This window comes from Elgaria multicarinata, chromosome 1, assembly GCF_023053635.1.
Source record: "Elgaria multicarinata webbii isolate HBS135686 ecotype San Diego chromosome 1, rElgMul1.1.pri, whole genome shotgun sequence".
NCBI lineage: Eukaryota > Metazoa > Chordata > Lepidosauria > Squamata > Anguidae > Elgaria > Elgaria multicarinata.
In genome coordinates this window covers 151848052-151992230 of record NC_086171.1, presented here as the reverse complement: position 1 = coordinate 151992230, position 144179 = coordinate 151848052, and the positions used below count along the sequence as shown (strand labels likewise).

The window sequence follows — 144179 nt, the reverse complement described above, 5'->3', positions numbered from 1 at the left end:
CAATATAATTGCAAAAATGCAGTATTAACATGCAATAAATGAGTACACAAGATAAACACAGTGAACACACAAATATTCCAAAATACATGGAGTACATAACAAGATATATAACAATCTTTAATCTATATGAATATGAAGTTGCACAAAGTCTATTAATGCATGTATTTTTAATATTCTGAAATCTCTTTGTTGTGAGTCAATTCCAACACAAGATCAGTCTATTAATCTGATTTATTTATTTATTTATTTATTTATTACATTTTTATACCGCCCAATAGCCGAAGCTCTCTGGGCGGTTTTGTCAATGAACCTGATTCATGGGAATTATATCAGTGGAAAACAACATTCATTTGCTCTATTTAGATTTTAATGACAATGTTCTATGTGTACTGGACCTTGGTAATTTAGATTTACGGCAAAGCTGATATTCTGTTGGTAGCAGACCTGGGCCAGATCTACACCAAGCAGGATATGCCACTTTGAAAATGGTTTGAAATCTGTATGTGGAGTTTGTCCTGGTCCCCAACAGTTGTCACTACTGTTTTAAACCACTTTAAAAGCAGTAGTGTAGATCCTGTCCTGTACTGCAGTCGCTCAAAGATCACTGAGTCAAAATCAATGGGTTGCTTTCTTTACTAATAGAATTACACCAACTCAGAATCAAAACCTCAGCTAAAACTTTAACTTCAAACATTTGTATTTGCCAAACACCATATATAACATAAAGGGGGGGGGAAGAGGGGGAAGGGGAAGGGAAAAATTATCCTCATGAATACCTGTGAGATAGTAATAGATTTAAGGGAAATCAACTCTGCAAGTGCAAGCGGCATGACAAATGCCATGTCTCGCTTAGCTCCCAGATTCGAAGGCTGCAAGCAGGAACTCACTCTCTCTCTCTCTCTCTCTCTCTCTCTCTCTTTTTTTTTTTTTTTTTGCTGATTACATAACCTACTCTGGGAGCCCTTTCAACTGAAGAGCAGGGTAAATAACAAAGGCACCAACATAAATTTGATAGCAAGCTGAGTCTATTAAAAAAAGAAAGAAAAAGTCTTCACTGATGGAACCAGACTGCTATTGCTTAATATCAAAAAGATCACATAGCCGTTAAACTAAATTGGTGGGGGGTTGAGGAAAATCCAATACAGAATGACTCACCCTTAAGAAATGAGGGTGTAAATAGCCCTGTTCAGGCTGAACAGGGTAGGTAAATGCATGGGTAGGCGCTCGGCACTGTGCACATTGCCCCTGCCCCATATGGATCACCCACATGCTTGTTGATACTCCCCAAGATCCTAAGGGACATTCCTTAGACGTGATCTGGGTTCTAGTCAAGAGTTCCAGGTTCTAGTCCGCACTCGGCCATGGAAACCCACTGGGTGACTTTGGGCCAGTCATAGACCCTCAGCCCAACCTACCTCACAGGGTTGTTGTTGTGAGGATAACATGGAGAGGAGGAGGATTATGCACACTGCCTTGGGTTCCTTGGAGGAAAAAAGGGCAAAATATAAATGGAATAAATAAATACATAAATTTATCCTGAACCAGAAGCTCCCCCAACTCCTGTCAGCTTTTCCCCAGGAATCTGGTGCCTTGTGGATGTTATGAGCCAGCAGTCTGCTCCCATTCTGATTTAAGTGGAATCATCCATTTTGTACAGGTCTGGTTTATCCCAAAACATCTCCCAGTGCCTAACAACACCAGACCACTCCTCTTGGCACTACCAACCCATCCAGGCACTAAGACTTCTCAGCTCCAACTGTCTAGCTGGCCCTGAATGTGGAATTGGTAGCATTTCTGAGGTGGCTACCTTGGAGGTCCTGGGTTTCAACTTCCTACCTAGCGAGCTAAATTCTTCTTCCAAGCCCACACAGCTACATTTCCCCTTGTCATTAGTGCCACTGTGTACCACAATCACTAACACTTCCCTTGCACTATCTACCAGGCTTTGCATCAGGCAGGCAAGTCACCAGGCAGTCTACATACCTGTCACAAACCCATCTCCCTGTATTCCTAAAGATCAAATCACCCACTACTATGAGCCCCCAGAGGCATATCCCCAAAGGATATCATTCCACCACCACCACCCCAAGGCAATAGTCCTCAACCTGGAGCCTTCCAGATGTTTTAGATTTCAACTCCCATGAGTCCCAGCCAGCATGGGCAATGCTGGGTGTTGTAGTCCAGAAGATCAGGTCTGGGAAGGCTGCCTTAAGGAATGAGTTACTTTTAAGGGATCATTTCTGTATTTCTCAGAATGACACCCCACTTCTCCGAGACCCTCATTCTCGATGACAGCAGAGGACAAGTCACCCTGGGAGTGGGAAATTGCTATCATGTCCTCTGTACAGCACCATGTACATTGATGGTGCTATATAAATAAATAAATAAATAAATAAATAAATAAATAAATAAATAATAATAAAGTCTCTGCCACAAAGCTTTCTGCCACTCTGGGTTCATGAGAGAATAAAAATGAGAATCATGAGCTCATTACACTGAGGATATACCCACAACTTCTATCCAGCAGTTAGGAAGTCATACATGGGAGACGCTGCAGGATACTGGAGAGCCTCCAGTCCCTTTCTACTACATTTCGTGGTTTTTCTGTTTATTGAGCTTGTTCACTTGGGAAGTTGGGATTTGTAAGATCAAAAAGTGGGAGGTCACCTTGCCCTGTAGCTCAACTCACACAGTTGCTTAACTCACCAATCTATTTAACTGTTTTCTCACTGGAGTTGAGATGTCTCATCGGCTGGGGCTCTCCCTGTGCTCCCTAATTTTCTCTCTCTTTTTAAATCTTCAAGTAAGGATATGAGGCCCTGATCCAGATCAGGACCAACACTCACAGGTAGGGTAGCCTTAAAACAACCCATCCAGCTGCTTCCCTCTCCCCTAAATTCAACCCCCCTGCAAGGGGGCTAAAAGGAAAAAGGAAAAGGGGAAAAAAGAAAGACTCAATTGGCATGGAGTTTCACATTGAGATGGGGAAGCTGAAGTGCTTGTTACTAAAAAAGAGCATAGATATAGTGGATATATTAGAGCAACCTGTTTTCTTCCCTTCGTTTGTCCTGTGCAATGAAATATGTAGGCAGAATGAAAGTCAAGTGTAGATTGACTCCTTACTTTCCTCCAAGACATTTATGGGAAATGGACCCTCAAGGAAATGTGAATACTTTAGCAGCAGAATGCTATGCATGGTTATTTAAAGGCAGAAGGAAGTGCCACCGTGTTTAATGGGGCTTACGCCCTCATAAAGATATTCAGGACTGCAGCCTAAAGAGGAGTCAGAGCTGAGGAGGAAATAGGCTGCCATGTCATGGAAAAGGCAGGAAGGCTTATAAAACACACACAACAGGAATAAGAAATGTTGCTTTTTAATTTATAACAGTAGAATGCAGCTGGAGGATAAAAGCACATTACACTATGTTAGAACCAAAAGAAAAAAAGAAATATTATTTAATAGAAAAGGCAACTTTCAATGGAAAACTGTCAAATTGTAATGAACATGCTGTCCATTCCCACAGCAGGTGTCGGCTAATGCAATAAAATGGCAATCGGTGATAGATAAGGGCCAGTGCATTTCCTTTTTGTGCAAAGTCCCCACGATTTCCAGTCATCTATTTGTTTTCTATTGCAGCTAGAACTTGTTATTCATATTCTTAAAAGAAAATAAGACCAGATGCCTTTTTACCAGGTAGGAAAAAATGACACCTTCAATTCTCCTCACATTGAATGGGACACAAGAAGTGACATTTTCTAGAGCACATGGCTGTGAAGAAGCATTTATGCCAGTGAGCAAGTAGGCAGGGGCATCTACTGCTGCTCCTTCTCACTACTTCCACTGGCTGAGCCAGAGCAAAATGCAGGTGAACATTGCAGAGCGCAATGATGAAGAGGAGCAGGTTCAGGGGGCTCTTGTCAGTGGGCTCCTGCTGTGTGTGGCCCCTTGGCAGAGGCTCAACTATGTCTACCCTTCATATCGTCCCTCCTTGTCACCACTAAGAACAAAAGAAGAGCCATGCTGGATCAGATGAAGGGGCCATCTGGTCAAGCACTCTATTCACACTGTGGCCAACCAGCTGTCAACCATGGACTCACAAGCAAGACACAGTGCAACAGCACCCTCCCACCCATGTTCCCCAGCAACTAGTGTAGGCAGCCTTACTGTCTCTGAACCTGGAGGTTGCACTTAGCCATCAGGACTAGTAGCCACTGATAGCCTTCTCCTCCAGGAATTTATCCAACCCCCTTTTAAAGCCATCCAATTTGGTGGCCATCTCCACATCTTGTGGTGGTGAATTCCATAGTTTAACTATGTGCTTTGTGAAGAAGTACTCCCTTTCATCTGTCCTGAATCTCCCACCGATCAGCTTCATGTGATGACCCAAGGTTCTCATATTATGGGAGAGGGAGAAAGATGTCTCTCTATCCATATTCACCACACCATGCATACTTTTGTACACCTCTATTATGTCTCCTCTTAGCCTCCTTTCCCCCCCATGCTAAACAATCCCAGCTGTTGTAACCTTCCCTCATAGCCACTGGTCAGCTTCTGTACATGGACTTGGTGTGGGGGAGGAAGCACCATCTTGCCCTTTGCTTCAGGTAACAAAATGTCTTTGGCTGCCCCCCTCCCCTTCCTCCCTTCCAGAGTTGTTTATAACCTTTAAAACAGAGATGCTGTGAGATCTAGTCACCGATCTCCTATACAGTTTAGGTGTAAACTGCCTGCCCTCTTCTCCCAGGCATTTAATGGCATTTAGTAGCATATGATGGGCCAGTTATCTAAACAGGTCTAGTATTTTATTGAAACTGTTTTAGCTGTCAAACTTCTTTTAAATTTGGTAAATTTAATAATTTTTATGCTGTATTCTTATATTGTATTTTATTATTTTATGAATTGTTGTAAACCACCAGAGAGCTTCAGATAATGGGCAGTATAGAAATAAATAAATAAATAAATCTTTATTGATAGGGCTTTTTTATGCCACCCTTCATCATAAGATTCCAATGTAGTTTACAAGATTAAACTACAGGTGTGGAATGATCTCCCCGATGAGGCTCGCCTGGCGCCAACATTGTTATCTTTTCGGCGCCAGGTCAAGACTTTTCTCTTCTCCCAGGCATTTTTAACAGCATTTTAACAGCATTTAACAACGTTAAGTTTGTTTTTAATGGACCCCACAATTGTTGTTTTTAAATGGATACTGTTGTTTTTATACTGTTTTTATGTGTGTGTGTGTGTGTGTGTGTGTGTGTGTGTGTGTGTGTTTTTAAATTGTATACTTTTAATGTTTACTATTTTTAAATGTTGTAAACCGCCCAGAGAGCTTCGGCTGTGGGGCGGTATATAAATGTAATTAAATAAATAAATAAATAAATAAAGACAGCAAAGAAAACAACCAACAGTGAAGAGAAAAAGCAATTAAGGGAGCAATTAAAAGCAGAAGAAGAATCAAGCCATTTATAACATTTCTTTCAAAGCCTAGGAAAATAAAAAGAGAGTTGCCTGATGCCTTAAAGAAAGAAAGAAAGAAAGAAAAAGTTCCACAGACATCCTGCCACAATCAAAAACACCCCATTCTCCCGTTGCCATCCACCTCCTCAGCCCTTATGGGATGAGAGCATCAGCAGATGACCTCAGTACATGCACAGATCAACATGGGAACAGTATTCCCTCAGGTGTCATAAGAACATCCTAGATTAGACCAAGGGTCCATTTCGTGCAGCATTCTGTTCACAGAGTGGCTGACCAGCTGTTGACGAGAAACCCACAAGCGGGACATGACTGCAACAGCACCCTCTACCCATATTTCCCAGCTGCTGGTATACATAGGCCTGAACAAACTGAAGCTGAATCCAGACAAGACTGAGGTGCTTGCTGTCAAAGGTCATAACCTAGGTTTGGAGGTGTGTCAACCAGTTCTGGATGGGGTTACACTCCCTCTGAAAGACTGTGCTTGCAGCTTGGGGGTGCTTCTGGATCCATCGCTCCAAATGACAGCCCAGAGAGATGCGACGCCCAGGAGTGCCTATTATCAGCTTCGGCTGATACGCCAGCTGTGTCCCTTTCTAGAGTCGGAAGACCTAAAGATGGTTGTGCACGTGCTGGTAACTTCGAGGCTCAACTTCTGCAATGGGCTCTACACCTTTGTGCCTAGTCCGGAAACTTCAACTAATTCAAAATATGGCAGCCAGGTTGGTCACCGGTACACCTAGGGGTGACCACATTACACCAGTCTTAAAATCTCTTCACTGGCTGCCAAATAGTTTCCGGGCGAAGTATAAAGTGTTGGTTATCACCTTTAAAGCCCTACATGGTTTTGGTCCAGGCTACCTGCGGGATCGCCTTCTCCCATACAATCCGCCCAGCACACTCAGGTCCTCTGGGAAGAATTTACTCCAGCCAACAAAAACAAGGCTGACAACTATTACCCAGAGGACCTTTTCTTCTGCTGCTCCCAGTTTGTGGAATGGCTTGCCGGGAGAGATTCGTCAAATTAACAGTTTTCCAGAATTTAAGAAAGCCATAAAGACTGATCTCTTCCAGCAGGCCTACCCAGCTGAATTTTAAGATGCCTTTGTTAATGGTGTGCTACTTTTAATGATGCACTGGTTTTAAATGTTTGAATTAGTTTTATGTACTTTATGGTGTTTTTAATTGTGTTGTACCCCACCTTGTCCAGAGGGAGAGGCGGGTAACAAATAAATAAATAAATAAATTATTATTATTATTATTATTATTATTATTATTATTATTATTGCCTCTGTTACTAGAGGTAGCATTAGGACTAGTAGCCACTGATAGCCTTCTCCTCCAGGAATTTGTCTAACCCTTTTTTAAAGCCATCCAAATTGGTAGCCATCACTACATCATGTCCTATGAAGTAATAGAGTCTTAACCTGCCACCTGGATCCTAATAATGGGCCAGAAGTTCTCATGCCCTAGTTTGGATAAAATCAGCACCAGCTGTGTGTCTCTGGGAAGAGTATTCCAAAATTGGGATGCCACCACTGAAAAAAATCCTACATTTCAACTGCCAGGTGTCTTAACTCTGAAGTCAGCAGCAGCACCTTCCTGGGGGAAGAACCATACCTCAGTGGCAGTTCTTGCTCCACATGTGGAACACCCCAAGTTTGGTCCCTAGCATCTCCAGGTAGAGCTGGGAGACACCCATGTTTGAAACCCTGCAGAGCCACTGCCAGCCAATGTAGATGGTCCAGTGGTCTGACTCTCTGTAATGCAGCTTCCTATGTACCTTGAGGAGATCATATGAGAGATAATAGTCCTTCAGCCTTCCCCAGCCCAGGGCTCTCCAGATGTTTTGGACTTGCAAATAATTGTGGGGTAGGGGTCAAGATTTAAGCAAACAGCATATTGTTCCTGCCTAAAAGATGCTTAGCATTTCTGACGCAAACCTGGCAGTACAAAGAACGTAACAATATGTGTGTTTCTGATGTTCACATAATTATGCCTGATGTCCTCTTGCACACCTTTCTGCAAGACAGAACATTGACCAGATGTTTAAGAAATTGCAAAACAACCTTACTTAGAGGAAGGAGCAGCTGAGGAGCAAAAGGGTAAATGTGTTTGGCTTAACAGAGAGAGAAGATTTATCCCTGCCGATAACGGTTTTGGCAAGAGCAAATTAACCTAATAATGTCACAACTGTTTTGCAGCAATTTTCTGGGACCAGAGAGACAAAGTCCACCAAATACTCAGTCTATGGTTTGAATCAGGAAAGAGCTTGACAGCTGTTGTATGAAAACATTTTGCTGCTTCATTGTGGGCTAATTCACTCAAAGCAGAGAACCCTCACAGGTCTGCGGATAAAATATCTTGTGGGCGAGCAGGAGGGAGATGCAGTTAGTTACAACAATAATAAAAAGGCCCAGAATCTCAAGCACAGCTGTGATTTACTAGCACCTAGCAAATATATTGTACAAACACATTATTACTAGTCATACATCACCGAGTATGGAAGTTAGAGATCTCCAAGTTTTAATACCATCCAATTGTGATTCCCTTATTAAATTCAAAGGCATCATTAGCTGAAACATCCTACAGATCTGAAGGCAGAGCAAGAAGTAGCTGGCAATTACCCACCTTTACATATAAGCATTGCTGCTTGGAGAGGAAAATGGGACAGAGCTGAAATTATGCCATGAAATCAACTACTCCAAACGTTTTAAAACCTAATTGTGCACCAGCATCATGGAATGGAAAGACAGAAACCATCATGCTTAAATGGCTAAATTAGCAGTGGGTTAATTTGCCCACCAAGTCATGAATCCAACATTATTATAAACTCAGACAAATGTTCTCTCTCATAACAAGATTTTGATGCTGCTTTGCATTTTTGTGCCTGTGCCTGCCCAAATGCTAAACAAGGGCTAGATTCCTGCATTGAGCAGGGGGTTGGACTCGATGGCCTTTTAGGCCCCTTCCAACTCTACTATTCTATGATATAAATCAGCATGGCTGTTTCTTCACATGTGATTGGTTGTTGCATGGTTTCAGATCTGATTCATTTTAAACTGATTCATTCCTATGGCAAAGCGTAACTAAAGGGTTACAGTAAAATCTTTCCATAGGCTTGTCCCCTGAAAATGGCCTGTTTCCATTTCATTCTGAAATAAAGAGTTATAGTAACAACTGGGCATATGCAATTATGGTGGAGCTTGGCTTCTTAGTCATGCCAACTGTATAGACCATGCAGGTGCAGAAATTATATTTAAAAAAAATATATATTTTAAAACACAAAATAAACATCTTACAAAAAAGAAACAACAACACAACATACTACATACATTTTGAATAAATGTTGAATACATATATATGAGTAAATATTATCTATAACCTATCCTATCATACAATATAAGCATTCTTAACATATAAGTGCACCCCCCACCTCGGGATCTATTCCTGCTTCCAAAATCTCATGCTTTCTTCCGCTGGCGGTTTCCCACTTCCCTTAGAAAACACAAATATTAGGAACTGTTTCCAAATTCCTTCAAACTCATTTATTTTAGTTATACCTTTCCTCCACTTAATATTACAAGTCAATTTATCATTAATAGCTATATCCCAAACTTCTCTATACCATTCTTCAATAGAGTATTCCCCCTGAATCTTCCAGTTCTTAGCTACCATCAATCGTGCTGCAGTCAGCAAACTCGATATCAATTCTTTAATTTCTTTTCCACATTTTAAATCTTCAAATAGTGACAGTAATGCAATTTTTGGTGTTTGTTCTATTTTTATTCCCACTATTTCTTCAATTTCAAAAAACACCATCTTCCATAATCTTTGTACATATTTGCATTCCCACCACATATGTAAATACGTTCCTTTTTCCCCACAACCTCTCCAACAATTTGCTGAATGCTGATTATTAATCTTATTCAATCTAATCGGGGTTAGGTACCACCTCCACAAAATTTTAAAGTAATTCTCTTTTATTCTCACTGACATACTTCTCAACACTCTTTGTTTCCACAGTCCCTCCCAGCTCTGTCGCCCTATTTGTACCTTCAAATCTGTCTCCCATACCATTTTTCCTGAGCTATCCATTAGCCCTTTTTCTAACAATATTTTATATATTTCGCTCATTAACCCTTTTAAGACTATACTTCCTCCTTTACCTTTTTCCTTATTTACTATTAACTCCTCAAACTTCGTCATTTCTCTACAAACTCTATTTTCTTTAATCCACTTTTTATTCCACTGTTCTAATTGCCTATACTCTAACCAAGATAATTTTCTCTCCTTTAACAGCTCTTCCATATCTTCTCTTGTATTTATATCTCTTAACCAATCCTTTAATTTCAATTTGTTTTTCTCTTTTAATATTTTACTTAATCTACCCTTCAGTTCCTCTGGGAAATTCTTTAACATTATTACCGGTGACAAGGGAGAGTTGCTCGGAAGCAGCTTCCCTTTAAATTTACTCCAAATTATAATTATAAATGAACTCAGAATCAATCCCAGTTTGAATTAAAAACAACATTTGTTGGATCAAAGTCAGGGCTTGCTATACTTCCAAAAATTACAAACCTACTAGATTTGACTTACGAAGTGACATACTTTGCATTTTAGTAGCATCGCTAGATCAAACTGGTGTTTTCAAAACTGGAGTTGCTGGGTATATGCAGGCCTTGGCATAAGGGGGAAATGACGGTGTGATTGCTATTCCATACACTTAGCTGGCAGCTCAACCTGCAGTCGTTGCACCAACAGCATGAGAAGATCAGTACACACATTGAGATAAGCATGCAGCTGCAATTGCTTAGAAAGCTGGTGGCAGCAGCATCCTAAAATTAGCCAATGTGAGATAGTGGTTAGAGTGCTGGACTAAGACTGGGGAGATCAAGGTTCGAATTCTGATGCAGCTACAAAGCTCACTTGGGCTAGTCACAGTCTCTCAGCAGAACCAACCTCACAGTTTTGTTGAGAGGATAACATTGGTGGGGGAGAGAAGGACCAGGATACAAATGCTTTTTTAAAATACATTTTAGGTATCACCAAACTGCAGCATGCCTAAAAGAGGGTGACAAGGATGGTGCGAAATCTAGAAACTAAGGCCATGGCTAGACCAGGCCTATATCCCGGGATCGTCTCGGGATCATCCCTGTGCAATCAAATGACACACAGGGGATCCCGGGAGCAGGGAGGGACGACCCCTCCATTTGCCTAATCCTTAGGTCTAGCTAAGGCCTACGTCACATGTGGAATAGCTGAAAGAGCTAGAATATGTTTATCCTGGAAGAAGGTATTAAGAAGAGACATGGCAGTGCTCTCAAAATACCTGAAGGGCTTCGCACAGAATTTGGATCAGGCTTATTCTACAGGGCAGGACTACAAGGGAAGCCAATTTTGGTTAAACAGCAGGAGATGCTTCATAATGGCAGGAGCCACCCTGTATAGATCCTCCATTGAGCAGGGGCCTTAAATGGCCTCTAGGGTAGGGTCAAATGCAACTTGATGTGCACAGGGCACTGCACATTTTATTTATTTATTTATTTATTTATTTATTTATTACATTTTTATACCGCCCAATAGCCGAAGCTCTCTGGGCGGTTCACAAAAATTAAAACCACAGTAAAACACCCAACAGGTTAAAACACAATTACGAAATACAGTATAAAAAGCGCAACCAGGATAAAACCACACAGCAAAGTTGATATAGGATTAAAATACAGAGTTAAAACAGTAAAATTTAAATTTAAGTTAAAATTAAGTGTTAAAATACTGAGTGAATAAAAAGGTCTTCAGCTGGCGACGAAAGCAGTACAGTGTAGGCGCCAAGCAGACCTCTCTGGGGAGCTCGTTCCACAACCGGGGTGCCACAGCGGAGAAAGCCCTCCTCACATACTGTCAAGAAGCATAGAATTGACTCCGTGAGCGATGCCATAAGCTAAAGGTCAGCACAAACAGCGACTATGGATATAGAAGTGAAGTCTAGATGAGAATATCTACTGAATATTTCAGTCTGTAAGAATACTGGAGGATTATTGTTGCATACAGTGCAAAGAGCTAAGCTAGACAGCATTAACAATGCCCTCTCCATTTATGATGGGTCTGGGTCAATTTAAATTCTTCAGGGTCACCACCACCAATTAACCCTATATTGAGCTATCCAATTAGAGTGTGAAGGAGCTGGAAGGGTAATGAGGTGTGTGTGTGTGTGTGTGTGTGTGTGTGTGTAAATAATAATAATCTCTTCTCAGTGCTGCTTTATTTCCAGTCACATCACATAGCTATACTTTGTTTTTTAACCCCGCTATTTGCTAGATAGTGCTAATAAAGCCCACAATGCTCCCCAAGAGGACTCTCTGGTCCTGCTACGGAAGGATTTATGAATTCATTGCTGTTTTGTAACACTCACTTCTCAAACACAGATGAATATTTTATGCCCTGGGAGCTCCACACTCTGCATAATGTAGAGAGTGGTATAACCTGAAAGATTCACATAAAGCCCCCGTAGGGAACGGCAACTCAGCGGGGGCCTGAGCCTTCGCAAGATGTGTCAATGCTTCATTTAAGCTCCACCAGATGCATTAGCTGATTATAATGGCCAGTTGAAGTTGCCAATTAAGTTGCAGGAAACAAACACAGAATTAGGGTGAGTAATTGCCTTTTGCAGAGGAGGAAAATGTGTACCTCTAAGCTTGCGATGTGGTCACACAGAAGTGCAGAGAAAATGTGCTGGAATCAAAAGGCAAATGCTTGGATCAGACTTCCCCAACCTGGTGCCCTCCAAATGTTTTGGCCTTCAACTTCCATGATTCCTCACCACCAGCTGTCCTGGCTAGAGCTTATAGGAATTGTAGGCTAAAATAAATGGAAGGGCAGAAACTGCTCATTCCTGCTCTAGATAAACTTAACAAGCCCTGCTCCATGTACACACACACACACACACACACACACACACACACAGAGTCTTAAATAAGTTTTTCATATTGTGACCTCCTGTTGAGAAACATGTTCTCCAGCTTATAAGTGGGAATGGGGCTACTTGGGGATCCCCCTGGATCATAAGGGTGGAATTTGTATGTCTGATTCATTCTTAGTTCTTTCTGAATAAGTTTTCTGTGGAGGCCAAACTAGACATGACATTAAATGCATCTTTCTATTTAATATGCAGTTTTTTTAAAAAAAAATGCAAAGAGTATCTGTGGGAAGCAGGAAAGAGCTAATAATTATTGGGATCATAGGAGGGGTAGAGACTAGAAATGTAAAATTTCTAGGAACATTGAAGCCATAGGGAGAATTTTTTTAAAAAAACTATCTCTGTAGGGTTCACAGCATAGTTATTTCTTCCATTCCTTATTAAAATTATTGATTTAATGTATGTTTTACTGGTAGATGTTAGGGGTGCTCCAAGTCATGCTCAGAGGGGCAATATTTTGGTCCTGAGCAAAATCCCCTTTTTCTAAATTTCCTATTTGTGTTGGGAGGAAATTTGGCATTCAAGGCTTCTTGAAATGTGCAACCGAACACAATATGTGCAACTCTAATAAATCATTTGTGCAGTTCAAAATTTCAATTCATGGGGGGAAAAAAACCACTGATGCTTTTCCACCACTTTCACCAGATGTGACAGAACAGCATATTGGTTATCCTACCTCTGTTTCTGTTCTTTTTAAAATTAACTTTGAAACTTGGGTATATGGAGTTCACTACCACAGTTTTTAATAAATAGGGCTGTGCACAGACCACCCAATTTGCTTCAGACCACTTTGGACCTGTTTTGATTCAATATGGATCCAAATCGGATTCGGATTTCCGAATCAAGATTCGGATTTCTCATTTTCCCATAGACTTACATTGGAAGTCTATACCTAGCACATTTTTCATGATACAAACAAGAAATTTGGAGACCTTATAGATGCTGTGGGAGTGCTCTGTCTGCCAAATTTCAGACAGATTGGTGCAGTGGTACTGAAGCAATTAACCGGCAAATTTTGCTTTTTTTAGGGAAACTGCTCAAAGCAAAGTGCTAAAACCTTTTCATTTATTAAGATACAAACATAAAATTTGGAAACCTCACAGATCCTGTGGAGGTCTTCATGTCCTCCAAATTTCAGACAAATTCATGCAATGGTCTTTGTGTAATCAACTAGTAAAATTTGCTTTTTTCAGGGAAAATGGAGGAAGGGGAAGGATTGGAACAAACACACTAAAGGCTAACAATTAGAAGATATATATAGTATTTTTTTTAAAAAAAGAAAAGACATGCAGAAAGAAATAGAGGCAAGGGATGACAGTGAGAGAAGGGGGAAGGCTCAAGAAAGATCCAAGTACCAACACCGAAAAACACATGAAACGAAACCTAAGCCACCCTACTCCTACCAAGTCCAGCCCAGAATGAACAAGGATGAAGGAAGCTCAATCTCCTGATTGTCCTTAAGCCCTCCTCCACCATTGTGATAGGAGGCTGCTGGAGAGAACTGGGAGACTTCAGGAAGATTGGGAGATGAAGCTGTCACTTAACAGCCCATTTCCCCCTCCAAACTCCTCCCCCTCCCTATTCTAACAAAAGAAACTTTGCAAGCACAAGCAGGCTGTCTGTGTTTTAAAAAATGTCTGAACCAATCCAATTCGATTAGGACCATGCCAATTCGTTTCAGACCAATTCAGATCTGTTTCAATTCACTTCAAATCTGTTTCAAAGCCCTCTGAATCATCCCAATTCACCTCAGTTTCAGGATTCAGATCCAAAGCAATGCAGAGCCCTTTTAATAAGGTTCTCAGACCTTACTACTAGGAAATGCTGCCTCAGCTATAAAAACCATTAACTGCTGATAGCAGGAACAGGATTGGGGTGTTTCCTAAACTTCCTCACAAACAGGAACAGAGCCTGTACATAAGTTCTTCTCTACCTCTATTTATTTTGGCTTCTAGGATGATTCAGATGTTTCAGGGATGACTTGCTGAAGTTTTCTCTAGTCAGACATGGAGCTCCATCAAACGAGCATTTTATTGCATGCTCATTACTGGGCAGTCATGAATTTTCACGGGTCCCTCTCACGATGTTATCTGCCTTCCGCACACCTCCCACCCCTTCTAGCCTTCTTCCGTTTCTCCTACCTTGATGAAGTGCCATTACACCCCTCAGGTTCTGATTATTGTGGTGGTAGTGCCTGATGATGCAACTAGCGCAGCTGTCCTGGAAGGCTTCCACCTCCCCTGTGATGACTGTAGAGGTTTAGCAGGCATGGTGATGCAGAAAGCAAAATGGGGTGGTGCATGCATGTAATTGCTGATTTCATTGGTGCCTGCTCTAAAATGACAGCCATAACAGCCAGGGCTGCTAGGATACAGGGTGGATCAGTTGGAGGAATCAGGTGCTCCACTAACCACTTTGTGGTTAGCATGTGGTTAAGGAAAACTTAACCACAAAAGGGTTTAAAGTGTTGTCTGCAAGCATTCTACATGTGGTTAGTGTTGACCACAGCTGAACATGGTTAAACTAACCACAAAGGCCACAGTGTCCTGTGAACCAGGCCATTGTGTTTTTCTAATGCTTATCCAACCCAAGAAGTACGGCCACATATTAATTACTAGTCTCCTACCTGACATAAAATGGCAGTGCTCAGTAATACTACATGAGAGCTTTTATGAGTTGGACATAAAGCTCTTGTTTAACTAAATACATTGCCACGGGGTTCCCCAGCGCTGCCTGCTCTTTTTAGAGGCAGAATGACAGAATGATACTGTCGCATTGCTGTAGTTTTTAAAAATGGAGACATCAGTTTGAATTTGCTGCTAATGGAACAACTTGAGACAGTTGGGCTTAATATGAAAGGTCTAGACAAACACAAGCAAAGATGGAGTGACTCAGCTACCATGGAAGGCTGGTTAAAAATAAAAAAAAGAATAAACTGTCAAGTTGTCAGCAGACGTCACAAAGTAAGAGCATAGGTTCCAGAAAACGTAATTCACAGTTGAGAAGTATATTGCATTAAAATGCCCAACGCTTTGTTTGCAATACCAAGAGACGTCTTTTCACCAATGCTGAGCGGTCATTCATGAAATGAGTCGTCAGAGAGTGCTCTCAACTTGGGTCTTGATATATTTTAACTTTTGTGAACCACCCAGAGAGCTTTGCCTATTGGGCGGTATAGAAATGTAATAAATAAATAAATAAAATATATTCCCCGTCATCTCTCTCTACGGAGCTACAGGGAAGTGAGCAGAGCTAGAATCGTTCTAACTATGCATATGGAGAGGGATTCGATCCATAGAACATGACTGATTGTGTACTAATCTATCTCAAAAAGAATGCTTATTTTTTATTTTATTTATTTAAAACATTTGTATCCCGCCCTATATCACTAGGATTTCAGGATGGTGTTGTTCACACTGCCCCTATAACTTTGGAACTAGCTAAATATACAAATGAAATTATCGCTATACTGATCCCTGGACTCTGAGGGCCTGGTCCAGCCAAAATTATGCATTTTAAATCCCATTGATATCCATGGGAGAGTTGTGCACATAGTGATGTGTCCCCCATTGTAATCAATGGGGCTTAAACTGATTGCGTTCTAAGAAGGGCTTCCTAGGAGCATCATCAGACAAGCCTTTTATCACATGCTCATTACTGCCCACTCATGTTTTTTTGTAGGTCTTTTTGACAACACCTCCCACCTCCCATGTGTCTTGTGCTCCTTCTGGCCTTCTTCCCATCACAAAATAAGACCCTGATAAATCCGACTTATTTTTTGAAAAAAAAATGCCATGATCATTCGCTGTGCGCAGGAAAAGTGACATGATAAAAAGGCCCACTGAATGGGCCATGTGGTCTTTGTTTACTTCCTTGTTCTTCTTCAAGATAAAGAGGAAGTATTGTGTGACAGAAGTGGGGGAGGGAGAAGCAATGGCAGTGAACTGTGATTTCCCCCATCTGATGAAGCCTGCTCTAAAAAAACAAAAACACTCACCGAAAGTTCAGGTTAGATACAGAATTGAAACTGGAGAGTCATGAACATCATCTAAAGAACTTGCAAGCACTTAATTAGCAATGACAAATAAGTAATCTCTTGCTGTTGCAATTACATCATATGCATCGGAGAAAGGAAACACATTCACAAATCTTTAGGTAAAAGCTGACCTCAATATTAAGCATTTGATTGCAGTAGGCCAACTCCAGAACTACGTAGCAGAGAGAATGGGCTGGATTGTAATTAAATTAGTCATGACTAACTTAAGTCCCATGAGACATACATTAATTTACTTGGGTTTACATTTGTTTTGCTTTGTTCTGTTAAGGCAGACCCAGTCTCAGAAGAAATAAATTACTAAAACGTTGTGCAAATTAGAGTCTTCATTGTCTTTATTAGGACAGGACATTCATTATGGAATCCAGTAGGGTTTTTTACTGCTGTTATTAGCACAGTGAGAAGCACAAGTGTAATTAACAGAATTAGCACTAGAATAAGATTCCCCACCCCTCCACTGCTGCAGCTGTAACAATCAAGTGGATAAGAACCGAAACGATGATTTTTTCATTGCCATTGCACATGCTGAGCTAAGCTTATCCATTTAGCTGAAGTGGGATAGTAATTTGCATTCAGATTCCCAAGCCTTAGGAAGTCATAAGCCACATGGTGGTAAGAGGGCCTGATATTCCAGATGAATGGAGTAATACTAACCTCACTTGGCATAAGTTCCAGGCACAGGTAGCTTCTTCTGCAGTGGGTGAGTGAGTGGGAGTAGAGCCAGACAAGAGAAGGAAGCTGGTGGCCATGAGGAAGTGGCCCTGCTTAGAAACTTCCCTTCATGCCCATGCATGTACCAATGCTTAGATACAGCTCTGTATGCATGCATATGCACATGTGTACTGCTGTGAGCAAAGATTTCTGGGTGGTCAGGCAGAGTAAATTTTGATGGGGGTCTGTGTGCCAAACTTTTGAGAAGTACTACTTTAACAGTGCTAGTTGAAACAGCCATTTTTAAAATTGGGATTCTAGTGCCTAAAAACTTTTTCATTATACTGTTTATTTAGTATTGCATTTATATCCCGCCTTTTTTCCTCCAAGGAACTCAAGGTGGCATACATAATCCTCCTCCTCTCCATTTTATCCTCATAACAACAACCCTGTGAGGTGGGTTGGGCTGAGAGTCTGTGACTGGCCCAAAGTCACCCAGTGGGTTTCCATGGCTGAGTGGGGACTAGAACCTGGATCTCCTGACTCCCAGTCCAACACTTCAGACACTACACCACACTGGCTCTACACACACATTGGCCAGTCGCAGCCTTCCCTGCTATGGCAGAATATATGCTTAAAAACTTTTTCGTTATACTGTTTAAGAAGATATGCATTTTCCTGTTCATGTGATTTGTTTGTTTGTTTAAAGAATGGATTAAAGCTGTTTTCTCCAACCTGATGCATTCCTGAAGTTTTGGACTACAATTCCCATGAGCCACAGCCACCATGGTCAGGGATTACAGGAGTTATAGCCTAAGACATCTGGAGGGCAGTAAGTTGAGGAAAGCTCGGTTGAAGTGACCCCTGAGAAACCAACCACAGCAGAGACCACTCACTAGCAAAAACTGATGAGCACAAAGCTTCCAATTCAGACACAAAACACTATTCATTATTGAGTCAATGAAACACCACAAAGAGATAAATCATATTCTTCTTTTGTGAATATAAATTCATTATTATGCATTACGGCAGCAAGCAGGGTAGGAGGAGCTGTTCGTTTATGGCTTCATTCCACTGATGCTGCCAGAAAGCCTGACACCATGTGGGAAAGAGGGTTGCTATGGGTAGTAATTGTGCAAACTCAAATAGTGCTAGTGGAACTCCATGGAATCTTTTCGTTGCACAACCAGTTGCCATGACGCTTGCGCAACTGGTTGTACAAACATTTGTGCAACTGGTTGCACAAGACATTGTACAATGGGTACAAGAAGTTGTGTAATAGGTTACACAAGTGGAATGTGCAACCAGCTGCACAATGGGAGCAAAGTGTGCAACCAGATATGTAACCTGTTGCACAACAGGAATGCACAATGGGTTTCACAACAGGAATGCACAACAGATTGTACAACACATTGTACAAGAGTCAAGCAAAACTAGTTGGATTCTTCTCTTGCACATAGTTGAGAGCCTAGTTTCCACTAGTGTACCATCATTTGCGCTAACAGAATGGCACAGTTGGATACCGCCCCATGTGTCGTATTCTACAAAGGACAGTCCTCTATGTGAAGGTCTCTGTTTGAAGGCCTGTCTGGTTTAAAGACAAAGAACCATAAGAAGTCAGAGCAGGGGCCCTGAAGGTACCCAGTAACACTTAGCACCTGGATAGCGACCGAGCAGGCACACACATTGGCCAGTCACAGCCTTGCCTGCTATGGCAGAATGTATGGTTAAATTTAAAAGAGAGCACATTATTTCTAAATTTATGTCTATGTCTATAAATCTGTACATTCAAATCATATGCAAATCTGTGTCCTCTTTTTTGGGTGGCCTGGTGGGAAGACCCATGAGCCTCATACCTGTAGAACTGGGCCTTCAAATGGCCAAGAGGTTGCCACAAAGCAGGGGCGCAGAATCCCTTTCAGCCTGAGGGCCATATTTCATTTTGGAGATGTTCTCTGGAACCGCATTCCAGTGGTGGGCAGGGCAAAAGCTCCCCATTGCCAGTAACTAAGCCTTAGAAGAGGCATTTCAACCTTTTAGAATGGGGGAAAACTGCATAAAGTCAGGAAATTCCCAAATGGTAGGGCGTCTGGGGAAAGAGGGTATGGCCAGGGAAGGAGGTGTGGCGTCCTGGAGAAGCCCAGAACACTGGATTGGGACCCACAGAGGGGCAGATATGGTCCCTGGGCTTGAAGCTCTGCCTACTTGCCATAAATGATCTTTTCCATTTGCTGAGATAAAGAGTGTTTTCAGATGGGGGGAAAAATCACATTTCTGCCCTACTGCCCCTTTGCCTCCTGCTTTTGTCCCACAATAGTGATGAGCAGCTTCCTCTTTCTGCACATGGAGAAGAAAGGAAGCAAGCAGCGGCCACGTGGCCCATTTTATAGCATAGTTTTTCCTGCACACACAGCGGGAAATGGCGCCAATTCTTGTCAGAGTCAAGAAGAAACAGATTTTCTGGGTCTTATTTTGTAGTGCAAAAACTACACAAGAAGTGGGAGGCAAGCAGGAGGATCGCTGCATCGTCAAAATGGCCCACGAAGATCTGTGAGTGGCCAGTCACGAGTGTGTGATAAAACACTCATCTAAACATGCTCACAATCACCAATATCACACTTATGAATGCTTCTGCGCAAAGTCCTCAAAACGTCTGCAGAACCATTCTAGATGCCAGATGGGGGACTGGTCAACAGTCCAGTTCCACATGTATGTATTCATGAATGCACAGGAAAAAGGCACAACAAACACACATCACTTTCATAAAATGGCATGGTCATTCCTACTCATTCACTTGCAACATCCCATCACCACACACAATGTGGGCTAGAATGACATCGGCATAGTTGGGTGAAATCCAAAAATCAATTTAAGTGTGCCTTGAAGAAAGCAACCTAATCTCCCATGGAAGAAGTGCAGCACTTGCAAGGCAGAAATTTGCCTTCTTCCTAGACAATATCAACAAGCAAGGACATTCACTATTGGAAATTAGCCAATAAAAATAAAAAAACCTTTGGGAAGCAAAGAGAGAAGGTAAGGAGCAGAAGAAAATAGAAGTCTAGCTGCTAACAATGGAATCTGTAAACTAGTTCCACAGAGGAGCTTCTGACAAAGAATCACACTCTGGGGGTAGCAGAGAAGACAGAAGAATAATTTAAATAGTAAGCCGCCCACAACCTGAAATCTGCTCAAGAGTGAATTAATCTTGCCCTCAACACTAGAGATGTCAAACTAAGCCAAGTCTTGGCAGTATTCAAAACAAAAAAAAGCAAACCAGCTGACTTTAGCTGCAGCAGATCTTAATGCAGTGTTTTGGTGTCTGTTTAGAAAACTCGCTAAGCCATGGTTAGGCCATTAACCCTTTTGCAGCAAATGGTTAGTGAGCACGTTTAAACCGTGGTTATGTAGGCACCATGTTTAGGAATGGTTCACATGACACGCTAAGTCATGGTTCACGTGACACGCTAAGCTATAATAGCTTAGCTGATCTCTTCTGGCAGGCTTATCCAGTAGAATTTTAGGATATTTTTAGTATGTTTTTAGGATGCTTTTAGGGTGTTTTTAAACAGTGTATGCCATGTTTTTAATCAGTATTTTATGCTTGTTGTTGTTCCCCGCCTCGATCCAGTCGGCGAGGCGGGTAAGAAATAAAATAATAATAATAATAATAATAATAATAATAATAATAATAATAATAATAATAATAATGCTTAAACACCGTGGCTTACCGTGGCTTCTGAACAGGGTCACTGTCAATTCAAGCACATTGAATCATAGAAGAGTAGAGTTGGAAGGGGCTTATAAGGCCATTGAATCCAACCCCTGCTCAATGGTTTACATAAGTCACACATCAAAGTTTACCACAACACAGGGTCAGTCCTACCATTAGGCAGAGTGAGGTGGCTGCCACAGGCAGCTGACTTTGGATGCCAGGAAAAGACAGTGAGTTGGTAGCTGGGTGCCAGGGAGAGGCACTTGTAGGAAGTTCTGCCTCAGGTACAAAAATAACTTGACCTGCCTTTTATACTATGTATCTTGACTTGGCTGCTCTGGCTGAAGTTTATTGTCTGTGTATGTGAGATAGTCATTTGTGGACCCCACCCCCCACAGGGCTAACTGACATCTTCACCCTGTGGGGAAGAAGATGCAAGGGAGACTGAAGCAGGCAGGGACCATCGGGGCCTGCTTCAGTTGGACCCCCCCCCCACAGGGATAACTGCCATCTTCACCCTGTGGGGAAGAAGATGCGAGGGAGACTGGAGCAGGCAGGCACCATCGGGGCCTGCTTCAATTGGACCCCCCCCCCACAGGGCTAACTGACATCTTCACCCTGTGGGGAAGAAGATGCGAGGGAGACTGGAGCAGGCAGGCTCCATCAGGGTCTGCTTCAGTTGGAACCTCCCCCCCCAGGGCTAACTGCCATCTTCACCCTGTGGGGAAGAAGATGCGAGGGAGACTGGAGCAGGCAGGGACCATCGGAGCCTGCTTCAGTTGGACCCCCCCCCACAGGGATAACTGCCATCTTCACCCTGTGGGGAAGAAGATGCAAGGGAGACTGGAGCAGGCAGGCACCATCAGAGCCTGCTTCAGTTTGAACCCCCCCCCCCCCCAGGGCTAACATCTTCACCTTGTGGGGAAGAAGGAGCTGTTGGTTTGCCCCTCCATTGGGAGATGAGAGGACGGAGCAGGGCCTTCCCACCAGCCTAAACAGTCTCCTTAATTTCTTTTTATTTTCTCCCTCTTCCCTCCCCATCCACTTTTCCTTGTGTGCCACGTCTTTTTTAGAATGTAAGCCTTTGGGTAGGGACTGTCTTCTTTATTGATACATTGTAAGCCGCTCCGAGAGCCTTTTGGCTGAGGTGCGGGATAAAAATACTCTAAATAAATAAATAAATAAATAAATTTCAGCATGGATTTACCGGATCAGACAAATTGATGTAGAGTAACTTTGAGCAGCTATTAGCTGTTATTAGAAGGCCAGAGTTAAAAGATAGCGTGTCCCCATGTGACACATGCTAGAGACAGACTGAGAAAGTAGTTTTCTTCCCTTTGTGCCCTGCTTGCAAGCATTGACAGGAACCTGGCAGATCTCTGGCCTGATCCAGCTTCCAGTTCTGTTCTTCTGTACTTCCACCCCACTGTTCCTTAAAATCAAATTGTAAGTAGTCTGGGTGAGACTTCTTAAGAGAAGTCTGTGCACCACACAATGTAGGGGTCAGTGTTGCTGTGGCAACAGATCTAACCTGATTTTAATTTAGCTTGTAGACTCAAATACTACAATAAATAAAAGAAATAGCTCTCTCATTAGAAACATATTTTCTGCCTCTCTTCCAGAAATCCATCTCCACTGATTAAAGATACATATGCCTCTTTTATAACATGGGGGATATGTGATTTCATCTCAGACTGGAAACACGAGGGAACAAAAGGCAAAGAGAAAAGCACATATTGACAATTATAATTCAGGGCATTGGGGTCATTATTTATAATTCAGGGCATTGGGGTCATTATTTCAACATTCCTATTCCTCAGACTCCTGACAGAGGATGGATGTGGGACTATGTTTGCAAGCATACTAGACCAGCGCTTCATAGTTTTGCATTGGTAGGTGGTTATCACCTAGGCACAATTCAAGTTTTTGGTCATCATCTGTAAATTATTGAGGTTTTTAAAATTATTATTTCAACCACCCCTTGTCATCATTATACAGACTAATTATACAAATAATTAAACAACTTAGGACATTAAACATATAACTTATCAAGACAAAATAAAATAAGTGTGTCAGACGTATATGCGCTACCCTGCCAACATTCAATGAAACGTTCTCATCCAATCAAAAATTCAGTTTCTCTTTATTTTCTTTCACTTAACCTCATGTTATTCGTCAATTTAAATGTGACTCACACAATTCATTCTCTTGTTCCTCAACGGTAGGAATTGTTGTCAGGCACAAGAATATGCTTTGTGGAGAATGACAACATATACATTCTACTCCTGCTCTTCTTGTCACTCGCCCAAACATTCCCTCCGTTCATTTTACAGGATAAAATGCCATTTCTATACCCAGTCTTGAAATGAAAATTGACAGTGTAACCCCTACACATGCCTGCTCAGAAAGAAGCCCCACTGAGTTAAGTGGGACTAATTTCCACCAGGGGCCCTTCCACACGTCGTCCCCAGAGCGCATCTATTCGACCCCAGTGCACTCTGAGGACGATCGTGAAACTTCCCTGTAAAAGAAACGACGAAAAGACGTCCTCCGCGCCAGCACCGCCACTACCCAGCTTCCTGCTTCCCGCCTGGGACGATAGCTCGGCGGAAAAAGGTGGAGGAGAGAGCGGAAGAAGCTCTCTCTCCCAACGTCTTCAAAAAAAGCTCTCCGAGCCGGCCGGGGAGCAGGAAGCTGGGAAAGACGTCCTCGGCGGCGCCGGCGCTACCCAGCTTCCTGCTCCCCGGCCGGCTCGGAGAGCTTTTTTTGAAGACATTGGGAGAGAGAGCTTCTTCAGCTCTCTCCTCCGCCTTCTTCCGCCGAGCTATGGTCCCGGGCGGGAAGCAGGAAGCTGGGTAGCGCCGGCGGCGGCGCCAGCGCGGAGGACGTCTTTTCGTCGTTTCTTTTACAGGGAAGTTTCACGATCGTCCTCAGAGTGCACTGGGGTCGAATAGATGCGCTCTGGGGATGACGTGTGGAAGGGCCCCAGGTGAGTGTATACAGCACTGCAGCCTGAAGTTCTCCTTCTACTCCTGTAGGTGGTTCCCTTCCCAGCAGCTGTATATATAATGGGGGCATAGTGAGAAGTGCCCCCCCCCGTGACTTGGTTGGTTCAATCACCACAACCCACGATAGCTTATTAGCCATGGTAGGTAATGGCCCCCACGGGCACCAGGCTGCTGAGTCAAACCCCTGCCATGGCTTCTTGTGTCATCCGAACCTGTTGGTGGCAGCTTGTTGGTGGCAGGTTAACAAACCACCCCACAACCCTACAACAGGCCAAGGCTTCTGGTAGTACATTAACCATCCCAACATGCCACCCTCGCCAAGTTTGGACCACACGAGAAACCACACCCGGTGAGGGTAATTATGCAAATCAGCTGGCATGCAACAGGCATGTGCAAGGTGATGAACAAGCCACTGTGACTTGTTAACCACCTGTGTTTGTGCGACCACTCCTAGAATACACAGTTATATGCAGGCAGTACAGCTACAGTGCAAGCACAGTTTTGTGTTTTTTTTAACGTCTTCAGGCAAGTCTTTTCCCAAAGCCCTGTTCCAAGACCACCACTTTGCAAGCTGTGATACTCTGCTTTTAAAAAAGTCAAACTGAAAAAATTAGGCTGAGGCACTTCAAAATATATATTTAGGCCCAAACGCTGCGTTATATCAAGCACATACTTTATTGGTGCATGCTCACCCCCCTTTCCCTTTAAATAGCAGTCGAAAGAGGCCCAATGAAGATCACAGCATGAGGAGGGGGCAGAGAAAGAGGAGTTTGGCTCTTTCCACCCAAGCCATGGTCCCAATGAAAATATCCCCATTCCAAAACTGCTATACGACACAGAAGGGGAGCTGCTATTGGTGCCAATTGCAGTTTCCCTCCGGTGTCAAATAGCAGCCTTTAAAAAGGATGTGTGTGGACTCCTGCATTGGCGAAAACAGTTTTCAAAAGCCTCTCATGCCTCATGGTCCCAATACTGATTTCCCCATCTGCAAAGATGCCATTTAAGGTAGGGGGAAGCTAACTCGGATCATCAAACTATTCATTTAACTTAACATGTAATTTGGCTGTTGGAAACCCCTTAAAGCAGCCTTCCCCAACCTGGTGCCCTCCAGATGTGTTGGATGACAACTCCCACCATTCCCAACTAGCAGGGCCAATGATGGGAATTACACTCCAACACATCTGGAAGGCACCAGCTTGGGGAAGGCTGCCTTAAAAGTGATCATTTAGATTGGGAAGATTATCTGATGAGGACCAAAAGGAGAATGACAGGTGCAGAATTGCCATTTAGTATGAGATTAACCCCAATCAAAGGCTGTAGCTCAGAAGAAATATGAAAGGAGTTGCTGCCATTGATCTTAAGCACTCACTGCCAGAGGTTGTCAAGTGCCATTTGCAATACTAGAATCTGCTCCCAGGAGAGGGCAGCAGAGAAATGCCTTCGCTCTCACAACCTCCCCCCAGGATAGCTCAGCAACACTGGGGCTGGGAGTGAAATACCTTCATTTCTGCTGACCCTCTTCTTCAGGCCTGCAAGCTACATGGGCCTGCATACCAGAGCATGCCAGGGGTCACCCATGTTGCTGTTCATTGGAGAACGAAATTCCCAGGGGTGCGGGGGAAGAACATATTTTAAGAAAAGGAGAGGTAATAGCCCCCTCAGGTATGATCATGGGAGTCATGGCACCCCACCAAGCAGGCAGGGAACATGTGTGAAGGTGGGCTATTAACACTTTTCCCACTCAGGAAGATGGAAGAAGTGTGAAGTTGTAAAGACTTCCCACGTCTTTCTGGTAGACAGAAATCATTAAAGGAAGCTTATATTCATGACAGAAGAATTGCTCTAAAATGGAGGTTAGGCTTATTAAGCTGGGTACAGTGGAATTCATAATAAGACAGACATTTTAAACTCAAGCCCTCTCCACAGCCAAATTGCAGCCAGCAATAGTATGAATAACCCCTAAAGAGTTGATCCCATACCGAAGATGTTTTTACCAACTATTCTCGAAAACATGAACATTAAGCAGTCTTCGCCTTCTACAGAAATCCTAGGATTTTGTGCCAAGCACCCAACTTCATTCCAAAGTGAGGTCTTAATGATGTTCATTTACATTCAAGTGTCTGCAGAGTTGGGAGCTGGCAAACAATTTCCCTCGTTAAGCCTGCTTGCTCATGAATGTCTTAATGATGCAGCTAACATGAGGCGAATTCATTGGCAGGGCTGAACACAAAAGTAGGAGCCATCAAAATGGATTGGGGAAGAGAATCACTCAATATTGAAACTACTTGAAAATACTTTGCCTTCACTCCAAGGGGCTGTTATTACATCCATTGGCTTTGAAACCAGAAGACCCTCAACAATTCACACAAGGTAAGAATTGTCAGAGCTTACAAATAACTACACAGATTTGTGTTTTCACTCATAGTAAAAGACTGAATATAAGAAAGTGATACAGAGGGGCAAACAATTAACGCTACAATAAAATTAAGAAAATCGTTTAGAAGGGGGGGAAATGTTAGCCATTTTAATTAAAGAAAATCTTGTCCACTTATCCACCAAAGTTTGAGCTAAGATCTAAACTTTCAAGGAACAGAGTATGCATTTACCACTTACATGAATCCTCATAAGTTGTAAATGATTTTTATAGTTATATTTGTTTTTAACCTGTTTTTAATCTGTTTTATTATCCTGAGAGCTTCTTGCTAGGGTGGCATAAACACCAAATCCATAAATAAATGTCTACTATCACATTTGGATCAACTACTGGGCAGTGTGGAAATGTAGTAAATAAGCACATAAGAAGAGCCATGCTGGATCAAACCAAGGGTCCATCTAGACAACCATTCCATTCACACAGCGGCCAACCAGCTGCTGACCAGGAACCCACAAAAATTAAATATCGTTCCATAGCCATTTGCTTGCCTCTAAAGCACAGCTCTTTTCTACATAGCATTTCTACAGTTGCCTGTTGCAAAATAATCCAGCAGTTGTAGACTCAAAAAGGAAAAGGAAAGAAAAAAATGAAGAAGGTAGATATCTTGATGGGTCCATTATATTCAGTTCATAGCACGCTCAAAGATGATGTTCCACTGACACCTGAACTATCCTTGGTGGGATTTTTCATGCATCAGAAATATATCTTTTTTCCCAACACCATGTCTACTCCAAGCTCCAAGTCTCGTTTTTGAGATGATTCAACATGTAGGGGATACCCTTTTCAAGCCAGTCTCAAAGCAAAACTAAGTATTTGTACACTATTCAGGACCACAAAATTAGCTGGACTTTCATTTGTCCATGTCATTAAGATTTTCTTAAAGCAACTTCCATTGCAATGACAACTCTCTAAAGAGTTTCTGAGCTCTTGGCTGCAAATAACTATCCCACAATGCTCCTCCTGCTCTGCTTTGGATGGCATCCTAAAAGTAGGGAGGGGCAAATCTGTCAATTTCAGTTTGTCTCCATTTCTCATTTTTCCAATTTTAAATATGGTTCATCTCCAACCAAATTTAAGATTGGAAAAAAAATCTTAAATCTTCTTTTAAGTTTGCATGAAAATTCATAAGCATTTTTGCACACATTTCTCCAAATGTATGTATTTTTCTAATGCAGACATTGTTTGTAAGCAGTTTTCTTAATATAAGGCATACTTTAATATTTTCTGTAATATGCAGATTTTTGTATGCATTTTTTTAAAAAATTAGAGAACTCCAAAGCAAAATTTGTAAGAGTGAGAATTTCAAAGGATAACTGAATTTCAGTTTGCATAGTGATTCAAAAGATTCAAGATTGGGTAAGCCTGCATTAAAATATGAACAGAATGGATTTCACTCTGATCCCTAGTTAAGGGTTAGATTGAGGTAGCATTCCAGGCAGATAGTCTTCAATCTTTGGGATCTGCTGAACAGAGAAATCAGTAAGAAATTATCTAGAACATGACCTAACTGTGGGGAAAGGGTACTGCTCCATTAGTTTTTGCCTCTGAACTAAGCGTAGCATTTAAAGCATTACCCTCTAGAAAATTCAGCTTCATTTCTACGCAGCTGAGATTGTAATATTATAATTGATCCAGGGAGTATTGTAAATAGCTAAAAGTCATCTTATTACATCAGCTGCCTTACCCATGAAACAAAACCAACACCAATCATTTGTTTAACAAATAAAATGTCCCCATTTTTCAAGGACCAGCATAAAAGAGTAGCTTCTCCTTTACAGAAAGATGGGATGTATAGTTAAACTTTAGAGTTTACAAAAATAAATAAATAAAGCAAGGCCAAACCTAACTAACAAAACCATGTCCAGTGGTCCTACTCCAAGTCCCCATGTGCTTACACAAAACTGTTGTTTTTTAAATGGATACTGTTGTTTTTATACTGTTGTTCTAATGTTTTTGATAGTTTTAAATTTGGTATACTTTTTAAAAATGTTTACTGTTTTTAACTTTTGTAGGCTGCTCAGAGGGTTTCGGCTATGGGGCGGTATATAAATGTAATAATAAAAATAAATAAATAAATTACAGGAGAGTAAAAAAGAAAAATGTTAGGATTGGCTAGATGCTATGTAGTTAACATTGCATAGTTTAGCCCTTAATTGTATTCCAGTAGCAGAAAGTTGGGATGTTTCAACCCTGGGGTTTTTTTTTCATGTAAATTAGTCATGCTTCCTTTCCTCACTTTTTATGGGGTTTCCACCATCCAGTCTTCATCAACCTACATTTTCTCTGTGGTTCTTCTGTCTTTTCTCAGACTTCAAAAACTCACCTTTAGAAACAGAAAAGGAACATAATCTCCACATGTATAGATGCCTTTAGGGCTACTCTACCATCTTTATTTTTAAAGGATGGTGTTTTGTCATGGACGGATGGTGATGTATTAGAAAACAAAGTATCACAACTTAGCACACACTCATTATAACTTTAGTGACGAATGCCATATTCTATGACCCTGCTTTTATTTAATAGATGCTTTAATGATTGCTGTAACATTTTCTGACTAGATTATTTTTCATAGTGAAAGATGTATAGCGCTATAAAACTAGAATGTTTTAATGTTAATTTATGTCTTATGGTGTTATAGTGCTATAACATAATAAAAAGCTTTCCACTCACCACCAGGCAGTGAACAGAAAGGGAGAGAGGGTAAAAAAATTGTTATAGCATTATGGTGTTATAGCACTGTAAATCTCTTTCACTTTAAAAAAAATAGCTCGAAGACATTTTAGCAACAACTAAAACATCAATTTTAAAATAAACTGGGTCATAAAATGGCATCCAGTACAACAGGAGTCTAGAAATGCAGACCCAGGAGGCAAATCCAGTCCTAAGAAGGCCGTTCCCATTCCATGCTCCTCCTTCCCCCCATCCCAACCACTGAATGTTTGGCGGTTTACTAGTTTTCATGCAGTTTTCCCCCATTTTAAAAGGTTAAAATGTTTCTCCTAAGGCTTAATCATTGGCAGAACGAGCTAAAGTTAAGTATGCTGATATTTTGGGTGTTTGATCCCTGCACCTTTTTCCTTCAGACCCGCTCAGTCCAGCAGGCAAAGGCCTAGAATAGACCCTTTCCCACTCTTATGCTGGTTTTCTATTTGCAGGAAGGGGTGGTTTTTTATTTATTTTCTAACGGGTGTGGGCATTCACAGGGGGTATCCCTCCCTGTAGTCCAAAGGGACTCATTTCTAGCACCTCGTTATGCTGCATGTGTAAATGCAGGCACAGCTCAGTGACACAAAATGATAGATGCATTTTGTGCAGCTTGACAAAGTGTGTTACAGGGTTAAGCTTTTCTTCTTTTGTTTCATTTATGCACACATGGCACTGTCTGGATCCTGCTTTCATACCCTTGTCCCTCTGTGGTTATTACTGGGATTTAACATTTAGCTTTACAGAAGAACATAAAAGCAACGAGGCTCCTCCGTGGAGAGATGGCAATTAATTTAGATGCCAGCAACATATTGGTGAGAGAGGAGGGAGGAAGTAAAGGGGACGCTAGAAAGGCAGGTGCATGTGAGGCTTAGGACCAAAGGCGATGTGAGTAGTTGCATTTGATATTCACCTGTCAGGATACTTCATCTATTATGAGAGAGAGAGATGGGAGCCTGAATTTTATGTCATAGTTGAGGGGAGCTAACCCTTCCCTGCAGTTTGTACTTCAATTCCCCCCATTTCCCGCCCCCAGCCTGGCTCTAGTACCAGAACCTAACCAGATCAGAACCCTATACTGACAAGTACCCCCTCCCCTCCCTTCCCTTCCCTTCCCTTCCCTTCCCACACACACACACACACACACACACACACACACACACACATTCCCCCATATCACAGAAACACACACACACATGAGGGGGGAAGTAGGATGATGATGATGATGATGATGATGATGATGATGATGATGATGATTTGTATACCACGCCAAAGCTGAAGCTCTCTGGGCGGTTTACATAAGATTAAGACACAAAAACAATATATAAAAATTTAAAACCGCAAAAGCATACAATATACACATACATTTAAAACCGCTATAACAACTTTAAAAAACTATGAGCCCCCCCCCCCCGGCCGCCAAATAAAACAGACCCAGGCTCATCACATATTGCTAAATACCTGGGAGAAAAGCCTTGACGTGGCGCCGAAAAGATAACAATGTTGGTGCCAGGCAGGCCCTGTCAGGAAGATCGTTCCACAGTTGGGGCGGGGGCACCACAGAGAAGGCCCTCTCTCTTTTTGCTGTCCTCCGAGCTTCCCTTGGAGTAGGCACCCGGAGGAGGATCTTAGATGTTGAACATAACGTTCGGGTAGGTTCATATCATGAAAGGCGTTCCGTCAGGTATTGTTTTCCCAAGTCGTGTAAGGGTTTATGATTTAAAACCAGCACCTTGAATCGGGCTCAGAAACATACAGGCAGCCAATGCAAGGATCATGCTTTCTAGTCATGCAGCCAATGTTGATATGCTCTCTGGCATGCCCTTGAGTGGATATATGTTTGGCAGTAGTGTGAAAAAGGTCTTATGCACATTGGGATCCTCCTTAGAAGCAGGAACCCCCTCCTAACGAAAAGGACACCGTTTCAAGCACAGGGGAAAGCATAGAGCAAGTGCAAGTTTTACCTCTTGAGTAAAGAGCAGCTTGATGACTCCCATTAATGAGTAGAGGTGCTGAGTAAAAATGTTTTTCATAGTACCAGAATACTAAACTCCTTCATCCAGTAATAAACTATGCTCCCCCAAACTAGACTGTTTCTTTAATCAAGGCTTTAATGAAGTCATACAACAACAAGTCTTCAGGCAACAGCTTCTAAAAATAGGTTGCCATGAGTTAGAACAGTGCTCCTGACAGTCTTATATGACATACAGTAAATCAGGCAAGATTACTTAGATCATTCCATCAGACTCTCTACATGGGTGTGTATTCTTGCTGTCTGGCACAGAGCATGTGGAATCAAAAGCATATTCCTAGATGATGGTGGTGGTGGATAGAAATTAGTTACACAGATAATTATTTTTAAGTTATTATTATTAATGTAACGTATATCTTGCCTTTCTGCCAAAAATGGAGCTCAAGGTGACTAACAATAATTATAAAATACAGCTTAAAAACACAAATCTTAATTAAAACATAACATAAACACAGAGCCATAAAAACACAATTTAAAACAGCAATAAAAGAAACACCCAACTCTCCCTTCAGCAACAGACCAGTTTACATACTGGTCATCGAGAACCTTTTTGGCTCAGGTGCGGGATAAAAAATATTCTAAATAATAAATAAATAAATAAACATACCAAATGCAGGCCTGAATAAAAACCTCTTTGCCCGTTGGCAGAAAGCCAACCAAAAGGAAGCCAAACCTAACCCTCTTGGCAAGGAGGTCCACTGAGAAGGCCCTTCCTCACGTCCCCACCAGACGTACCTCCAATGGCAGAAGTTCGAGAGAAGGACTTCCCCTAAGAGATCTTAAAACCCAGGCAGGCTCAACTGGGAAAAGGAGATCTTTCAGGTAGTCTGGTCCCAAGCTATTTAGGACTTCATAAACCCCAATCAGCACTTTGAATTCAGCCTGGAAACAGACTGGTAGCCAGTGAAGCTGTTGTAACAAGGGAGTCAAGTACTCCCTGAAACTGGCCATGGTCAATAGTCCGGTCATAGCATTCTGGACCAGCTGAAGTTTCTGAACAGTTTTCAAAGGCTCCCTGGCCTACAGTGCATTACAGGAGTCCGAACAGGTTGCAGCTAAGAAATGCGCGACCATGGTGGAAGACATAACAGATGCACAAAATGTATACGCTAGTGTGCATATAGCCGTAAAACCTCACCATCAACAATGCATGTATGACATTAGCTAGGGCATGGATTCATCCTTTCTTTCCCCCACCTCCAGTTTCCCCTTTACCCCTCAGGAACACCAACCCCTGCTTCTAGATCACTAAATCTCCATGCAAAACAAGTAGCATTGCTCTCCCTTGCCTGGCTTCTAGAGTTTTTTTGTCAGCTCTTCCTTTTTTGGAAGGCAGGGAGACATGTTCCTTGTCCCACTCATTTTTCTGGAGCTCTCTGGTGAGCTTGGCATTCTTTACTCTTGAGAAAATCAAGGATTGCCAAAGTCAGTGACTGCATAGCTGTGTCCATGTCAGGGGCCTGCTTTTAGGAGCCTCAGGCTGAACTAGAATGAGAACAAAGGAGTGTGTTCTCACTCTGGTCAGTCTGCCCCTGTGTCCTTACACCGCCACACCCATCAGTGTGCCAGTTGGCTCAGGAGGCCACTCCTTGGGAAGGTGCTGGCTGATCCTCACTAGCCTTTCCTCTCTTTGGTCCTCCTGTACAAATCATAGTTCCCTGGCAAGCAAGGAACTCCAAGCATGTCCAATTTTGCATTTTTAGATCAGTTAAATAACAGCACCATCACAACTACAGGAATAAAATGGAATTGCTTTGGGTACCCTGATGCCCGCATTACTTGCCATTCTGAGTGGTCATTTGGAGCCCACTGGGCTGTGGGGCCCCAACTTTGGCTCCAAGACCCTGCCCTAACTACACCACTGATTGTGCCAAGCAGTATATGAGAGAGAGAGAGAGAGAGAGCACAGTCACACAACAAAGAACCCAGGAAATTGACCACAAAAGTGGGGGAAAGAAGAAACCCTTTAAGAAGGCTCCAAACTTTCCTCTTCTCTTTCCATCTCAGCAAGTACCATATATAATTTTTCTTACATGTTCAACACAGATCCACCCAATCCAATCCTGCATGAATCAGACAATGCAGCTCTTGCGGACGATAACTTTCCCTGCCCACCCCTGCCCCCGCCCTAGACAAAAGCATTAAGAGTAGTGTGCTGTAAACACCAAATTCTTCCCATAGAATAAGCAGCAGCATTTTTCAGTTCATTCCATCAATTCTCATTCTCCCTTTAACAGAAGTTGGGTCAATAAACATTAGAAGACCCTACATGGTATTCTGGGATGAAAACAACAACAACAACAACAACTCCTTAGCAAACTTACAAGGAAGCTCATGCTTCCCATTTAGAGTCAAGCCCTCCCAGGCGACATCAATTAAGTTGTGCCATCTGCACTAGGCCATCTACTGCCACAGTGTCTCTTAACCAAGAACAATTTGTTATTGTATTGTATTCTTATTGGCAGAAGAGATATAGCCCTTCAAGTGCCTCTTCAGAGAAAAAGGCTGCAAGTGGGTTTTTTTTTTTTTAAGATTGAGCCTTCTCCTTAATCACGCAGCCACAAATTATTACAATGACTCCATTATTGTACAAATTGGTAGCAAACAGTCAGAAATAAATGACATCACACGGCATGAAATAGAAGCTTTGGGAGTGGGCACCAACATACGCTTCTTCAGAGTTGTCAAGCCTTCAGTTGCCATGGTAGCATGTTTCTAAAGAAACCAAATGAGAGGTTTGGGCTTTACCACTGGAATCGTCTAAAAGAAAAGCATTCGCCTTGAGAATTAAACAAGCAAAATCTCCCCTTCTTAATTTGCAAGGTAGACAATGCATAACATCAATATTAAAGAAGGTAAATCATGCCCACATGGGCATAAGAAACATAGATCCTTTTAATCCTAGTAACATGGGGACAACGAAGAGTTTTCTTAGAGCTTTGTTCCAAGGATGGGCAAGTTGTGGCCCTCCAGATGTTTTGGTCTACAACTCCCATGATCCCTCATCACTGGTTATGCTGGCTAGGGCTGATGGAAACTGTAGGCCAAAAAATCTGGAGGGACACAAGTTGCCCACCCAGGTCCAGAATGAATTATCCACTTTAAGGATTTGGATCATCATCATCATCACATGCAGGGATATACTACAAGAGTACAAGCTCCAGTATTATTTGCTGAATTATATGTGTGCTCTCACTCCATTTGACAAGAGAGAGAGACAGAGAGACACAGAGACAGAGACAGACAGAGAGAGCAAGCAAGCAAGCACAAACGTTTAGTAGGTGAGTTGAACCAGAAGAAAGCCAAAAAAAGAAAAGGAAAAAACAAAATCCAAACAGCATGGCTGAAATAGCGAAGACACAAGTGGGACCTGCAACCATGTTGTAATATATGCTTATATCGTAATAGGAGAACTGGCCAGTTCCAGCCAGCCAATCCATCCTCCAGGAACCTGTAGGATGTATGGAACTTCAGGCCAATTCATTCTCCCCACCTGAGTTTTCCATTCTTCTTTTCCAAATGGCATTAAACACCTGTGGTGTTTTGAGTGCCTTCTTTGACTGGCTTGCCAACTATGGCCTCACCTGGACAGGTATACCTTGGCCACAGTACTACAGGCATTAGAAACCTCAAGACTGGATTACTGCAATGTGCTAAGGTTACTCTGGAAGCTTGTACAGAATACAGCATCTCGGCTGTTGTTGGGAGCTGCCCCTCTTCAGCATGTGACTCCTTTGCTGCAGGAACTGCACTGGCTGCCTATTGACTACTAGGCCAGGTTTAAGGTTTTGGTACTAGTGTACAAAGCCCTAAACAACTTGGTACCAGGATTCCTGAGAGAGCACCTTCTCCCTTACCAACCTGCCAGGTCACTGAGGTCATTAGAGGGCATGCCCCTGGTGGTTCCACATGGACCTATGGGCCAATGGGACTACCAGAATAAGAGCCTTTAGTGTAGTGGCCCCTTCTCTTTGGAGCGCCCTGCTCCTGGAGGTCAGACAGGTGTCAACACTGTGCTGCTTCTGGCACCTCCACAAATCTTTTCCGGGAAACATTCCTTAACTGACCAGCCACCATTTTTATTGGTATTGTGTTTTAAATTGAACTATTTTGATTTACTGTTTTAATATTTTTTCTGTGTTTTTCTAAGTTCACCACTCCGGATATGGAGCGGTACAGAAGTATTGTAAATAAATAAAAGTCAACAACACATTAGAGGAAGGGTGCATAACCATTTCAAATATTATGAAACCCTAGGAGGTCTCTCATTCCCAATAGCTGCTATTTGTCACCAATGCTTGCTTTCAAAAGGAATCTTGCTGTGTTTGGGCATCTGCAAAAATTCAGTCCATGTGGGTTTAAAAAGATCAGTATTATAGACAGATTATGATGGGGTTTTAATCATCTTTGATATAAAAAATAGTTGCGGCAGCATTTGGATGTGCATATTGTTCATCTTCTCACTGTTCCCAATTAGACAGTTTTTATTTTTTCTTTATAGGGCTATTTGCTGCTGCTCCTTTTTAAAACATGATTCTACAATATACTCCAAGGCCCCATTCACACTTGTGGGTTATTCCTGTGTCTGAAGCATGACCACAACCATCTAGTTACTGAAGCCCTATTCCCTAGAGATTTCTACCTCATTAACAACAGCACAATACCACTATCTATTTTAATACCACTGAGATTTGGATTTCTACATTGTACTCTAGACTTGCAGTCACTGGAAGTGTAATAAGAAGTTTGATCATCTTGTGGTGCTTTGTTTATAAACCAGCATAATGCATCTGGAGACAGGTTGTTTTTGTTTTTATTCCAAGGGGGGATTTGTGTCAGAAGAAAAACATCATGCCCAACAACAAATAAGTGCAGAGGAGTGTGCCATGAAATTAACAAGCCGAAGAGAAAATAAGTATGTTAATAACCCTTTCATAATGGCCGGTAACCTTATATTTGTTATATGGAAATAAGATACAACTTGGAACAAAATATTTTCTTCCATTTGGTTTTGTATTGGAGCTATACATTGCATTTATCTAAGTGCCTGATGTGTTTGTATTTTATATTTTTTGCTTTTGTTAAATGATTTTTAGGTCACTTTAAATGTAGAGCCGTGTGTGTATGTGTGTGCGCATGTATACTTATAACTTGTTATAACTCTCCACTCAGATTATGTTTATGTATCTCACAGTGCAATCCTATACATATCTACTGAGAAGTAAGCCTCAATCTCAGCTAAGTGAGCATGACTGCAGCCTCAGTTTTTATATTTCTTGTTCAGAACGATGACTTTACTATAGGATTAGCACTGTCCAGTTTTATCATGACTGATTTTTAAAAAAAACAACCACAACCACTTCTGTTCCACTTCCAACCTTAATATTAAAACAGCTCTGTTATAAGATATCGGCAGGAGCTGCTGGAATATTTTTTCTATGACCAGTGTTATGCATGGTTAATTAAGGTCAGTGCTTCATTATGAATGCCAGCTTGAGAAAAGGGCATATCTGTGTTACTCAACAAATCAACAAGGAAACAAAAGCTTAGAAATGACGTAAGTTTAATTTTCAGTACACAATATTAGTAAATGCGTCACATAGATAGGGATGTTACTTCCTGAGCTTTAAAATGCATTTAAAAATGTTAACTAAGGAGTACAATATAAGTGTAGCCATTTAAACTACGCTAAAACAGAAATATAATAAATAACTTTCACCAATGGTACAATCTATAAAAGACTTAAGTATTGCAGTCATTCTTCATATTCATTACCTGTTTGAAGTATTCCACATTAATACTGCTCTTTAAAAATTACCAAATTTAAATACTCACCTTGATTAAAAAGGGATTTTTTAATCAAGATGAGTATTTCCCAAGGTGAACAGGTTTAGCACCTTTAATAAAGAAAAGCTTCCTAGGATGCTCAAGATAAACTCACTGATTTGGTTTTAAAATAACCATTGTACAACCATGAGTGATTCTCAATCCACCACACTTCAAGAGAAGTTACATACATGGTATGTCAAGAGTTAAAAAGCAGTCTGATGTTACTCTCATCACTTGTCTTGTCATAACCCACTCAAAAGCAGAGAAGGCTTGAGATATAAAACTACTCCAATCTCGTTCTACTGTGAATGGGAATATGGGGAGGGGTAGAGGAAACAGTAATAGCAGAGAAACAGTTGCAGCTGTGCATGAAAAAATGTGTTTACGTGAGGCTATAAAAATGTAATTCATTGATGCTGTGGTCTCCCTTTCTCCGCCTTCAACTTCACGTCTTTACATTAGGCGGACTATGGAATGTAGGTCTCAACTGCAAGAATAACTATTCCAAAGCAGATCCAAAGCAGTATAACTTTTTGTTCACTGGAATAGAGAAGTCTGGCCATGTCATATGTGTAGACATTTCACAGAAGAACTGCTATCAAAACTATTAAGTGCTCTTCAGATTATCAGAGAGATGGTACAGAAAATTCTGCAAATCCGCAAGGTGACTATGTTTAAACTTTTTGCGTGCTATGACATCCTTATTCAACACAAATTGTTACAGGGTTAGCATACCAAACCAGGGGAAAGCATTTAAGGAAAGACTACAGGAATACCTCATCACTTCCCAAGACAGGACTAATACAAATTACTGAATGCATGCACCATCAAGCCCTGTCCTCTGGTGGCACTCCAAATAAAAGCTTCAACAACACTGCTCCTTACTGCACACAGCTGTCTGAAAACATGCAGCATCCCATACCAGCACTGCATGTTCTGTGCTGTGTTCATTTGGGCTGATGCACACAATACAAAGCTTTCAGGCATTGCCAATTCTGTATATGCCACCACAGGGAAGAGCTTTCCAGTAGTGCTCTCATAGGGAAATTAATCTTTCGATCATCTCTCTGTAGGTCTTAGTGAGGTTCTCCCTTAGAGAAATGCCTTATATAAAATTGGACCAAACACTTTAAACAATTAAAAGCAGAATTCCCCAAGTAGATCACTTGGAAACTGCAGCAAAACCAGGGGACTTACTAAGGGTGGGAAGACTCTGCATGCTGAGGGCCGATTCCAAAATTACTTTTTGCCAACAAAATGTTTAGGATGTACTCTGAATCAGTGACAAAACATGACTTTTGGGTGGGGGTGAGAAATATGGGACACTTTAGATGCATGTTAGCATTGAAAGAGACATGCCTCTAGCATTCCAAAGTCACCTCCACAGACATCCAGGCAAGTTAAGGGTCTGAATCAGTAAAGGGAAATATAGGATATGACCCAAGATGAAGATGAAAGACTTTGATGTATTTTGCAGTGGACAAAGAAATAATTATTTACAAAAATGCAGGTGAGCAAAGCTTCTTGGAGGATGAACATCATAATTATTCTGTGGCTGCAGGAAGAGAGCTGGAGTTGTGTAAGCACTGCGAGCACCTTCAAGAGCCTGTGAACTCAGAGCCATATTTCTATTAGTCACAAGGCTAGTGGTGGAGGTTTATCCTCTGGTTAGAGAAGATTGGGTGCAAACCTAAGTGATTTGTGGTATCATTAACACAGCAGCAACATCACCTAAGAACTTCCTAGAATTCACCACATTTATCAACTTTCTAAGAAGGCATTTCCAAGGAAATTGTCCTTTAAATTACTTCATCACAAGCTTTGTTCTTTTAAAAAGTTAATATACCCATGAGTCCTTTAAAACAAGTATACAAAAGCTGACCCTAACAACTGGAAAACTTGCATCAAAGGGCTGCATGAGCAGCTGGTTGGAAGTCACTACTTTTTGTGGCCTGAGCCATAGCTCTGCGTTTGGCAAGGCGGGATTTGGAGGGGGGAGAAAGCTTCATGGAGCACATGGCCTGAGTGATAATCTCTTGCTCTTCATTGAGATGATTCTCATGCTGGGAGAGCTGGCGGTTCAGAGCAATAGCCTCAGCTGCAAAGAGAGTCAGCTCTTTCGTGCTGCTGTTCCTGTGGGGGGAAGGGAGGGGGGCAGAGGAGGAGGAGAGAAGATCAGTTTATACCAGTGAGAGTAAAATGCACAAGTTGCCTTTAATTTAAATTATGTGATTAATTCCGAAGTAAGAAATAATTGCAATAAACTATAGTCCTCCAAACGCTAGAAACCTCCAAACACTAGATGAATCTGAAGTATCCAGCAAAGGCAAGGGAGCCAACTGCTTACCCCCTGAACGCATCGGATTTGATTGTATCCACCCTCCAACTAACTCTTTCAAACTAGTTATAATAGATACTGAGAAATGGTTACCTTTGAAGAATCTGCGGTGTGGGCAGTCCTCTTTCAGAAGCATGCTGCACATGATGGAAACATTACAAGCTAAGTTGAGGATTCTTGGAGAAAAGCTTTACTTATCCTAAAGAGAAGTCCTTAAGTTTTAGAGATCACTATTTTGAACAGCCATTTATGAACAAGTTATATGTCAAGTGAATTAGATGGCCAGATACAGACGATTCTGATGTTTATATAAATGTGTATTAAACAAAAATATGCATTAACACTCTGCATACGAGCCATATCTACATAGGGAGAATTTTATTCTTCCCATATCGAACATTCACTAGAAATAGCCTCTTGCTGATGAATAGGAAAAGACTGTGGTTTAGGTACTGAGTATACAAAAATGCCTGTGGGCGGGGAAAGGAACTGGCTTCAGGTCCTTGTGCCACACCTAGTCAGAATAAAAATGGTTGGGCACCTCTGTATTAAGGTACAATTTAGGCCTTCAGTTAAGGCCTTCACAAGTAGCTACACTAATTAAAACGTTGAGTCACTATTCACATTTACAGCCTACGGTGTCCCAACGCCAGACAAATTGGTTTTCTCCATGACAAAGTTAACACATGTGGAGGGAGCAGTGTTTTCCATTTATGTTATTTTAGCAGATGCCATGCAAACAGATGGTGCTATATAAATAAATATAATAGCTTTGAAAGGAACTACTTACACCTTGTACCCATGAATGCTGTAGAACCTGAGCAGCATTAAGCCTCTTTTTGGCATCACGGACTAGCAACTTTGAGATGAGATCTTTCGCATCGCTGGAGATATGAGACCAGTCCTTATCAGGAAACTCATAATTGCCTTCCTGGATACTCTCAAAGAGCTTGTTCTAGCAACAATAAATATGCATTTGGTTGGTTTAGAGGTTAATAGCTCAGAGTTAAGGTTTTCACTTCTCACCTTTGGACAAAATGGCCCAAGTCATCTTAAAATCCCCACAGCCTTATCTCCCCACATTTTGCTCGGGGAATGTTTATAACATTGCCAACAGCTTTGGATGGAAATTCCTCGGGTCTTGTGGGTAGCAACATGCATCTTATCTCCAATCAAGCCATTTTTTAAGATGGACCATTGCCTAAAAATATCAAACCTTCAAAATCATTATGAGTTTGCACAATTCAAGTTTGAGTGCAACTGTGAAAATAATTCACTAGTTTGAAATACCCCCCTCCCTAACTAGTACGCATTACAAATCAGCATAAAATAGTGTAATAATACATGCTATGAATGGAATCTACCACATAAGCAGAAATGAGATGCTACATCAGAGTTCTAAGAAGAATGAAACAGGGATCTAGACCAGTACATGCATGTATGTAGTAGACCAGCCTTCCCCATCCTGGTGCCCTCCTTCAACTCTCATCAGCCCCAGTCCAGTCTGGTGATGGTTAGGAGTGCTGGGAGTCATAGTCCAAAGTAACTAGAAGGCACCAGGTTGGGGAAGGCTGCACCAAACCTTGCCCCTAACACACTCTTCACTCGGAGTCAGTAGCATGCCTCCAAGGAATAGATGGAACTCATGAAAACCTGCACTGTCAGCTCATGTACAGAACAGTAGTCCCATAATCTTCCTCAACACATGCTTAATGTGCCTATCTGGTTACCTGACAAATTTTGCAGATTTCTCCCCTGTCCCAGCCACAATCTGTGCCACAGTTCCCAACAAAAGGTGGGTAGCCACTTAACATGATGTACAAAATCACGCCCAAGCTCCACAGGTCACAGCGCTTGTCGTAGAATGTGGCTTCCTCTGTGAAGACTTCCACCACCTCAGGGGCCATGTACTCCGCAGAACCACACTAGTGAGATACAGAACTTGTATTAGAACGTTTTCAGAAAGGAAACACACACATTCAAGAGTGATTGAAAATGACAAGATCTTTGTTTTCATCTAAAACACAGCAAAAATGTGCACAAAGTACACATTTCCATGCTTGCTTTTGGAGACAAAGGCAGTTTAAGGCAATTTCAATGGAACTTTTCAACACTACCACTTCAAATTATCATTATACTGCCAACACCTCATGGCTCTATGGATACCTATCATTTCCACACAAACCTGGCATAACCCAACACATGGAATTTTCCTGCTAATACTTTTAAACATGAAATCGAAGGCAAGAGTGCAGCCAGGTAATGGCAGGTGCTGAGGTAGAGGCCAGGAAGGATCTTACTTATTCAAATCAGTTTGCTTATGGTGCGACCATCTAGTTTCTACCAGAAGCAAGGCAGTTAACACTCTGGAAATTCAACCTACAAAAAATCATTCACTCTAAGGCAGGCCGATAGAGATTCAAAAATACCATGAACTAAGAAAATTCTGTAGTGTACATCAATTCACATTCATAACGTAATACAATTTCAACACATTTAAAGACAAGCATTTTTACTCATGGCAAATTTCACTCCATGCAAATAAGCATGAGTTTGCCTCCCACAACTCTGGCAATAAACTACCATACAGTTGCTGGGCAACAGGAAGAATTATGTAGAAGCAAATGAAACCATCAAGAATTTCAGTTCTTAGGTCTTTTGATACACAGTATTTGAAAAGGCATATATTTGTAGACTATGCTGGTACCATCCAGTCTTAAAGTATGCAATTTAATGAACAGACAGCATTACTATTTCAAGTCTCCAAAAGGCAAACTCTAGAAGGCTGAGTTTGCTAGTACAAACTCCACACAAGGCTGGGGCAGACAATGGTCAGCGCTCTTTTAACAAATTGTTAAAACCCCTTCAAACTCTGTTTTCTGTTTGAAATGCCTCACCCTGATATAAAGTGATCCCTTGGGGTTGGCCCACTATCACCAAGGCTCCATCTTTCAGGCAGTGAGAATGCAACATCACAACATCATGACAGGTGCAAGGACTCCTTGAAAACAGGACTGCATTTTCCCAGGAGTCCTTGCACCTGCAGGACTGGTGTTGAAGCATTCTAGATATTAAAGAGAGGGAGGAGAGGATTATTATGTGCTATTATTGCCACTGCCAGGTACACTTGGGAGAAGGAAAAGACCAATGAGAAAGGAAGAGCAAGGGTTCAAAGCAAGATTAACCAGTCCACAAAGGCTTGAGGTACGTGTACTTTTTCTCCTGCAGCTCTACCACTTTCAACCACGGCCAGGTCTCCTGCTCATTTAAATGGCTCCCACCCATTTGTCTTTGCTGCCCCTTATTGCCTGGAAATGCCTCCCAGAGCAGCTTCGTGACACGTCTCTCTTCCATCGAATCTCTTTTTTTCTGTGAAGGCTTTAAAACAACCACTTGGGGCTCATCCTGCATGGACAATACTCTAAAGTATGTGTATCTGAATGCACATCCAGCACATAGCCTTGTCTCTACTGTCCTGCCTTCCCTCCATTGCCTAATGTATCAAATTTTGGATTGCACACTCCTTGGGGTCTATCTTCTTGTTGCTCTCAACTGCCCAGCACAACGATGGCTCTCTCTCTCTCCCTCTCTCTCTATATAAAACTAATTGAGTTAATGCCTTTCAGATCAAGCAAATTCAATTTATAGCCAGGTTTTTAAACACCTTAAAATCAATATTACCCTAAATGTATTTTGAAATTTTATCAGTTTTATTAATTATCGATTTTAACTTGCCTCTAGTAGAACAGTATCATGCTATAGCTCAAACTCCTCACATGCCTAAATCTATCCATTAAAGCAAGGGTGCAGAACCTCATTCAGCCCACAAGCCGAATTCCATTTTGGAAAAGCTCTCAGGGGCTGCATTCCAGTGGTGGGTGGGGCCAAAGGCAACACAGGTGTGACCAAAACACCAGCATATTTTAGTTTCAAGCTCTTACTGCCAGTAACTAAGCCTTAGGAGAGTCAGTTCAGCCTTTTAGAATGGGGGAAAAACAGCTCAAAAGCCAGGAAAACATCAAAAGGGAGTGGATGGAGTATTGGACTGGGAGCCGGGCGTTCCTTAATGAGGAAAAAAGGCAAGATATAAACATAATAAATGAATAAAATTTAAAAAAAGATGGGGGAAATGGTGTAGGGCCATTTAGGGCTCTTGCAAGGCCAGACTGGGACCGCTGGGCCTGAAGTTCTGCATCCTGCAATAAATAGAGGCCAAAGCCTTGACTTGGGGAAGGGCCATAGCTCAGTGTTCGAGCACATATTTTATATGCAAAGTCCCCCAGATTCAATCTCTTCATCTTCAGGTAGAGTTGAGAAAGACTGAACTAGATCAACCAAGGTCTGCCTTGGTAGAAGGCAGCATCTTATGTAGTGTTAAGTCCTTCTCTAGCATATGCCATTAGCACAATATCACATATTTTTGTCCTGGGACTAAGAAGCTCTCAAGCAAATGCTGGGCAGCACTCTGGTCCCATAAACCTGGAAACAGATCCCATGCATGAGATGCCATCCATTTTTTCAGGCAGAGAAAGAAAAAATGTGGGAGACAAACACATCTCTCAAACTACTCTTTTGAAGTCAGACTGTGTGCAATTTCATGCATGCTAGGACTAGGACCAGTGGCTCCATAGCTATGTAGGAAATTATATTTTCTTAGCTCCAAAACATGAAGACAGAGCTTTGAAACTAGATTATGAGATTTGCTAAATGGATGGGTTCCATGCAAAATATCAGATTACTCAAAGTAAACTAACAATTATAAGGCACAATCCATCCAAACTATGCAATAAATGGGTATAATCAACATGCTATTTATTTATTTATTTATTGCACTTATATACCGCTCCCATTGCCATGGCTCTCTGGGCAGTTTACAGAAATTCTAAAATTAAGATAAAAACGAGTATACAAAATTTAAAATTCTAAAACACAGAACGTACACACATAAAGCATTAAAAACCGTTAAAAAACTAAACATGTGGGTGATTAAGATGTGCCGCCATATGCCTAGGCAAAGAGGAAAGTTTTAACCGGGCGCCGGAAAGATAGCAGCATTGGCGCCAGGCGAGCCTCATCAGAGAGATCATTGCGTAGTCTGGGGGGCACCACTGAAAAGGCCCTTTCCCTCGTTGCCACACTCCAAGCCTCTCTCGGAGTAGGCACCCAGGGGAGGACCTTAGATGTTGAACGTAGTTACCGGGTATATTCACGTCGGGAGAGGTGTTACATCAGGTATTGTGGTCCCAAGCCATGTAAGGCTTTATAGGTCAAAACCAGCACCTTGAATTGGGCTCGGAAACATACAGGCAGCCAGTGCAAGCGGACCAGAGCAGGTGTTATATGGTCGAACCTTCTTGTTCCCGAAATCAATCTGGCCGCTGCATTTTGCACGAGCTGCAGCTTCCGAACTGTCTTCAAAGGCAGCCCTATGTAGAGTGCATTGCAGTAATCTAACTTGGAGGTTACCAGAGCATGGACAACCGAAGCCAGGTTATCCCTGTCTAGATAGGGGCGTAGCTGGGCCACCAACCGGAGTTTGTAGAAGGCACTCCGTGCCACTGAGGTCACCTGAGCCTCAAGTGACAATGATGAATCTAAAAGAACTCCCAAGCTATGAACCTGCTCCTTCAGGGTGAGTGCAATCCCATCCAGAACTGGTAGAACACACCCCATCCTGTCAGCGGAATCACCTACTAACAGCATCTCAGTCTTGTCTGGATTGAGTTTCAGTTTATTAGCCCTCATCCAGTCCATTGTCACAGCCAGGCACCAGTTCAACACATCCACAGCCTCTCCTGCTGAAGATGAAAAGGAGAAATAGAGCTGTGTGTCATCAGCGTACTGATGACAGCACACTCCAAAGCTTCAGATGACGGCACCCAGTGGCTTCATGTAAATGTTAAACAACATGGGGGACAAAACCGACCCCTGCAGGACCCCATACTTGAGAGTCCACGGGGCCGAGTAAAGTTCCCCAAGCACCATCTTCTGTATCCGACCCGCCAAATAAGAGCGGAACCACTGCAAAGCAGTACCTCCCACTCCCAGCTCAGCGAGTCGTCCCAGAAGGATACCGTGGTCAATGGTATCGAAAGCCGCTGAGAGGTCAAGGAGAATCAACAGAGTCACACTCCCTCTCCTTTCTTTCTCCCGACATAGGTCATCATACAGGGCGACCAAGGCTGTTTTTGTGCCAAAACCAGGCCTGAAGCCCGACTGAAATGGATCCAGATAATCAGTCTCATCCAAGAGTGTCTGGAGCTGGCCCGCAACCACCCGCTCAAGGACCTTGCCCAGGAATGGAACATTTGCTACCGGCCTGTAATTACTAAGATTTTCCGGGTCCAAGGAAGTTTTCTTCAGGAGTGGTCTCACTACCGCCTCTTTCAGACGGTCTGGGACCACTCCCTCTTGTAGAGAGGCATTAATCACTTCCTTGGCCCAGCCGGTTGTTCCATCCCTGCTAGCTTTTATTAGCCAAGACGGGCAAGGATCCAGTACAGAGGTGGTCGCGCGGACCTGTCCAAGCACCTTGTCCACGTCCTCGAGCTGTACCAACTGAAACTCATCCAAGAAAACAGGACTAGCCTGCGCTCTGGACACCTCACTAGATTCACCTGCTATAACACTGGAATTTAAGTCCTGACGGATGTCAAAGATTTTGTCCTGGAAGTGCCTGGCAAATTCATTATAGCGGTCCTCAGAGAAGTTTTATATGCTTGAAGTTTTATCTTTAGCAATGCTACTGAACTACACTTGACCATTATGCACAACTGCACAACTTTGATGTACAAAACATTACATTTTACTGACAAGGCACCGATCTTTCCCCCTGCATTCTGTATACAGCCAAGAGCAGAAGAACGTAATGGTCTACATACTGGAGTAGTCAACTCAGGCGTAGTGATCGGAGTACAAGCACTGTTGAGCTTTACCCCACTTCCAAGATCAAAGTCACAAATTCTCACTGGTGACACCTGAAATGGAGGATGGGGAAACAAAGTGAAAAAAACAACACATCTCACCAGGATGGATGGATTTAAATTAAGGCAATTTAAATCACAGAATTTTTAAAAAAGGTTGATTAAATCAAGTTTCCCATTGAAACTTTTTCATATATTTCCTGAACAATGGTGCAGGTCTGACCTCTAAGCCATGTTAATTTACAACTGTATAGAGTATTATTTACAATGTTTTATTCTTAAAGCAGACTTTGCATCTTTTTGTCTCACTGTAAATATTTTGCATGCTATCCTTTTTGTCTATAGAGGAAATGCCTTTATAATATTCCTATAACAGATTAAGGTTAACAGCACAGTTCTATACATGATAAATTCCCATGAATTCCTGATTAATGGGGCTTTTTGCCAGGTAAGTTGGCATATGAGTACACTGAAAAATTTTGTCTTCTTTTCCCCCCTTCTATTATTGCTCCACTCTGCTTCACTCTCTCTGGGCCCAACCTTGCCCTCACTAAAAGCAGCAAACAAAAATGAAATGCCCATGACTGGAGTCAAAGCAAGGTTTGATAGCTACTGGCCCTGAACCAAATATATCTAATTCTAGTTTTTTAAAATCCATTTTTAAAAATTATTTTAAGCATCAATTTTTATCCACCCTGTTATATTGTCTTTCTGTCTTAAAGAACTCCTTTGTCTTGTTTGGTCTAACACCACTATCACATAAGCATAAACCAACAATCGAATCTAGCCTGTGACTTTACAGATGTGACTTTACTCAGAAAAACTGAACACCCAAAACTTTCAAGAAGCAAGAACTGTTAGACTGTAAAAATGATTTACATGAGATGAAAAACCAAAATTAATGCCCATGTTTGATTGGTAAGTAACTCATTTTTATCAGTCTGTAAGTTATGGTCAGCATGTTTACAATATGATTTAATTATAACTATGTTATTTTTTTAAGCTAGAGAGAAATTTAGTATTTTATTTACAATATTTTTAATTGAATTAAATTTTGAAATCTGATTTACATTTTTAAAAATCCATTTTAAATATCAATTTTTATTCACTCTGCTCATCACTAAAATAATGAACTCAACCTTGAAGATCACTTCATGGGGTGGGGGTGGGGGGAGGATTACAAATATGAAGTTACCTTATTGGGAGATTCACACAAAATGTTTTCAGGTTTTAGGTCTCGATGTGCAATACCTAAGATAACACAAGGAGAAGAATGCATCAGGCCTAGTAAAAACATGCCAAACATCGATGAAAAACATGTAACAATATTTTATTTTTGTTGTTTACAGGCTGAAGTTTTAATCAAGCTGCTCACCAACCTCACTGTACACCACTGAGGTGTACAGTGCTGAGTACGCCCTAAAGTGCATACAAAACACGTTTAACAACAACGTTCGCAAGAGGACCACAATATATAACAATGTAGCATTTCCTATTTAGGGTGTGAATTCTCGCCTTCACCCGTGCCACCCACAGGTTATGTGACGAAACTATCCATGCCATTAGCACCCAGGACCTACTCAATCCCACCCACCCCCTGTGCTGATAACGTGTATGAGGGTTTAGGCCTACTGCTGCTGCTCCTATCTTGCCTTGATTCTTTAAGGCTTCACAGCCCAGCAACCTAGCCCTCAGTTCCCCATTCCACTGCCACCATTAACTGTTCTCTCCTCAGTCACTCCTCCACAGACCATACCAGTTGTTTGAAAGTAATTAGAATTTATTAACATAAGTGCATGTACATAAGCTTATTGGTTTCCTCAGTTGTAATGCGTGCGGTTACATGGCTTCTAAGCATATTGGTTTCTATCAGTTCTTTCCACTATATAATTCTACTATTATATTCTCCACACAATAACCCACACCAATTCTTCCTATCCAGTATCTGCCTCTCACTATCTTCACATAATCATCCACACACTACTGACATATATCTCTTTTCTCTTCACAAAATCATCCACTTTCCTCACAGAATCATGCATTTTAACGCTCTTATAATCATCCACTTCGCTCATAGATCATACACCTCATTGTCTTCCTGTCAGCTGACTATCTATGTAGAGAGCTCCATTTCTCCAGCTCCTCCCACTCTTACAGCTCCCAATCCAAGCACTCCCCCTCCACCATCCAATCAGCACTCAGGTATTTAACACCCCCCCTTCCTTACCCAACTGGTGAATACAAATTATAAGTACATTGAGGCCTACTTACGTCTTGGAACTTTATGCATAATATAAACAATAATCTTGCAAATATTTACATTTAAGGCATATAAGGTAGCTGAACATCACAGAGGGATTAAATTATATTCTTGCTATATCCCGTTAATGAGATATATAAAAAATAAAATTGTCTTTATACTCATGTTTAAATGCTACAGTCATTTGGATGAGCCAGTCATCAACCCCCTTCACACAGTAATGGCAGGCAGGGGCTCACATGATTAAAGGGGCAAGCGGGGCTATCTGAGGCCACATGGCTTTTTTGCCCTTCGCCATCCACATGTCCTTCTCAGGAACTGGAAACATGTATGATTAGGGTTCCAGTTCACATGGAAGCCTTTGTACAAAGGCTGCACTTAACTCCAAACAAATGGACAGAAGGCACATGATATTAAAACAGCAAACATCCAGTGCCCTTCTTAATTATGTGAGCCCTCTTCAACATGATTTAACCAATGAAGGAAGGTATCCTCTTGGCTCAATCCAAGTAAGAAAAGAGAGCCCTTAGATCTATCCTTCCCCATCACCTACACACAAACAACTTGATGGATTTCAGGAAAAACTTTCTTTTTATATGAATGTGTCATTTAAAACATAGCAGCTGAGCACCATGGTTACAGATAAGTGGCGTGTAAATAAAGCAAGTTTCAAATATTTGTGTAATGGCTTCTTAGAAACTGAAGAACATAACTGATTTCTTTCTGTGTGCTATGCATTATTAAGATATCTCCATCCGGTTGTTTCATGTTGCTTTTGTAACCACACACTAGTTGAAACAGTATCAGCAACTCTCTCACCCCTTCTGAGAAGTCTTAGCATTTTAAACAGCAAAATGCCTAAATGTCAAACAAAATAAATGCTTCAGCTTCCTGTTTAATATTGTGTGCATCATTGTTTAATGAGGAAGTTAATGCTACACAGTGGAACCACAAACTAAATGAGAAAGTCAGATATATTACAGAAGATATTCTAAAAGCATTTCTTCCTGCTGCGTAGCTTTATCCCCCAAACAAAATTTTAGCAGCTGCTTGCAATGTCTTTGGGGTATCGGTGTTTTGTCATTCCTTAGGCAGAATAGAGTGGGCTCCATGAACAGTTTAAGCATAAGCAAACCATAGAATTCCAAACCAACTTGTATTTACACTGTTTCTAGTTTACTATTTATTTGTTTACTAAATATGTATACTTCCTCATCTACTACTCAAATCACATCTTCAGAATGGCTGACAATCAATTTAAGAACATAATAAATCTATAAAAGCAATTAAGTTAAACATCACCACTGCAAAATATGCACATATGCCAGTGCAAAGAAACAGCAGGAAAACATAGCATCAAACAGTAACATAAAACATACATTCAAACATAACCTTTTTAACCCAACATCTGTACTTAAAGTGGCACAGAGCTGAACATCTTGGGGCTGTGAATTTCTTAAACAAATCACTGCTAATGAGAAGGCCCAATTGTGCATTCCCATTCCCTACACCTCACAGAAATAAATACTCCCATAGCCCTGCTACTCCTCAATAACCCAACATCACACATTCTTCAATGCACTTTAGATTTTATAGCATGGCCTGCTGTTTTCCCCTTTATTCTGCTCAGGTTGTTCTTCACTGTAACTTACAGTCCACACCAAACAAAGCTTCGCTGCTTCAGCATCTGTTTTCTAGACACTCTCCCCATTTATAAGCCAAGCTGTTCAGTTCTACAACAATATTTCCACAAATCAATTTCTCTAGCAGACTAGCCATCTGAGACCCTCCATATCTGTGCCCTCCAATGGAACAATATTGACTTTGCTGTACACTAGAGAGTTGTTGCTACAATTGTACCAGAGAATAACCAGACATAATGGAAACATGTCAGCATTTACAGTTTGGTTTTTTCCTCATTAAACACAACATATGATCTTCCCTCTAGCTTGCACTTACTTAAGTAGGTAAGCATCCAAAAAGAAGCTGCTGGAGTTGAAAGAGCAAGATACCCATGTCTGGCATAAATGCCTTATGGAAATGGTTTCTCAAGCAACTTTTCCACAGCCTAAGCTACTTATCTTGGAATTAGCTGATGATGATTTGTGAAATTATTTCGGTATCTTTTTTATAAAGAAAATGCATAAAGTATTGGCCAAATATAAGGTAAAATAGAATAAAATACCTACAGCAAAACAAAGAAGCCATTACCAACTAATATAATTCAACTTGTATCAACTTCTGCAGCACGGTTTTATCCAGGTTGTGCTTTTTATACTGTATTTTGTATTTGTGTTTTTAAATTGTTGGTTGTTTTATTATGTTCTTCACGGTTTAAATTTTTGTGAACCGCCCAGAGAGCTTCGGCTATTGGGCAGTATAAAACTGTAATAAATAAATAAAAACCTTGAAGCCATACCTAAAAATCTAGGAAAATATAACACTTGCTTTGTGATTCCAGCAGCAACATTATTGGCCCATATTTTGTACAGGTAAAAATGTTGCCACTCATCTTCTGATAGCGGGGTACTTACCAACTAAAATTTAAATTTTTAAGTATGAAATCAGTAGTATGAATACTATTCAATTTCTCCAAATATCATTAGGCTTACACTGAATCATCATGAGTGAGCCCAGTAACTCACGCAAGGACCACTCACGCATCTCTTTACCAACTGCAGCCACTGTAACACAAAGACAGCAACAGTAGCACCAAAGCCCCTGTACTAGTTTTTTTATATCTCCCATGGAATAATAATCTAAAGTGATTAAACACAGAAACACCCACGTTTCATGCTGATCTCTCATTTATACTAGCAGACTTTGTCTGGTCTGAAGACTGATGGCTAATGAGCTGGTAAAATGAAGGATGTATATTGTCACCTTTTGTGTGCAGGAAATCCAGAGCACAGGCAATGTCTCTCACCACCCTGCTGGCTTCTCTCTCATTAAAGTGCTTTTGCTTCTGTATGTGGGCCAGGATAGAGCCTGTGGATAAAAAGGGCAAGCAGTTGCTTTTTAAAAAGGCAGAGCTACTTGAAAGCAAACAATTCTAAACATCAAACCTCCAACAGAAACTGTAGCGTGAACAGATGTGTTAGATTCAAATTGAATAGCACAGCTCTTATCTCAACCTGAACAGGGCCAAAGGTAATTATTGTAGAGAAATTGTTGATAACAGCCAACAATTTCACAGCTCAATTATAGGTATGGGAATGTGTAGCCTGATCTATGCGTGTTTATTCAGAGACAAGTCATAGAAACATAGGAGTATACGAAGCAGACTTATACTGAGACAGTCCATTTGTCCACTTAGCCCAGGGTTATCAACACTGACTGGCACTCTCCAGGGTTTCACACAGGGTTTTTTCGAGCCCTACTTGGAAATGTCAGGTATTGAACCAGGGACATTCTGCATGCAACGCATATGCTCTACCATTGAGCCACATGTCCTAAATTCAACGGAGTTTAATCCAAGAGAGAGAGAGTGTGTATATACATATATATATATATATATATATATATATATATATATATATGAAGAAAAATCAAAAGTTGAATCAAGAGGATCTAAACCTTTTCAGAACTATTTCAGAAACTGATTCTGCAGCAGGGGCATACTCCAGATTAATTAGTGAGCAGTTGTTCATGATGCCTTGCCCGCAGTACAGGTGGCATGCAGCCTTTTTTTCCCTAACTTGCTGCCTACACATCTCTGTCAATCTTCGAAACCAAACACTTGTTCTGGTTGTCAGTACAGCTTACACCAGCCTGGTGCCCTTCAGATGTGTTGGACTACAACTCTCGTCATCCCCAACCAGCGTGGCCATGATGGAAGTTGTAGCCAAACACATCTGGAAGGCATCAGGTTGGCGAAAACTGCCTTAAACCCCTTTTTTTAAAAAATTAAAAAATATTTCTATATCACTTGTCATGTAAAGCATACCTAGGCAGAGCATAACATTCAATCAATCCTTTATTTACAGTCAATAGACCAGAAAAAGAAAGGTACAGGCATTCCAAGCAAAAGGTCAATAAGATAAACTAAGCACATAAAACATATCATTAATAATACATTTTAATACATAAAAATCAAGGGTAAAAGGGAGGTAAAATGTAACATTAAAACTGCAAGATAAAAACTATAAATATACAATGTAACTCAAATTTAATAAAGCTTAACCAGTGGCCACCAGAAAACTAGCAAAATAAACAAAATGACAGGCATTTTAACTGCTGAAAGATTCTATCATAGTCAGCAGTATATAAATGTTACAAATATAAAAATATATAAAATTACAAATAATCAGAAGTCAACGTGAATAAAAATCTCTTCATCTGAATTGCATCAAAGTTGCACATGTTTTATTTCTGGGGTGGGGCTATTCCAGAGATTTGGGGCGACCACCACAGAAAAAGGTGTTCTTCCTGGTTGCTGCCAGATGGACATCCGCAGGAAGTGTCATAACCGGGAGGTCAGGCAGGTTTATATAAAAGAAGGCATTCTCTCAGGTATACCAGTCCCAAGGTGCATAGGGCCTGATAAGTTAATACCCAAACTTTAAATTTAGCCTGGTAGTAAATTGACAGCCAGTAAATGGGCAATATTAACTGGGTATCGTACATGTGCACCACAACAGTCTTTAAAGTAGTGAATGACTAAAAAACCCAAGGTACAATAATGCAATTAAATGATAAAATTTCATTCCGAAGGAAATGAGACTTTACATGGCATTTACACACATGCAAAGGCAAACTTTATTAAATATGCATGCACATAAGGCATATTTGCCAAGGTTTTATTATCCAAATTTATTCCACTTGGTATAAAAGAACAGACAAAAGAGCTGAGTGGCCATACTGAAGCACAGGGCTGTATTATACACCACTTTTCTCCAACCTGGCTCCCTCCAGGTGTGTTGGGATACAACTCCCATCATCCATAGTTATCATGAGCATGGCCAATTGCCATTCTGGATGGGAATGACGGGACTTGTAGCCCAACACAATCAGAGAGAACCAGGTTAGGGAAGGGTAGTTGTTGACCCTACAACATATTCCTCTTGTGCTTTCTGAGCCTTTCGCACTCACCACACACACACACTTAAGCTTTTCTCAACAACTGTGATAGCTAAAAGATATTAATTCCAATGAATATCAAGATTTCTGTATGACATTAGATCATGATCTTAATGGCAAGATTCAGTGTTGCACACACTTGCAGTTATGCAAGTATATATAGGCATCTTTATCACATCTATATTGTCAATGTGATTTTATAGATAATTATGTCATGTTGTACACTGGTGGCTGAAGAAGGAAAAACATGGTACATATATTTTAAATAAATAAATTCTGCATTCTAAATTTGCTTTGTGAAATATTTAATACCTATTGTTGGATAGGATGGGAGAAATTAAGAGAACCTGAGTGACATTTAAAGTAGAGGCAGGCTGTGATCAAGAAAGCGGCATATCTACTGATAGTTATTAGCACTACTTAAGTAATATTATTTTTATAGCAATGCACAATGGACCAGTGGCTTTTTGGAGCACACTGACTTTGGAGAAGCCTGAGCCTAAGAGGTCATGTTTTGTTACTGTGATCCTGGAAGCTAGTCATTCAGTTCCTTTCCACCATCCCATTAAGCATACATATAATGAGAAAGTAATGTTAGTCAAGATTTCTGCTAGTCTCTCCATTAGGTCCACCCATGCCTGTGCACTTAACATCCCACCAGAATTAATAAAAGACTGGCAAAATGCCAACTGCTATTCATCCGCACAGCAAGCATGCTTCTAATACGATGTAGCAAATATTCTATGTGAAATCAACAGCTGGAGCCACCATCGAAAGATCTGAGAATTGATTGCCAGGCCAATGAGATTTTATGGACTTTATCCATTTGCAGGAGGACGCAATGGGTCATTACTTTGTCTATTTTAAGGGTTAGCATAACAACATACAGTACTGTTCAACTGTAATATTTTCATCTTGGGATGCAACACAAATAAATTCTTAGAACCGGAGACATACAGAAATCCCAAGATGAATTGTGAGTACAGTTTTCCTGTCTGAGTTCTAGATCTTCTAACAAACACTTGAGATTTGAAACCTCCCAGAAGTGAGTATGTTATCTCCACAGACTTTTAAGTCAAGTTAAGCCTCTTGAGGCGGAGGTAAATTAAGACATGTTTAAGTACGAATTTATCAGATTTGTCCCTACATACTTACCTAAATGTTTATCCACAGAGAAGTCTCTAAAAACTTGTAATAAAATGCTTTGGCATTAAGGAATGTTTTTTATGAGTAGAGCTTTGAACATTTCCTGAAGTTTTATTATAGAAAAATACACATTTCTTAAAAACAGATTCATGCACTTCCCTGTGATCTTTCAAATGTAAATCAATTAATATCACAATTAGGATTTTAGAACCATTTATATGTTCTTTCCATTGCAAAATTTGTTTTTCAGCTTGCAGATTATATCACAGTAAGCAAGAAATGCTACATCTGCTAAGTTTGTTCACCCTAAAATAAATACCCAACTAAGATAATATGGCATATCCCCGCCACAATGTAATATAAATTATTCTTTGTAGACTTTACCCAGTGCCATTAAAAAGATATTTATTGAAATTAATATCCCAGCTTCTCTCTTAGCCCACTGAGAACAGAACCTGTAACCTTTTGCATGTAAACATGCTCCACTATTGAGTTCCATTCTGATACCGCATCAAGAAAATAATTTTGTTGTCTTTTCATTATGTTCCTTTCTCTCAGTAAGTTCAACTTTTAAACTAATGCAGTATCAAACTAATTACAAAAAAGTGAACAAAAGCGATGTAGATATGTACCTCCATGTAGTTTTTCGAAGACAAGGTAGTATCTTGTATTATCTTCAAAAAATTCTATTAATTCCAAAATGTTCCTTTAAAAAAAGATTGTTGTGTTACATATATTTATATAAAAAACACCATTTCCAAAGTACACAACAAAAAAGTTATTATTAGCATTATCAGGAAACACTATCAAAATCGCCTAAACAACTGGTATAATCACAGCAAAAATCAGTATGAATAAAGTTTAACTGTTACATGTCCGGACCTTAAGATCATCTACAGGGGCCCTTCTCCGTGAGCCCCTGCCAAAGGAAGTGAGGCAGGTGGCTACTAGGAGGAGGGCTTTCTCCGCTGTGGCACCCCGGTTGTGGAATGAGCTCCCCAGAGAGGTCCGCCTGGCTCCTACACTGTACTCCTTTCGTCGCCAGCTGAAGACCTTTTTATTCACTCAGTATTTTAACACTTAATTTTAACTCAAATTTAAATTATACTGTTTTAACTCTGTATTTTAACCTTATATCAATTGTGCGGCATGGTTTTATCCTGGTTGTGCTTTTTATATTGTATTTTGTATTTGTATTTTTAACTTGTTGGTTGTTTTTATGATGGTTTTAATTTTTGTGAACCGCCCAGAGAGCTTCAGCTATTGGGCGGTATAAAAATGTAATAAATAAATAAATAAATAAATAAACTTTCATTAAGCGGACCCCACAGTTTCAGTTCCAAAACTGAAAATATATTTTTGTTTACTAGGCTTAATTTAATTAGCATTAAACTGAATGAATAATAAACTTCTAAATTCTGTAATTAATGTGAAAACACACTTTTCTTGAATTTCAAAATATGAAAGGCTTTGTAAAGAAACTGCATATGCCTGAATTCAAAGTTAACTTAGCGTGAAGTTATGGACAGGGACTGTTGTTTGAATGGTTAACTGTGAGATGTAGAAACAATGGTGTCTTTTACTTCTTACTACGGCCAGTCCAGAGAAGAAATACAAAGAATAAAGAGTACGCTGGCACTCTGCAAAGAGATAGTTAAACTGTCACTGATCACAGGGCATATCAATTAGCCTTCGCTTCCATTTTCTGGCTTTGTATTGCTTTAGTGAATATGAGATAGCCTTAACTCTAGTTTTAAACTGGCAGGTTTTTTTATCATTGAATTCTGATATATTCATTTTTTAAAGTGAATTTATTGCATCTTTGTTTGAAAGCCAGTTTGGTGTAGTTGCTAAAGTGTCAGACTAGGAGTTGGGAGATCTGGGTTCTATTCCCCACTCGGTCATAGAAACCCACTGGGTGACAGACTCTAAGCCTAGCCCACCTTACGGGGTCGTTGTTGTGAGGATAAAACGGAGAGGAGGAAGATTATGTATGCCAGCTTGGGTTCCTTGAAGCAAAAAAGGCAGGATATAAATGCAATAATAAAATTAAAAAACTGTAAATCTTTGGTCTATTTTATCCTTCACCTATACCCAGTTATAGTAAGTATAACGGTAACAAGTAAATAAAAGGACTCACATTTTATGGTGGCAGTGAAACTTTAAAAACGATAAACACAAAATGTAGTGTTATATTAATACTTTTTAAGAAAGGTGGTAGGATAGTAAGAAAGGATAGTAAATAAGAAAGGATAGTAAGGATAGGGGACAAGCCTCCACATAACTACTAGGATGGCATAGACGTCTTGCTCTTTTCTGCCATATATTTTAGTTTTCTTAATAGATATAACATTTAAAAGTCTTTAAAAATACTACCTGAGCCTGATCTACTTTGCCTCATGGTAATATATCCTATGGCATCCCAGATTCATAATTTATTATGGAAAGACTTCAAGCAGCCATTGAACTTCCCTGCTGCTTTAGAGAAATTGGAATTCCATCTGTGTCTCGAGAACACTAAAAATCCAGACATGCATTTAGAGATCTCAGCACACACCAATCCAAATTAGCATATAAGGGCAGTGATACCCTTATATCCCAGCCACGAAGCTCAAAAAAGTTAATATCTTGCACTAAACCAGTTAAATATTTTGGTCGTCTTGATTTGGGAATGAGGAATTTTAGAGTTTGGATTTTACGCATACATTTTTCAAATTAATTGGGCAGGGGGTTACACCAACACAAATATGGAGAAAAATCCATTTGCCTTGCTCCAACTGAGATAAGCAATATTTCTTTAACGAAGCCTGCTAAAAAATAGAACAGGGAACCAAAAGGAGAATACTGAGCCAAAAGCAGTTGTTTCAAATTAACAGTTCTTCCATGTGGTTTATGAACATAGTTTGCCAAGTGACAATATTTTAGCTTTGGTTTCCGATACATACACCAAGAATAAAGTATTAGCTCAGATTGTGTGTGTAGTGGAAACATTAATAAATAATGTCAACAAGTCATGAGTGTATTCTTAAATGTTGTAATAGTTACTTACTTGTTACCCTGACACTGATACAATGTTTCCACTTCTCGGAACACACGACTCCGACTATGCCCAGCATTTTTTTCAATTATCTGTTACAAAAATAGAAAATTCTTCTTTTTTTTTTAAACCTATTTTTAAAACTTGGAACAGATGTTCTCATAAGAGTGTAAGAGCAATAATATTAGTGGCATTATGGTTGTTAATATTCCAGTGCTCTCATTTTCTAATAAGGTTGTTTCTAACAGGTTATTAAATACTAAAATCAAACAAACTCCAACTTCAAAATCTAACTTGGAGATTGAGAGAAGAGTAAAGGATTGTTCCTGATCTCCTACAAAGGCACAAGGCAAGAAACATGGGAGGCAAGGGAAAGGTTAGGGTGCTGCCAACCACAAATTTGTGGTTGCTATGAAAGCCAGCCAAAATATGGGGACCCACATATGACTGCAGTTTAAAAGTTCTGCATGCACATTTCTACGTTTGTGATGTAGAAATGTAGAAATGATTATTTAATGTTGATTAACACTGGATGTGAAGGAAATGGTGTCTAAGGTTGGAAATTTACAATAGTTTGTTTCAAAGAATTCTAGTTTGGGATGAATGTGCACACTATGAACAGCATTCCTGCTTTCAGTTTTATTTTTTCTAAACAGGTTTTTGCATGCATTGTAAGGAAAACCAGCACTGTTTGACCGGAGACGGGACAAAAGAAATGTGAGTTCACAATGGAAATGATGTTTCCCTGAAGCCACTTTCATCTCTTAAAAATTACTGGGATGGTTCAGACCTTTCCAAACCATAATCTGAGGAATCAGGTCTGAGCCCTGTACTTGCATGCTCCATTATCTCACACACTCAGCTTATCCTGACAAGCTTCTTGCCTTTCACCAAACCTTAGATTGGCAGTTCTGATGTAACAGCAAATCAAGCCAGGACATAACTCATTAAGCCAAGCAGGCAAGCCATGGCAGGAAGAGGCAGCACAGGAACACAGGGCTTATTCCCAATCTTCTATACCAGGTTTTCAAGGGTCAGAAATATTTATTTTATTTATTTATTTTATGAATAATACTTGTACACTGCTTGATATAACAAAGTCTCTAAGTGCTTTAGATGCCAAAATATTAGAAATCACTATTAAAATACTGAATTAATAAAATATAACTACGAAGATAAATAACAGAAACAATTAAAATTCAAAACAAAACAATCCAATGGAGCAGCAGCATTATAATCAATTGCAAGCCAGGGAAAGCTTGTGTAAACACAGATACATTTTCAGGAGACATGTAAAACTCATCACATTTTCTGCCTCCCAAATCATAGGATGGAGGGAGCTCCAGAGGGTGGCTGCCACATCTGAGAATTCCATAACATTATCTATAATTTTGATTTCTCATCACTCCAGACAGGATACTTTAAGAACAGTAGCAAGAGTGTCTAACAATCACACTTTCAGGCAGCAAAGACCTTAAAATGATAGAAAAGAACCGTGGGGCTACATTACTTACTTTAACTGCATATTCCTTCCCATTTTGCAAGCTAATCGCTCCCTGTACCTTGGCAGAGGACCCCTCACCAAGCAACTCTGCAGTGAGTTTGTACAAATCTGTCAAAGAAATTCAGCACATATACAGAAATTATTAGAAGAAGACACTTCAGTGAACTGCAAGGAAAGGTTACTGAGCTAACAACTACCTCCAATAATAAGATAGCAAGTACTCCCTTGCTAGTAGAGATTTGGAACAGCAGCTTTAGCTTTATGATCGATCTATTCAAATCAATAAGTCAAAAATGTGGGAGTGAAGTTAAAACCTTCTCCAAATAAAAAATATTAATTCCTAAAAGGCTGTGATCCTATCTATTATTTCATATTATAGGTAGTTCAACAGATACAAGGCAAAATATTTCAAGCTTACTGTGGTGTATTCTCCAGGGGAAAATTGTGACAACAGCACAATTCCATATCTTAAAGCAACTACAGCTGGAACAGCCTCCTCAAGGAAACAAAATGAACGAGCTTAACACATGGGACACAATCCAGAGAAAACGAAGACCCACTCAAATAGTGTTCTCAGTGAAGCCAAATCCAATGCATGTTTACTCAGAAATAAGTCTCCCAAAATTCAAACGTAACTTACACCAAGGAAGCATACATAGGACTGCAGCCTTAAATACTAACTGCTCTTTCAATTTTTTCTGAAATAATTCCACTGAAGTGGGACTCATGTAGAGCACAATCCTAGGAGTTGTACTCCCAATAAGAGAGCAGGCTCAGAGTTCAAGGCCCTATACCTATCGTATACTCCAGCAGCAAGAGCCAGGCAGGGCATGAGGTAGACAGAGGTGATTTTGCCTCCATTTAAAATATAAAAAGCAACTAAACAGGCCTCTGAGCCCATTAAACTTATTTACCTTTTGATGGGTGGGGAACAGACTGGAGAGGCCATAGGATATTATTTATTCTGCAGCTGGCCGAGGGAGGGGGGAGGGCTGCAGGAGGGAAGGTTAATGAACGGATCTCCTCCTCCATGCTCATAGCTCTGTCTATGGGCATGGAGGATAAGGAGATCTGCAGCATTCTATAGCACCCCAGATGCAGTCTAGGGGGTCACAGGACTGCTGTGGTTCAATAAAGACTTCAGCCATTTTGATGTTCTGCTGCCTTTCAAAGAAAGCAAAGTTCAAAACACAATACACAAAGCATGATGCAACCCAAAAAAGAACAGCTATAAAATACAGATTAAAAGATTGATTAAAGTAAAGTTTCACAATACACCAAATTGTATTGCAACTGCTTAAACTGAAGCTACCATGAAGATCAACAAAAAAACAAAGCAAAATGTGAAGCTAACCTTCAAATCTTCCAGGAAAATGGTCTGTAGCTCTGGTTCTTTTTTTCTTTTTCCTTTTGCCATTGTCTGATATGGGAAGAGGCTGGCTGCTGACCATTTCTACAAAGCATAAAGGGTGAAGTAAACTACTATTATGTGTACTATATATAATGGGTGGGCATGGGGGAATAATATGTCTTTCCGCTCTTAAATTTTCTGAAGTTACATTAATAGTAACTAAAAAGACAACAGCGTTTTTTGGTTTCACTAAATGGAACAACGCTGTTTTCTTGCAGGAAACAGCAACAAAGACAGAAGCAATTATAATGAATATACTCGAAAAGTAGCTCTGCGTTCTGCTACTATGGCAATTACTTTAGATACCATGCTGGTCCGTTAGGACTACCAATGCTGTTTTGAGAGCCTCCAGTGTGCCTCATTTGCCAAAGGCAGATTCTCTATGCAGAAAATTGCTGGTCTGTTTGTAACAGAAGCTGTATTACTTTTTCACCCTTTCAACCGCAACATTAAAACAAGACTGTATTTGTTCAGAAAGAGCAAAGTAATAAGCTAGAAAGGTGGAGATAATAATATCTTAGTGTATAACAAGGCAGGGAGGTCTCAGAACGCAGACCAAATCTATTTCCTTGCTAGGCCATATCACATATTAATGAAGCCCTTCTAACCTCTTTTTATTACTATTTCTTTAGTAAACTACTAAGATAGCCTTTCTATACAAGAAATACAAACTTTGCCCTCTCCCATCCCCCAAGAAAATGATTCAAACTTTCAGCCATAAAAGACATATCTTTATCATTCTCAATTGAAAATCTTTCGTTTAATCAACTGTATGGCTTTAGTTTTAACTGATTACTCAGTTTAATTAAGTTTACAAATGTTTATGTGTTCTAACACAACAATAAAGTGCCTTTTGAAAATCCTAAAGGGTAAAACTTGGCCTGGTGAAACAAAAGCAGCACTTCTAATCTCCTCATGTAGTTAGGTGCAATCCTATGCATGATAGTCAGTCTGATTCTAGTTTCTCTACTACTTTTGACTAGACTTACAAATACAGAGTCCAAAGAATTGATTTTTTCTCTCTACCTGCACTGGGCCAACCAGTATGTGATATCCATTGCCTGGAAAATCATTCAAACTAGAATTCTATCAGATTCTTCCATGTCTGACACACCAGAGCTTAAGAGTTTTCTTTCACACCAGAAAATAACTTCACACATTAACATCTCCAACTTGTGCTCAGGCAGACATACAAGAGGTGTTACTTTAGCTGTTTATTCTGCCTATGGTGTGTAATCGGAAATTCAAGATATATCCTTCTATGACCTGTAACTTCAAGGATACTTTCTCTGCTAAAATCAACTAAACACTGCCCTTTTCATTTTTGCTCTGTGCACTCTGGCAATTATATCTTTCAGGATAAGCCTTAACTAAAAAGGCAATTATTATAGTCTCTTTCTCTATCATCCCTGCCCTCCAATTATCCTAAAGTATAATTTACATAACATGACAATGTGAACTTGAGGGCAACTCTACATTAGGACTAACTTCAATAACTTATACTGTCAAAACACTAACAACCTCTGAAAGAACCCTCTTAACCTACAGAGTAAGCTATTTCGAGAAGTGTAGCCACTTTTTGAAATTATTTTATATTTTTATTTTCTCAGTATATTAACACCTAATTTAACTTAAATTTAAACTTTGCTGTTTTAATTTCGTATTTTAATCTATATCAATTTCTGCTGTGTGGTTTTATCCTGGTTGTGCTTTTTATATTGTATTTTGTATTTGTGTTTTAGACTGTTGGTTGTTTTATTATGCTTTTCATGGTTTTAATTTTTGTGAACCGCCCAGATTGCTTTAGCTATTGAGCTGTATAAAAATGTAATTAATTAATTAATCTGTTGCAGCAAAAAATAGTCTTGTGGCACCTTAAAGACTATTTATGGAGTAAGTTTTCATAACCTAGATTAGAATCTACTTTAGTAAACCAGTCATAGTTAAAACTATCAAATGCTGACCATTTATTTTAATGAACAAGTTGCACCATCTTCCTATGTTATAGGGCAGTGTTCCCCAACCTGGAACTTCAGTTCCCATCAGTCCCAGCCAGTCTGGGCAATGGCCAGGAATGCTAGGAGTTGTAGTCGAAAACATCTGGAGGGCACCAGAAGTCTATCCTAGATCGGTAGGGTCTCTCACTGTGTTTGTAAGAAAGAATAAATTTCTATTTGTAAAAAAAAAGAAAAAAAAGAATAATGGATGAATATTCTGCTTTGCAGAATGGCTCTGATGAAACATTCTGGCAATTACAAGCCAATTTCTGTGACAGAGACACAGACATCTTCCTTTTAAAAATAGATTTCTTCTTCAATCACATTGGCACATTTGGATATTAAGTTTGAACAGACGCTTTTGGTAATGTTTTTCTGTATATACTGATCAATCAACTAGTGCAAGTAATTAAAGGTGGGGCGGGGGTGTGGAAAATAGAACGAAAGGTCAGTACCACCTCCCATTTCTTTGAGAGAAATTTGATTTTTAAAAGCTTCAAGATGAATCCTCTCAATTTTGATGAAATAAAAAATATTAAAAGATAGCATTTCCTTGTGTTGACATAGATTTATTAAAATGTTTAAATTATATACATATAGAAAGTGTTCTCATCATTCAAGAATGTTAAAAAGGTCTCTTTGAAGCTTAGAAACATTTACATTTAGAAACTGATGTTAAAAATCAAAGCAATTTAGAGCACAGATATCCAGAAAAGAAATGCCTCCTGGGGGGAGATCAAAGGTTACCCTGATGAATTTTAAACCAAGAATTTTAAGATGTCTTTATTTATTTATTTATTTATTTGATATTGTATTGTTTATTCTCTTTTAATTAATTTTATGTATTTGATTTATATTGTATTGTTGTACTAATGTTGTTCCCCGCCTTGATCCAAAGGGAGAGGTGGGTAAGAAATAATTATATTATTAATTATTATTATAGGTTGGAATATCGTAATATGAAATTGGAAATTCAGTAAAGTACTGCTTAACAGCTGAGTCTGCAGCCTCACCCATAGGAATAAGGATTCTAGGGTGAACACAGTAGAGCCACCCATCTGATGGGCAGGGAAACCATGGGCAATCTTGTCTTTCTGAATATTTTAAAGGACAAGTGGACTATGGAAATAGATACAAGCATAACAGTTTAATATTCAAAGCAGATACCTGATTTATGCTGGAGTGGATTCACTGAAAAGAGGGCTGTTGTAGTCTGGCAACACATTTCACCCACAAACGGGCTTGATGAAGGATTGCTTTGTGGCTGTAAGTTAAAAGAGAGAGAGAGAGAGAGAGAGAGAGATAGTTTGGTAGGTTAGCACCTAGAAAATGCTCACTGTGCCCTATACAGGGAGATATAACAAAAAGCAAACCCTGACAACATTTTCATTATTGCACACAAAAAGGAAGTGTATCCCTTCTTCGCAGCTGTGGAATTAACACATGCATATATACAAACGAAGCAGGCTCACATTACCACACAGCTGCCCTGTGTTGCTTTTCCTCATTGTCTGCCTTAGGTTGTAAGTTTCTTGGGAGGAAGTACCTGCCTATTTTTGCCCATGAAACTCTCTATATGGTACCATATAAAATGATTTATATAAAAATAATAAAATAGGGCAATAGAAGACAATTAGCACCTCTGAGACCTACTTCAGATTCCAGTTCTCTAACAAGTTTGTAGCTACATTCACTAAAGCCACACTCTGTTTTAGAAAAAGAAGCAGAGAAGCAGACTGAACATAGAGAGGTTTGTTAAATGCAGAGACAAACTGCTAGCATTCTATGGGAGAAGAAAACCTTTAATGTGAAGACTAAATATTCATAAGGGCAAGGGGCAACAATATGTATGTTGCATATTGCTGGTGGTGGATGCTCTTTTGATCTTGGTTAGGCAAGCAAAATGTTCTTAAGTATAGCTTTTCATCTCTCTCCCTACTTTCCATGAGCATCTATGACACTCAACCATGCTGTGTTCTACAAATGGGATTCACTGCAACATTTACTGCAGATTTTTTTTTGGTAAGATGCAAACAGCCCTAAAATAGTATTTTGTACCTAGCCAGTGTAAGAATTAGGGCTATAATTTTCACACTTTTTGAGCCTCTGGGGCTTCAAAAAGACTGGAAGAGATACTCAATGTATATAAATAATTTGTGGGAGTAGTAAAGAGAAGGTGAATTATCGATGTTGCAAAATATATACCATATGCCTGGAAAAAAAATGTTTTTCAGATTTCACTTAAGGAAAAACATAGCACCTGGAGCCCTGAGGCTTGGTCTGTCTACTGGATGAAAAGGAAAGGAACCTCTCGTGCAAGCACTTGAGTCATTGCTGACTCCTAGTCATTGCTGACTCCTGCTTTCGCTGACGTTTTCTTGGCAGACTTTGTAGCGGGGTGGTTTGCCATTGCCTTCCCCAGTCGCAGTTACCTTTCCCCCAGCTAGCTGGGTACTCATTTTACCGACCTCGGAAGGATGGAAGGTTGAATCGACCTGAGCCGGCTACCTGAGAACCAGCTTCCGCTGGGATCGAACTCAGGCCGTGGGGAGTTTCGGCTGCAGTAACTGCCACTTACCACTCTGCGCCACACGTATGTATGTTATGGTGTATGTTATCTACTGGATAACATACACTAAAATACTGGATAACATACACCAAAATTTTCCTCATTTAGCCTGCTATCAGAAATAACGCAGCGCAGCAGGCAGACAACGTACTGTAAGAGTAGTTGGACATGTTGATTTTGTTTAACAGGGTAGATGTCAATGCCTTCCATGAGCTATTTCAGGCCTTAAAGTTCACTCTATATGATCCTTCCTCCACTTGTGCATGAAGCTTATTGTGTTGTCAGCATTATGAAGGCCAATTTGATTTGAAAGCCTGGGATTTGTCTCCTTGCCTAATAAAACGATGGAAATTTTTCAGAGAAAGTATTATTATTATTATTATTATTTGTAAATATTGTATTTTCTATTCTCAAGGGATTCCACAAGTTATTTGGCAGCATTATATTACATTTGTATTTAGCTTACAAGCCTGTTTTAAATTTAGCATAACTTCTAAATAAGGATGGAATAAAAACTGACAAGAAGCCAAAACAAGAATGAAAGAAAAATTCAACAAAACTACAGTATTTCGGGAAGAAAAGACTACACACACATATGTGCAAAGGCCAAAAGCCACAAAAACAAGCTGAATCAATTTGTGTACTGAAAGGAGAATATATTAAAAAAAACCTAGCAGAACAGTGCCAATCAATAGAATATTTATCCCATGATACAAGAGTCCAAAATCTGTGGCTGGGCTTGGTAGCCAACTATTATTTCCTAGTAGCTAGCCAGCTGCCTAAAGCACCTGATACACTAACTTACTTAATAAATGCATTAATGCATTATTATCATTATTAGTATTAATAATAATAATAATTTAAAAAATTCAAAGATATCATATTATATACCTTGACAGCTTGGTCCTTTCAAATTTAAGAGTGAAGCTTTTTGAAATCGAAGTTGTATTTCCTGTAAAAATAAAAAAATCTATAGAATGCTTTCAAATATAAAGCTATCAAAATGGGGGGGGGGGTATTTGGGCCAGTCATTTGCTTACTTTTTAATTCCATGTCCTACACATTTTACTGAAAATTGAAACAACAATGAAAGTTGTTTTTTCAGGAACAATTTATCCCATTCACTTACAGCACCATCCTCTGCACGTCTTCTCAAAAGTAACTCTCACTGAGTTCAAAGAGACTTGCTCCCAGGTAAGTGAGCATAGGATTGTGACCTTAATCAGAAACAATTTTTCAAGTCAGACTGCTGACGCTCCCTAGCCCATTGGCAAGAAAATATGATAAGATAATATCTACATAATCTGTTTCTTTTCAAACATCCAGGGCTGTGGAGTCGGAGTCGTGGAGTCGGAAGCAATTCTTGGGTTACTGGAGTCGGTGTCAGTAAAAATGTACCCATTCCAACTCCTAATAAATTTAAATTGTATATAGAGTTGCAATATGTATACTCACTTGAATTTTATATTCAAATGATACTTTAATCTCGAAAAAGGTTTATGTTACTTAACTGAGTTCATTTCTTTTAAAATGGTCATTTGTTAAGTTGTTTTAGGTGTTCAATTGTTTTTTACTTTTTGTAGTTTTGACTTTAATATAAAAGTATATACTTTAGATTTTTGAACTAGCAGAGAAAGTTGTTCCTGATTTTCTTTTATAGTTTCATATCCTATTACTTCATACTCTATAGTCTTTTGATAAACCACCCAGAGAACTTCGGCTATGGGGGCGATATAAATGCAATTAAATAAATAAAAATATAACCTCATTGTTTTCATTTTTGGGCTTCTGTAATAAATAAAATTAAAAAACCAGAATGACTTAGCTATAGCCTTTAGACCTGGGCTTTAACTGGTAAGGGTTCTAAAATGTTGCGTGCTTGCAGTCGATGTAGGAAATATATAGGAAATTTATTCCCTATGTCAATATATAATTAAAGGAGTCGGAGGTTTTATGTGCCAATTCCACAGCCTTGCAAACATCTGCAATCTTTTCTTTATCGTTTTTGAAACTTCAAAACTATTGTCTAAGCAGCAGGTGGGGGAGAAAGTGGAGAGGAGGGAAGAAATGGCTAATTCATAGGGAATGAATATGGTAGAGAGCGCGTGTTAGAGAGAAGGAGTAAGTAAAGAGAGGTTGCTTTTAAAGTCTTCCATTACTTTTTCTTTTCTTTTGCAGGTCCCTCTACTGATTACAACATAAAACCATCACTAGGGAACAATAGCAATTTCTCTTTTTCCCTCCTAGACACACCTTTAAATGTTTTTTTCTGCCAACATGTAATAAATAAATAAATAAACAAACATCTCTACCTGAAGTACAAGAATAACAGACAACCTTCTACCCTTTGGCAACACTGCTCCTCCCCATTGCTTCAGTGTTAACCGGCTTGTTTTCTGAAGGGATCCCTCTTCTACAATCATTCTACCCACAGTGGTTGTTTTTTGCTGCAGTGCTGACTAGCTGGAAGACCAGCAGAGGTGAGCAGAAAGATCAGAGGAAAGCAATTATGAAAGACCTGAGAGCACTGAAGCATAAATAAGGCAGTCCTTCCTACAACCACCAAAAACCTTTATGTCTACCTGCCTACTTTCTGAGAATATGGTAATAAAGCTCTCCTTCCTGAAACTCAAGCAGACTCTTCTACGTATGTTGCACTGATAGGGATATTATACAAGTAAGAGACAGGAATTATTTCTCCCACTTGACTTGGCATTGGAAAGGTCTCTGCTGGAATAGTACATTCAGTTCTGGTCAGCAAACTTAAAACAGATGAAGCAGCTGGAAATAACAATATACACAATTGGAAAACTGACAAATGAGACAAAGAAAGACTGAAGAAGCAGAATTTGTGTAACTTAAAGAAAATATAACTAAGTGAGGACTTGATAACAAGTCTTCTGAAACATGCTTGCCTTGAGGAGTGCAGGGATCAGTTTTTATTAATGAAAGCAGATGACAAGAAATAATAAAGCTAAAGTGTTGCAAAAAATTAGGAAGAACATTAGGAACTTTAGAAGCAACAAAGTTGAAGCACAGCAACAGGCTATCTTATTTTATTTACTGTATTTATAATCTTTCAGCCATCCCCTTAAACAAACAATATTAAAAAATATGCTGTAGTATCTTACACTGGTGGTTTTTAAAACCAGGTTAGGTACAAATTTTGTTAGATTGGCCTAAGGAGATTCAATCTAATTCAGAGCAAGAGCATTGAGCAATGACTTCCTAAACAGGGCTCCATCAATGGAGCTGTCAGCTCACAGCCCTTTAAAAAAAACAGCCTTGGGTACTATCCCTGTAATTAAACCTCAATGATACAAGAGGCCTCTTCCAACTTTGGAACACTCTGGAAACTTCATTTCTGAAAGATAAAAAGTTAGCAGCAATTGTTTAATAAGACAAAGTAACCCTTCTCCCAAAGCCAAATTATAGCTGTATGTTTATTAAAAACAAACAAACAACGGACTTGAATGTATCAAGTTACCTAAAAGAAAAATACTGGACAGATCATGAGCATAAAGAATTAATAGGGAATTCTTTATATTTTACCTTAATGGAGCAAGGGAAGCTCTTCAGTTCCGAAATGTTGTTATGCCTCATCACATTAGACATCTGGAAAGGAGGGAAGTAGCAGTATTATCCCTGACCCTTAAACAGCCATAATACATCTGAGATCCTCAGAGTTCTGAATGCCATATCTTTGGGAAGCACAGGATTTGCAACTAGTCTCTCAAGAAAACATATGCTATTTTAAAAGTGCCTGCTATCACTTATCTTTATTTTAATCTACAAGCTACTAAAATTAAGTTCTTGTGAGACACTGACAAGCTGTCACCGGGACTCACCGAAGACGAATTTAAAGTATTAGATGGACTGCATCATAAGATCATAAATAGCTCATCTATCATGGGTTCTTACAGAGCAAAATGAAGAAAAGATAGACTATCACATACAAGATAAGGCCTTGTACTTCAATTATCGAGAGCCCAACAATATATTTCCCTCCACATTTTATAGTTAGATTGCCCATGGTGTAGCTACTTGAGAGTTTTTAAAATTATTACATCCATATCTTAATTGGGTTTTTCTCTTGAAAGTAGCCTAAGGCAGCTTACATGATCCTCCTTGTTTTCAGTATAAGCCTCTGTGGTAGGTTAGGCTGAGAGTCAGTGACTGGCCGAAGTCAGCCAGTGAGCTTCATGATCAAGTGTGGACTAGAACCCAGCTCTCTCGAGTCCTAGTCTAATACCATAACTGCTACATCACACTGACAAAAAATACCTTTTTCTTAGAACAGCAAAGTCTCTGTGTGCATCTTTACTTTTCAGTTCTCTTAAATGTGCAAAGGACTGCAACTTTAGCTACTTGAAAAAATGCTACCCCAAAATAAAGGATCTAGTATGGAGCCTAGATAAGAGAAAGAAACTCCTAAAATGTCTGGCTATGCAACATGCACACATTTTCCAAAAAAATATATTATTCCAGAAATGCATGAGAAACTGCTCTCCATAAACTTCTATAGACTATTTTATAGACAATTAAAAAGACAGCCTTGGCTAAATTATTAGTGGGTGAAAAGTGACACCATTTACATTTCCAGAGAGGTGGTTCTATTTGTTTTACAACAAAAACAATAGTCTTCAGGGAGTTTAAAAACTAATACATTTATTACCGCATAAACCTCTGTGGACTAAAGTCCACTTCATCAGATACATGAAGTGTTTCCTGAGTTAACAGTATATGTACTGTTACATATATAACAGTAGATATATTAATGTATACTAGAATATTAAACAGGAATGGATACCACTATGGGTCAAACATTTTTTTCTGTTTAAGAAATACATAAACTAGATGAATCAATGTTTGAAAGTAATTACAATACATAGATCCACCATTCAGATGAAAAGATGTCATGCCTAGAAAAGACATAGAATTATGTCTGAATTATATAGATTGGAATATGAGCTCCATGGGAACCTCTTTTACAAAAATCTAACATCAATCTTCAGAAAGTCTTAATTCGGAGCAAGGCACATCTACCCATGGCTGCTAGGTATATCAAAGCTCCATGTACAGATGCTGGGGAAAGGCCAGCACCTTCATGTATTCCTGGTGAGAGTCCAGAGGCAACAGATCGCAAGATAACTATGGGTTATAAAGCTTACATCAGCCTTCCTCAACTGGGTACCCTCCAAATGTGTTGGAATACAATCCCCATGATTCCTAGCCAGCATCAGCATGCTGGCTGGAAATTATGGAAGCTGCAGTCTAACACATCTTGAGGGCACCAATTTGGGGGAAGCTGGCTTACATACAATTGCTGAGCAATTCCTATGTTCCCATTACAGCACTACATTGAAATGTTGGACTATAACTCCCATAACCCCTTACCATTGGCCATGCTGGAGGGCAGTTAGCTTACACTGGGAAGGACGTTGCAAGCTGAACAAGAGTCTCAAAGATTTGCCTACTCTGGTGTCATTACCATTTTATCTATTTATTTATTTATTGCATTTCTATACTGCCCAATAGCTGAACCTCTCTGGGCAGTTCACAAAAAGGCTTAGTACAGGCACAACAACCACTTAAAATCAGAACTGCACATCAAATCTCACCATAAATTTGACCTTCTTGGTGCTTTCCAGGTGTTTTGGACTACAACTCCCAGCAGCTTGAGCCAGCATGGCCAATGGTTAGGGATGCTGGGAGCTGTAAATCCAAAGCATCCGGAGAGCAGCACGTTGGGAAAGACAAGCCTATGAAAATGTCTTGTTTTTTCTCGCCCTGTTATTAACTCACAACTTGTTAGGTTATTAATCCCAGGATGTACCCCTCTAGAAGGAAACGGGACATACAGGGCGTTGGGGCTATTTTTACCATCCCTAACCACAAAACATGAAGGATGGGAAGGGGCACCTGCACTCCACCCAAGGATTTCTCACATTTGTTGTGGTCCCTCATGCATCTTCTCATCAGAGAGAAAAACCCTCCACATAGACACACACAGACACACCTGTGTGTGTATAGAGGTGGGAACCCCACCCCTGTATATCGCCGGCGAGGTGGGTGGGGGAAGAGTGCAAGGGCTGAGGCGTAGTCTGTCAGGAATATTTGAAATAGGAATGAGTGCCTCTGAACACGTGCAGAGTTCCTTCCTTTCACCACAAAGTAACCACAGCCTGACCCGCCACAAGCGTAGCTTCGGAGAACCAGGGCGGAGGGGACCTGGCTACAGAGTCCTCTCTTCGAAGCATCAGGCACGGAGCCCTCAGTCACCCCACCAGCCGCTCTCCAGCCCAGCAGCGGCTCGTAAGCCCCACTCACTCACTGGCTACTCTCCCCCTTGCCCCGCTGCCCCCCAGGGCAGGAGGGCTCCCCTCAGCACCATTCCCGCCGCCACCACCACCACCCCGCGCGATGCCCGCTCCTCCGAAGCGCGCTTCGCCCCTCACCCACCTCCGTGGCTGCCAGACCGCTTCGTCCCTCCCCACCCCGCCTCAGACGCCGCTCCTGCCCAGCCCCAAGCCGACGCGCTCTCCGCCGAGGGAGGGGCCACCAGGGGTTGCGTCATCGGCGAGGCCCTCCTTGAGAGCCTTTTAAAAAGGGAAGACCAGCGCATGCTCCAGGAATGCACGCTCGCTTGGGGTAGGAAACAGCGCAGGCGTACTAGGATCAGCGAGGAGAGCCGGCTGAGTGCCAAGGGTGTGCACATGCGCAAAACATGGGTACTGAGGAAGGGGAGGGCAAGAGAGAAATTCTTCTTCTTCTTCTTCCAATTCCGGATGGAAGGGAAGAAGAGTGGGGAAAGCGGACAATGCAACATGAAGCCTGTGGTTAAGAGACTAGAGTAGTAGCAGCACCGGCACGCTTGAGCTGTAGGGACGGAAGTTGCCGTGGGCCAATCACATCCTGACACTCTTGGGCAAGTTTAGAGTAGGTAGGCGTGAGACAGGAATGACCGCATGCGTGCAAAACGCAAACTCACCTAATCTGGATTAGGAACCGTTTTAACCACCCTGTCATACACGCGACGATTGCTCTTCCCGCTCACTCTTTAAGTGCCTGTTTGCAAATCACGTCCAGGAAAGCTTCTGCAGCAATACATTTGCTAGTCTTTAAGTCAGAGGTGGGCAATTTGTGGCCCTCCAGATGTTTGGGCCTAGGGACATAGGAAGCTGCCTTAAACTGAGTAAGACCATTGGACCATCTAGCCCAATATTGTCAACACTGACTGGCAACAGCTCTCTAGGGATTTGGGCAGGATTCTTTATTTATTTATCATATTATACCCTGCTCCTCAGCCAAAAAAGGCTCTTGGAGTGGCTTACACTTAGCAAAAAAGACAGTCCCTGCCCTCAGGCTTACAGTCTAATAAAGACATGACACACAAGGAAAAGAAGTCCAGGGACCTTCTGCATGGACCCAGTCACATTGAGCTACTGCCTCCCATCATTTATTCTTTTATTTACAGTATTTATATACAGCCCCATACCTAAAATAGATTCTGGAGCAGTGAACATACGAAATAAAACAGTAAAAGGATTTTTAAAAAATAAAACAGTATATTAAAATTGTTCATTTTAAAAATAAAATAAAATAAAAATCGTGGCTGGTCAGTTAATGAATGCTTCCAGGAAAAGAGCTGTTTTCAGAAGGCGCCAGAAGCAGCCTGCCTGATGCCTGCCTGAAACTCAGGGGCTGGGAATTCCAAAGAAAAGGGGCCACCACATTAAAGGCTCTTCTCCACTTGGGCCATAGGTCCATGCAGAACAACCAGGACCGTGGTCCTCTTTCACTGTTGGCACTGTTGGTCCTCTTTCACTGTTGGCTATGCTGGCTATGGCTGATGGAAATTGTTAGCCTGGAGGGCTACAAATTATCCACCCCTAGTTTAAGATGCTATGAGACTCTCCAGCTGTAATCTTATACACTCTTACCTGGGAGTAAGTCTCATTGAACTTAATTGAGCTTAATTCTGAGCAGTGGAAAGTGGTGGCTCTGATTTTGGTGGGGCTGTGAATCCTTACTGGGTTTCACTTAGAACCAGCCAGAATGCTAAAGGAGCTATCCGAAGTGCTGAACCCTATCCCCAAAATAGGTTCAGCACTTTGGACCACGAGCGTGCAATAAATCACTCATTTAGAGAAGCTCTTTAAATCAGCTTTCCCCAACCTGATACCTTCTAGATGTATTGGACTACAACTCCCATGGCCAGCAGCCATGTTGGTTGGGGATGGTGTGAGTTATAGTCCAACACATCCAAAGGACACAACGTTAGTAAAGGGTGCTGTAAATTAAATTTCATACTTCCCCTTCAAGACAGTGGGGGGAAATAATTGAAGGAAGGCACAGATGGGCAAATGTCAGGAGCACTAAGATGCTTTGTCTGTTTCACTCTCAGTTAACATCAACAACAGGCATTGTTTTGTGCAATATTTCATTTCACAGGAGTAAAATAAATACAAATTAAGACCTTGGGTAAGTTTGAGGCCAATCTGTAAATGAGAAACACTTAAAAAAATGGGGAGAAAGGAAGATTGCTAAAAGATATTATTGCTTGGCTTTTCATCATAGCTACCTTTTGGATGTGGATGTGTTTATACCATGCTGTCAACAGTTAGTAAGATCTAGCTAGTTCATGCAGCCACTCTGCACATTGCTTGCTGCTTGCTTGCTTTTAAACCCAGATTGTTCTGCCCATATGACTGTGCTGGAACCCTCAATAGGAACACTCCACATTGCAACATTTTATTTTGTAGGTCCCACATCTCAGCGGCTTTCAATACCATTGACCATGGTATCCTTCTGGAACGCCTGAAGGGATTGGGAATCGGGGGCACTGTGCTCCAGTGGTTCTGGTCCTACCTCTCGGGTAGGTTCCAGATGGTGATGCTTGGGGATAGCTGCTCCTCAAAGAAGGAGCTGTTGTATGGTATACCACAAGGCGCCATCTTATCCCCAATGCTATTTAATATTTACATGAAACCGCTAGGAGAGATCAACCGGAGGCGTGGGGCGGGGTGCTATCAGTATGCTGATGACACCCAAATATATTTCTCTATACCTTCGACAACAACGTCAGCTAAGGATAGTGTGTCTCCTCTGAATGAATGCTTAGAGGTGGTAATGGGCTGGATGAGGAAAAACAAACTGAAGCTGAATCTAGACAAGACGGAGGTGCTTACTGTCAAAGGCCACAACTTGAGTTTGGAGCTGTGTTAACCGGTTCTGGGTGTGGTTACACTCCCCCTGAAAGACTGCATTCACAGCTTACGGGTGTTTCTGAAGCAAACATCATGACCCTCCAGTTTCACTTCTGTGTCTAACCAGCACTTTCAGTGAGCTTTTTTTAGAGCAGGGAAAATGTGGCTTTTAATTGTGAAAGTGAAAGAAAGCTCCTCTTGTGTATTTGCGCTATTTCTGCTATAGCACAGTACCATCTAGAGGTTGGATAGTGGAAAGGCAGGCAAAGAAAAGCTCCTTTCGATTAACAGCCTCATGTAGAAAAGCTCTAAGTGGTGGTTCCTCTACCATAGGATTGCTCTGCTATTAGAGTCTAAACAACCAAATCAAAAACTATTTGGGACTGTTCACGCACACGGGAGACGGTGGTTAGGAGAACTACAGAGAAGGGAGAGTTAACGCAAACATGGCGCATGCACCTGACACGATTGCTGAAACATGCAGCACCATGTGGTTCCTTTACCTCTCCCCATTCTGTGGTTAGCCCATCATCCTCCCACCAGTGGCCACAGTGGGAGGAAGGAATCAGGTTGTTCTGGATGCTGTAGCCACATACGGTGATCTTGACCATAGAGAAAGTCTGTGCCGCTTAGAGTGTTGCCGAGGTGGTTTTTTTTTATAGAATGGCCATTTTTAAGCATGGGGAACCAGACAGTACTATGAGCCACTTGGGGGCCCTTAATCCCACTGCAGAGGGTGGTTCTCCAGGGTGGTTAAAATAGCCTTCATAGTCGTGGCTTTCCCCCTCCCACACAACAGACTAAGCCACCGTGGTTTCTTCAAAAATGCTAACCATTGTGGCTTAGTGTGAGTTCTGAACAGGCCCATTATTTGAGTATGCTTACAATTCTCATCTCAAGAAGGTGATGGGGAGGGAATGTCAAAAGTTTCACACAAAAGATTCAATCCAATTGAATGTGGTATCTCAGAACATCTCCCCAAAGATTGGCATTTCCAGTGAAAGCTATAGCTATGTGAGACCCCAGGCGACCTCATCCATCTTGTTTTCCTGGCCCCAGCAGCATTTGTCCCGGATCCCCTGTAGTATCACAAATGATAATGGGATGCAACGTTTGGGTTGCACTCTGCATCAATGCTCCAATAATTGTGCCGATAATTTACCTTTATCTGGACTGAAAGCTGTAATTAGGGCTTGTACTTTTGCCAGGAATGGTGGATTGTATTAACTTCCTATTTTATATAAAGAAATTAATGTATTCTTTTTTAAAAAAAGTAGAAGGGGAAAAAAGGAGGGAGGAAGGGGGAAAAAAGGAAGTAAGAGGCTATACCGGGTGTGTGGGTGTTTGGCGGGGGCTGGGGGGGGAGAATTGGATCAGCCTGCAATAGGTGGTCTAATCTTTTGCCTGACGTTATTAACTGCAGAAAGGGAAAGCTGCAGCCACATTTCTTTCTTCCTCACTTCCTGCTGTTACTGTTGTTCCCACACACTAACGTAGACAGGTTCAGTGAACTGGGCTTGGTTATGTCATTTCTGTCTCTTTTCTTTTCTTAGCTAGACTTGAACTAATCTGCACTAATTGGGTGTGATTATTCTTGATTTCTCACCTGTGCACCTGTGAAAGCAAACCATAGCAAAATGATCAAACTCCCACAGTTAATTTTCTTAGATTTGAATCGAAATTATTTCAGTCTTTAAACTCTTGTGCCAGGAACTACAGCATTAATTACCTTGAAATCATATTAATTACCTTGAAAGCATATATTGTCAATTTTACATAGGGAGGAGAAAGAGTCAAATCTACTTAGAGATACTTTCCGGTTGGTTTGTTTTTAAAAACTCCAGTTCTTCTAGGCAGTAGCTGCTTTTGTCTGTGTGTGTCCCGCACAAACATGTATCCCATCTAACGCCTCAACCTCTGCTCTGACTAGAACGAGTCACACATTCTATGATCCCTATTGAAAATATGGAATGACCCATAACATTATGGCTTGTGATCAGACAAATCAAGCCGAGTCATGGATCCCTGAAGACAAGAGACTCATCCTGCCATCTAATTCTTTTTTGCTTTAGTAAATATGGACTTATCCTCAACAATCATTTTGGGGGGAAATCTGTACAGTATCTTCCAAATGCTAATCATAGAACCACCACATTTTATCCATGAAAAACACCATTTGGACACACAGGTGCATGTACACAGACACACAGTCAAAAACCAGTCGAGAGAATATCGACGTTGAGCATACGTAACCACATCCAGCGAGCATTGAAATACTCCTGCAGACTCAAACACACACACTTTCCCACTTTCATCATTGCAATGACTTGCAGGCAGAGAAAAGAATTTAGAAGGACAAAATATTCAGAGCTTTAGAAGGCAGGGTAGAGAAGCGGATTGTCAGAAATAATAATTGATTAGAACAAAAGCAAAAAGAAACTGTTTATTGTAGTGCTGTTATGTATAGTCCCAGCTGAGGTCTGAGATGTGCTTTTTGGCATTATAGTGCTGAAGGAACTCAAGGCATCATTTAGACCAGGCATGGACAAACTAGTGGGACAACAAAAGGTTTTGTGGGACAACAAAAGGTTTCCTTTTTCTTTTTTACCGGAACCTTAAATTCTATCCATCAGAACCAGTTTCCAAATTGTGGCTGGAGGTGGGGCTAGATGGAGCCCAATTGTCTTCTACAGCCATACACTAGGATGGCCTGCATATACAAGTAGAAGCTGCATCCAAGTTACTACATAACATGGATTCTAACAGCCAAGTTTGCCGGGGGGGGGGGGGACTTTTGTTGCTATTTACTAAACACTCTGCTTGTCTACTGGAAATCCTCTTTGGGGAGGAGATGGGGCTTCAGGAAGGGGGAGAGGCCTCAATAGGCCAAGTTGAGAGCCTTTGTGGGCCTAGGCAGGATCTACACTAGTGCTTTATAATGGTATTGAAGTGCACTGACAACTGTATATGACACATTCCATATACCTTTTTCAAACTGCTTTCAAAGTGTTTTATTCTACTTGGTGTAGATCTGGCCCAGATGTATCTGTCCCACATTTGTGTTTTTAAAAGCCCTAAAGGATGAGATCTCACTACCTCACTACTTGAAACAGAAACACAGTGAACCTGAACAGACTGAAAATAAAACCAAACAAGTGAGCAGTATCTGGGAAAGAAGCTTGAAGAGCTTTTCCCGCTACACAGTGCCAGTAAGAGCAGCACACAACCAGAGATCCAGCAATAAATGTAGGAGGTAAAAATGGAATGCATTACAGGCACCCTCAACCTAGCTGAAAACAAGGGCAGAAAAGGACAATATGTATGAATTGTGTGTTCTCTGGGACAATCTGTACTTCACCATAGATTGGCCATGCATCACAGAGAAATCTTTAAAAGCAGGTGCAATTAAATTAAAGGACGGTGTTCTAACCCTTGCCACTCAAAAGCCCCATACAAGAGGGTGAGAAAGGAAATCCTGAAAAAAGCTGACATACATCCTCCTCATACTGGTTTTTGTTGTTGATTATATTTAAATGCAAAGAGGGTGATTGGGTTTAAAAAAGAAAGGCAGATTGGATATGCACATCACATCAGATTTTTTTCCAGTTCATCAAACAGAAGCTTACTTGGCTCAACATTTAAATGCCAATTTTTCGTTGTACGTCAAAGCATTTCTGTCAAAACTATAGACAGGAGTTAATGGCACCATAATTTTGAGAGCTGATTCTAAATGGTGCAAGCAAAATGATCTTATCAGCACCAAAGTCTCATAAATAAAATCTCAGTGGGAAGGCATAGAATGTGTGGAGGAAAAATGGTTTCCAATCAATATCCCTGTACAACTACAATGCAATTTAGGTGGGGAAAATGGAATTAAGGACAGTGTCAATTGTCCTGATGGTTAAGGCATGTCTTTACTAAGGGAAAGAAAAGATATATCTTCCAACAGAGCTTTTCATTTTTCTCCTATTGGCTTTGATGAACAGACTCTTAGAACTGAAGGGGTGGGGGAGAAAACAGGATGTCATGTAACCTACCTTGTTTATGCGTCAGGATTGTTCTCTTCCAAAGACACCCAGGTCTAATTGTTTCTAATAAGAGTAATCTTGATTAAGCTGTGTCACACGGATCGAAAACAAGGTACTTGTCTTGGGCAAGGACAGGATTCTGTACAGTGAGAGCTGGTGGCCCCAATGTCAGCGGTCCAGTGAATCCATTCTGGGTGCTTTGCACCTTGGATAGTTCCCTTATTCTGACTGAAATCCAGAGCAGATTCACAGACCCACTGACATCGGGGCCACCAGCTCCCACTGGTTCTGTAGAACACACCCACACAACTCAAAAATAAAACTGTTTTGCACACTTACAGGGGAAGAAAAAAAATCCATAGAACCACCAATTTTCTTCCAAAATGTAGTTCCCAGACACTCTTTCAAATGTCAGATTTGCCTATAGGCCCCAAAAGGTTACTTACCCCTTAAGAGTTATATAGTGTACATGTCCTAAAATACTACAAATGGAATAAATTCATGTAACTCTCTATAACAGTTATTTACATCATCGAAAGATAAAGCTAACTAATTCATAGACAACACAATGAAGTGAGATCACAGTTATTCACTTGCCACTATTGCTATTTTGACCATGAATGTGGACTTTAAAACGGTGGCACTATTATGACCTGAGGTAAAAATGTCCCTTCACCAGAAAAAAAATGATCTCAGCCCTGCCAAAAGGCCTTTTCAAACCAATTAACAGCTACACTGGCATTGAAAACATATCTTAGAAAAAAGCATTTCAGCCTGTGAAAAACATGAGGGAGCTATGCATCAGAAATAATACTGGAATATGGAAGACTAATAATTATAACAAGGGATTTGCATTATAATAATACAAGCTCCTACTTATCTTGGGAGGCTTTCTCTGGTTTTTAATTGCTAATTTAATTAGTTCTCTTTATCCCTTGAAGGCTTGATGTCTGTTGTCTACCTGTTTACCAAGCTTGCTAACTAGCAGGAACAGATCTAATCAATTCCTAAATCCCCTGCTATAGTTAAAGAAAACAGCCTTAAAAACCCACAGACTGTAGGAGACATTACAGCTCTATTCTTTCCATCCTCTGGTTAACTTAGCAAATGCTTAAATTTGGAACTCGAATTTTGTTGTTGTTCATAGCATGCAATATATTCATTCCTGTAAAAGAAAAAATAAGATCTATTTCTGATCAGGATATTAGATACAGCTTCCCTACAATGTGGATTTATGTTAATGTTGTGCCCAAAGCATTGAATCTGAATCTGAAATAATGAATCAATTATTTACCCAGAAGTATCGCCAAAAGAAGCATCAGTGACGTGCATTCTCTTTTTGCATTCCTGGTACAATGTGTGATGGCGAAGTCACAAGTCTTTTCCTGCTGTTAGATATGTGTGCAGCTCACTGTGAAGAAGATGCATAAGTTCCTCTTTGCACATTACATTGGATGCATGTAAAACGGATACATGAATCAACCACACTTTCTTGGTTAGCGCTTCCTGTGCAAAACCATCTTCAGTCCATTGGAGTTCATATATAAGACCCAGTAGATTTAAAGGTCAAATTATAAAGAGTCCTTGCCTTTAATCTGTTTGGGGAGTCCTAAGCATGTTGGCTGAGAAGTAAGTCACTCTTACCTGGTTCATATTACATGACAGCCAACCATAGCTTAATTTACCCACGGGGCGGTTGTGTTGTTTGTTGTGTCATTTGAACCCAGGTGGCAGGGGTGGTTTGAGGTAAATTAAGACATTGCGGGCTGTCGTGTCATGCAAACTAGACCACTGAGTTCAACTGGACTTACTCTCAGGTAAGTGTATATAGGAGTGCAGCCATGGGAAATTAAAGCTGCATCAGTGAGCTGATTAATTGGTATGTGCTGCCTGATGAATTGGAGGGGGATTTCTTAGACGATCAAAAAGAGGTTTCAACTGATGAATTGAATAGATTAATCAGTTGACAAATCTCTAGGTTCCCTAAAAAGGTACCCCAATTAATGGGGTACCACATTAAAAGATATACAAATACTTCTAAAACCTCAGATGGCAGGCAGCATATCTTAGAACAGGGATCTTAGAAGAGGCATTCTGCCTTCTCTCACACAGGAGGAAACACCTCTTCTGAGATGAGGCCTGAAGCAACACAGAGATGCATAATCTACATACAATATATGCCTTACCAAACACTGTTTTATTCATATGAAAATATATGTAGATTTGATTGATATAATATAAAACACATGCACAATCCTAAACAAGTTTAGATAGAAAAAAGTTCTCCAACTTCCAACATTCCCCAACCTGCATAAGATTGCGCCTTTTGGTTTCTTTAACTGGTTGATAAAGGACATCATCAAGAAAAGCCCAGACCATGCTGAACCAATTTTGGGCAGCATATTGAGAATCAAAGTTCAGTGTCCCCATACAGAGAGCAACAGAGGGTGAAGGATGTGTTGAAGGATGATATAAGAAATTTGGATTGAATAAATATGTGAAATTCAACATTCTCAGTAAGGGTTTAATCCTATGTATGTTTAGACAGGACAAACAAAAACCTGTCTAAACATCCATAGGATTGTGCCCTAAACCAATTTGGTCTTGTTATGTGAATTTAGAGCTTCTCTATATAAGTGATTTATTGCACGCTCATGATTGGTCACTCACAGAAGTTTGCTGGTCCTTTACATGATGCCATCAACCTCCATGAGGTCTCCCATGCTTTTTTAAAAAACACACAGAGATAATGCAGTATTTAAATTATTCTGGGATTTCCCCAGCATGTAAAGTTTCCGTGGCATTATAATTCTGCCACTACATGGCACTGTTTCATTTAACAGAAAAGCATTGCCCAGTGGGGAATTTTTCAATACACAATCATGTGCTCACCATCTAAAGGACCCACAGTGAACACAGAAAGACCCGAGAAAAAGAAAGCCTAGTAAGGATGTGGGGATTTTTTGCAATGTAGAGATGCCCTTTGGCTCAACTGTTTTTTTGAGCACCCCAACATTGCCACTGAATGACAGGGGCTAAAATGCTCTGGATCACATGCAGTAAAAAAATAAGAAAAAAATGTGTTGCTGCTCCTTTGGTGGTAAAGCTGTGGAGACAAATCCAAGCAGGAAAAAAATCCCAAAGAACAATGAATGAGAATACCTAACACTTTACTATTACTTTTTTGCAGAAATTATTTTAATCTATGAGTTTTTTGTGTCACAAATAAATGCTGTCAGTTCCAAATTCTGTGCAATTTTAATATTTAAATTTCATAGGCAGAAAAAGAAAGTCAACACAAGATATAAATATTGATGTAGACAGTATAAAACCTTGACTAAATAAACTAGTAAAACGTATCCATGTATGTGGCTCAGATAATTTTTTTAAGAAAGAAAAATCACTACATCTCTTATAAAAAGAAAAGTGTAGCATTTAACAGCCAATGGGAAAATAATTACTGAGAAATATGGGAAGGAAGTCATGGCTCAGTGGTACTTTTGAATGTAGAAGATCCCAGATACAACCCTCAGCATCTCCATGCTTCTTAGATAGCTGGGCTAGGAAAACCTTTGTGAGTGAAATTCTGGGGACTCACCACCAGCCAGGATAGACAGTACTGGATAACAAATGTTCCTTTGATATGACTGTCTAAGGCTGTTCGTATTTTCTATAATGGAACTTTCATGGCTGGTAGCTAAAATTACAAAGACCACCAAAGCAAAAGATCTCCTTGTTTCACAATCCATAACTGCATTCCATTAAGAAATGGTCAGTTGTTTTGTGGTGCTGATTACACTCCTAGCCTTGATATCAGTACGAGTGGACTTGTATCTCCCCTATAATAGTGTTTCCCCTACAGTAGAACATGGCTTGGCTCACTGACATGATTAACCTGCAGCTATTTGCTCTTACATGAAAGCATCTGCTCTGTTTTTGGCACATTTGCCAGCAGAGAAGGATACATGTTGAGCAGAAGCCTTGCAGGTTGAGGGAAAGCAGGACCGAGGACCAACCTCCTAGTTCTGTTATTTCTTCTATTATTTTCTATTACTTGTGACTTATTGGCAAAAAAATCTTCTTCTGATCAAGTAGTCTAGTATCTAGAGTCTAATCCCATAGTCTGGTATCTTCTCATCATCTCTGTCTCTCCCGATGAAGCCACTTTCTGCTGTCTTTCAACTCTTCTGAAGCTGTGCAGGGACGATCAACCATTTCCCCCCATGCAGTATAAGGCAGTGTTACTGGTGGATCTTTTGTTCTTTGACAGACTAAAGGGGTGATGGTATCCTTCTGTTAGGATTACTTTCATCATTTATCTTCTGGCCTCTGTGGAGAAATTCTCAGGTTATTTCCTCTTCCGTCCATCTTTCATATACGAGGCAATTGGCCTGAGGTAGGCCTCAGGAGGATGAAATGAAAACAGAAGGGTATATATACCTACAGCCACTGGGGTGGGGTGGGGTGAGAGACAGGAAAATAAAGCTCATGGAGACCATACAAACTATTTCAAAATGTATCAATAATTTTGAGATTTAGCCCCTAGAACAGGAAGTTCCTCACATTCCTGGCAGTAGTCCATTGGAACATCATGTAGTCCTTCATCAGAAAAGTTTGTCCATGTAAATGACAATTCTGCAATGCTGACCAAAAGCCTTCAATGGCAAATCCTTTCCGTCATTTCCTTCTGCAAGAAAGGGGAGACGGGGAAAAGAAATTTTATTTTGGAGTATCTGGGTCAACATAACCTTTAGGAAACAGCCCTATGATTCCACTTGGTGCACAAACTACTTTGAATCTCTCGTAGTATTGACAAATTATAGATAGTCCAGCTACTCACCCCATCAGTGATGCAAAATGGGGAGGGAAACAAGCAACCCTTTGCTACATGTCATAATCCTGGGTATCTAATCAATGTTTATTTTTTGCAGATATTAAATACAAAAGTAAAAAAATAGTTTACTAACTCATAATTGCAGCTACAGAGAAAGATCCAATGGTGCACTATCACTAGCAGTATTGATGTTGCGTTAGCAGAGACCAGCCTTGCGTGTCTATAGCACTTGGTAGCGCAATGGGTTTCCTAAAGGCATACTGCTGGATCCTTCCCTATATTTCCTCATTCTACACAGCAATTGCAGCTTTCCCAGTAATTGGGGCGGGGGACACTGATTTTTTTAAATACCACCTTCCAGTCATTAAGGCTACAAAGCATTGGGCCTGTTCAGACAACATGCTAAGCCATGGTTAGGCCACTAACCCTTTTGCAACAAATGGTTAGTGAGCGTGTTTAAATCATAGTTATGTAGCCACTATGGTTAGGAATGGTTCACACAACACACTAAGCCATAATGTTTAGCTCAAAGCACTTAACCACCGTGGCTTAGTGTGTCATCTGAACAGGGTTAGTGAGTTTTATTTCTACCCACCGACCCCCCAAAACGTTTTAAGTTCAGGCTTTTAAGGGTATCTTTGGACAGCATATCTGCTGGCACACTTTGCTGCCTGCAGAAGCCCCGCCTCCCACATTTTTCTTTTTTTGCCCCTTCAGCACATATTTCTGAAACTGTAACAATGGATTGAAATTTGCTTGGAGAGAGAATTATGCTCCCACCCACTCCAAATATGGTCAAACTTTGTCTCTAATATGTTTCCTATGTATTAGGAGCAGAGATCCCAAAATGTGAGCAGTCCACAAAAAAGATAAATACACGACAACTTTAATCACAAAGGGTCTCCTGTTCACATGACTAATGGATGCATATAGAAAAAGCACTAGAAAAAAATCATACATGATGGTATGTAACCAATGGAATTCAGGATTTGAGTTGAGAAGCAGTGGGAAAATGGGGGCCACTACATGGGTAAACAATAAGACCTGTGTTTGCTAAATAGGTCTGTTTTTCCTTTAAGTCATTTGCTCCATTCAGCTGGAAATATACGTAGTGAGTTATGAAATGGGACTGGGACCATTGCCTGTCAAAGAATCCTGTTCCTTCTGAGCTTTAAACAAAAAATGCCCATATGGTTTCAGATTTCTATGCAAATACAAAGACTAGAAACTTGCTTTTAAACAAAAATGAATGCTGCATGAAACTATATAATTCTGCAGTGTATATGATATTCTGTGATTTGTGGCATGATCACAGCCATGATTAATTGCTTACACCTACCCATGAGCAACTGTTGCATTAAAATGAGTCAACTACTAGCAGACTCCGAGCTTTTTGATAAATGCTGAATTTAGCAGCTTTTATAGCAGTCTCATAAAAATATTGAAAAGGTTACAAATCAACATGTTAATATCATTGACATTTACTATGCAGGATTTGGGAGTGGAGAGAGAAACCTTTTCTAGATAATCTCTGTTACAATTTGGACTTAACATTCAAACTAACCTTATAGTTAAAAAGAATAAAAGGAAGTTTTGGCTGCTTTCAAAATCTAGTTCTTCAATATGTTTTCATCTTGTCATGTATATATCATACAATGTGAAATAATATTTTGCATCAATAAAGTGGATTTTGAGTGCTCAAAGCACTTCTGATACATTTCTTAACAGATATTAAAACAATGTTGGGGCTATCTACATGCCCAATTTACCCTGCGGTGGCTGTGCAGTGGTGCTGCATTGTTTATATGATGCAGCAGCCAACTTGCAGACACCACAGGGATTTCCCCCAAAACTGCAGGTTTAAAAAGTCACTGACTTATTGCAACTTTTTCCTCTGCTCCAAGGTCACCACCATAGTTCCACCATCTGTCAGTGGTGACCTCGATTCGGGTTGAGGCTGGGAGTGTTCTGCGGGTGGATTGAGGCCAATGTTAGGTTGCTTGGAGTGCAGGAAGGCAGAGGGCAGAAGGGCATGCTCTATGAGCCGAATGGCCACCAGAAAGTCCACACTCCCTCCTGCCATGAAGATTAACTGTTCCCACCCTGCAGTTGCGATGCTGTGGGGGTTTTAAGGAATAAGTGGCCGAAGTGTCGCCAGACACAGACACACAGACACACACACACACACCAGTTAAGTAAGGCAGTGGGTTAGATCCAAAGTTCCCCTTCCTCTAATGGAAGGAGCCTTCATTTGATGGAAGGGCTCATTCTGTTGATAGAAGATCTCTTTCTGTCCGAAAAGGGAGAAAATAATGGATCCATGCCAGTATTTTTATCCTAACACTGCAGATGGGAAGCCCGAGAAGAAGTAGCTTGCCTCCAGCTGCCTAAATACATTCATGGCTGAGGTGAGATCTGAACCAGGGACTGCCTGGGACTGATTAAAATCAATTTGATCTGATAGATGCTTGCAAAATGTAGCACATAAAGATCTAGCCCCAAACTATGGAAAATGTTATTCTTAATTTCTTAAAGATAATCCTAATCATTTCACAAGGAAATTTGAGACAATGCCAGTGATTTTTCTTTTCTTGGCAGACAACCTTACATTTCTGAATCGATTACAGCTTAAAACAGCCTAAAGGTTTGAAAGAAATAAGATGCTGAAAGAAATAAGATGCTGAAGTGAGACATGAGCAGCAAAAATAGGACAGAACTTCAATGCCTCTTGGAGTTGCCTTGGTGATAACCAAAAGGGTCAAGAGAAGCTGATATCCACAAAGGTTTGTGGTGTTGTGTCTAAAATCCAATTTCTCTGTTTTCTTTTACTATTACAAAAAAGGCATTGGTAGCAAAAAAGTGAAATGCACAATTTATGTAGGGTATGTGTATAAAATCAACATCTCATCAAATATCACTGTGTTAATAAGAAAAGGTATTTAGTTGGGGAATGGCATACAATGTGCTCCTCAGAATGAATTCACATAGTCATATGTTTTATGCATATAAGATTGTGAAACAAATGGGGAACCTTCCATTACAGGTGACTTATCATGGGGAGAGCCAGTTCATGTGAGTCAAACCATCTGAAAGAGTATACATTATGGAGAGGGAAGCTTGCACAATGAAGCCTATCATCTGAATCACCATGAAAAGGAGTCATAAGAATCTAACCTAAACAAATCAAAAAGTATTGGAGACACCACGATGAATGATTTATGGTAGCAGAGGAACATCTGACGCTGCCTTGTACCGAGTGAGATCTTGGGTCCATCTGGCCCAGTATTGTCAACACTGACTACTTTGCCTCTGCATGTTCTCTATGACCAACATGGAGGCCTTTAATTAATTGTGCTGAAATAAGAATGTGTAGCATTATATCTCTGGCTGATAAAGTTAACAATAAGTTGTTTAGGCTGACTCAGTTAGCCACAGTCATTGCTGCTTATGGAGATCCATGCTCCTACCAAACTAGTTATCTGAACTGCTTTCCATATTTATTTATTTATTTATTTATTTATTACATTTTTATACCGCCCAATAGCCGAAGCTCTCTGGGCGGTTCACAAAAATTAAAATCATCATAAAACAACCAACAAGTTAAAAATACAAATACAAAATACAATATAAAAAGCACAACCAGGATAAAACCACGCAGCAAAATTGATATAAGGTTAAAATACAGAGTTAAAACAGTATAATTTAAATTTAAGTTAAAATTAAGTGTTAAAATACTGAGTGAATAAAAAGGTCTTCAGCTGGCGACGAAAGGAGTACAGTGTAGGCGCCAGGCGGACCTCTCTGGGGAGCTCATTCCACAACCGGGGTGCCACAGCGGAGAAAGCCCTCCTCCTAGTAGCCACCTGCCTCACTTCCTTTGGCAGGGGCTCACGGAGAAGGGCCCCTGTAGATGATCTTAAGGTCCGGGTAGGTACATATGGGAGGAGGCGTTCCTTCAAATAACCTGGCCCCAAACCGTTTAGGGCTTTAAATGTCAATACCAGCACTTTGAATCGGGCCCGGACCTGGACTGGCAGCCAATGAAGTTGTAAAAGGACTGGCGTAATATGATCTCACCAGCCAGTCCCTGTTAGTAAACGGGCTGCCCTGTTTTGTACCAGCTGAAGCTTCCGGACCGTTTTCAAAGGCAGCCCCACGTATAACGCATTGCAGTAATCCAAACGAGAGGTTATCAGAGCATGGATAACTGTAGCTAGGCTATCACTGTCCAGATAAGGGCGCAGTTGGTATATCAGCCTAAGCTGATAAAAGGTGCTCTTTGCCACTGAGTTCACCTGTGCCTCAAGTGACAGTTCTGGATCGAAGAGCACCCCCAAACTACGGACCCGATCCTTTAGGGAGAGTGCAACCCCGTCCAGGACAGGGCAAACATCACCTCGCCGGACAAATGAACCACCCGCTAACAGTACCTCCGTCTTGTCTGGATTGAGTCTCAGTTTGTTAGCCCTCATCCAGTCCATTACCGTGCCCAGGCACTGGTTCAGAACAGTCACTGCCTCACCTGGGTTTGATGAAAAGGAAAGGTAGAGCTGCGTGTCATCCGCATATTGATGACACCTCAGTCCACATCTCCGGATAACCTCCCCCAGCGGCTTCATGTATATGTTAAACAGCATAGGGGATAAAATAGAGCCCTGCGGAACCCCATGGCTTAGGAGCCACGGCACAGAGCAATAATCCCCCAGCACCACCTTCTGGAATCGGCCATCCAAGTAGGAGCGGAACCACTGCAACGCAGTACCTCCAACTCCCAGTTCAGACAACCTATCCAGAAGGATACCATGGTCGATGGTATCGAAGGCCGCTGAGAGGTCCAGGAGAACCAACAGGGTCGCACTCCCCCTGTCTCTCTCCCGACAGAGGTCATCCCACAGGGCGACCAAGGCAGTTTCCGTTCCAAAACCAGGCCTGAAACCCGATTGAAATGGATCTAGATAATCCGTTTCATTCAAGAGTGCCTGGAGTTGTCCTGCAACCACCCGCTCAAGCACCTTGCCCAGGAAAGGGATATTAGCCACCGGCCTGTAGTTGTTAACATCTTCCGGGTCCAGATTAGGCTTCTTCAGGAGTGGTCTAATTACCGCCTCTTTTAAAGAGGCCGGCACCACTCCCTCTCTCAAGGAGGCATTTACAACCTCCTGGACCCAGCCGGCGATCCCCTCCTTATTTGATGTAATGAGCCACGAGGGGCAAGGGTCAAGCACACAGGTGGTCGACCGGACTTGGCCAAGCACCTTGTCCACATCCTCGGGCCTCAATAACTGAAACTCATCCAATAAAACTGAGCCGGACGGCGCTCTGAACGCCTCTACTAGTGGTGCTGCATTAAGTGTGGTGTCCAATTCATGACGAATCTGAGCGACTTTATCTTCAAAGTGCCGTGCAAACTCGTCACAGCGTGCTACCGAGGGTTCAACTATCTCACGCCCTGGCCCAGAGTGTAACAGGCCACGAACCACTCGGAAAAGCTCCGCCGGACGACACCGAGAAGACGCAATGCTGGTGGAAAAGAACTGCCTCTTTGCCACCCTCACCGCCACAGAGTAGGCTCGATAGTGAGCTCTAGCCCGTGTTCGATCAGACCCAGCACGAGTTTTCCTCCACCTGCGTTCTAGCCGGCTCCCCTCTTGCTTCATCGCCCTCAGCTCAGATGTATACCAAGGAGCTGACCGGGCTCTGCTCAGAGGGAGAGGACGCTTGGGCGCGATCGTGTCAACCGCCCGAGTCATCTCTGCATTCCACAGAGCGAGCTGGGCTTCGACAGGAGCACCGGCCATATCAGCAGGAAAATCCCCCAGAGCCCTCTGGAATCCATCGGAGTCCATTAGCCTCCGGGGGCGGACCATTTTAATAGGCCCCCCACCCTTGCAGAGGGGAAAGGCCGCCGAGAGTCTAAACCTCAGTAGGAAGTGATCCGACCATGACAAGGGGGTAGATGTTAGTTCCCCCACTTCCAGATCACCATCCTCCTGTCCAGTCGAGAAAACCAGATCAAGTGTGTGTCCCTTTGCATGTGTTGGGCCGATGACATGTTGAGACAGCCCCATGGTTGTCATGGCAGCCATGAAGTCCTGAGCCGCTCCGGATACAGCAGCCTCGGCATGGAAGTTGAGATCCCCCAGAACCACCATCCTGGGGGTCCTCAACACCAGGTCCGAGACAACCTCCGTCAGCTCAGGCAGGGAGACTGTTGGGCAGCGGGGTGGACGGTACACCAGCAGAATCCCTAATCTGTCTCGAGTACCCAACACACAGTACAAACACTCCAGACCAGCACTCGACTGAACAGGAAGCCTAGAGAGGGAGATTGTATTCCTATAGACCATACACATATGCTGCCATTTTGCTCAGTGCTGGTGAGCAAAATTAAGCCTTAAAGTAATTGGGATTTTAAAAAAATGATTCAGCTGATCTATGAATTGTCAGAAAAGCCGTGGTGGGGAGAGGGAAAGACAGCCAACCACACATAAACTGATCTGGTCATTTGCCCCCAAACTATAGCATTAGAAATGTTTTTTTAAAAGAAGGGTTCAGTTTGAGGACAAAGACTTAAACTCTGGCAGCAGAAGTATGAGAAGCTGGAGAAGACCATGACTGAGTTCATACAATACACTAACTCACCCAGTGTGGGTTATCGTCTAAACTGTGTTTTCTGCAGGGTGAGTTAATGTCTTGTCTGAACACAACATGTTTTCCAAGGGTGGGTTATTGTGTTGTCAGAACGCAGCACATTTTCTGCAGGGTGGCTTGTTAACCATGCAGTGTGCTTTATTTTTCTTGAACGCCAACTTGAGAACCCATGGCTTGTTGTTGGGATGTTCAGGGAAGTTACAAGGCAGACTGCGTGATTAATAAGGGTAGAACCTTGAACACATTTAATCTGTACTAGTCTTATTGTAGCCAGTGGGGTTATTCTTAAGTTAAATTAAAGCTGCTTTATGTAACATTCAAATTTTTTTATAAACATCCTTGAATTATGAAAAATAAGATAAATCAAAACATCAGATTGTATCAGCTTGAGGAATAGAGAAAGGGTTTCTGCTTTTCCAATCAAAGTGTTCAACGCTTCTGTTAAAATAACAGAAGCACTGACCCCCTCGCTCTTTCCACCCACAGATTTAAGCATTCATCTCCCACTCATGTTTGGGTGAGACTATGTGTGAGTGTGAGAAACCAAAATCTCTGTAGCAGAAGGAACAGGTTTGTGCTGAGGCAACTACGTTGTTCAATGATGCTTATGCTGTTTACCGACTTAGCTACTTTGGTGCTGCCAATTCATCTCTTGCCTTGTATTCGTTCATTTTGCTCTGTGTGAATTTTTTGACAGTTTGTTTTAAAGAGGGAGGCTTTTCACCTACAGATGCAATGTCAGTCAAAGTAAGCCACACTTCAAGTTGATTCCAAAGTGAAGAACATTTCCAACTGTCACGGGGCCCATTGATACCCAGAAGGGGATGCAGTACAATCCTCCACAGATCCATACCATTCCATGTATGTAGAGTATGGTTCTAATGTTTTTCCTAGGAAGGGCAATTAACCCCTGGGGGGGAAATCATCAGGGGGCCACAAGTGGGCATAGCCAGACCTGGGTGGAGGTTGAATCTCTCTCTATCTTTCTGGGCCACACCATATGAAATCAGGATGAGGGCTATTGATAGCCTATGGGACACAGGTCCCTCACTCCAAGCCCTAAATGGTTTAATATTTCTTAGAGAACAGCTCTCCTGTCACGTGCCTTGCAATGACAGTAGGCGCACAAAGAAAGCTATTCCCCAGTTACGAAACTGCTTTTCTTACAGCCTGGGACTAAGTACCCTTCAGGAATAAGGAATTTATTTTGTAAGGAATTCTTAAGACCTACTTATCTATCTTGGCCTTTGGGATTCAAGCTTATGTTGGTGTGAAAACTGGCTGTCCAAAAAGCACCTGTGTCTTTAAGAATCATAGAATAGTAGAGTTAGAAGGGGCCTACAAGGCCATCAAGTCCAATCCCCTGCTCACTGCAGAAATCTACCTTAAAGGAATCCCCCTTATCAAACTCCAATAAGCTAGCATCACCATTCCATGAGTTCTCTCCTGTCATATACAAAGTGTTCCCCTTGTGAGACTATCAGCCAGAAATCTCTACAACTTGTAAAGTCGTATTTGCCTGAACTGTTGGCGAGCATAAATTTCTTATTTTATTTTGTTCAAATCCCTTTTAATTAAACCTTCCATCCAAATTAAGGTTTAAAATTGGAACCTGGGGTTGATTCTGCCTTCCATTCTCCAGACAATGTGTCCCATTTCTCAAGCTTGATTAAATGGGAGATAAAAGCATGGATGGAATGTGCCTCAGTGGTGACTCCAGAGGGTTTGCTAAAAGTGCCTCTCCCTCCCAGGTAATTAAACCTGTAGGTCTTGGGCTTCTCATTCACCCCATCTGAATGAATTGAGTTGAATTCATTCAAGGTTGAATTGAGTGAATCTGAGCAGCATCAAGTCAAAAAAGTAAAAGGAGTCATTTTCCAGCCTGGTCCACACCACAGGAGAGGTGGGCGGCTTTCTCCACAGCTGGGAAATTTCAATTAATATGATTACATTTTATTTTGTTCTGCTGGCTGGCTGTGTTTGCTTTGGTTACCTGCCCTTCCCTTCAAAATGGAACACTCTAAAGATAAGATTAGGGTTATTTGCGTCCATTTAGCAGAAAAGCAAGATATAACTAAAAATTATTATCTTATTGTTACCGCTAGACTTAAAGTCTTGTCCCTGGGGTGTAAGAAGTCCTTGCGCTGGGGTAGCCTGACGTGAGGGCCCTTCTGAATGTCTTGCAGAAGAGAGATGTGCCTATTGCCATTTAGGATGTTAAACTGGAACTATAAAGTAGGTGCAAGTAATTCATGTATCTTCTCTACCTTCATCTTATGATGCCCAAAGCTGCCCCATGATTCTACAAACTGCCAAAAGAATGACACACCAGGGTAGTAACACTAGGGGATAAATGCCAGCATTGAAAAGACTGCGGGTTCAAATTCAGGCATTCTGCATTTATGCATGTATGAATATTTATCTATTGCCTTTCCACAAATGGCAATAGATAAAATGGTATATTATTATTATTATTATTATTATTATTATTAGTAGTAGTAGTAGTAGTAGTAGTAGTATCCCACCTTTTGCCCAATACTGGGCCTCAAGGCGGCCTTACAAAATTTAAAACATATACTTTTTAAAAACCTATGAAAAGTTAATAAATAAATAAATATATTACAATATTAAAACATTAAACATTTAAAACACACGACAATTTTACAAGTCCTTAACATAGACGGAGGCCTAGATTATTCGCCAAAGGCCTGCCGGAACAAAAAAGTTTTTGCCTGCTTATAGGCCGAGATCATTTAACCTGAATTACTAAAGAGTGGTCAGTTATTCACTTATGGGAAACGGTAAACATGGGAGATTAAGTTAAAATAGATCTGGAAATTTTGCTACTACTGATGATATTTCATACCTATGTCAAAGGCCTCTGTCCATCTTCACTCTCACACTTTAGGTCCCAATATCTCCTTCTATTCACTCTTTTCTCTACCCTTTGGGCATCATCACCTCCACATGAGCCTGGGTTATTTCCTTCCATTTTCCTTCTTGACACAAACAGTGATGCATCTCTGTCTCAGGCAACATTCATTATGCTGAAAAAATCCCCACAGCATCTGCTGTCTTTCCCAGACATAATCCAAGGCTTTTTGTTGTTGTTATTACTTCTTGCAACAATTTATTTCACTCCAGTAAAACAAATTTTTGTTTTCTTAGGAGACACATCTCTACAATTAGTCTTAGGTCCAGACAGTTAAGCCATTCATTTTACACAGCCAAACACAAAGTGGGAAATTAGGAATAAGCGAGAGATCTGGTGCTTCAATACAGCCCACAGTAGCCTGTAAAATGCAGGGAGGAGTGATCTATGTAAATCAAAAGCTCTCCTGAAATTTGGCATAATGTCAGCAGGTGCATTAGATAATGTGCTACCACCCTGGTCTCAACCCTCAGCGTAGTCATGTAGCAAACACTCACACTGTAGTGGCTTGAATGAGTCACTGTACTTCAGCTTTACTTTCCCACCTGTAAAATGGGAACACAGTGGCAGACTCCACAAACTTATTCTGAGCAACAGCTGAGTTGCATTTGTTGTTGTTTTATTATGCAAAGGGTCAAAAAACTATCTCTGTGTTTTGTGTGTGTGTTTGGTTGTTGTTGTTTGGTTTGGTTTGGTTGTTGTTGTTTGTGGACTGCAAGGGGCTGTCTATACATTGTTTTTGCCCCGGGGTGGCTTCGAATCCACGCTGCATCGGTTATATGACACAGCCGCTGATTCGGAGCCACCCCAGGGCAAAGAGTTGAAGATGAGGAGCAGAAAAGTCAGGGACTTACTTCGACTTTTCCTACCTGAGCAAGGGCAGCACAACAATTCTCTGTCTGTCCTCGCTTGGGCGCTGCTCCAGAGGGTGTTCCCAAGTGGAAGGTGACCTGCCATTGGTTGCTGGAAGATACGGGAGGGGACGGGCCTGGCGGGCCTAATGGCCGCCAGAAAGCCCACACTGCCTCCCTCCATCTGTATAACTTGCTGTCACCCTGCACCAGCAGAACCACGTGGTTTGGAGGCAGAGCAGCGCCAACTTGGCACCATGAAGACAGCCCCTGGGAAATACAGGGGGAATCACAGGGAATCACAGTCATAGTTAAACTACAGATTCCAGAAGTCTTGCTGCCTCTTGCAGTTACACCTGTCCTTTATATAGTAATGTTTCGTTTCATAGTGATCCAGTATTCTCCACATCCACAAAGGCTGGGGCTGGGGGGAGAGCTCAGTTTTCAAAAATGAAAGACTTCATATGAAACACAGTGAGATTTTCTGCCAGAAATCAGTATTCCACAATTCACTGCACAATGATGGCTTTTCTAATTCTGCACCACTGGGTGTAGGAACCTACCCGAATCAGGAGAGAAGGCTGTGTACTAATCCTGTTTCTAAATGAATATCCAACACTCCAGTATGAGAAATTCAGACAAATCCTTAAGGAAACATTTACAGCATAACCTTTTGCATTTTTACTCAGAAGTAAGTCCCATTGTGTGCAATGAAGTGTGCTCCCTAAAACGTTTGTTTAGAGGTGCAGTCCTAGTCTTTCAATGATTACTAGGGTGAAGCAGGCAGAGATTGGATGCCAAATCCAAAGGACAATAGGGCTCACGTACCATTGTGTTGTAAAAGAGGGAATTTTTTTTACAACACAACCATTGTGTTGTAAAAGAGGGAATTTGGGCAGCTGCAGCTTGTTATGTAGGGATAAGAAAAGCAGATTGCTTACGGAAAAGATATTACAGTGCTTAGTTCTGTGGAGCAAGGCTCCTAATCAGAGACTGGTAGTTACTTTAGATTAATCCTAGAACTGGTTTCATGTAGGCATCCTTGGGCATGACAGAGCTTCTTCCTAATACCAGAGGCTTCTAACAACAACTAGCTCTGATTTGGTGATGATACTTGGCATTTAGTGCAATCCATGACAACACCTTTATGAATGGGAACCTGCCAAGGCACTTAGCTAATGCTAGTTGAGGACATTTCAGCATCCTTGCTCCTAAGCATACATCATGATATCATCATGACTCATGATAGGGAGAGGGTAGGTTTGCTATTGTGTTTGGGATCTTCTATGATACTCGTTTCATGGTGGATGGGTTAGGCTATACTTGGTCATTTTGAAAGTGGCAGCAAGGGGAGAAACAGGAATCACCTGTGCATGTTACCACACCCAGGACTAGAAATTAAAATGGTTTTGAAGAACCACTTGGTTGAAAAATAAGGGACAGGAGTGTATAAATTCACACTCGGAAACACAGCTCACCAGCAACACTAACTGGGAGTTATTGTTACTTTGCAAGGATGTTTGTGGATAAACTTCCTCTTATTATGTGTTAAAGGAAGCAGGAGGAAGGAGGGAAGTGGATTATTATTGATTTTTTTCTCACCCTCTTTGGCTTCCTGGGCTTTAATTACCTTTTAGGGTCAGTAAACTAAAATAATGCTATTATTGGGTGTGTAGAACAGTGCACCCATTCTGTCAACTAACTTAGGAAGTGGCTAATTTTGACTTAACGTAACATACAGCCTCTGCTCGGAAAGATCCAGATTTCAGCTACGATTTCAGCTAAGGTTTGCCTGTATTGAAACCTTAATGGGGATTAATCTTGGGCTCTTGACAATATAACACACATATCGCTTGCAGTATCTGTGTAATACACAGCTTGGAACTGATGCAGTTCTAGGATCAGTAATCCTCCAGTGAAGATAATAAAACCCCTGTTTGCAGCTCAAATAAACACAGGTATACAGACAGACATCTTCTGTTGATCCTGGTCTTCAGCTCTCTATCATAATTGTTGATTGTTGTTGCATGGGTACAGACTGTCCCTTTGTAATCCTTTGAATCAGCCCTTCCGATTCAAAAGATAACATGCCTATTTTCTGTTTGATTCATAACTCCCCTGCCAGGCAAATTTGCATGTGTAAATTAACAGGCACATTAATTTACATGTATCTGTGCAAATTAAAAGTTTGGCTAGCAGTATGGCAAGTAACGAGGTTCACTCTTGAATCCCAAGGGACACCCCTGTCATTCCAGTATCATTCAAGATACTTCAAGATGAAGGACTCCTAGCACTGGCAGTCAAAGGGCACTGTGCATCTATTCCATCTTTCCCACCTTAGTAGATTTTCTGTGGTAGGAAAAGAAGATGGAACAAGCCGTGGGGGAACATGGGAGGGTTACAAATGAAAGATGATGTCTGTAGCCGCTGTAAAAGTCCATGAATGAGGCAGAAAGATTGCATGATAAATGCCCCATCTGGAAGCATCCTTAATCAATGAGAACATGGGATGGGGGATAAAATGCATGTAGGAAGAAGAGCAGAGGAAGGAACATAGAAGTGACTCACAAATCGGGCATAAGGAATATTAACTTTAGTGCACACAGTGAACCATGAAATCTAGCAATGAAAACACAGCAACAGTCAAGATCTTTAAAGATAACACAAGTATTTGTAAGCTGCCAGTTTTAATCGAAACCAATAGAAATTCAGATGGGTGGCCATGTTGCTCTATTGCTGCAAAGCAACAGAGACTTGTGGCACCTTAAGGAATAATACATTTATTCTGACAGAGGCTTTTGTAGGTTAGAACCCACTTCATCAGATGCAACATATAATGAGGTGGGCTATAGTCAATGAAAGCTTATGCCAGAATAAATATGTTAGTCTTTAAGGTCCCACAAGACTCTTAAATGGAAATGCAGAAAACCCTAAATCGAATGTAAATATTGACCTGTCTGATGAAAAGTTCAAACAAGAAAGAGTTCATTCTAAAACACCCAAATGGCTACTTAAAGACTCAATCCCCTACATGTTTAAATGGAAAAAAGTGCTACAATTCCCAGCATTCTCCATCCATCCATGTTAGATGGGGAATGTTGGGAGCTGTAGCAGTTTTTTCTGTCTAAACATGCATAGGATTGTGCCCTAAGACAAAATACAAATCTTTCTGCTAATACTTTTGTTTTGATTTTTTTTAAAAAATAATAATCATAGATTAATGCAGAAATGAGATGAAACTGACTTATGAATTAATATGTGCAGAACAAAAATAGACTGATCCATCCATCGCTGACATGCATACATACCCTTGGTATTTTTCTGAATGCTGTCTAGACTAGTCACGGGTAAGAAATTTGATGGGTTCACATTTTAATGCAAACTTATGAAATTCACACTTCCTGAACTTTCACATGAACTAGAACGCAGAGAGGTAGAGAAATTCACTTTTCCAAATTTTGCACTGTGGTTCACAAAGCAAAAATGTGCACAAAAATGCATATATTTGGAAAGGTGCATGCAAATATGCATATATTAGGAGAAACGGACATGAAAATACATATGAATTTGTGTTGATTTTTTAGAAAAAGAAGAAATTTGCAAACTCATGCAGAAATGGGGTGGAACAAATGTAATGTTTGAAAAATGAGAAATCAAGCAGTCTCAAACTTAACAGCTTTGTCCATCCCTAGCCTGAACATCCTTTTGCTAGCTAACACTCCAGGCCTTATGTCTTAACAGCAGCGCATTGGTGCTGGGAGGCCCCAGGCTCCCGCACTTGGACTCCTTCCTGGCATCTGCACCAGAAAAAGCTCAAGTGCGGAGTTGCTGCCACCGAGCACTGGGGAGGGGGAGGAATGGGGCAGTGAGAGGGGGAGGAAGACAGGGATGCGAACCAGCTGTCCTCCCTCTGACCTCCTTCTTGCTGCCCCGTTCCTCCCCCCCTCCACTTTTTTTTATCTATAGATGTGAAGGACCACATCTATAGATAAAAAAAGAGGGTAAAAGGAATGGGGCAGTGAGAGAGAGGTCAGAGAGAGGAGAGTCGGTTCACGTCCCTGTCTTCCTCCCCCTCTGGCTGCCCGGTTCCTCTCCCTGCCTCTTTTTATTAATAATAATAAAAAACCGGGGATGGGAAGAGGAACCGGGCAGCCAGAAGATGAGGAAGACAGGGACGCGAACCGGCTCACCTCCCTCTCTCTGCCCTGTTCCTTACACACACACACACACACACACACACACACACACACACACACTCGTTGTTGTTGTTTATCTATAGATGTGAAGGATCGCATCTATAGATAAGAAATTAAAACAATTAAATATAGGGGTGGGAGAGGAACGGGGCAGCGAGAGGGAGGGTGCCTCTCTTTCTCCCCCTCTGGGTGTCCCATTCCTCTTTCCCCCTTATTTATTTTTTATTTTTTATCTATAGATGCGAAGGATTGCATCTATAGATAAAAAAATAAATAAAAAGGGGAAGCCAGAGGGGGAGGAAGAGAGGGACGTGCAGCGCCTGAACATGCCCTCCTCCAGCCGATGGCGACCAATCAGCAGTCACCATCAGTTGTGGCACACTTCCGTGTCCAAAAAAGTCAGGGTAAGTGCCCGACTTCATTGGAGCAGAGTTTCTGAGGTTTGCCCCTGGATGGCTTTGGGATGGCAGCAGCATCATATGGATGACCTGCTGCCACTCCGAATCCACCGGGGTAAACCCCTCATCAAGACAGCCCCCAGGATGGTCAACAAATGCTTCATCAATGGGAGCAACAGGAGCAGATCATGTCCTCACTACTGAGAATCTCTCTCAATATTTTGGAATGTGAGATTCATCAGAACTTGGGGAAGATGACACTGGTCCAGGTAAGGAGGGGGTAGAGAAACAACAAAAATCATTGAAATTAGAAAGACAGAGGTTTTGGAGCTGTGTATTGGCTAGAGATTAACACCTTAGGTCTTTGGTATTCTCTCATCCAAAGGAAACTCTTACTGCTCAGAAGTGAGGATCACAACAATATCTGTGTTCTTACCAGAGGCTCTAATTCCCTTTGGTCAACCAAACTAAACTCGCTGATGAAGTAGTAAAAGTGCTTGTAGCAGGTGTTGACATGAGCTTCGGCACCCATGCAGATGATGCTGTCAAAATGATGGATATAGACATGGACAAAGACCCTGAAGAGGCGGGTCAGGATCTTTGTGCAGACCTGCTGGAAGTTCTTGGGGAAAGGAACACCTGCAAGACAGAAGAAAAAAAGTTCTAGACTGCAAACTTCCAGCATTACAGTTGGACAGCAGGCTGTATTTGGCTTCATTCCATTTCTGTCTCCTTCGTAATCACAGTATTACTGATTCAGTTTGTCTTTCCAGCAATAGCTAGCCAGAGGCATAGCCTTCCTAGCCTTCCTGACCATGTCCATACTGGAAGGGGCTTCTAGGAGTTGAGGTCTAAAACATCTGGAGAACCACTTTCAGCCCACCCCTGTACTAGAGGTTATGATTATGTGGACTACCAGTTTATGAGAACTTGATGTATAGATGATTCTGCCCTAAGGCTTGGGGAATTGGACCATTGCTTTTCAACACTGTAAGAACATATGAATCTGCCTTATATGGAATCAGACCATTGGCCAATCTAGTCTCTTGATGGCCAGGCAACCTCCAAGGTCTCATATACAATCCTTTTCCACCAGTAGAACTTGGAGATGCCAGGAATTGAATCTTGGATTTTCTGCCTGCAAAATATGGCTATGGAGCTATAAGTATGTGCTAAACTTTACTCAGCATTGAAAATGACAATGCTACTTCTGTGGGGTGAATTTTCATTTGACGAAGCAGAATTCTGTTTTGGATTGGTGGCTCTTTATGGTTTACTTAAAACACAGAGCTGCACTTTACCTGTAGAGGGAGCTAGAGGATATTCTTAGTATTGAATGGAATTGCAGGCTATATTACCATTTGGGGATGGGATTGACAATGGAAGAAGAAATGGGAGTAGAAAACTTCACATTCTCATAGCTGTCTCTACAACTCGCTCACCGTGCGCAGTGGGAAATGCATGAAACAGCTCTCTAAATGATCTACCACATGTATTTCATTGTTATTCACCTCTGCACAGATGAAAAAGAGAACAGCCACAAATAATAAAGGCATCTAATAGTTGCATCTTCTTTTCAAGCAGGCTTCAACATGTCATCTCCTCCCACTAATGCATCACTAGAATCTCAGGACAAGCCTAATGAATCAGTTAATATGTCCCACTTAATGGAGCCTGAATTGTTAGCAGCATACATCCAAGCAGAGTTGTACCTGTACAATACAACATGTGAGACTCAGATCTGCTCATGACTGGGAAGTTAGCAAGTGCTGTTGCCATGCAGTCTGGAGCTTAATATCTTTCTCACTGTGTTTTTCTGTGTCTGTGTGTGTGTGTGTGTGTGTGTGTGTGTGTGTGTGTGTGTGTGTGTGAAAATGACTACAGAAGAATCTCAGAGCTACAAAAACATTGAAGAGGCTGGCTCTGAATTCTCTGGTTTATGGTGACACAGAACATGCAGGTATTACTCTTCCGCAGAGGATACTAACTTAAAAACACGTTGCATTGAAATGTGTTTGCTAACTAGTGTTGAAGTTCATTTCAGAGTGCTAGAATGGCTTCTTTTAAAGCATCCACAAGTAGCTTTTGAAAGTTGAAAAGTATTCATTCCAAAGCCTTGTTTGTATAAGATTTTAAGCCAGTTGTAGCCATGGGAAAAGTCTATGTTCCCTTTCAAAACCACTTTTAGCATGTAGAGAGGCAATTGGGTGCGTATATATATATATATATATATATATATATATATATATATATATTTCCTGAATGTGCTTTTAAACATTTTATTATGACTATTATTATTTAACTGAAGTGGTCGCTAAAGCGTTTAGCACTATGCTTCATGTGGCCTTCAACCTGCTCTGCCCCTCTCGCAGCATAAAGTGAAAAAAGAAGTGAATAACACTTTGGAGGCTGAAAAATGCTACATTAACAATACCATTCATATAAAGCACTGGCGTTTTTCCCAAATGCAAACCAAACCATTAGCAAGATTTATTCAAATTATTTATTCAAATTATTTAAATTAAGCCTAGATTTTTCTACTGGGGTTCCTGTTAAAATTCTGAAAGCTAATTCTGCCGCACACCATGAAAACAAGAAGCCCAACAGTCAACAGTAGGCCAGCAGGAAGGAACTCCCTAGTATGGTAGTCTGAATGAGGACCACAACCTTCCTCTAGCCAGGAAGTGTGCTGGAAATCTGATAAGCAAAACATCCTCTTTTCATTTAACACCAAGAGGCTTCAGACTTTTGAAGCCTGCTTGGCTAACCACTACAATCCTGCTCAGGAAAGGTTGCTGAACTAGTGGTGGCCCAGTAGCTTTGGGCTTGCCTGCAACATCATAATTTCCTAGCTCTTGCCTTGTCTGGTCTTCAATGAGATGGAGCACTGAGACTGTGGCCGTTGCTAGACGAGGGTTTAGCCCGGTGCGAGGCATCAGACATGGCGGATGGGGGGGAAGAAGAATGGGGCCAGGGCAAGGAGATCAGGGATGGGGGGGGAGAAGAACGGGGCCAGGGCAAGGAGATCGGGGATGGGGGGGGAGAGAACAGGGCCAGGGCCAGGAGATCGGGGATGGGGGGAAGAAGAACAAGGCCAGGGTGGGGAGATCATGGCCGGGGGGTGGTGGAGGGGGCATCAGACATGGTGAGCGGGGGATGGGCGGGCGAGTGAGCAGGGGATGGGCGGGCGAGTGAGCAGGGGACGGGTGGGCGAGTGAGCAGGGGCGGATATGGCAGGTGGGGGGCGGACGGGAGAGCGAGCGGGTGGGGGGGGCACCAGACATTGGGGGAAATCAGGGGCAGGGGGAGCAGGGAACCTTTTTTTTAAAAGACTTATCTTTTCGTTGGTGCGCTCCTGCACACATGGCCCCTTTAACATCCAAAAAAATGGCCGACGCGACGGGGCTTTCCCTTACCCTGTCGCATATTACGTCTAGCTAGGGGCAACGTCCCGCGCTAGCTGCAGTGCGGCCTCACCCCTACGCCCCACCGGATTATCAGTTAGGTCTAGCAAGGCCCTGTGTTTGTGGCTTTAGTTGATGATCTCCATGTGGAAAAGACATTTCACTCTACTGATCTTGTTAGACTTTCCTGCAGCCTTTGGGTACTTCCAGGTGAGTCTTTGAGAGTGCCTTCACTTTGCCTCCTTCGCAATATTTTACAGGGGGTCCAGACTTTCCATTTGTAACCCCTCTCTATTTTGCCTCATAGTGCCTCCACTTCTAGAAAACACTCTAAGAAACAGCTGACCATGATGACTGAATCAGTCCTGGAAAAGATGAAAGGTTTCCTAGTTCCAGCCCCCACCCAAAGTTTAAGATCACCCATCCACATATTCACCTATGCTATAGGGATCACAATGCATTATAGAGAGAAGGTTGAAGAGCAAACCATCCCTGATAACTCGAGTAATTGAGACAAACACACACTGCAGGGAAAGCGGAAACTAACTGACTAACTCAAAAAACCTGGTGGGGGATCCTTCCTGGCCCCAAATGAGTCACAGGAAAACAGCAAAATCTAACCACTGCCATCCAAAGGATGTTTTATTGACACAAAAATGCCACTTCAGTTCCACCACATCTCTAGTCATGGCATCCTCCGAGGGCCAGACCAGACAGGGTGGTGGCTGCTATTATTATTATTATTATTATTATTATTATTATTATTATTATTATTATTATTACATTTATATTCTGACTTTTTTCTTCCAAGGAACCCAAGGCAGCATACATAATCCTCTTCCTCTCCATTTTATCCTCACAACAACAACTCTGTGAGGTAAGTTGGGCTGATAGTCTGTGACTATCTCAAAGTCACCCAGTGAGCTTTCATAGCTGAATGGGGACTAGAACCCAGACCTCCCAACTCGCAGGCCATCACTCTTAGCCACTACACCACACTGGCTCTCTTTTAAATGTGGATCTGCCCCAATCATATGGAAATAGGGATGGGGACTGATTTAAAGAGCAGAAGCATGATGGAAGAGGGTGCTGATCCTTCTCTGCACTTGTCACTCACTTCCTCAAAACTTTCTCCCATAGTGCTTTGTGTCCAAGCTGCTGGACTCCCTTTCTATCATCAGAAGTAAATTCCAGATCATGTGCAGGAGGACAAATCCTGCTCTTCACTCCAGAGCCCACAATTGGGACACTTTACTGACTTAAAAAAAATGGTGGGGGCGATGTATGTGTCTTTGAAATGTGGAGGTGATGTGCCACCATCTCTACACATCTCTGAGACGTTGCAGAGCATTCTCTCTCTCTCTCTCTCTCTCTCTCACACACACACACACGTCAACAAAATAATTAAACCAACACTTGCTGTCATTATATCAGCCTCCAACTGAAAATACACTGAGAAGAGAACTTGTGAAATACATTCTGGGTCTAGATTTATGAACAGGGAATCTCAAATGCACTTGTTCAACTTCCACTGTCATGTTTAGAGCTTTAGAGGCCAATGCCAGCACCTTAAATTGGGCCCCAAAATTCCTGAGGAATCAGTACGGCTGGTACAATATAGGTGTCACATGAAACCTATAAGTACTATCTGCAAAACCTAGGAACAAGGTTGATAATTGGATAACAGTTCTGTTAACACAACACACTAACCCACACTTAGTGGCTTTTGAACCATAGACTGTTGTTGAAATACGGGTAGGTATGTTCCGTGGAGTGGCTTGTTAATCATGCAGTGAGACTTGCTAACCACCCTGAACAACCCAACAACAAACCATGGGTTCTCAAGGTGGCTTGTTCAAGAAAAATATGCCACAATACATAAATAGCGTCAGCCTGCTGAAAATATCCTGGGTTCAGTAAATACATTAACCCATGGTTCAACAACAACAAAAAAACTCACACTCCACACTGAGTGTACATTAGCATGTTGTGCAAACCTAGTCATTGGCCCCCATTCACACACGCACTGGGGAAGGGTGGGTATGGGAACTACAGAGGGGGAGGGGTACAGAAACCACTGCATGGGGGCCCATCACATGAGTGATGACCACATGGCGCCCCGTGGTTCACTTACCCTTTGCCACTCCATGGGTAGATTCTTGTCCTCCCGCTGCCAGAGCCAGTAATCCCAGCAGCCAGCATGGTAAGGAAAGATCTATGCTGGCAGCTCCAGCCATCACTATGTGACAGTGACTACTGAGAAAGTCCACGCCAGTTAGAGGGTCGGGCTTTTTTTTTTCATGGAGCAACTGGTGCAAACTATGAGGGGCCCAACAGATGACATGCAACCCCCACCCCACGGCCTGTTAGTCCCACTGCAGAAGGTGGGTGTGAGAGCCTTCATGAGGGGGAACCCCCCATGATCTCTTAAGCCACCATGGATTGTGTTTTTGGGTGATCCATGGTGGTTTAGCATGACGTCCAAACAAGGCCCATTGCCTCCATCATACCTCTCTCTTGAGACAAATGACGGTCTGTCTACAACCCTGCCAGTGCATGGAGGAGGGCACCAGAAAGGTGGCATCTTGTCCAGTTCAGTGTTGAAACTCCTGTTTGCCACCTTGCACAGAGACAGGTGCTTTCCAAGCATCCCTTAATCAAGTCTTCCTTAGCCTGGTACCCTCCAGTTGTGTTGGACTACAATTTCCAGCATTCCTATGCTGGGACTTGTAGTCCAGCACATCCAGAGGACGCAACGTTGAGGAAGGCCGAACCTGGCAAAGATAAAATGAGATGTTATACACTAATACATTATAAACGAGAAGCACGAATTAATAGTTAAAGGATTTGCCTCTCCAGCCTTCTAATGGGATTCCTTAATATGAATCACTACGAAGTAATTGTAGGACGGAACCATAATTCAGAACAACTGCATTCATACAGTGAATGTTTAAATACCACTAGATGTGAGCATTGTTAACTGCCTCTTTCTATAAATACATTATTTTTTTAAAAAAGCACATAATGGGAATGGCACAAGAGCAGCTGCCAATTGTTACATGGCATTAGTTTTGAAAAGAGCAGGGTGGGGGTTAGAGATGTCACAGGCACACATTTATGAAGCTGGCCAGCTGCGAAAACAACTAGAAGCATGCTGTGTCGAAGCAGTTGTTCCTTTACAATGGGAAAAGAATCCAATAGTCTCTGCCCACCCCGCAAGCTCTTTGTGTTCTTTGTGAAAGTGCCTTTTGAATTGAAAAAGAAAACCAGAAATAGTTGGCTTAACAGCACAATCCACTGCATCCTCTTCCTCACTCTGTGTGTTTAGGATTGTAGCTAGGGTTGTCGCGAGAGTCTGGCTGGGTCCGACAGAACCCGCACCCAGCACCCAGACAGGCACCTCCCAGCGGCGAGCATGAACCATTGCCGTGTGCTCGCGAGGCCTCAGCAAGGGCTCACCAGTGGCCCGCAGCCATTCGTGAAATTGTGCATTTCCCCCTTCCACAAGAATGGTGGTCACCATTGGCCCGAAAAAAGGGGAAATACACTCCATTCGCACTTTTACCCTTGCGTCAATGAGTCTCCTGAGCTTCCGGAAATTGCGCATTGTGTAAATGGAGGAAATGCGCAGTTTCCAGAGGCTCCATTAACAAGGAAGAGGGAAGTGCATGATTTCGCGAACAGCTGCAGACAGCTGCTGAGGGCTCGCCAGGCCAAGCCAAGCCTCAGAAATGGATGAGCATCCGCCAAGGTGGGCACAGGCAATTTCGCTCACCCCTAATTGTAGCCCAAGACTCGGATGAATGAATTGAGTTCACCAGTTTCTGTTGCACCACTTGAAAGCACCATGAGGTACGTTTAACATTTATGATCTTTCATCGCTGGCAGCTAGAAAATGAGCATCTCTGCTAGTAGCCTTCTGCCTTCTCCATATGGCAGACTCTGAATATAAAAGGGCATCTCTGCTTTACTTGAGTCAGAGAAATGGGGTGTTTCCAGACAAGGCATTTATTGTGCAATCACCCTGACTCAACCACGGAATATTAGGGAAAGGGGGTTTCCAGACAATGTAGTCTTGCCTTTGTAACTCTTCTGCGTTTTCCCACTGCTTTCTCTGCCATTTTTCTTACTGCAGAAAATACATGAGGGCCACAATCCAGTGCATATTTAGACAGAAAAGAATCCTACAGTTTGGTCACTGTCTAAAGAAGCCCATAGTGAATGTGGAAAGACCCAAGAAAAAGAAAACCTGGTAAGAATGGATTTTTTCCCCTTAATGTAGATACGCCCCCAGTAGTGCTCCTTTTTCCTGCTGCAATATATCTATTATTTTAAATGGAGCCCCACACTCCTCAGATGGTTCAGGGAACTGTACCATATGAAAATGTCCCATTCCGTCCCCAGTACTTGCATCTTCTTTTCTCCCCTTCCCGCACCCCAGAGCCAGGACTAGAACAGACCTTCTCAAAAATGAAAATGAAGTCTGTAAGGAACTGAAAAGTCAGTGTCCTTTTGGATGTCACCATTATCTGCTTTGGAAGGTATCCAACAACTTGCATTAGGATTACAGGAATGCAGGTTTCCCCGGCATGTGTATTTCATTTTACAATAGCCTATCGATAGTATTCTGTTCATATTGAAGAATGCCTTTCCCTTTAAACTGCCCCACAGAAACCAGTGAGACTGCACAAGGCCTAAAACATTTTGAGCATCATCACATGGGGGGAAATTGTGTTTCCTTACCGTCGCTTCTCTGCCTGCGCTTTTGTCCCTCATTACTTCCTCTTTCAAAACAACCTGCACATGGCCCATTCAGGAGCCGTTTTTATCGTGCTGCTTCTCCTGCACACAGCAGGAGATGGCAACACATTCTGGTTTTTTTTAAAAAAAAGTGAGATTTGGGGGGGGGGATCTATTTTGAGATGGAAAAGCGAGCGGAAGGAGCAGCAGGTGCAATCGTTGTCTAAAGGACATGCACACATCCGTAAGTGGGCAGTAGCGAACATGTGATAAAATGCTCATCTGATTAGCCTCTACACCACACTGGCTCACTTAAGTGGGTTGTAAAAGAGGTCTGAGTGTTGGCCTGGGAGTTGAGAGATCTAGGTCCTAGTCCCCACTCGAGCATGGAAGCTCACTGGGTGACTTTGGGCCAGTCACAACTCTCAGCCCATACTACCTCAAAGTGTTGTTGTTGTTGTTAGAGGATAAAATGGTGAGGATAAAATGGAGAGGAGGAGGATTATGTACACCGCCTTCAGTTCCTTAAGGAGGAAAAGGCGGGATATAAATGTAATAAATAAATAAATAAAATTAATAAGAACATAAGAAGAGCCATGCTGGATCAGACCAAGGGTCCATCTAGTCCAGCACCCTGTTCACATAGCTGTTGGCCAGGGACCAACAAAGCAGGACACGGTGCAACAGCACCCTCCCAACCATGTTCCCAAGGACAGTAGCAGTGAGTTCCGTGCAGGCTCCTGGTGGCTGCATCATGTCTTGGACCAGCCCCGCATCTTTAGAAAGATTAAGGTGGGGCTCAGTGGTGAAGCACATGCTTTTCAAGCAGAATATCCCAGCTTCAGTCCTTGGTAGCTCTAGTAAAAAGGATCAGCTGGCAGGTGATGGGAAAGGCCTCTGCTCTAGGGGAGCCCTTGTGGGCTGTGCTCTGGGCTAGCTAGAGGGGTTCCCAACCTTTTTGACTCAGTGGGCACATTTGGAATTTGGAGAGAGGGTTGCAGTGCTCTCACCAAATGGCTGCCATGGGGGGGGGCTTTACCATTCCTTAAAAGGCTTTTGTGGTGGGCTTGGCAGTCCCAAAATGCTCAATGGTGAGGATAAAATTGAGAGGAGGAGGCAAACTGGTGAGGCTAAAACAAAAGTAACTGGCCTCCAAACCCTAAGTACAAGGCAGAGGTTGGGGCTGAGCTCCAAAACACGAAAGTACTCCTTTGAACCCAACTGAAAATGGCCCTGGAGGCCAGCAGTTTGCTTTGCAGCCTGCCAGCCTCCCATTTAATTAAACAAAACCTTAAGAATTAAAATACCAATCAGGAAGGGCAGGGAGCCTGCCAGGTACCAAGACACCTTGGTGCCCACGGACACCACACTGGAGACCCCTAGAGCTGGGCAAAGGGTCTGACCTGGTAGAAGGCAGCTTCCCATGGAACATAGAAAAGGCTTTGTGTCTGGTATTAACAAAAGAAAGGTAATCCAAACAGGATGGGACCTTGGGCTTGCAATGATGGAGCTTTTTAAAATAACCCTGCCATGTGGTGTATAAATTCGCAAAGATTTGTTCTGAACAGTCACTGCTTGCACTCGGTTCATTTGTTGTTGTCATTGCTTTTCTGGTAAAGAAGTTTCAACTTTTATAGGCTTAAGTCCGTGGAGCTAAGAAGCACACAACTCCTCTCACCTCATTCCTGTGCTGTTTTATTTCTTTTCCCTTAAAAGCCATTTCCCTTTTATTTTCCTACCAAAGGCTTTGGATTCGATAGTCAAGAGCAGAGACACCACACTGACAACAAAGGTCCGCATAGTTAAAGCAACGGTATTCCCCGTAGTAACCTATGGCTGCGAGAGCTGGACCATAAGGAAAGCTGAGCGAAGGAAGATAGATGCGTTTGAACTGTGGTGTTGGAGGAAAATTCTGAGAGTGCCTTGGACTGCAAGAAGATCAAACCAGTCCATACTCCAGGAAATAAAGCCAGACTGCTCACTTGAGGGAATGGTATTAAAGGCAAAACTGAAGTACTTTGGCCACATAATGAGAAGACAGGATACCCTGGAGAAGAGGCTGATGCTAGGGAAAGTGGAAGGCAAAAGGAAGAGGGGCCAACCAAGGGCAAGGTGGATGGATGATATTCTGGAGGTGACAGACTTGACCTAGGGGGAGCTAGGGGTGGTGACAGTCGACAGAAAGCTCTGGCGTGGGCTGGTCCATGAAGTCACGAAGAGTCAGAAGCGACTGAACGAATAAACAACAACAACAAAGCCAATATTAGACTTAACTTAAGTCAATTTCATTTCAGTGGATCTATTCTAAGGAGGAGTGGGGGACTAACGTTGGTTACAACCCAGAATATCTATTCCAGTGAACTAGTTGTGTAGAAAAAACCCCGCACTTGAACCTTCATTGGTTTGCCAGTTGCTAATGCACATGTCATTACGTACTGTATCCCAAGTGCACATTTCCTGAGTACTTGCAATGGCATTGTTAGCTCCTTCAGATTTGCTCCTCTGTTTATGTAATGTGTTTGTCTCTTTAGTAAGTGTTTGCATTTTTTAACACTCTTCCTACATAAAAGACCTCTGGTGGGGGCTAGGTTTTCATCATTAACCTCCCTCCACTAAAATAAACTAAGTTAGAGCGGTGTTTTTATCTATTTCTGAAAGCCTCAATGCCTTTTGAGTGGTTTTGAAAATAAGGCCATGACTTTAATCTGCAATGTAAGACACAATTATATTCCATATATATATATGAAGGGAACCAGCCAGAGAGCTTTGGCTATTGGGCAGTATAGAAATGCAATATAAATAAATAAATAGCCACAGCCTACTTACCTATCCTCGTAGGAAAGATCTCCTCATTGTTAATGAGTGTCTCAATCCAGTCCATCAGCATGCACATGTACTGGGGCGCTGACAGCTTGGTCGGCCTCTTAAATCGGTAGTCATCCTGCCACCGGTACTCATACTTGAGCCCTCCTGACATGATGGGGCAGCTCTTCTCAGTACAGAACTCAGACATGGTCCCATAGATGAGATTTATCCTGTTGAAGAAGTCCACAAGGTGCACTGCTATCCAGTCGTTAATGTTCTCCCCTGGAGGCAACTGGACTACAGCCTTTAGGTCTAGCCCTGACTTGAGTGAGGCCTGGGCTTTCTTGTACAGCTCAAACCGCTGGGTGCCTGGCTCAAATTTCTTCCGGGGACGAAAGGTTTTGTCTTTGTTAAAAACCTGCTTAAGGCACAGAGCCATTCTGGACTGGAACCAGCCAGGATGAGAAGGGCAAAGATTCTTTCCAAAGGCACACACACACAAAAAAATTAAACAGAAAACTTAAGGATGACTTCTGAAAGATAAAATGGACACAAAAGTATTTAAAATGGGTATTCTACAAAGCCCACTTTGTTAATTCAGACATCTGGTAGAGAGGACAGAGACTAGCAGCATCTAAAATGGGTTAGGTCAAGCTTAGTATAGAGCCATTGAAATCAATGGGACATATGTTACTCATAATTAATTTGTCCCATTGATATTGATGGTTCTACTCAAGTACAACTAAGTCCGGATCCAACCCAATGAACTGTAGCATCCACGTAGTCCAATTTTCCCCAACCTGATGCCCTCTAGATGTTTTAGACTACAATTCCCATCAATCCCAGCTAGCATGGCCAATGATCAGGAATGCTGAGGGTTGTACCAGCTGGGGAAGGCTGAATCTGCCTCAGTCAGTGCTCATCCATTCGCGCCTCTCTTTGCTGGTTGATTCCATCAGTCTGTAAAAACCTTTGGCAGCAATGATCCAGCCTAAAGTGAAATCTCAGAAAAGAACTAATAAGGAAGGACACAGGACCTTCACATTTCACTCCCGTTACTTGTTTATTTATTACATTTATATACTGCTCCATAACCAAAGCTCTTTGGGCGGTTTACAAAGATTAAAACAGTAAACATTAAAAAAAATACACAAAATTTTAAACCATAAAAAGCATAGAAATAGACAATATACATTTAAAACAACTATTCTGGGTCAGTTAAAAAAAAACTCAGCATATGCTGTTACATGCCTGGGAGAAAAGTCTTGACCTGGCGCCGAAAAGTTACCAATGTTGGTGCCAGGCGAGCCTCCATCAGGGAGATTGTTCCACAATTGGGGGGACACCACTGAAAAGGCCCTCTCCCTTGTTAGCCTATCAAGCCCCAAAACTGTTCATCTGTATTCTTAATGGGAAGTCATGAGTAAAAAATAAGCAACCAAGGACTAAATCTTCATTATATTTTTTGTTAACTTACATGTTCCCCCTTCCCCACTATCTTCGCAACAACTCTATGAGGTGGGCTATAAAGTAGGAGTTACTCTATTTCAGCCTAATCTGTGAGGTAGTCTGGCAGAGAGAGAGAGAGAGAGAGAGCAATTGGGTCACCAGTAAGTTTCACATACCAAACTCTTCCATTGTATATCACCAAGGTCACACCAGCTTAATAGAGATACTGCTTTTTGAAACTCAGGCTATTAAGCTCTGTATATATTATTGCACAACATTATTTTTAAGTCAAGGCTTCTGAAATTGTGCCAGAATAAAAACGAAAACCCTCAACCATTGGAGCTGTGAGGCAAATTGTATGAGGCTATCAAAGGTTGCGTCATGCAAATGTTAATAGTACATCTCTCTCAGAGTTGTGCGCCTACACTTTCCTTCCCCAAAAGCAGAATCATTCATTGACAGTAATTAGTGCCCTGAGATCCTTGCAGAATGAAAATGGAAAATGGCCGTATCTTAGTAAGCCATTGCACAGAAGCTGTTTTAAAGTAAACGGTCATATCAAAGTGACACCTCAAGGCAGTTCTAAAAATATGTATATATTGCTGGCAGGAAGAGGATGGGTTTCCTCAGCAGCTGTGGCATTTTCAGCCCAAGGGGAAAAAAAATCCTTTTGCGTTGTCACTGGCTTGCCATTCCCTCAGCATCTCCTGGGAATACAGATGTTGGGCAGTTCACATCGTTTTGTGGCTCTCACTTTATATGCTTGTTTGCAGTGAACTATATTTAAAGAGACTCTGTGCTTCAAACTCAAGTTCAACAGAGTCCCAGGGGTGGAGCCAACTATATCTTGAGCCATGGGAATAGTTAAGGCACAAAAAGGTGAAGAACCACTCTTGCACAATTGACAATCTCCAAGTCAGTGGGACCAATGAAGAAGGATTAGCATTTGGGGGATTGTGCACACAAACCCCAGTCTTAAAAGTGCAGGAACATGGGCCAGATCTACACCAAGCAGGATATGACACTTTGAAAATGGTTTGAAAACTATATACGGAGTGTGTCCTGGGCCCCAACAGCTGTCACTACTGTTATAAAATGCTTTAAAGCAGTAGCGTAGATTCTGCCAAATGATGCAGCTGTAGCATCTGCGTACACTGCAATCTAAAGAAGGGAGCCATAAACTATCAAAGTGACACTTTGCATTTGTTTTTTTCATATATGAAACCCGAAGTTTAATTCCCATCATATATTGTTTCTAGCTTGTCTCTATGCTGTGTGCCTACACTTGGTAATTAAGCTCTGAAATGCTACATTCTCAGGTACTCTGCTAGTTGGTCATAGTATATTGCTTGTTGGAAAAAAAGATCCAATTTGTCTGGCATCTATGTGCTTCTCTTAGGGCTTTTCTGCATGAGGCATTTACCGTGCGATTGTCATCCCCTACTTATGGTTGTTTGCACATAAGGCCTATGGCCTTACTAAAGTGCCCACCTCCATAGGGAATATGAATATGCACAGCAGTGACTGAGAGACCAGTGTGTCATTTGCCCAATATGTGGCAGAAGCGCAGAAAGACCGAAGACAAAACGTTTGCAATGGTCTGCCAGCAGTTTTTCAAGGTTACATGAAACATTGATTAATGTGGCAGACTTCCAGTGTGCAGCAGCTTTCCCTAGGAAATGGGGTGTTTTCTTCATTCATTAGAAAGTGATCTGAATACATGCAAAAATGAAAATACCTGATAAGGGGAACAAATGAATTGCCATACTTCGGGATTTTCTACATGAGGCATTTATCGCGCACTCTTCATTCCCCACTCATGGTTGTTTACATGTTCTTTAGGCAATGTCGCGCACTCCAATTTCACTTCTGTCTAACCAGCACTTTTGGCAAGATTTTTTAGAGCGAGGAAAATGTGGCATTTGATTGTGAAAGCGAAAGAAAGCATGATTTCTTCTTACATATTTGCACTATTCCACTATACCACTTTGTCATAGTGGGAAAGCAGGGAAGGAAACACTCCTTGTATAGTTCTTGGATCTCAGTTCTGTGACAAAACCGAAAGTAAATGCAGCAGATTAACAGCCTTCTGTAGAAAAGCCCACAATGGACCCCTAGTCTGATCCAGCAGGACTCTTAAAAAGGCCAGCCATGTGTATGAAGCATGGGTTTCCCCTTCAAAATACAGGGGTATGAACTTTACCCAGTTTCCACGCATATGTGCGTGTTTACACATGAGCACTTTTTAATATGGTGTGTTTGTTTGGGAAATAATTATTTGAAGTAACCCCTTAATATAAAGTATCTTTTTAACATCTCTGTAGCATTGTTTTCAATGGCAAAGCTTCAGGTTTTGTTTGTTTTTCTATTTCAATTGAGGCATGGAGCCTTTTACACATTTATTGTGCGCTCATGATTCCTCACTCACAATAGTTTGTGGGTACTTTACATGATGTCATCACCCTCAAAAGCCTTTCCCATGCTTTGCAACCATTATACCATTTTGTTTTATTTCATAATGAGGAAAGTCTGGTATTTTTGTAAATGGCGGCATGAGATCTGGATATGTTTGTATAATTCTGCTATAGCACAGCACCACCTAATAGCTGTGTAATGGAACATAAAGGCGGAGCAAGAAACTCCCCAGAAAAAAACCATGTAAAGCAGCCAATCTTAATTCCACAAAGAATCCAGAAGCAGAAGCCTTGGTAGTATGGCAGGTTAAAAGCTTCATGTAGAAAAGCGGCCCATGGTCTTGTACACTGAGATCTGATCTGCAATTCAGGATGTCAACAGAGGGAGCTGTGTCAAACATCAGCCGAAAAGCCATTTATCTGGAGAAGACCCGTTGGTACTAAATTCAGCTGTGCTTAGTGGTCCATTAGTAGATAAGTTTTCCATTTCTACTTTCTTACTGATTCAGTACAGGCAACAGTTATGATGAAGAATAACTTCTCATACCACTTTTTAAGGCTGCAAAGGTTTTATAATCCTTATCTCAGTGGTGCTTCAGTGGTTTTTATTATTATTCACACTTTGCAGGACTGAGAACCAAGGTTGAGGGGGGGAAAGACTTGCCCAAGGCTGCACATTTTATTACTGAGATATATATTTTTTATAACTGAAAGCAGGGCTCTGTTCTCCAACTCTTATAGCTTCACTGGGCCGCAGCTTATTAACTGTAGGGCTATTTGCCTTGCTTTTTCTAGCTAAGTATGGACACATGAACAGAGGAGAGGAAGTAGAGGGAACTGAGATTCTAGGAAGCTGATGGTGGTTTTTTCAGACACTGCTGAGCTGGGCGCGTCTAACTTTTGGAGGAAGGGCCCGCTATTTTGCTCTTTCCTGCAAGATAGCAAGAAATTATGTTTCATTCTCCATACTGCCAGTATCGATAGACTTTCTCCAAAGTTAACTTCTGAGAATTTAGGATATAACCTGTGCATAAAAATAACTAGGGCGACTTCCAGGTCAGCCAAACTGTAGTCCACAGTCAGAATCACATTAGACAAACGTGTTTATTAATTAAAATATTTATATTCAACAATTCCAACATTTCAGTGGCCAAGGAAGCTAAATAAGAATACAAATGAAAACAACACAACATTAAAATAATAATAATAATAATAATAATAATAATAATAATAATAATAATAATAATAAATTCCTGAAGCAGTAAAAGACAGCATGACCTGGCAAAGCCTGTCATGTCCATCTAGAAAAACCGCCATTGGTGAGAAAAGAGATGATGATGATGATGATGATGATAATAATAATGAAAGGAAAGGGAGAAAATACACAATGAAATAATATAAAAATGGTGTAAAAATAACAGACGTACCTATAGTGTCCCTGGAAACGCTGCCAGAGACAGTCTATTGAGGACTATGCTGAAGACAAGAGTCCATCTAGTCCAGCATTCAGTTCACAGAGTGGCCAGCCAGCTGCCTGTGCAGTAGCACCCTCCTGTTTATGTTTCCTAGCAATTGGTATATGGAGGCGTATTGCCTCTGATAGTGGGGACATGTTACAGCATACTCACAACACACTTTCCTACCAGTGCGAATAGCAATTGCTGAGAGAGCCTGATTCTAATCAGAATCACAGGGTGGTGAGGAGGGTGTGCTAGCCCCATGCCATGGGCTCAATCTAGCTCTTACCTCCCCCCCACACACACACACACACCAGCTATTTTTAAACTAACAACAACAACAGTGCATGGGCAAACCACATGAGAAATGTCATATCTAGCATGACTTCTGCATTCATTAAACACTTTTGAGTATTCCGCCATTATAGCCGCTCCCTTTTAGATTATTTATTGCCACTGGGAAATTACTCTTTTGATCTTTTCTCTTACTGCCAGATAATAAGAACCTATTTTTGAATACAAATATAATCTCGTGGGGGTTGAGGAGGGGCAATCTAGTCAAGTCAAGGTCCATTAAAAACCCAACAACTGAGACTTAAATCATACGACACATTTTCTTCCCACCTCACAATGTCTGCAATCCCCCATACTGAAGGCCTGGAGATAATCCAGATTCATGACTGTTTTTTTTTAAATTATTATTTTTGAAAACCCACAAAACTTTAAAGCAGGCTTGGGGAGTTCCAGTATTGACCAGAGCAGTATTGGGAGTATTTATTGGCACTGGTAGTATTTAACCCTTTCCATTCCTTCAAAGCAACTGGGGGTGGGGGAGGGGATGCAGGTAAATGAACTCCATCTTGTTGTAAAATGTGTCAGTCAGCAGGCTGCAGTTTCAGCTATGGGCTCCTTAATTCAAAGACTTTCCACATTTCATCTGGAAGAATTTCACATCTCCTGAAATCCTACCCAATTACAGTCAACATAATATAGTTGTACTCTCTTGCCTTTGATGCTAACCCCAAGGTGGCCTGAAGCCCAATTACATTCTTTGTGGTTTGGAAACATGAAAGGAATGTGCCCTACAGCTGAAGCTAGAAACCAATCCAGGGATTTGGCTGGCAAGAGCCATTAGAGAACAGGATAACGCAGACATTAGGACCCAGTAGTTGTTTCAGACCTGAACTTCTGGTTAACAGGACACTTCTCTCCATAGCTGCACAGAGGAAGGCAGACAGCCACAGAAACCTGTGACTCACGTCCGCTTCCTTCCAAAACATCCAGCCCCAGGGTCGCCTCTTGACACACGGTAACTGCCCAATTCTCCAGTGTTTCCTTGGCCACGCTGTCAATCATTTTTCTAGTCCTCTCCATAAAACATCAGGCTCTACAACAAGTAGAATGTGTAATGTAATCCTATGCATGATTACTCACAGGTAAATGCCACTGCTTTCATTGGGGGGGGGGGAGGGTTCCCCAGGTAAGTGTGAACTGCTTTAGACAGAGACAGACTTGGGCCGTAGCTAGACTTAAGGTTTATCCCAGGATTGTCCTGGGGTAAAACCTGTTCATCTAAGTGTCACACAGGGCATCCAGCGCTCAGGCAGGGATGAACCCGGGATGATCCTGGGTTACACCTTAGGTCTAGCTATAGTCCCAGATAAAATTGGGCATATTGACAGCCTTTCAATATTCATCACAGTGCTTAGGATCATAGGAAGCTGTCTTATATTGAATCAGACCCTTGGTCCATTTCTCTCAGTATTCTCTGCACTGATGGGCAGTTTAAGACAGGAATCTTTTGCCTTTGGTATCATCTTTACTCCAGATGGTGGTAAACAGCACTGGAAGCACAAGCTATATGATACTTCCCCCACTTGGTGCCCTCCAGATATGATGGACTACAGCTCCCATCACCCTCATCCAGCACAGTGAAATGATGGGATTTGCAGTCCAGCACATCTGGAGGGTGCCAAGTTGCAGAAGACTGCTCTACAGGATTCAAAGCAGAACAGCAGTGACGGGTTCTCTCCATACCAAAGTTGCTCATTTTTCAGGGATTCCTTACCACATTCCTCCCTTAGAACACTAGAATAGGCATGTGGGCTGGATGAAGGTGAACAAGGCCAGATCTACACCAAGCAGGATATAACCCGTTTAAAGCAGTTTGAAAATTGTATATGTAATGTGTCACAAGCCCCAACAGCTGTCACTACCATTATAAACCGTTATACCACAGTAGTGTAGATTTTGCCAAGTTGAGATTAAATCTGGACAAGATGGAGCTGCTGTTGGTTAGTCGAAGGTCTGGCTTAGGGACTGAGATTCAGCTTGTTCTCAATGGGTTCATGCTTCCCTGAAAGATCACACTGCTCTCTGTCACTACTGTACATATTCATCTCCCTTATGGACATTTGCTGAGGTACGCACTTTAGTAACGTCACAAGCCTTATGTGCAGTCCCCCTCCCAGACAGTATTATCTGTATTTTCATAGATTCTTGACAGGCTGATTTAGGCGGATTCAACCATCTTTTACTATATGGTAACAAAAACTTTGTGATAGAATGAGTAAAACTGATAAATGAGCTATTCTGGTCACATTAACTTAGTTCCTATGAATGGAGGGAGGCACATCAAAAGATAAATTTATCACTTGGCAATCCCCCCCCCCTTAACCATTCATGAGAACTTGACACCCTGTATAATCAATAAAGGCAGAATGACAAGGCTGGAGGCTTCTCATTATTGTCTCAGATGTGAATCCCAGTTCTTCTTGGGTTTAACAGCATTGTTTGCTTCTGTTTTATCATGTAATGGAGGGGGATTCCTTTCACCTCATTTCAAAATCTCCTTCTAACATATGGAGAGGAAGTAGCTAGAATGTTGCTGCTCACAAGCAGAAAACACAATAAAGTTGTCTTCAGGTATCAGAATCATAGAATAGTTGAGCTGGAAGGGGCCTATAAGGCCATCGAGTCCAAACCCCTGCTCAATGCAGAAATTCACATTAAAGCATAGTTGACAGGTAGTTGTCCAGCTGCATCTTGAATGCCTCTAGTTTGGGAGAGCTCACTGCCTCCCTAGGTAATTGGTTCCATTGTCATACTGCTCTAAAACTGTCAAGACATTTTTTCTGATGTGGAAAATCTGGCTTCCTGTAACTTTGGCCCATTATTCCATGTCCTACACTCTGGGATGATTGAGAAGAGATCCTGACTCTCTTCTGTGTGCCAGCCTGCTATCATGTCTCCCCTCAGACTTCTCTTCTTAAGGCTAAACATGCCCAGTTCTTTCAATATCTCCTCACAGGCCTTTGTTTCCAGACCCCTGATCATCTTTGTTGCCCTCCTCTGAATTCCCTCCATCTTGTCTGCATCCTTCTTGAAGTGTGGTGCCCAGAACTGTTTGTTTTGGATATTGCCTATCAGCAATTTGACAAGTACAAGAACAATTTGATCACTATGATTCAAAGCCTCTAAGACTGAATTTGAATGTTCAAGGATGGCAATGGTGAATTTGAGTTATATCTGCATATAGGAAGTTTTGTTTCTTCCAGATCTGGCAAAAATGCACAACTGCTTGGCTATACATTTATGTGTTTGTGTTTTGGTAAGAGCAAATTGGAAACAGATTATCTAAAGATTCCCCAAGATAAACAATTGTTGGTCCAGGAATTAATTTAACTTAGTGGACAATGTGGTAGAATTCTTTTTTCCCCTGGACCCTGCTTTTGATAAGATGGCAGTGAGATAATTCTCACTTCAGCTCTTAACAGAGACATCTGTTCCAGAACTTAATAGAACCTCACCACTCTGTGCTGTAAAGGACCAACCGATAGGCTGGAGTGCTGGGCTGAAAACAACAGAATGAAATTTAATAGGGATAAATGCCAAGTTCTACATTTAGGGAATAGAAACCAAATGCACAGTTACAAGATGGGGGACACTTGGCTCAGCAATACTACACACGAGAAAGATCTTGGAATTGTTGTAGATCACAAGCTGAATATGAGCCAACAGTGCAATATGGCTGCAAGAAAGGCAAATGCTATTTTGGGCTGCATTAATAGATGTATAGCTTCCAAATCACGTGAGGTACTGGTTCCTCTCTATTCGGCCCTGGTTAGGCCTCATCTAGAGTATTGTGTCCAGTTCTGGGCTCCACAATTCAAGAAGGATGCAGACAAGCTGGAGCGTGTTCAGAAGAGGGCAACCAGGATGATCAGAGGTCTAGAAACAAAGCCCTATGAAGAGAGACTGAAAGAACTGGGCATGTTTAGCCTGGAAAAGAGAAGATTGAGGGGAGACATGATAGCACTCTTCAAATACTTGAAAGGTTGTCACACAGAGGAGAGCCAGGATCTCTTCTTGATCCTCCCAGAGTGCAGGACACGGAATAACGGGCTCAAGTTAAAGGAAGCCAGATTCTGGCTGGACATCAGGAAAAACTTCCTGACTGTTAGAGCAGTGCGACAATGGAATCAGCTACCTAGGGAGGTTGTGGCCTCTCCCACACTAGAGGCCTTCAAGAGGCAGCTGGACAAGCATCTGTCAGGGATGCTTTAGGGTGGATTCCTGCATTGAGCAGGGGGTTGGACTTGATGGCCTTGTAGGCCCCTTCCAACTCTGCTATTCTATGATTCTATGATTCTATGAATTTAGTATTGGGCATCACAGTTCAAGAAGGATAATCAAGACAGTGAAGGTTCCAGAAGACAAATATCAAAACATTCTAATATCAAATAGTGCTGCTGATCAAATACTATCCACTATCTTAACACAAGTTGTTCATCATCAAATACTGACAGCTCTCAAATGTTAAATACCATTTCATATCAACATTTAAATACTGCCAAGTAATAAATACCATTGCATGCAAACTATCAACTACTCTTATGCTGTTAAATATTAATTGTCAACTACTACTGAATGTTGAAATTGAATATACAGACAGCTAATTTATTGACACTGAATATTCAACAAATTTTCAATATTGAAAGATTAGGATTTAGAAGAGGACTAGGGGCAGGGATTTAATTTCATGTTTTAACTGCACATGAACTGGTAATGAAAGAAAATCTGTGTCCACTGACTTGTCCATTGACAATTATTCCTCTGAAAGTGTTTGCTGTGCTACGTTTGTTTGCTCTTCAAGCACATTGCTGTTTGAGCTTAAAATTCACTCACAAGAATTTGTTTTCCAGAGAACACTTATTCAGCTATCAAATATGGAAAATTCCAGAGCTTGTTCCAAGAAAATGGCAGTCAGGAGAGAGGAGATTGTGTGTGTGTGTGTGTGTGTGTGTGTGTGTGTGTGTGTGTGTGTGTGTGTGTGTGTGTGTTTAAAGCTGGAGAGCATGGGGAAAGAAAGCCAACTACACTTGCCTGACAAGAAGTCTTGAAAAAGGAGTCACAAGAGAATAAAATATTCAGAGCAAAGAATAGAAAGTCATTCTTGCTGGAGATAATAATGAAAATCCAACCCTGACAGGAATCCGAGGCTACTTTCTTTTTCATGTTATGCAAATCAACCACACATCAGCCCAATGTGGAGACTTCTAGGTTAATTTTGTGGCACATATTATTGGTATTCTGTGGTATTAGGTTTATGACCTTTGAGTTTTCTGTGGAATACACATGTATCTCCGATGCAGCTTCTTCCATTTGAAGTTTGCAGTCTCGTCCATATTGGTGCCCATTACTACATCTTGCGGTAGCGAATTACATAACTTAACTATGTGCTAAGTGAAGAATTATTTCCTATAATCTCTCCTGAATTTCTCACCATTTCACTCCATGGGATGACCCAAGATTCTGGTATTATGAGAGAGAGAAAATGTTTCCCTATCAACTTTCTCCACACCATGCACAATTTTTTGCACCTCTATGTCCTCTCTCCTTACTCCCCCTTTTTCTAAACTTAAAAGCCCCCAAATTTTTAATCTTTCCTCATAGGAGAGTTGCTCCAGATGCTTGATCATTTTGGTGGCTTTTTTCTTCACTTTATATCTTACAGTTTGGGGAACTCATCAGGGTATGATGAGTCTCCGTGGAAGAGAGCACCACTGCACCTTCTTATAGGCAACACATGAGAAGCTCCATCACCCCCTACTTTTTTTTTTCTTGCTATGCACCCACAATTTTGACCTCCATTTCATTAGCAGGGCAAAGGCTGTTCCCTTTCATGATCATCAATTCTCTTTTCACTTGTTTGCTCTCCTGCTATTGCACCCACCCCGCCCCTTCTCCTTCCCCCTCCAGTTCATTGGTTCTTGTCCGGTGATGGACATGGGCACCTTCACTCAACACCTGATTGATACCGAGCGTTCCCAACACCGGAGTGATCACAATGGTTAAAGTTTGGTGAGTCACAGGCAGGACTTCTTTATGTTGCAGAAGTCCCCAAAGTGTTTGGGAAGTGCTGGGGAGGGGGAGTGAGGAGGGCTTAAAGACAGGCATGGAGTCCTCCTGACAGCACAGGGGTGACTTTCTTCACCACCTCTTTGCTTAGCGCCAAACCAGCTTCCTAACTTTCACACACCCTTTCCCCTATGCCTTGTCGGAAAAGCATAGCCAAGGCTGCCCCCTGCCTCTTCTTCGGTGTTTAAAGATCTCAGTGTGTTCCCCATTTTCATGCTCCCACACCCCAGTTATTTTATCCCCCCTCTCCAAATCCCAGTTAATAACACTCAACAATATAGGATCACTGCACTCATTATTCCCAGTCAAAGTCCCAATGAATCCACAACCACAGTTACCTTTGTAGGTAACTGTGGAAAATCCCAGACCCATCAGCCAATGTGATGGACATAACTGAAATGTTTACATCTCCCTCATTTTTAAAGATAGATGAAACTTGGTGCCATGATAGCTCTTAAGTAGGGCTTTAGGCATGCAAAGTTTGAAAGAGATCCCTTCATCCATTGATTTTTTACAATTTGTTTAATGTTTCCCCTCAAACCATTCGCCCACATAAACACAAACACACACTTCTGATTCTGATTTAATCCATCCCTGCACATTTATGGAGGGAGCTTTTATCCTCCATAAATGTGCATGGGTGGATTAACACAGAATCAGAGGTGTGGGTGGGTGAATGATTTGAGAGAATTTTTCATCAGCAAGACCTCCCTTCAAAACACACTCCTCCAACAAAGGACATGGTGCCGGAACGGCAATACATGGGGACGGAAGAGTGCCTTAATCCCACATGGAGGAAATAAACCAGTTTTGCTCCACTCTAGGAAAACATGACAAATGGAGGGGAAGAAGCAGAGTTACTGCAGGACAGGCATGATGTCATGTGAGTACCACACTGCAAAACAGCAAAACCGGCATGACGAGAGTGCGATAAAACGCTGGTGTGATGGAACCGGAGAAATTAGTTCTATTTATGAATGGACCATTCCCAGGTATACCTAAAATGTGGATGAGGTTTGGGGTCTGTAAATGGAAGACAGGCTGAAATCCTTACCTGGGAGTAAGCTCCATTGAATTTTGCATATGAGACATCTAATAAATATTTAAGTATGTGTGGAAATGCATATAACTAATTAGAGACCTACAACAAGAAGGATATGACACTTTGAAAACATTTTGAAAACGGTATGTGGAATGTGTCCTGGGCCTGAACAGTTGTCAAAACCATTATAAACTGTTACAAAGTAGTAGTGTAGATCCTGCCCATGAGAAGGGATGGCTTGTCGATTGCTGAATACAATGTTGTATTGCTCTTATAGTATGTGTAATATATAGATATAGATATATAAAAGGAAACATAAATAAAAATAATTCAGTGGGACATATTTCTGACATGCTGAAGATTGAACTACATGATTCATATGTATGCAACAGCTCAATGGATGATGAGCAGCAAGTAAGTGACTATTAGCCCAGTCTAAATCATTGGAGTAGCTGTGGGGAAGAATGAGAAAAGAACTGTAATGCACATTCTACACACGGAATGTAGAAATGACTAATAATCACTTCTGCTTTCATCAGGCTGCAACAAGAGACGTGCCCCATGACATGTGAAATGGTCCCTAGGGAGTAGCTCTTTGGAAATTTGTGTTACTTCTCTTGTTCCTGGCCCCATGACTGGCAGCACTCATGCTGCCAGTCAAAATCTGATCCTGAGATACTGATTTTAATTGAGTTATGAGGGCTAATACACCTTGAACAGTGTATTACAAAGATAGGTATAAAGCAGAAGAAAGAAAGAAAGAAAGAAAGAAAGAAAGAAAGAAAGAAAGAAAGAATTCTGGGCCCATTGTCTGTGTTAATCCAGTTTCTAGGCAAAATGATTCAAATCAGCTGTTCACTCAAGAAAGTCAAAATGCCCCCTGTTTCGGCAACTCCAATTAGGGAGATAAGCTAACATTGTTATCTTTTCGGCGCCAGGTAAGACCTTTCTCGTCTCCAAGGCATTTAACAGCATCTAACAACATGAGCTGAGTTTGTTTGTTTGTTTTTAACAGACCCCAGAATAGCTGTTTTTATAAGGATATTGTTGTTTTTGTGCTTTTTATGTTTTTAGACTTTGTATATTTGTTTTTAATGTTTACTGTTTTTAACTTTTGTAAACCGCCCAGAGAGCTTCGGCTATGGGGCAGTATATAAATGCAATAAATAAATAAATAAATAAATAAATAGCAATACAATCTTACACATGCTTACTCAGAAGTGAATCACAAACTGTATTGGGATTTAGTCCCAGGTAAAGTGTGCATAAGACTGCAGCCCAGATGACTCTCTCAGTGGCTCTGCTTAAGCAATCCAATTGTTACAAGACACAATCCTCAGCAAGTCATTAGCCAGCCAATGAAAAATGATATTTGCTTGGGACTCACGTCAACTACACACACACACACACACACACACACACACACACACACACACACACACCGCCCCTCTGAATATCTTGGTAAAGAGACTGAGGCCTGCCTAACAGACATGTTATTTGCCCTAGAAGCTCTACTTAATCCTAAATGTGAGTGGAGCTAAACTACGATTCTGCAGTGCTAAAACCTTCTGCACATGGTCAGAGGCACTTCTCTGTATTATATGCAGTCTCAGCCCTGGTATATGAAATAGGATGATTAAAGACTGGGACCCTGGCTCAGCCACAAGCATGCAAAAGAAGAAGCTAGGAGTGCCAAGAGAGACACTGCAGATTTTAGCCCCCTGCACTGGCCCCTTAATTAGGGCCAATGTAGGTGAGTGCTGAGCATAGGCACACAATGTGCCCCCCCCCTTTCAGATGTCCTGTACAAAATATGAAGTCCTTTTACGGGACAATTCTGTGCATGCCTACTCAGAAGAAAGGCCCATTGTGTTCAATGGTGTTTACTCCCAGGCAACTGTGCATATGTCTCTGCAATTACTTCAGCATCTCAGAGGCTGGGGAACACTGACCCACACGTTATTTGAGTCAGACTATTCTCTATCGCAAACATACAGACACCAGTTTTTGGAACACACAATTATGTGATGATTCAGTCAGTCTACACAGATTATTGGGCATTGTGCTTGTAGTTTCCTTGGTGTTGTTGCCAAGTGGCAACTGGCGGCCATCCAATACCAACAAGCCCCTAATAATGCTGACACAAACTTTGCTGGGGATATTTTCTGCTCCAGAAAACAGCATGGCTCGCATTTGTTTCTGTCGCCAGTAATTGGCTCCACCACAGCATCTGGACACACAGCAAATATTTGCAAACACCTTAACAGAAGAACCTCCTGTCACCTTTCCAAAATTTCCCCCTGCTCAAATCGTGCTGTTTCCAATTCCACTGCTGGCAGCATAAGGGTTGAAAAGTCCAGAAATCAGTGGCTTAAAAAACAAACAAACAGGACCACAAGGCTGCGAACGTGTCCCAGCCTAGCTGCAAAGAACATCACGCTGAAGAGACAAATTCACCAGGAGAGCGTAGCTGGAGCTTGGCTGTGCTCTGATCAAACTTCTGGGTGGACGAAAACGTTTAGAAAAACACACACTCACCCTCAACTCCACAGCTGATCCGAACAAAATGTGTTACCTCTGCAGCACCAGAAATGCCTGAAGAGACGGATTGCTTTTCTAAAATTGCCAGTGGGTTACCGAGAGCTCGGGGATAAGACATTCCACACCAGAAACCCTTGCTGGGGTTTTCATTAAAGAAACTCTGCCCCTTTTTTTGTCTCCTTGTCAGTGATGTCACATCCTGATTGTGTCTAGAGGACTACAGCTGTCCTTGCAAACATGCCAGCTCTTCCTCTCACCCTCCCCCAGCGACGCCTTTTACACTCCTATGTGCGGCCCGCTGCTCTGTGAAAGATCCTTGGGAAAATCTCTCTCTCTCTCTCCCTCATACACACAACACTGCACAATTTCAACTCTTTTTCTTTCTTTCTTTTGCTTTTCTTGGCTCCAGATTCAAAGGGAGTTTGGGGCCCCATCATAAATTTCCATACCAAAAGATCAGTGAGCAAACTTAATTCAGATTTCTGCCATGACTCCCCCCGCTCTTCACAAGTTTCAGATAAGGAATTTAGCCTTCCACCTACGCACTGTCTTAGGGAGAGTGTCACCTGTCACTCCATCAAAGAAAACAGATAAAAAGAAGACGACCGCACGACCATTTGTCCAGCCATCTCCAGAGATGAGAGGCTTGCCTGCAAGACAGAACAATGGGGCAGGAAGAACAGCATGAAGGTGAGAGGGTGGAAAGCATAACTGAGACCATTCAATGCCAGTTGCAGGTGCTGTGGGCCCCTTGGGGTAAAACACCGCGGGGCTCCTTCAGTGGGCCAATCTTCAGTTCCTCTTCCTCCTCCATATCCTCTTAAGACGTTGACTATGCAAACGTCATGACTACAGCACCCTGCCAGCCTCCCCCCACTCCGGCCAAAGTGCTTTTTGCCTAATGAAGAGATCTGGGGATCTCAAAAGCTTGCACAGTTTTTGTCATCGTTGAGTTGGCCTACACAGAAGGAGAAGGGCAAGGTAAGCAAGAGCAGCTCCTCTTTTTCCTTGCTCTTGTCGCGATTTATGCACCTGAAGAGTGCAGCATGGGCATGGGCAGAGGCTTCAAGAAGGAAGAGGACCAGGGTCTGATGGGTGGCAGAGGACCCTGTGCCGGAGTAAGGGCTTTGGCAGGTGCCCAGTAAAGCCACCCCCTGACCCCACTAATCACAGTGAATGATTGGAATGACTTTGGAATACTTTTGCACATGGACAGCTCAATCCTATACATGTCTGGTCAGAGGTAAGCCACTTATTTTCAATAAGTGACTTTGAGCCTCTCTCTACCACTGCACACAAGCATATATCCGTAACGCAGGAACGTAGGAAGCTGCAGTATACAGAAGTCAGACCATTGATTCACTGGTCTCCAGATGTTTTGGATGTCAACTCCCAGAGGTCCCTGCCAGCATGGCTAATGATCAGGAATGCTGGGAGCTGAAGTCCCAAAAATCTGGAGATCCACTTTCTGCCTATGGTGCCCCTGCCCTGACAGTAGTCTCAGTCTCGTGCCTTTCCCAGCCCCACTTGGAGATGCCACAGGCAGGACTTTTTGCATGCAAAGCATGCGCTCTCCCACTAGCCCCTCCCTTAACATGGAGCAGAAAGCCAAAAAGCTATTTTAAATTCAAAATACATTCTAGACCAAATGAAGGATTTCTTCTTCTTCTTTTTTATATTTGCCCACAATTACTTAAGTATATTCTGAAAACAATTTTGGGGCTGGTTCATAAGGACATAAGAAGAGCCATGCTGGATGAGACCAAGGGCCCATCTAGCCCAGCATTCTGTTCATACATTGGCCAACCAGCTGTCGGCCAGGTATCCACAAGCAGGACACAGGTGCAACGCTGCCCATGTTCCCCAGCAACTGGTGTACATAGGTTCTCTGCCTCTGGTACTGGAGGTAGCACATAGCCATCAGGATTAGTAGCCATTGGTAGCCTTCTTCTCCAGGAATTTATCTACACACACACCCCTTTAACCTTCCCTCATGCATGTTCAACACTTCATGACTGCATCACCGTGTAGAGACTCGCAGGTGTGAATAAGGATGGAGCTGCCCTGACTCATCTCACTTTTGCCCTCTCTGGCTTGTAATTACATGTGATGTGATTGAGCTGTGCACCTCCCCACCCCACCATTGATGAGGGACAGTGGGGGAGAGAAGCACAGAGTGACCACATAGCATCACACATTGGCTGTGTTCAGAAGACACCTTAAACCATGGCGTTAACCATGGTGAATAAGGCAAAAAGCCTTATTCACCATGGTTAAAGCCGTGGTTTAAGGTGTCTTCTGAGTGGGGCCATTGTGTTGTAATACTCACTATGAGACATAGACTCGTGTCTTTCTTGTGGCTAAACTACGCATTACATTGGGATTCTGTAATGGGAGCTCCCAAAATCCAGCTGCAATTTGCCTTCATCAAAAAGCAGCTGTGGAGAGGGAGAGGAGAGTGCTGGGGAAGGGAAGATCCAACCCTCCCTCTGTACTATAGCCCCGATCCAACTTCACCTCACCTATTTGCTATGTAGAGGAAAATATAAGGCACACTTTTGTGGCTGTATGTTTTCTACTCTGGGTGCTTCCAAACAAAAATTTTATTGTGAAATTGCATGGCTTCATTCATAGAATATTATGGAGCTCTAGATGTTGTTGTCTTCCATTTTTGACTCTCCTGTGTTTTCCTTCTGCTTCTTCCATCTTTTTCTTACCCCAAAAAAATCCATTAAGGGGAGTGGGAAGACGGAACAGATGTACTTTTGAATTGTAGTGCTATTAGCCTGCTGTCCTGAAGCAACCTGTGGATAATAGCTGCAGGGAGAAGGTTTTATTCAGGGAACCAATATGGGGGAGCAAGTATAGTCTCTCTTCACCCCACTCCCCCATTCTTATCTGCTGGAGTGAAGGAGGAGCCCCTTCTTACCTGCCACCATAGGTAAGGCGGAATAGTCTGCAGTGACAAATTTTGAAGTGCAGGCACTCATTATGACAGTCCCCCATAGCCAAGCCTCCAAGGAGAATCAGAAAATGTAGACAGCTGTGTTGATCTATATTTTGTGAATGTGTGCAGCATGATACCAAATTTATTAGGATCAGTTGACAGTCATAGACTAGTGAAGGCCAATGTAGTGGTTACATGAGGGAGGGAAAGAGAGACACACAGCAGCCCAGTTTACATGTAATGAGAAGCCACCATGACTGAATTTCCGCCATCGTTTTGAATATCTGGGCCACAGCGAGGACACGACATAGCTTCATGTTACTTGTGAATCCGACAAAGGTGTATTCTTGGGGTGATTGACAAGCCACCCACTACCCTTAAACAGCCCCATGTCAATTCCCATGGGGAAATTCAGCCATGCTGGCTTCTCATTATGTGTGAAACAGGTCAACATATCTGGAAACAACATAAGATCCCTCCAACTCAAGATTTGCTAGGGGTTTATTTGCCCAGAGCAAACAGAAACATTTTATCTCAAAGTCTTTCAATAAGAGCAAGGCCTTTGTAAAGCTAATGGGTCTTTATTGTCCATTCAAAACTAAGCCACCCCCCAAGTACTTCGGATTACTCCAGGGATAGCTCACAACAACGTATTGTTGCTGCTGGAATCCATTGCTCTCTGTTACTGTGAGGACTGAAACTAACAGGGAGTCTTTGGGGTGGGGGTGGGATGGGAAGGCAGAAGACATTATTGTCCCTGCTAATCAAGAAGTCCTGGTGCTTCGACCTTCAGAGCCCTGCCTCCGCTACACCACTGATTAGCCTGTTTTAATTTTGCCTTCTTTTACCCATTATGATCAAACCGAAATAAAGACAAGTGTTTCCTATTTTAGAGCTCCATCACACCTACTTTCCCCCCCTGCTTTGAGTCCGTGGTTTCCCTCCTCCGTTTCCTTAGTGAGTCTAGTGCTGGGCACTTTCACATCTCAGTGTTGTTGCGCTATTTCAGCTCATGTATCTTTTCACCTGTATCACTACCGTGACAGTGAAATCTCCTGTCCTGCCCCCTACATTCTCCTTCCCTCTACAGTTAATTTTTTATAGATTTTTAAAATATTTTTTTATTTCTGCACAAATACAATAGTACGGCAGCCTGAAACTGCACAATTATAATAAAACAACGCACTATCTTTCCCCCTACGATCATATTAAACAATATAAGTGAAGAGTATTACAATTAGTTTTTAGAGAAGTTTGTGGTCAATGTTGGCATGGCAATGGGAAGCTGACAATGTTCTGGTCAGGAAAGCTAGACATGCCTACTCAGGAGTTGAACCATAGAGTTGAATGGGACCAAGTCCGGGCATGGGCAGCAGTAGCCTTGCTCGCCTTCTCCACGGGGTGTTAGAACGCCCTCTCTCCCTTCCTCTTCATGGTTGAGCAGTTGAGCAGAGAAACGCCCTGCCCTCCTCTTTTGTCAGTAAGTCCACCCTTTGACACACACACACACCCAATAACAAAGGGGATGGTCCAATATAGCACAAGCACAGCAATACACGGGATGGAGGAGTTGCTTTATTGCAAAACCTGACTTTCCCCACTCCAAAATAAGGTGGAAAAGGGAGAAGAGGCGAGATGAGCGCAGGACAGGGACGACGTAATGTGAGTACCGTGCTGCAAAAACACATACCAGGCATGGCGAGAGTGCGTTAAATCACTGTTGTGATGGAATTGTAATTCATGCAAGGCAACAATAGATCAACAACAAAATGCAACACCAAAATCAAGAGAAACCATAAGCCACACACCTACCAGGTAAAGGTCCCCACGCTTGCTCTTGCATTCCAGCACAGCTTAAACTGACTCCTGATCTGCAGATCAAGCAATCTAATCAGAAATGGAAGGAGGAAGAACCGCAAAGAAGGAAGGGCTATAATTCTTCACTGCCTTTAGGCACTGCTGAGCTTGTGGGGGGCGGGGATGTTGACATTCCCCCTTTGCTTATTTGCTGTTCTCCGCAGACCTGTTTCCTCCTCCACGATGTCTCTTCATGGGCAAGAGACTCAGTAGATTAAAATCAGTGCAGCTTTTAGAAAGACAATTTACACTTTTCTGAATCCCTCTGGAGATAATAAATTAAGCAGCAATATACCGTTCTAACTTCCCCAGAACGTGATTTCTGCTGGCACTTAAACCTGTTATGGGTTGCCTTTCGACCAATCACATGGGTGAACTTGTAGTGAAATAGACACCCGTTTGATATCAGAACAGGCCCAAAGCAGACATTGCTTTAAATGGCTGCCTAGCAGCTATGTCATCTTCTCATTTTTACTCTAGATGTTTCCTTCTGACATCTGAATTGGGTGAGGCTGTGCAAGTCCTGGATCAGTTGCTAGACTCAGTAATGGGCTGGATGAAGGCCAATAAACTGAAACTGAATCCTGGCAAGATGGAAGCCCTGTGGATGAGTGGTTCCTGGGTCTGGGAGATAGGCTCACTGTCTGTTCTGGATGGGGTTGCATTCCATTCGAAAGCTCAGGTTCATAGTCTGAAATACTCCTTGATCCATCACCGTTGCTTGAGGCCCAACCGGCCATGACAGCTCAGAGTTCCTTTTAACAGCTCCAGCTGGTTCGCCACCTACAGGCTCTCCTGGACAAGCATAGCTTGGCCACAGTGCTACAGGTGCCAGTAACCTAAAGACTGGATTATTGCAATGTCCTGTATGTGGGGCTGCCCTTAAGACTGGTCTGAAGGTTGGAGCTAGTGCAGAATGCAGCAGCTCAGCTGTTGTCAGGAGCTGTCCTTTTTCAGTAGGGGTGTGATCCGCTTCGCTTAGAATCGGAGAAGCAACAGCGAATTGGGGTGATCCTCCTTCGCCTGAGGCAGCGGAGGAGAAGCAAATTGGGGGGCTGGAGAAGCATGGCGAAGAGAGGCGACCATAAGCGGAGCGCTCCTCTTTTCGCGGAGCAATCCGCCCGCCATTTTGGATTTTTTCACCCATAGGATTGCATTGCATTGCGGAAAAGATTAGTGGATAACTTTTTTGTTTTTCAAACTATCTATTTGAAACTTGGTGTGCTTAGAGAGTCGTGGGTGGGGGTCATTTTGAGCCTATTTTCAGCACTCTGCATGGTGCGGTTTGCTTGCTATAATTTTTTTAAAAATAGGGTAAAAAAAGCGGGAGAGGTACTTTTTTGAAATGCTGAGAGGCAGATTCAACTCCCAGTCATGATCACCTGATGAAGCATCCTCCAATCCCAAAGTTGGAGGGGGGGATAGGCAAAATGGGATACTTAGTAACTTGGGATACTGGGAAACTTCTCTTTCTTAGTCTCTGAATGGACTTTTCCCAGTGTTTTTTTAAACAGTAGCCCCACCAAATGCACAAACACAACCTGAAATCATATACAAAGCAAATGCTACCCACCCTAACCTTGGTGAACAACTGAATAGATGTGGTGCAAGGGGATGAGGTCCCCTAGGGCATGTGGACGTACCCAGTGCATACACTGGCCTGCCCTTGGAGGGTCATCAGAGCCCTCCAAAGATTAACCAGTGGAGACTGGAGAAGCTAATGCCTGTCATGAGTTGAAGTGTCAGGTAGTTTCTTAAAGCCTGGTACTTACTTAGGGCCAGTCAAATTGGCATATCCCCCTCCCCCTGGGCACGTTCACTTTCCTCTTACTGGTAAAACACAGACATAGCCTTTTTTTAAAAATTCTTCTTGTTGTTTATTCAGCAACACTGCTGCTTTTAATTCCACCCCTCCTTTGTTTATTTATTTATTACATTTTATATTTATACACCCCATAGCCCAATCTCTCCTGGGTTTTCCTCTTCAGTGAAATCAGGCAGGCTTTCATTGTGGTTCAACTCCTTCTTGTTGTTGTTGTTGTTGTTGTTGTTATTGCTATTAATATTAATTAGTACTGCTATTATTAACGTTATTATTTTGATGTTGTTTAATAATGGCTGTGATCACAATGCAATCAATCAACTCTGAAGCAAGGATCACAAAGCTTTACTCTTATCCTCCTAGCCTCCTAGTTATGGGATGCAAAAGAAAAGGCATCTCTCTGTGCTGCTCCCACCTCACAAGGATGGTTTGCATTACTGGCTTTGAAACAATACTTGGCTCACTTCCTTGTGCCCAATGCATTACTGCTGGCTTTGAAACAAACAATCCTTGGCTTACTTCCTTGTGCCCCCAGAAATGTCTGCTGCCTGGCTGCTTTCCCGCCTCCCTCGGGGTGCTGCTGTGGTGGGGCATCTGCCGGGACTGACTCCCCCAGAGATCTATGGCATATCTCTGCCTGCCTCTCTGCCCGCCTGGTGCCTGGGAGCTGTACTACATCATGGGCTTTGTGGTTCGTGCCCACTGCCCACCAGCCTCCGGCATGCTTGCTCCCAGTCCTCTTCCTCTGTGCCCGCCTCGCAGGTTTGGTTTGCAATATATTACTGCTGGCTTTGAAACAAGCAATCCTTGGCTCACTTCCTTGTGCCCCCAGAAATGTCTGCTGCCTGTCTGGCTGCCTCCCCCGGGGTGCTGCTGTGGTGGGGCATCTGCCGGGACTGACTCCCCCAGAGATCTATGGTATATCTCTGCCTGCCTCTCTGCCCACCTGGTGCCTGGGAGCTGTACTACATCATGGGCCCACCTCGCAGGGATGGTTTGTGTGTGTCTTGCTTTGACTCAGGGGATAAGTCCTTCCTGCGCTCACTTAGACTTTTTGAAGTTCTAAATAAATGTTTCAAGTGTGGAAGAAGATTCATATTTAGGTTTATCTACTCCCCAATTCATGGCATGTTGGGATTTCCTTTGAAATGGCCATGAATAAAGCCCATTGAGCTGTCTGCAGCTTCCCTGAGATACTGGGGTGTCCAATTTTCAAAAATTCCCCCAAAATCAGGGGAGGCTTGGATTTGCTTGAGGCTTGGCATGCATGTGTATACATGCATCAGGTGTCATGGTGCCTAATTTGACGTTTCTAACGTGAAAATTGATGGAGTTCAAGCATGGGACTTGATTTGGGGTGAGTTAAAAGGTTAAAGCCCCACCAAAAGTCAGGGGGTGATGGGATTTGCTTGAAACTTGCCATGAATGTGGATCTAGATGGCATCTGTGGGAGTCCCTGCTTCAAAGTTTTTTATCTGTCAAAATGTCAGAGAAAATCCCATGTCTGAAAATGGGGTGTCCGATTTTCAAAATTTCCCCAAAAATCAGGGGAGGCTTGGATTTGCTTGAGGCTTGGCATGCATGTGTATACATGCATCAGGTGTCATGGTGCCTAATTTGACATTTCTAACATGAAAATTGACGGAGATATTGAAAGGGGTGTGAATTGGGGTTAGGAGCGATGCTTTAGAGGTTAAAGCCCTGCCAAAAATCAGGGGATGATGGGATTTGCTGGAAACTTGACATGAATGTGGATCTAGATGGCATCTGTGAGGGTGCCTGCTTCCAAGTTTTTATCTGTCAAAATGTCAGAGTAAATCCCATGTCTGAAAATGGGGTGTCCGATTTTCAAATTTCCCCCGAAAATCAGGGGAGGCTTGGATTTGCTTGAGGCTTGGCATGCATGTGTATACATGGATAAGCTATCATGGTGCCGAGTTTGAGGTTTCTAATGTTAACAAAAAAAAGTTGTAGGCTTTTTTGGATTTCAATGCAAGTCTAGGGTGGGGGGAAGCAGAGCTCCGATCCGGATCCAGATCTTCACAGCGAACCGGAGCGGACTATAGGCGGAGTGGAGCAGACCCGATCCAGAAGTTGGGAATCTGGAAGAGAAGCAGATCGGGGGGGGGGGGGTCCGTGCACACCCCTATTTTTCAGCATGCAACTCCTTTACTGCACTGGCGGCCTATTCACTACTAGCTCAGGTTTCCACAAGAGCCTTCAGTGTGGTGGCCCCCTTTCTAGGGAACTCCCTACCTTTGGAGCTCAGGCAGTGGCTCTGTGCTTACTCTAGAGTAAAAATGGGGTGAAGAATACATAGCTGCTAGACACACATTTAAAACAATGTTTATTGTGGCCCACGGTATAGCAATTGCATGGCGTAACTGCCTAAGCTAGATTTGATATGCAGAAGTGCATTTGCCTGTGATGGGTAAGGGGCTAGTTGCCCTTTTTTCCAGCATCAAAGTAATTCTGCCTCTGCCACATGTTTGGACACTGAAGGGCCTCAAAGAGGAGACTTCCAATCACTCTGTCTCCAGGACCATGTGTGCAATCACGACATTCTGCCCTGGAGGCTCCTGAAAAGGTTTCTGCTTGCTATGTGAGCTGCCAGGAGCAAGATTTGGAAAGCCACTCAGTCTCTATTAATGACATTGCTCATACACTTGGCATGGATTGAGCAAATAGTGAGAAGAATTACTCACAGGTTCCTGTAACAAGATGCTTCTGGGAAATACTACAGGAGACAGCAATGAAGGCCTGAGAGTACAGCCCAACAGGTTCAGCTGGATTTTAGAGATAAAATACCTGGCACCAAAGCTGGGCTGTTTCCATTCTTCTGGTCATGCCAACATGAGGTGCATTAGAATGATTTATTTTCCTTCACATAAGATATAAATTTTCCTGTGATAGAAATTCATGCGCATAACATACATTACTACAGCACACCTGTGCATTTTCTTGTGTGGAGTCACTTCCTCTAAAATAAATGTGAAGGGAGGAAGGGGGCTTCCCTAGCTCCAAGTGGTGAAGGCAGGGACAAACACTTCCCAAGGTAGCCTGCCCCCACTCAAGATCCACCTCAGCTTGAGCTAGGAGACTCTCAGATGTTACAGGACACTCCTAGGGCTTAAGAAATAAGGGTCCAATCAGGCGCTCGGTATTTCAAAGCCAGAGGCCTGAAATTTTAAACAGTATAAAAACAAAGCAGAAAGCTCTGCATATAGACTAAAGCTTACTTGGAAGGACACACACACGAGATAGGTGTTAAGTTTATTTACATAAGGGAAGGGGGGAAAGGGAATAAAAGGCATATAAATGTATAATAAAATTATTATTATTATTATTATTATTATTATTATTATTATTATTATTATTATTATTATTAAGACCTAGCATACAATTGGAAACAATGCTACCAGGTGAAAACAAGAAAGCTTACCTAGACCTGGCTATATGCACCTCAGCACGGATCTTTCACTAGGACAGTAACAGACAGACATATGTGGACTCCAAAGCAAATGCCCATACAAAGACAATAGGCTGCTGTAATCTCCCCATGATTTCATGCCCAACCCTTGGCAACTCCAAGGAGATCCTGGTTAGCCATCACAGGCTGGCTAGAACAATGTCCCCAGGGCCCTAGAAGAGGATAATAGTTCTCACAGGAATGCAGTTGAGATCACTTAGTCTATTTAACTGGGTCTTGGTATGATCTTGAGGATAGAAGCCTCCCTAGATAACTCACACGCAAGTGGTGCATCATTACGTGCCGCTTTAGTCTGGCAAAGCGGAAATTCAGACCATTAGACACAAAAAGAAAAATGAAGTTCTTGACAATAAGAGGCTTAAAATGAACCCAGGAAGTTTCTTCCTCAGAGAGTGAGTGGATCAGCATTCCTATGACTTTGTTCATTGGCTAAAATACTGAGGGAAGAAACAAGTTAGTTTCTTCCAAATTCAATGGGCAGAGTAGTGGCTGCACATTTTGCCTCATAACACGGGTTCTAGTTGGGTAGAAACTTGTTTTTGTTGTTGTTGTTTTAAAGAAAGCTGAGAATCTGGGGATTATGAGTCATCCAGAGGATGGCAATTGTCCTTTTGACACCCCACTCCCATGGATGCCCATGGCACATGCCTTTGCAAATGCTAGAATTGAGCACTGTACTGCAATTTGAGGGGAGCTAGTCTTGAAGTGAATGAAGATATCTGCAATTAGCGCAGACTATGGTTACTTCCTCCTGATGGGTACTGGAAGGTGTGGAGATATTTCCTCAGCTAAAGACTGTGTTGGCTGGGGATGATGGGAGATGTAATCACATACATTTGGAGGGCATCAGGGTGGAGATGGATACAGTAGGACATGAAACTAAGGGGGTGTGCCATACATTTCACACAAAACTTGGATTTTGAGGATGAATTCAAAAGAAAAGAGGTAGTTCAGGGGTGGGCAACTTGTGGTCCCCCAGATGTTTTGTCCTACAAATCCCATCAGCCCTAACCAATTGTGAGGGATGATGGGAGTTGTGGTCCTCCAGATATTTTGGCCTACAAGTTGGCAGGAAGGGAGAATGGACAAAGCCTTTTGAAGTCCTCAGTATAGACTTTCATCTCAGATAAATGTGTCTATGTTCCATCAGTCTATCGAACTAACATATTCAATCTGAAAAAAGGAAACAGGAAGCTGCTGATGAAATACTTTACAAGCATCAAGGACATTATGCTCCATTAACTCTAAAGTATTGTAGTTTCTAACGTCACTTCAGTTGCTATTCTTGACATTTGCTCCAAGTTGAATTCAGCCAGAGCCTACTTACTAGGAAGTCAACCCCCTCTGAATTCATCAGAAGCACATTTCAGAGAAAACATGCAGAGCGTTGGACTGTTGGGTTCACATTTGTCTTCCTTGGGGCTGGTCACATTTGTGGCTGCTTGTCATCTTGTGGTTGATCCAAACCCTCCTCTCCCATTCCTTGTAGCTTTGTAATTTCTTGGAGAAAAATGCTTGTTTCTAAGGGGCTACAGCATTGGGTAACATAAAATCAATTCGATATAGAGAGATGCCTGGAAGAGCTGGGTCTGGGGACGGACACACACACACACACACACACAAAATAGCTACAAAAGGCATAAAATTGCATTCTAAAAATAAAGGTTGATCTTATACAGAGGGCAAAATTATTCAAGTTATATGACAAGAACAAGATATAAAGGATTACAACTTGATTTGTACGAGGGGCCAGAATTTGCTTTCAATAGCAATGCTAAGAAGTGGAATAAGTAAAGCAGGGGAGGGCAACTTCTTTTCTGTTGAGCCTCACATTTCCTCCTGGATAATCTGCCAGGGGCCACATGTCAGCGGTGGACAGGGCCAGAAGAGAGGTTGCATCTTGCCTGTTGGGTGAACCCCTGACAGGAATCGACTATGCATCCCTCACTCAGGCAGAATAAGCAAAGGGAGTAAGCAACTTACTACCCCAGTCTGTATACTTACGAAACAGGGCCCAAACAGCTGTCCAGAAGAACTCTGTGCCAGAAGAGAGCACATGAGGAAATTAAAACACCAAATGAAAAGAAAGAATATAACAAAATTAAAAAAAAGATGAGGGGGAAGAAAAAAATAAGGACAACTCAGCTCAATCTCCTCAGAAAAGGAGACAAAAATGGAGAAAGCTCTCTGATATTGTGGTGGTCTAAGCAAAATTGAGGAGAATGGTGGGCGACCCGCCCTCTGGTCATGCAAGGCCGGGGCCAGGGAAGGCTTTCCCACATAAACCGCCTGAGCTCTAGAAAGTTCCAAATGAAGGCTCTGTGCAGGCACAGAGTCCATGTGTGATGCACAGAGAACCCAACAAAGGAGAGACAGATCATCCTTGCCAAAGCTCTGAACTAATCACATGGAGAAGCCTTTGGAAATGAGGCTGAGAGTTGTCCACTCCTGATGTAATAATAAAGACAAGTGCATCTGAGTTTGTGCCCCTTCTTGATTAACATTCCTATGATTGTAAAAGTGCCTCTTGTAGCCTCACTCATCCATCACTGATTCATCCTCATCATTCATGTACTTGAAAAGCAATTGCGCAGTTCACCAATTTCACCCAATTGTAACACAGATTTATTGGAACCTAGTTCTTCCAAGCAGCAAAAGAGATGATCCATCAGGTTCCAGGTTCCACCACTTTAGCCTGCAGACGGAGGTTCACATGCCTGAGCGTTCCCTCATACTAAAAAACAAAGACAAACAAAATCCCTGCACACAGCAACTAAATATCAGGCAGAGAAGATTGTAGCTCTTGGGGGGAAAGAGGTCTGCTGAAGGATCATTGCTGAGATTAAGCAGAAGTGTGTCGGGGTGTTCTTGTTAATGACAGATTTCAGGATGAAGAGGTAAGATGGCCACTTGTGAATCACCAAAAGAGAGGACAGGCATCACCAAAAAGAACAAAAAGGGCACCAATTTGCATAAAGTTTGCATGTGCCACTTTACATGTACAAATTATTATAATTTAAACAGAAATACTATACATCCGTGGAAGACTGTGATAAGGTGACCTGTGTGTCTTGCTCAGTTTGCTGTCCAGGTTCTGTTGACAATAGGGTGACCATCTGGAAAGGAGGACAGCGCTCCTGTATCTTTTAACAGCTGTATTGAAAGGGGAATTTCAGCAGGCAGCACCTGGTGAAATTCTTTTCATCACAACAGTTAAAGCTGCAGGAGCCCTGCCCTCTTGACCAGTTACAAAAGAGGGCAGCTTTAACTGTTGTGATGAAGAGGGAAATTCACCAGGTGCTGCATGCATACAAATGCCACCTGCTGAAATTCCCCTTTCAATACAACTGTTACAGATACAGGAGCCCTGTCCTCCTTTCCAGATGGTCACCCTATCAAGTTGATAATAGTTTCAAGGCCCAGCTCTTCCTTCTTTAAACCTGGCTTGGACTCAGCAGCCTTACAAATAGAGTAAGCCTTCAAAATAGAGGACAGTCCACCGGCAGCCCCTCAAACAGAGCACTGTCCTCTGCAAGAGAGGACACAAGGTCTCTCTAGCCTTGAAAGTTAGAAGAAATATTTTTAATCCATGTTTGGACTTTTAAATCACAAACTTGTTTGTTCTACCTTTCAGGAAAACACATCATCCAGCTGGAATAGAAAGATGTTGGGTTGGACTCTGGAATCCACACACCTAACCCCATGGCGATTTTGCCTGCTCAAAAGCCCAAATGTGGTAGCTTTTAACAACTTACTCTCACCACTGCAAAATTAAGCCCAGTTTTTTTTTCTTTTTGTGTGTGTGGCTTCAATTAGATCACGTTGCCCTTTGAGAACAATCAAAGCAAGTGAGCCTCTGCATCTGGCAGCATTTTCTTTCAGATCTGGCATTAGCCAAGACTTTGTTTCATTCATTTCCATCCAAATGAGAAGATCGTTTTATTTGTGTGTGTGTTTGCCCCCGGAGAGAAGGAAACATGTCATCTCTTCAGTTTAATGTAGTCAGCTGAGTCTAGAATTGTGACCAGGAAAGCTGGCAGAACAAGAAAGCTACTGCATGTAGAATATTTTTTTAATCTCCAAAAAATATTTTCAGCATCAACACAGAGCAAAATGTAGTCAACTATTTCCCCAGAAACTCTTGGCCATCCTTTTGCCATGCGAACATAGTGGCTTGCAAACAATTAAAGATGAATCAACACATTTCATAAGAATGTCGCTCTGTTATACATATTAAGAAAGAATGATATAAAAGCTTAGCTACTTCAGAAAAGGACTTGCCAGCTTTGCCAAAAGGACTCAACTCAACTCCTGGCAAAATGTTGAAGGCTTACGATTTATAGTTCTTCTGAGTCTTTCCCCCTAGAAATGAGATGTGATTTCCATATGCTTGCATAGTTCACACATCTGTCAACACACAGCAAGATGTGAAAACCATTATGCTTTAAGGTACCAACTGTCCTGCGATGTTTATCATGCCAAGCAGGAGCCCGAGGTGCCATCTTGCATGTATCTTACAGGGTGCTCCTCATTGTATATCTTGTCTCTTTTTATTCCAGAGTTGATGTTTGTATATTTGCAGTGCAAAATAAAGTAGCACTAGGACATAATTAAAGACAGGGAACACAGCAGAACAAAAAGGGGATTGCAGTAGTCAATTCTGCCCTCTGGCGGCTGTTCCTATGGTGAGCATTTGTTTGAAATTTCTTCCACTTTCAAAGGATTACAAATGTCCACCTATTTGACAGCATTGTTTTAAGGCAACCTTCTCCAACCTGCTGCCCTCCAGATGTTTTAGACTTCTGGAGAACACCTTGTTAGGGAAGGTTGTTTGAAGGATTACTGAAATAATGTATACAAAGCACTATGAACACTTTAAAGTCCTAAAACAGGGACAGGGAACTTGTAGGCCTCCAGGTGTTGTTGGACAACAACTCTCATCAGTCATGACCACTGGTCATGCTAACTGGGGCTGATGGGAATTGGCGTCCAACAACATCTGGAGGTTCCCCATCACAGTTATAAAAAATACTAGCTGTTATAATAACAAATCACCATTACCACCAGTTTGCTTCTTCAGCCCTGCATAAAATACTCCCAAAACATGAAGACGGGTCTATACAACAAGCACTAAGAAACACTGAAAAGTAAAACAAAGTCATTTGATGATAATTTTCACTTAATTTAAAGGGGTTGTTTTAAATATAAGTGTAGTTATTTCATAGTTTAAAGGCTGATGAATAGCCTGTAACTAACACATTGTAAGAGCTGCATTTCCCACATCCAATCCAGTACCACTCTGAGTAAAGAAAAGGTGAAGAAAGGAAGAGTTGACCACCCACAGGTTGCTACTCGTACTTTTCACTCCGCAGTTCTAGGCTGCTCCAGAGCACTGTGATTCACTGTTCCCATGACGACCTGTGGAGCAACGGGACTGGGGAAGAGGAATGAGGGCAACCGAACACGCAAGATCTAACGTTCTTCCCTCATGAGCACCAGATCCCCTCACACCTCCACGGGAGCCAAAGCCAAGAAAAAGGCTGATGAGACATTCTAGTCTGCGCACAAGCTACCCAAAATCAGCCCCTCACCCTCTTGTCTAGGGGCAAATCATCAGCTCAGAGGATAACATGAGATTTGAATTCTGTATGTGCATAAATGGCAGAGAAACAGGCTCTTACAAATCCAGGTATTTGTGGAAATGTGTACTGGTGAAGTTTTGGAAACAAAAGCGCCCCTCGTGATTAGTATTTGTGGATGAAGGATATCCTAAGACCTTGGCTTGGATCCTGAGTTTCTGCTCCTGCTGGTGGGAGAGAGAACAAGCCAATTTTTGGAGATTTACACTTCCCCTACCAACCCGTAACACAAAAAAATATGTCCAAGGGGATTGATGGACTCTCCAGAACAGTGTGGGAGATAGCAATGGAGGCTGCAGGAGGAAATCAGCCAACATTTCCTCCTCACATCCCCTTTGCCAGCAAGTGCTGGAGTGGAACCCCTTCTGTTCATGGAAGGTCAACTCAGGATCCAAACCCGTCTCAAGAGCTGCAATATTTCGGGCCCACTCCTATGCATGTGTAGACAGGATAAAAAGTCCTACATCTCCCAGCATTCCCAGTCAGCATGGATGACTGGGAAATTCTGGGAGTTGTAGGACTTTTTTCTGTCTAAACATGCATAGAATTGCACCCTTCGTCTAGAGAGCCAATGTGGTGTAGTAGCTCGAGTGATGGCCTGGAAGTCAGGAGATAGTCCCCACTTGGCTTTGGAAGCTCACTGGGTGACTTTGGCCTAGTCACAATCTCAGCCTAACCTTCCTCACAGGGTTGTTGTTGTTGTGAGGATAAAATGGAGAGGAGGATTATGTATGCCGCCTTGGGTTCCTTAAGGAGGAAAAACAGTGGAATATAAATGTAATAAATGAATGAATAAATAAATAGTTGAACAAAATGGGTAGCCCTTATTAACTGGGAAGATTATAAAAAACATGAATTGTCTTTAATGCCTTCATTAACTACTAGTGGCAGGTGCCACACTGGAAGAGGCATCTCCTAAAAATGGAATGCCTTTTTCGCAAGAGGGCACCCGCCGTGACACGTTTACATCATCTAAACACAAAGAGTTTGCAGTTTCTTCAGAACAGGTGCATTTTATTTATATGCAACTGAATACAGATTTAGAAACCAAACCACACACATGATCAATTAAATCAGGTGGCAACCAAGCACGTCTCCTTCTTGCCCACTTCCCACCCCAGGTTTCATCAAGGTATTATAACAGTTTGGTATTCAGAGGAGACATTCCGCAAGTCATCCCAGGAGAAGCAAGGATCATGTTTTCAATCATGTAGCTTGAGCAGAAAATAAAATCTGGGATTTTCCTTGGCAGAGTATGCACAACACAACACATGGAGCATTTGATTCAAATTAATTTCTCTTTTAGGAAATATTGCCGAATATTGCAAGGTCTCTCCCTGCTGACTTTACCATAATAGCTGGCACTTTACTGCAGATCTAAGGGACTGATGAATCCAGGCTGAGAAGGGAACCAGGAGGGCCCCTATATATCGTCAGCTGCCTTCCTTCCTGCTCTCTATGGGTAGGAAGTAATGTCTGGCATGTGGAATTCAAGGCTATCTGTAGCTGGGATATCATTTTCAAAAATCAACATATAGACCTAAGAAGGTTCTGAATCATTACACAAAAGCAGCAAGGAGATAGAAAGCGAGGTCACAAAGTTATCTTTAGTTTCCAAAATGAATGACTGAAGATTGTATAGGACTAAAGACATTTTATGATCCTCTTTGTGTCTAAAAACATAACAGTATCTCCATTTTTAGAGAATAAAGGCAACAGGGATGTCCCCCCACTGTCCTTTGGTGATATTACTGGACCAAGAAAGGCACACAGACTGCCAGCAACATTGTGGTCAACACTTAACACCCTTTTATGAAGGGCAGCCTGAACCCTATTTATTTATTTTTAATTAAGGGTAGTTCACGTTTTGAGTCTTACATGTAAGATAGTTATGCTGCGTCGTCCTTACGAGATTTCCAAAGAAATGCCTTTTGCACTTGTTCCCTTCCTACTCTAAAATTTTCAAAGTTTGGGCTCCATGGGGCAGAAAACAGTCCTGATGGCTCATGCTGGAAAAGTTTCATGTGCACTGATGGTTCATAATTGGAAAAATAGATTTTGTCTAGGAACTCACCACATCCATCAATGGGAGCCTCTCTTAACTCACCCCTCTCATTCCCTTTCCTTGCTGAATGGACAAGAGGTACTCAGGCTCTTCATAAAAGCTAAGGTTCTATGAGCTGTTTGTAAATTTGAAGCGCCATGGCGCGAAAATGAATGCTTATTCTTTCCTCATTTCCTCTACTTTTCAGAAAGAAATGAGATGGTGCAAGTGCCGCCCTATTGCCACAGTGGGTCACTTGGTGGTGAGACATTCGTCTCCCTGTCAGATGCCCATGTCACCTTTTTTTGTCAGGATTATTTCTGTAGAAAGCAGCAAGTCCAGCACCAAGGCGAGGCCGCTTGCCACCCCTGTTGTCTCTGTTTAAGGCTGCTGCACCTCTCAAGCAGTAGGCGATGGTGAGTCCTGCTGAGGCCTCAGGTCTTCCCCGAGTCCGCTCACTTCCAACTCACTTATTACGGACATGTATTTAAACTCATCTGGCTGGTGGTTAAACGCTTCCACTAAACGGAACGTCTCCTGGCGCTCTGTGGCATAAAAAAGCTGCACCTGGCTGGCGAGGCACTGAGCTTCCGCCACACTCTGTGAAATTAAAAACAACAATGCAAGTTGTGAAAAGAGTTACAGGCCTTCTATCATACTAGATGATAGATTGTTACATAGATAGATAGGTATTTAAAATGGAGGGGGCAAGAATATATATATACTGAGTAAAGTGAGGCACAAGGGCTTAATTCCAGCATTTTAACTGCATCCATTTGGCACTAAGTCTTTGTCCAGTTCACATGTCACAACAACCCAGGGTTCTTATTTTCTGGGTTGTTGTGAACAAGTGAACATGCACGCTGCCTGATTGCTCCTGCTGCATGGATTATTTCTCTGGCTTGTCAGAGGAGAAACAAGCCAAAGTTCCTGGTTTACCTGTCACAACAAGCGACCTGGGGCAAGAAGTCCTAGGGTTGTTTAGTCACTCCTTCTTGCAGCAGCTAAACAACCCGTAAACCATTACAAGAACTCCTCCATCAATTACTACTTCTGGGGGGGAAAGAAAACATCCTTTCTCACTAAGCTTCCCTTACCAGAAATTTAGAATCCATTTCTGCTGTCATCAGTACAATTCCCTTTTCCTCTTGAAGCTCAGGATAATGATACAAGATCAGTTGGCTGGGAGCAGCATCAGCTTGAGTCTGCATCAAACAGAAATGACATTAATAATCAGTATGCACAGTGTGGCCCTTCAACGAAGATCAAAAGGTGGAATTTTAAATTAATGAACCAATCATTTCAAGGCCTTAGCCAATGTACAGACACAAACAGGCACTCATGAAATACAAGTAATAAAAACACAAATAATCCTAAGAAATGGAACTGGCAACAAACTTTATTTTTATTTATTACATTTTATATCCCGCCTTTTTTCCTCCAAGGAACCCAAGGTGGCATACATAATCCTCCTCCTCTCCATTTCTATCATCACAACAACAACCCTGTGAGGTAGGTTGGGCTGAGAGTCCGTGACTGGCCCAAAGTCACCCAGTGAGCTTCCCTAGCTGAGTGGGGACTAGAACCTGGATCTCCTGACTCCCAGTCCAACACTCTAGCCACTACACCACACTGGCACAGACTGCTCCCTTCTTAGGATCTCAGTCATTTCATTCCATTCCTCCTCCCCCACCTGGGTTTTCCGTCCCTCTCAAAAACAGACAGCATTCTGTGCCCACTGAGCTGTTCTGAGGCTTTTCCTCCTTCAGAGATTTTCTCTAAAGATATTTTATCATTCTACAAATTTCAGGCCTTCCCGCCCCAAGTCTGCCGATGCCTCCATCTTGTGAGTAAGCCGTGTGTTTTGGTT

The 144179-nt window shown here is 41.9% G+C and overlaps 3 protein-coding genes across 4 annotated transcripts in view; all 3 read right to left on the bottom strand.

The window, feature by feature from the left end:
• Positions 1–36831: 36831 nt before the first annotated feature.
• MKNK1 (MAPK interacting serine/threonine kinase 1) lies at positions 36832–68951 on the bottom strand. Its single transcript, XM_063139300.1, has 13 exons — positions 68692–68951; positions 63738–63834; positions 60517–60615; positions 59173–59270; positions 57671–57750; positions 55254–55327; positions 51280–51384; positions 47332–47387; positions 46095–46190; positions 40944–41138; positions 40004–40168; positions 39307–39350; positions 36832–39008 (listed from the first exon to the last, which is right to left on the bottom strand). Exons 1-13 carry the CDS (start codon positions 68752–68754, stop codon positions 38780–38782), a joined length of 1401 nt encoding a protein of 466 aa, XP_062995370.1. The 5' UTR covers positions 68755–68951; the 3' UTR covers positions 36832–38779.
• Positions 68952–82521: 13570 nt separating this feature from the next.
• MOB3C (MOB kinase activator 3C) lies at positions 82522–124670 on the bottom strand. Its single transcript, XM_063139327.1, has 4 exons — positions 124508–124670; positions 109209–109720; positions 98675–98877; positions 82522–83063 (listed from the first exon to the last, which is right to left on the bottom strand). Exons 2-4 carry the CDS (start codon positions 109624–109626, stop codon positions 83034–83036), a joined length of 651 nt encoding a protein of 216 aa, XP_062995397.1. The 5' UTR covers positions 109627–109720; positions 124508–124670; the 3' UTR covers positions 82522–83033.
• Positions 124671–141961: 17291 nt separating this feature from the next.
• The window catches only part of ATPAF1 (ATP synthase mitochondrial F1 complex assembly factor 1), an 11730-nt gene continuing 9512 nt past the window's right edge, over positions 141962–144179 (bottom strand). For both annotated transcript variants that reach the window (XM_063139248.1, XM_063139240.1), the window contains 2 exons: positions 143407–143514; positions 141962–142909 (listed from right to left, as the gene is read on the bottom strand). In XM_063139248.1, coding sequence (XP_062995318.1) covers positions 142709–142909; positions 143407–143514 — 309 coding nt within the window. In that variant the 3' untranslated portion in view covers positions 141962–142708. The remainder of the gene's footprint in view (positions 142910–143406; positions 143515–144179) is intronic.

Bases quoted from the DNA above. Each gene is read 5' to 3' on its own strand.
- MKNK1 (XM_063139300.1), bottom strand. From the start codon at position 68,754: ATGTCTAATGTGATGAGGCATAACAACATTTCGGAACTGAAGAGCTTC. The intron at 63,835-68,691 runs GTAAAATATAAA...TTTAACTTACAG, and splicing joins GCTTCCCTTGCTCCATTAAG to CCACAAAGCAATCCTTCATC. The intron at 59,271-60,516 runs GTTAGCTTCACA...TTTCTTTGACAG, and splicing joins TTTTCCTGGAAGATTTGAAG to ATTTGTACAAACTCACTGCA.
- MOB3C (XM_063139327.1), bottom strand. From the start codon at position 109,626: ATGGCTCTGTGCCTTAAGCAGGTTTTTAACAAAGACAAAACCTTTCGT. The intron at 98,878-109,208 runs GTAAGTAGGCTG...TCTGTCTTGCAG, and splicing joins GATCTTTCCTACGAGGATAG to GTGTTCCTTTCCCCAAGAAC. The intron at 83,064-98,674 runs GTAAGAACACAG...CCTTTCTTGCAG, and splicing joins AAAGGGAATTAGAGCCTCTG to AAGGAAATGACGGAAAGGAT.